The sequence below is a fragment of the Sciurus vulgaris genome, assembly GCF_902686455.1.
Source record: "Sciurus vulgaris genome assembly, chromosome: 3".
NCBI classification, from domain to species: domain Eukaryota; kingdom Metazoa; phylum Chordata; class Mammalia; order Rodentia; family Sciuridae; genus Sciurus; species Sciurus vulgaris.
This window is the reverse complement of record NC_136463.1, coordinates 143,961,916-144,106,094: the sequence shown is the minus strand read 5'-3', so window position 1 is coordinate 144,106,094 and position 144,179 is coordinate 143,961,916. Positions and strand designations below refer to the sequence as shown.

General features: G+C 36.9%; 2 protein-coding genes across 6 annotated transcripts; one reads left to right on the top strand and one right to left on the bottom strand.

The window, feature by feature from the left end:
- Positions 1-62,830: 62,830 nt before the first annotated feature.
- NAB1 (NGFI-A binding protein 1) lies at positions 62,831-104,143 on the bottom strand. 5 transcript variants are annotated; one of them, XM_079135110.1, is made up of 9 exons: positions 103,855-104,143; positions 102,537-102,686; positions 93,395-94,232; positions 83,183-83,316; positions 80,497-80,548; positions 70,813-70,902; positions 69,049-69,211; positions 67,224-67,340; positions 62,831-65,091 (listed from the first exon to the last, which is right to left on the bottom strand). In XM_079135110.1, exons 3-9 carry the CDS (start codon positions 94,211-94,213, stop codon positions 65,003-65,005), a joined length of 1,464 nt encoding a protein of 487 aa, XP_078991236.1. In that variant the 5' UTR covers positions 94,214-94,232; positions 102,537-102,686; positions 103,855-104,143; the 3' UTR covers positions 62,831-65,002. The 5 variants fall into 5 exon arrangements, with proteins under 5 accessions (XP_078991236.1, XP_078991235.1, XP_078991237.1 ...); XM_079135109.1 differs by lacking the exon at positions 102,537-102,686 and adding an exon at positions 95,179-95,312; XM_079135111.1 differs by lacking the exon at positions 102,537-102,686 and having other exon boundaries at positions 69,049-69,208.
- LOC306655770 (uncharacterized protein) lies at positions 94,528-119,801 on the top strand (the record flags this gene model as incomplete). Its single annotated transcript, XM_079130387.1, has 6 exons — positions 94,528-94,561; positions 96,511-96,562; positions 103,471-103,846; positions 117,190-117,317; positions 117,949-118,281; positions 119,073-119,801. 5 exons carry the CDS (start codon positions 94,528-94,530, stop codon positions 118,100-118,102), a joined length of 744 nt encoding a protein of 247 aa, XP_078986513.1. The 3' UTR covers positions 118,103-118,281; positions 119,073-119,801.
- Between the last annotated feature and the right edge of the window lie 24,378 nt (positions 119,802-144,179).

Below are 144,179 nucleotides of genomic sequence, written 5' to 3'. Positions count from 1 at the left end.
TCTTCCATGCAGATGTGGCATCGCTTGCATAATCCCACGGGCAGGGAAGCAAGAGGTGCTCCATTGGGGAGGGCTGGCCTGCTGCAGCAGTGACCAGGTGCTTCACCCCACGTCCTCCAGCCTCCAAACCCAAAATCTCCTCCTGGTCACGTCTAAAGATCACGGAGTGTGAGCACATGGGCTTGGGGACTTAAACCACCTCAGGGTTTCTACTTACATAAAAGCCAAATGACCATTAAGGAAATAATGTTCCTAGTATAAAAAGCTCCCCAAAGATCTCCAGGTATAGATGATATCCCTGGAGAATTCTACCTCACATTTGAATTGACCCCTATCTCCATTCTTCTAATCTTTATTTAATGGACCCTCCCAAGTTTTGACTGGCTGGTGACTGCATTGCTAGTGGCTATGATCTTCAGTATCTCTTGCAGCATACTGTAGCCAGTTGACTAAGTTTCACCCAAGTGGATGTCAGTAGCAGCTGTATAACATCTGTATCACATCCTTAAAAGGAAGCTGTTTGCTCTTCATATCTTCTTCCTGCTTCCCTTGGGCTGGTAAGTAGTTGTATGAGTAGTCAGCAAGCTTCAATCACACTCACAAAAACCAAGGGGTAAGTAGAACAATATAACAGAAGAAAGCCGTGTGATCTACGGGAACAAAATGACTTTCCTAACAAAAACTGACCAGCAGCTCCAGACTCACATTTGAATTGACCCCTATCTCCATTCTTCTAATCTTTATTTAATGGACGCTCCCAAGTTTTGACTGGCAGGTGACTGCATTAATGAGAAAACAAACATTTATCTTGTTCAAGTCACTGTATTTTGGGGTCTCTTTATTACAGCAGCTTATCCCATAATCTAACAAACACATCTAACGTTGACATCACACATTGAATTCCTACTATGTATTAGGTGCTGTTATAGGATTATATTAAAAAAGAAGAAGAAGAATTATGCATGCTTCCAGTTCTGAAGATCTCCCAACCTAAGAAAAGAAGATTTGGCTGAAAGGAAATGGGAAGATAATTGACATCAATTAACCACCAATACTTTCTTGTGCTGTCTTACTCTGTTTAGGCTGTTATAAGAAATTGTCAAGAGACCTGCACCGGCCTTCAGCCGCGCAGATTAGGAAAAACCCCAACGATAGGACAGGTCTAAGATGATGTCAAATAACCTATAAAATTGTGAGAAACTGTGGATCAGGGCTCAGAATTTTGGAGTGCTAATCTCAGGGCCCGCAGGCGTAAAATAAAGCTTCTTCTCCTAAAAAAAAAAAAAAAAAAAGGAAAGAAAGAAATTGTCATAGAAATTATCACAGCCACCGGGTGTCCTATGAACAATAGAAACGTATTTCTTACATTTCTAGAAGGTGGCAAGCCTGAGATCAAGGTGCTTCCAGATTCAGTATTTCTGATAAGGACCACTTTCTGGTTCATAAGTAGATGTGTTCTCTTTGGGTCCTCATATGGCAGAAGGGATGAGGCAGTCTCTGGGGTCTCTTTATAAGAGAACTAGTTCCATTCATGTGAGCTCTTCCCTCTTGACCTAATCATGTCCCAGATGCCCCACCTCCTAACACCACACCTTGGAAGTTAATATTCAATGTGGTGGGTGTGTGCAGGGAGGCACAAGTATTCAAACATACATTGGTTTTTGAATGGTAGATGGTACAATTGTCACTGTGCAGCCAAGGAACCTGAAGATCCAGGTGACACATCTGCTTTGTAAATGGCATATTCACTATGCATTTTAATCATCACCTTTAATCTAGGACTGCTGACCCCAACAGAGTTAGTAAAACTATATTTCCATTAGATTCCCCCTATAATAGGCATATGTGGTTTACATTCCAGAATATCATCTGCTGTGTTTGAATGTGTCATCCAAAAGTTCATATTTTGGGAACTTAATTCCCAAATTCATACTTCAGTGGAAGTTAAGTAGGACCTTTGAGAGGTAGTTAGGGATAGGTGAGGTTGTGAGGGTGACCTCACCAACACCATGATAAGATTAATAACTTTATAAGAAAAGGAAGAGAGCCCAGAGTTTGTACCCTGCCACTCCAATATAATGTAATGCCTTCTGCTATGTTATAATGCTTCCTTCCCAAATGCTGGAACCACACTCTTGGAACTCTCAGCCCCTATAACTATGTCTTTGGTATTCTATTATAACAGCAAAAAGCAGACAACATCCATTCTCTATCTTCCAGCTACAGCTCCCAATTCACATATTGAGTTTGACTGCTTCCCTATTTTCCCTGGCTCTCAGTTCATGTGATCGAGCAAGTTCATCTCTGTCCCCACTTAGAAGTGAAAGATGTTCCTAAAGCCCAAGCCAGTCAGTGCATCCCATGGCCTTAGCCATAGTGCTTGACACAGGAATGCACACAAGACTCAAGGCAGTAACAGAGTTCCGAGGGAAGCAGGCTTTGTTCTTGCTTGTTGGTCTCGAGCTTAAGAGTGGGAAGGACTAGCTGAGTGTGGTGGCTCACATATGTAATCCCAGCAGTTGGGGAGGTTGAAACAGAAGGATCACCAGTTCAAAGTCAGCCTCAGCAAAAGCAAGCTGCTAAGCAGCTCAATGAGACCCTGTCTGTAAATAAAATACAAAATAGGACTGGGGATGTGACTCAGTGGTCAAATGCCCCTGAATTCAATCTCCGGTTCCCTTACCCACTGTCCCAAAACAAAAGAGTGGGAAGGACTGGAGTCTTACCACGTGGAGATCTGATACTGAAGCCATACAGAAGGCAGAGTTAAGAGGTAGAGAGCAATAAAACTGCTGTTGAGTTGTTAAGCTTGAATCCAGTTGTACTTGAAATCTGCACCTACAATGGGACTTCTCAGCCACATGCACCAATAAATCTCCTTTTGAGACAGTTTTCAGTGAGGTATTTCTGTCATTCATGACCAAAAGAATCCTGCTCATTCCCTAGAGTCTTAGTCTATGTCAAAGGAGAATTTTTTAAAGGACAAATAAAAAAGAAAAGAAAAAGAGCTTTTCTACTCATTAATGGTGAAAATATACATCTTCTTGTCCTGTTTTTCATCATTTTAATGTTTGTCAGAACCTCCAAGATTCTTGATAAACCAAATTTATCATGAAAATTACAAGATTTTTTTTTTCAGCAACAGTAAAATACAGTCAATAGCTGCTGCTTTTAGAGGAACTCTCTAACATCTATTTTACTTGGTAATTTTAGATTTGTTGCAGTTCTTGGCTTGTATATTTTTAGTGGTAGCACTGATGATTTTCCTTATTCACATGCTTTAAAAATCTGATTTTTTATCTAATTGTATCCTTCTAAATCTAAATATAGTGCAGAATCAGTAAGACTTCAGGCTCCAGGGCAAAACTCTGAGTTAGTAAAATTTAATCTTCTATGCTATCAGAAAAAAAATAAAACTATTTTCTCCTTTTTTGGACTATTAGAATTGACTTAATAATATTATTTTATACCCTTTTCTCATTAAATTATCAATTTATTTTATTTGCTCAGACATATTGTAATAAAAAATGGATTGGATTTAATCTCATGAATTTGGCCTGATTCTACTAAAAGCAATATTTCTGAGATAAATTAATTTCGTTATTTCATCAAAGGCTTTTCCCCACAGGTTTTGTATACTACACGCATTTGTGCTCCTGACTTTCATTTCTCCTTCACACTATCGCCCATAGATGAAGGAGGGAGAACAAATGTGTCAGAACTTGGTGCAAAGGGCTGAGTATGTAGGTGTGAATGTGGGGGCGTGTGTTTTAGACTGCATCTGTTAGTGTGTGGGAGGAAAGGTTCAAAGAGCAGGAACGTGTGTTAGAATTCAGAAACTGCTCAAAACTACATGATGGCTTTCTTTTTTAATACTGGTTTTCAATTAAAGCTCTGGTTTTCAGTTTTTCACTGTGTGTGTGTGTGTGTATCTGTGTGTCTGTGTACTACTGTAAATCTCAAATTTTAAAAAAGCAGAACTCTAGTAGAATCTATGACATTTTAGAAAAGATCTACATAGATCTTGATATGAAATTTCATCTGTCACACTTAAAATGTAACTTGAAATTTTACATCTTTCTGTTACTACCCTCTATTTTGTTTATATTAAAATTACGTGTATCTTTTTTCACACATTGGAACTAGAAATTGCCCTTAAAACTTTCATATATACTCTAATGGACAGACACACACACACACACACACAGACTCCAACATGTCCCTTTTTATTCCTGTAACAAATTATTGTTGTTGTTGTTATTGTTGTTAACCTGAATTTTGATGCTACAGATTTTGGAAAGACTAATTTAATGAACATAATTGAAGTTTTTGTTTTGTTTTGTTTTTTACTGTGTGTCTCACAAAATATCAAGAGCACCATTTTAAGCATTATTACTTACTGTTGAGTTCTACTTATCTGCCCAGGTTGGCACATAATCCTAAGCAAATAACCTCAGTCATCCAAGTCTCAAACTTCTCATGTAAACTCACATAGTTTAATCAGATCCTCTCCAAGCTCTTTTCAAGGTTAATGACTCCCTAAAAGGGGCATGATTTATAAATCTAAATATTCCCTTTAGAATTAACAGAAAGGAATATAATGTACTTTTGAAGGCTTACTCAATTATTTAATTTTAATCCTGTGTAACAGACTTAAATATTTAGTAGGGAATAAAAATTCTTGAAATTACCCATGAATCTTAACCCTAATTTTAGCTCAATGTGGGATAGTCTTAGAATGCAAAGGATACTAAATAATATGATACAATAAGCTTTATAAAGAAAAGAACTTTTGCTTTTGTCACTGTGAAATTTCAGCTCCAAAACAATGCCAGACACATACAGGGACTTCAGATTTGCTAAATGAATTAACAAGAAAGTGCCAAGATGGAGGGGTTCATAAAACCCAAAGGGAAAACAGTAATGGTTTTGTGGGAGAGATGATAATTGAGCTGGGCCTGTAGAGGTAGAGTTTGCCAAAGAGAAAAGATGTTCCAGGCACAGCCAAGTGTGTTGTGGCAGAGGCTGCAAGTCATCGCCCAATATCCATCCTTCTTCCTTCCCTGGGAATAAAATTCCTGGGTCCATGATCATTAGAGTGAAGATCACATTTCCTCCTCCTCTATGGCTTAGTCAACTGACTAGGTTTTAGCAAGGAGAAGGGCCAGACCTGATTCTACTAAAAGCAAATATTTCTGAAATAAATTAACTTTGAAGAAAAAGTGTCTTCAAATAAAAAAGGGGAACCTTTTCATTTCCTTGTTCCTTCCCATGGCTGGATTGCAAATATGATGATGTATGGTGACCTGATTGATAATGTGTCAATTTAACCAAGCTGAACTACCTTTTCCAGAGTTCCCTTTCTTGTATGTTTCCACAGGAGATCAGAGAGAAATTCTTGCAGGAAATTTGGAGGTCTTCAGCCATTTTGTAATTCTCACACCTGGTTGCTGATCTTCTGACTTACCTCATTGGTGAGGCAGCAACTGCTCATCTTCCTCTGGATTCTTCTTTAGCTTATTTCTTCTGGAATATGTATGCACTTAGCTCTGTGACAGTGAGACCTTGTCTTCTGCCACATTCTTGCCACAGTGGTTAGAAGTAATAAGAGGTGTGGATTTCAGTCCATCATCATGGGTCTCCAACTCAGGTTTATGGATTCTGACTTGCTCTTGACCTCTCTCATGTCTTCCTTATTCTGCCTACCTTGTGGACTTCAAGGTTCAGCATCAGATGTGAAAAAGGAAGACAACAGGCTTAGGGGTGCTGCTTTTTCAGCTTCCACAATTGTAAATTAAATCTGTGTGCATGCATGTGTGTGTGTGTGTGTGTGTGTGTGAGTGAGAGAGAGAGAGAGAGAGAGAGAGAGAGAGAGAGAGAGAGATGGTCCCTCTTGTCTGATTATAATTTATTCTCATAATAAATAAAATTGACTGGTCCCGTGACTTCACTCCGCCATGATACCCACGAGTCAGAAAACCAATTAATTGAAAAGATTTACTCTATCTTAATGACTACAAGAGTCTTGGAAAATATGTGCTTTATAAATTAGAAGATTTAAAAATACACAAGAGGACACTGAGGTCAGATGCCATTGCCGAGCCCGCCCCACCCCCACACCAAGGACCGATGCCATCCCTGAGCCTGCCCGCCTGCCCTGCTACTGCTGAGGGACGCTGCGCCTGCCCCCATGCTGACTCAGCGCACCCTCGCTTGGGTTCCCCAGCTTCTCTGGAGGCTGGTGCAGGCATTTTGAATTATTCCTGAGGACGTGGCCATCATTATTGGAAGAGCAGCTCCCTTCCTGAGACACCTATCGGAGACTGGAGGCCCTTTCACAGGTACCTCTATTTACTCACTTACATCCTACACCCTTCCGCATCCTCTTGTTCACAACTAGAAATACTGTAAATAGTAATTGAACTGATCCTGTTCATTACAATAATGTTAAAGTCTTTATAGGGGCTATCTGGTTCAGGGCTGCATTTTCTCTATATTGAGTACTACTGGTATTGATCTCCCCTTCAAAGGAGAGGGAGTGGAAAACAGCAGGGTCATAATAAGCCTGCAAGGGGGCAATTTCAGTATCTCTGATCTTCACTGCTAGAGGGGAATATATAGAAACAATATGAAAAAACAGGGGAAGAAAGTGTCCCTAACAAACCAAGATGCTCTTGTGATAGACTCCAATGACAGCATGGCAATAGAAATGACAGAAAAAGAATTTAGAATCTGCATGATTAAAATGATCCACGAAGCAAAAGACAAGATAAGAGAGCAAATGCGGACAATGCATAACCATTCCAGTAAACAGTTAAAAGAGCAAATGCAGGAAGCAAAAGAACACTTCAATAAAGAGATAGAGATTCTGAAAAGAAAACCGAACAGTAATACTTGAAATGAAAGAAACGATAAACCAAATTAAAAACTGAATAGAAAGCACCACCAACAGAATAGATCTCGTGGAAGACAGAATCTCAGACAATGAAGACAAAATATTTAATCTTGAAAATAAAGTTGAACAAACTGAGAAGATGTTATGAAGTCATGAACAGAACCTCCAAGAATTATGGGATATCATGAAAAGACTGAAGTTAAGAATTATTGGGATTCAGGAAGGCACAGAGATACAAACCAAACGCATGAACGACCTGTTCAATGAAATAATATCAGAAAATTTCCCAAGCCTGAAAAATGAAATGGAAAATCAAATACAAGTGGCTTACAGAACACTAGATGCACAAAATTACAATAGATCCACACCAAGACACATTATAATGAAAATACCTCACATACAAAATAAAGATAGGATTTTAAAGATTAAGAGAGAAAAGCATCAGATTACATGTAAGGGAAAACTAATATTGATATCAGCAGATTTCTCAGCCCAGACTCTAAAAGCAAGAAGGACCTAGAACCATATATTTCAATCTCTGAAAGAACACGGATGCCAACCAAGAATCCTATGCCCAGCAAAACTAACCTTCAGATTTGATGATGAAATAAAATCTTTCCATGATAAACAAAAGTTAAAAGAATTTACAAATAGAAAGCCTGCCCTACAGAACATTTTCAGCAAAATATTTCGTGAGGAGGAAGTGATAAGTAACAATACAAGTCAGCAAAGGGAGGAACTACCCTAAAGGAAAAGCCAATCAAAGGAGAAACCAAGTCAAGTTAAAAAACAAAAATAAGCCAAAATGACCAAGAATACAAATCATATCACAGTAATAACCCTGAATGTCAATGGAGTAAACTCAATAGTCAAAATACATATACTGGCAGATTGGATTAAAAAGAAGGACCCAACAATATGCTGCCTTCAAGAGACTCATCTCATAAAAAAAGACATCCACAGACTAAAGGTGAAAGGATGGGGAAAAACATACCATGCAACATGGACTCAGTGAAAAAGCAGGGGTCTCCATCCTCATATCAGATACAGTGGACTTCGAACCTAAGTTAGTCAGAAGGGATAAAGAAGAACATTTCATACTGTTTAATGGAAGCATAAAACTGCAAGAAATAACAATTTTAAATATTTATGCCCCAAACAATGGAGCATCTATGTATACCAAACAAACCCTTCTCAATTTTAAGAATCAAATAGACCAAACACATTAATAGTGGGGAACTTCAATACACCACTCTCACCACTGAATAGACCTTCCAAACAAAAACTGAAAAAAGAAACTGTAGAACTAAATAATACAATCACTGACATAGACTTAAAGGATATTTACAGAGTATCTCATCCATCATTGGGCGAATATACTTTCTTCTCAGCACCTCATGAATCCTTCTCCAAAATAGACCATATGCTATGCCACAAAGAAGCCATTAGTAAATACGAAAAAATAGAGATCCTACCCTGTATTCTATCAGACCATAATGGAATGCAATTAGAAATGAATGATAAAATAACAAACAAAAACTACTCATACACCTGGAGACAAAATAATATGCTATTGAATGATGCAATGATAACAGGAGACATCAGGGAAGAAATAAAAAAAATCTTAGAGGTAAATGAGAACAATGACACAACATATCAAAATCTCTGGGACACTATGAAACCTGTACTAAGAGGAAAGTTCATTGCATTGTGCTCATACAAAAAAATAAAAAGTCAACAACTAAATGACCAAACATTACACCTCAAAGTCATAGAAAAAGAAGAACAGATCAACACCAAAAATAGTAGAAGACAGGAAATAATTAAAATCAGAGCTGAAATCAAGGAAATTGAAACAAGAGAAACAATTCAAAAAATTGACAAAACAAAAAGCTGGTTCTTTGAAAAAGTAAACAAAATTGATAAACCCCTAGCCACACTAATGAAGAGGAGAGAGAAAATTCAAATTTCTAGAATTCGTGATAAAAAAGGAAAGATCACAACAGACACCATTGAAATACATAACATAATTCGAAGTTACTTTGAAAATCTATACTCCAACAAAATAGAAAATATCAAAGACATTGACAAATTTTTAGAGACATATGATCCCCCCAAACTGAATCAGGAAGATGTACACAATCTAAACAGATCAATTTCAAGCACCAAAATAGAAGAAAACATCAAAAGCCTACCAATCAAGAAAAGCCCACGATTGGGGAGATAGCTCAGTTAGTAAAGTGCTTGCCTTGCAAGCACAGGGCCCTGGGTTCGATCCCCAGCACAGCAAAAAAAAAAAAAAAAAAAAAAAAGCCCAGTACCAGATGGATTCTCAGCCGAATTCTATAAGACCTTTAAAGAAGAACTGATACCAAAATACTCCTCGAAGTATTCCAGGAAATAGAAAAGGAGGGAACCCTTCCAAATTCATTCTATGAGACTAGTATCACTCTGATACCAAAACCAGACAAAGACACATCAAGGAAAGAAAACTTTAGACCAATATCCCTGATGAACATAGATGCAAAAATCCTTAACAAAATACTGGCAAATCGCATTCAAAAACATATTAAAAAGATAGTGCACCAGGATCAAGTGTGGTTTATCCCAGGGATGCAAGGTTAGTTCAACATCCAGAAATCAATAAATGTAATTCATCACATCAATAAGCTTAAAGTTAAGAATCACATGATTATTTCAATAGATGCTGAGAAAGCATTTGATAAAATACAGCACCCCTTCATGCTTATAAACACTAGAAAAAATAGGAATAGTAGGAACATACCTCAGCATTGTAAAGGCTATCTATGCTAAGCCCATAGCCAACATCATTCTTAATGGAGAAAAACTGAAAGCATTCCCTCTAAAAACAGGAACAAGACAAGGATGCCCTCTTTCACCACTTCTATTCAACATCGTCCTTGAAACACTTGCCAGAGCAATTAGACAGACCGAAGAAATTAAGGGGATTCAAATAGGAAAAGAAGAACTAAAGCTGTCACTATTTGCTGATGACACAATACTATATTTAGAAGATCCAAAAAACTCCACTAGAAAACTTCTATAATTAATAAATTAATTCAGCAAAGTAGCAGGGTATAAAATCAATACACTTTCATCTAATGCATTTCTATTCATAAGTGATGAATCCTCTGAAAGAGAAATTAGGAAAACCACTCCATTCACAGTAGCCTCAAAAAAAAAAAATACTTGGGAATTAATCTAACAAAAGAGGTGAAAGACCTCTACAATGAAAACTACAGAAAATTAAAGAAAGAAATTGAAAACCTTCGAAGATGGAAAGATCTCCCATGTTCTTGGATAGGCAGAATTAACATTGTCAAAATGGCCATTCTACCAAAGGTGCTATACAGATTCAATGCAATTCCAATTAAAATCTCAATGACATTCATCATAGAAATATAGAAAGCAGTCATGAACTTCATCTGGAAGAACAAGAGACCTTGAATAGCCAAAATAATCCTGAGTAGAAAAAGTGAAATGGGAAGTATCACAATACCAGACATTAAACTGTACTACAGAGCAATAGTAACAAAAACAGCATGGTATTGGCACCAAAATAGACAGGCAGACCAATGGTACAAAATAGAAGACACAGAGACAAAACCACATAAATACAGTCACCTCATACTAGACAAAGGAGCCAAAAACATACAATGGAGAAAAGATAGCCTGTTGAACAAATGGTGCTGGAAAAACTGGAAATCCATATGCAGTAAAATGAAATTAAACCTCTCTCACCCTGCACAAAACTCAACTCAAAATGGATCAAGGACATAGGAATTAGAACAGAGACCCTGCACCTAATAGAAGACAAAGCCAGAATCTTCATCGTATTGGCTTAGGATCAGACTTCCTCAACAAGACTCCCAAAGCACAAGAAATCAAAGCAAGAGTTAATAAATGGAATGGATTCAAACTAAAAAGCTTTTTCTCAGCAAAGGATACAATCAAGAATGTGAAGAGAGAGCCCACAGAGTGGGAGAAAATCTTTACCACACGCACTTCAGATAGAGCACTTATCTCTAAAATTTATAAAGAACTTATAAAACTTTACACCAAAAATACAAAGAACCCAATCAATAAATGGGTCAAGGAACTGGACAGACACTTACAGAAGAAGACATAGAGGCAATTAATAAATACATGAAAAAGTGTTCAACATCTCTAGTAATTAGAGAAATGCAAATGAAAATAACTCTAAGATTTCTTCTTACTCCAATTAGAATGACTATTATCAAGAATACAAACAATAGTAGATGTTGGTGTGGATGTGGGGAAAAAGGTACACTCATACATTGCTGGTGGAATTGCAAATTGGTGCAGCCACTCTGGAAAGTAGTGTGGAGAATCCTCAGAAAACTTGGAATGGACCCACCTTTTGACCCAGTTGTCCCACTCCTCAGTTTATACCCAAAGGATTAAAATCAGCATACTACAGTAACACAGCCACATTATTGTTTGTAGCAGCTCAGTTCACAATAGCTAGATTGTGGAACCAACCCAGATGCCCTTCAACACATGAATGGATAAAGAAACAGTGGTACATATACACAATGGAATATTATTCAGCCATAAAGAAGAAGAATATTATGGCATTTGCAAATAAGTGGATGGAATTGGAAAATATCATGCTAAGTGAAATAAACCAATACCAAAAAAACAAAGGTCAAATGTTTTCCCTGATAAGTGGAGAATGATGTATAGTGGGGGTGGAATAGAAGACAACTTTCTCAACATAATGAAGGATGTCTACAAAATATAATGATGAAAGGAAAAGGAAAAAGATAAATTAAGAGATCTGTTAAGCAGATGATATTGAAAATTCTCAGTCACTTCAGACATTCAAAAAAAAAAAAAAAAAATAAATAGTTTCAAATTCAGAGCACTGCTGGGAGTAAAAGTTAAAGCCAAAGCCAAAAGTATGATTATAAAACCTTTTAAGAACAAAGGTGGTTACTCAGCGTACTGTTCTGTCATACTATGTATGAGAACTTCAAAAGGATTAAGGGTGTGCCCTACAGATTCTCTTAATCAAACATTAGGGCCTTAAAGAGGCTTAAGAATATGTCCCTCAGCAGTCTCTATAGGGGCACAGAGTATAGAAAGGATTTCCCAGGTGGGGCTTTTGTCTAATGGCAAAGCTCTATAAAGAGTTGCACAAGAGGGCCATAAAGTCTTGAGAGAGTTATATCTGCTGCGAGTTTGAAATGAAAGGGACAAAAATGTTACAAAATGATGAGGCCATCCAACCACCAGATTCTACTGGCAGGAAGCATACTGAGAAGACCACTCAACTGCAAATGCATTCAACCTTTCATTAAAAAATTGATGTCTTAGAGACTAACCAAGAGACTAGAGAACTCAGAGTCATGGAAACTCATGCACATACCTGATACCTAATCAGGATAGATTAGTGACTCCATAGTGCCTCTACCCACCTTTGTAAACAGAAATATTTGTGATTTTTATCTGGTACGTGTCACATCTTGTGTGTTGGGTATGAGGGGGCCAGACAATTTGTCTTCTTACTTTCCCAGATCTACAAATTGAGAGGCCTATACTTGAATGGTTCTACTTCAAGAGCTGCAACTGAGGAGCCTCTTACACACCCCAACCTGATTTAGGTGGTGAAATTCTGGTGTTTGATTCTGCAACCTTAATGAATGTATTAGCTACAAGTATGTTGGAATGGTTTCTCTGAGATTTTTTAAATAGATAATCATGTATCTGTGAATAGAAACAATTTTATTCCCTCCTTTCCAATCTACATGCCATTTATTTGTTTCCTTTTTATACTTGCTTTATTTCCTATATGTTAGACATCGGAGTTGAGGCGTATGGAGAAGGGAACATTCTTCCCTTGTTTCTGATCTTGGCCGGTATTAAGTTTTTCATGATTACAATACTTGATGCTTGTTTGTCTTGTTTTGTAGACATCCTTTATTAAGTTGAGAAAGTTGCCTTCTGTTCCTAGTTTTCTGAGTTTTTTTAATTGAGAATGAATGTTGGATTTATTTAAATGCTTTATATGCCTCAATTAATTTGATTATATGTTTTAGTCAGCCTTTTTTTTTTTTTTTTTCCGTGTGACTGAAGGACCTGACCAGACAACTGTAAAGGAGGAAAGGTTTATTTAAGGACTCACAGTTTCAGAGGTCTCAGTCCATACATAGCCAGCTCCATTCCCCAGGGGCTCCAGGTGAGGCTGAACAGCATGGGCAAAGAGTATGACAGAGGGAAGCAACTCACATGATCATCAGGAAGCTGAGTTGGCAAGGGAGAGAGACTCCACCCACCAGATACAAAATATATTCCCCATAGCCCCACCCACAATGAACCACTTCCTCCAGCCACACCCCACCTGCCTCCAGCTACCACTAAATTAATTTAATCAGGTACTAATTCACTGCTTACGTTAAAGTATGATCCAATCATTTCTCTTCCAAATCTTCTTGCATTGTCTCACACGTGAGTTTTGGGGGGACACCTCACATCCAAACCATCACATAGGTTTTCTTTGGATTGTTATTTTGTTGAATCACATGGATTAATTTTCAAATATTGAACCAGCCTTACAGGATACACTGCACTTGGTTATGTTGTATGATTCTGTTTATATGTTGCTTAATTCAGTTTGCTAAAATTTTGTTGAGAGATTTTGCATCTATAGTCATGGAAGATAATGATCTTTTATATTTTTTTCTTACACTGTTTGTGTGATTTTGGTTTAGGATAAGGCTAACTAATACAATGAGTTGGGAAGTGTTCTTTCTCCTCTTTTCTGGAGGAGATTGTGAAGAATTGTTATTTCTTCAAGTGTTTGGTTTTGTCACCTCAACCTGGGAGTTTCTGTTTCAAGAAGCTTTTAAATTTCAAATTTAATTGCTTTAACACTTATAGGACTGTTCCTATTTTCTGTTTCATCTTGGAGGAGTTTTGGTGGTGGTTTGGGGTTTCTGAGAAATTGATTCATTTTCTCAGAGTTGTAAAATTTGTATGCATAGGGTTGCTTATAGTATTCCTTCATTTAGTATCCATGGGATCTTTAATGAAAGCCCATGTTTTTTCATTCTTGATATTAGTAATTTATGTAACCTCTTTTCTTTGTCAGTCTGGCTTGAGATTTATAAATTTTATTGATCTTTTCAAAGAAATAGATTTTGCTTTTGTTGAATTTATCCATTATTGTCCTGTTTTCTATTTCATAGATTTCTACTCTTACTGTTATTTTTTCCTTCCTGATAATTGATTTATGTTATTTTAACTGTTCTTTTTTAGTTTTTAAAAAAGTTTTAGACTATTGTTTCAAGACCTTACATCTGTTTAATATAAGGATTTGATGCTATAAATTTCCTTCTAACTATTGCATTTTAGATGAGTTCAAAATATTTGCTGATTTCTCTGAAACTACTTCACTGACCCTTGGATTATTTAGAAGTGTGTTTAATTTCTGTTTGGATATTGCCCCTATTACTGATTTCATTCCATTATGGTCATAGAACACACTTCACCTTCAATTACTTTAATTTTGGGGGGATTTGTTTTATAATCCAGAATATGGCCTATGGATTGTCATTATGTTGTGTTGCTCTTTATGTCTTGAAAAGAAAGCGTTCTGTTTGGGGGAAGAGTGTACTATAAGTGCTAATTAGATCCAGTTGGCAGATAATGTTGTCCAATTCTTCTATAACCAGAGTCAGCAAACTGAAGCCCATATGGTAAAGCTGGATGATGGCCTATTTTGTGTTGCCCTTGAGCTAAGAAAGAGCTGTAAAAACCAAAGAATTTGTGATAGAGATTTTATGTGCCTGGAAAGCTTAATGCATTTACTGTCTGATCCTTTACAGAAAATAATTCCCAACCTTGGTTCTATATAGAGAGTTGTTTTTCTACTAGTCCTAGAGATTACTGAAAGAGGTATATTGAAGGCTCCAACTATGATTTTGAATTTGCCTACTTCTCTTTTAATTCTGTCAGTATTCATTTCATATGTTTTGAAGTTATTTTGTTAGCATTCTTGGTAAATTGACACACTTAAAATTATGAAATATACTTCTTTAGTTATGCTACTTTTGTTTTTGCTAAAATCTACTTGAGTATCAATATAGTCACTCCAGCAATATTTTGTTTGTGTTTTTATGGTATATTCATGTTTTTCCATTGATATGTGTCATTACATTTCAATTAAGTATCTTGTAGGTAGCATATTGTTTGAGCATTTTTAAACATTCTTAAAATCTATTTTGTCAATCTCTGTTTTTTAATTGCTATCCAAATTAATACTTTTTTGTTCTGTTTGGTCATATCAAGTGACTGCTCCATTTTATGATAATTCCATTACTAACATAATTCCATTACTAACATTCTAACATTCTCCCATTCCAGGTTTTTCCATGTCATCGTGTGTATGAGACTACCCTAAAAGCTGTTTTACCTTGATTCTCATCTCAGTGCTTGCAAACTCAAAACTATTGCAGGCTCTAAAATTGATGTTTAGTGTTTATTTTGTGCACGCATCTAATTCTGCTTCTATTTCCCAGTAACAGATATTTTATTTTAAAAAATTCAATATTAGATGGTATGTCTTCCAAAATATCCAGAACTAGTTTTATTTTAAAAATAACATATTGAAGATAAAAATCTAACAAACAAAACCCACTTTATTTATGTCATCTTAAATTTTTAAAGGTAATTAACAGTGGTTGGTGTGGCAATAAGTATAAACATTCGTCCAACACATTTTATATGCAAATAATATGCTCTGAAGTCTCAAACCAATAAACTCCTAAAACTGTCCTGATGACAAGAGCTCAAGGACTCCTGAATTGGAAGTCAAGAAACAGATTCTCTGCCTAGAGCTATTATCAGCATTGTACCTTGGGAAAAATCTCTGTACCTTTTCTCAGCTGTAGGTTTTCCAAATGATGAAAATGATGATGACCATCAATTCCAGCACAGGATCCATAACCTACTTTTGCAAGATAGCTTGAAATCTAATTTCAAGATGAAGAATTATAATGCTGCTTTAGTAAACTGCTTCATACACATGCCCATATATTAATATTTTAATGACTAAAAGAAGTACCACTCAGGTTATTGGTATTTTTCAATTCACTGAGTTAGGTAATGTAAGTTCTAAAACTTTTCATATCTTTGTAAAACTGAAACTATTTTCCATTTGGAAGGTGGAAAACCAAAACCTGTAAACGCTTTCATATTCCTTAAATGGGCAAGTAAAGCTTGCTCACCTCTGGGTTAGATGTTCTATCAGTGATGTCTTTAGTCCTAACATTGTATGGCTACATCCCAAATTTGGATCAAGACTGGGTGATCTTGGTTTTCATGCTTTAGAAGCTACTTATTACCTCACCTAAATGGTCCCCTTATAATTAAATAACTTTTCTACACCTCCTAAATTTATTCTAAGTGTCAGACTGTGCCTGGGTTGTTTGGCTTTCCTACTGACTGGATCAAGGTAGCACAGCTGAACAAACCTGGCAACTCCATAGATCTAAGCCAATAGTCAAGGATTTCAAGGGTGAATAAGGCAACTGTTAGCAAGGAGGTCCCCGTCCTCTGTCTGTTTCACTTTCCAACAGACATATGACACAAAATGCAGAAAGTACCTTTAACTCATCTGACCATCACGAATGTCAGGAAATTATCATTGGCCTTTGGAAATTTATAACCCTTTAAAGAAGTCTTTAGTTGTATAGGTATACAATAAAAATTGTTGGATTTCTAAAGTGATGTTAGATAGAAGATTAAGAGATGTAAATACATGGGAGGTATATCATATACACATTCAACTTATGTAAATTTGGTTACGTATAACAGCAGAAATGAGACAAAGAACAATTCCTACAGGGAGCATTGTTCCTCTGTCCCTCATGTGCTGAGGTAGTATGGTATAAGAAGCCATATGAGATATGTGTCAGAGTATTTCTCTTCCCACAAGTAGCTATGGTGTGGGCAAAGCTCCAGTGTAAGATAAGGCAAATGTGATCCCAGTACTTCAGAAACATTCTTCTTGATTAATATGACTCCAATGCACAACTCCTTCATTTTATTCCCAAATGACAGTAATCTATTCCAGATGATAAAAAGACTATGGACTATACATTGTGATTCTTTTAGGATATTTAAAGATCATTCAGACTATATAAAAGTTTTTTCCTCCTTTATTAATTTAAAATCTATCCTTGGGCAGGGGAGATAGCTCAGTTAGTAGAGTGCTTGCCTCACAGGCACAAGGCCCTGGGTTCAAATCTCCACCGCAAAAATAAAAAAAAATAAAATATAACCTATCCTAAATTTATGAGCAAATGTCACAACATTTACACACAAACAAAAGTCCAATTGAAAAATGCAGTTCAATATCTAATTTTGGCAGGAAAATATTGTTTGACATTCTAAGTCTGCTGGATTCTTTTTAAAAACTAGACTTCTTCATGTTGCTGTTTTTCCACTATTCCTTGAGTCATGTTTGATCTGCCCTCTAGAGATATTTATTTATTCTCTATTACTATTTCTTGAGATTGTCATTCTTCCCAGTTAGTTCATTACTTCATTTTGATAGGTAAAGCATAAGCCCTCTACAGGTGTGATCTGCACCTACTTCATCTTGTACTCTGCATGCAAAACCTGTCAAGGCATCAGTTACACAACACGAGCTTTTTCACTGTTTGGTATAAGAATAGTAGTGGGGCTACTGGTGTATCTCAGAGTGCATGCTTAGCATGCCTGCTGCACTAGACTTTGCTTAGCATGCCTGATGCACTAGGCTTGATCCCACCACCACCAAAAAAAACAAAAACAAAAACAAAAACAAAAACAAAGTGGCAAAGTTTATCAATGTAATTTGACACAATCTCATCAAAAAGCTATCTTGTGAATACAGAATCAATGTATTGCTATCTTACACACTTTTTCACTTAAAAAATATTTAACTGCAAATAATAAAACCCCGAACCAGGCTTAAACAAATTAGGAGTTTATTCTTCTAACATATTAAAAGGTAGTTGGTACGTAAGGTTCAAAACGTTCTCTGAGACCTATATTAATTACACCTTTCATCCAAATTACGAGATCCTCAGCTTCGCACTCTTGAGATGTTTGTTAGAACTCCAGTCATCATGTTTGCATATATTTCAGCCAGGAACAAGGAGATGGGCAAAGATAGAAGATGCACCTATCTGCTGATTTTGCCCCTCCCCCTAAAATGGTCTTCTCATGAATGTGCCTCCCAACACTGCTGACATTATTGGCTAGAACTGAACCACGTGGCCTCTCTACCTATCTGGGAAGTCAATGATTTTTTTGCTTGCTTTAAAAAATGTTTAAAAAAAAATCTCTAGCTCCATAAAATCAGGATTCTGGAGTAAGAAAGAATATAGGAAGTGATAATAAAGGAAGTGACACCCTCTGTCATGAACCATGTTTGTTTACCCTCGTGGCTAAAACTCAGTCATCCCTATGTTTGCTTTTGACTCGTCATGAACAATAAAGGAAATATAGAACTATGTATTTTGTATTTTCTTTCTTGTTCTCATACTGTACAAACTCAAACAGTCCAGGAAAACATAGCAGTGAAAAAAATGAATAGAATGTATTAAATAACAGAAAGAGCTAAATAAAATCAGTGCATTTATACAATGGAATATTATGTAGCCATAGAAACTTGAAGAAGTGTATAGAATGACTGAAAATATGCACCAGATATTAAGTGAACAGTTTATAAAATAAATGTGCTGTATAGTCCTATTTTCAAAAACTAAATGCTACAAATGTATATGCATACATAACCCCCCCCACACACACCGATACATATTATACAGGGAAAAATGACTAGAAGTAGACACCAAAATGTTGCTAGTTATAACAGGAAATTTTAACTTTCTCTTTTGAACTCTTCTATGTTTTCCAGTGGTTTGATAATAAACTTATTTATTTTGAGCAAGCAAATGCCTTAAATTTTATTAAAAATTATTAGCTTCCTTTCAATAAAAGAGTATTATAAGATAAAACTCAGTTCTTTTTTGCAACAAAGTAATTTGAATTGTCTGTATTCTTCTTTTCTAAGATTTATTTATTTGGTATTTTTCACCAAATCTATGTTAGGCATTTATTTTTATGAATTATAAAACAATCCTAAGTCTGTGAAAGAAATAAAAGAAAAGTCATGTTATGAGAGTTACTGCTGGTTTCCTTCCTGATTTTCAAAATTTGGCATTCTTCAGTGATCTTGTGATTGTGCAATTAATGAACTCCTGGTGTACTATAAAAGGCTATCGAAAGCTTTATGAATTTAATTCTGCTCATTGAAGGCCATTGACCGTATTCGTTATCTACTGCTGAGTAATGAATTAGCCAAAACTTACAAAATCAGTAAACATTACCTTGCAGTTTCTGTGATCAGAAATCTGGGTATGGCTTCACTGAAGCCCTTTGACTCTGAATTTCTTACAAGGCTGAAATCAAGGCGTTAGCTGGGACTGCAGTCATTTCCTTGTTCCGCAGGAGATCTGCTTCCCAACTCACTCGCGGGATTATCAGGATTCACTTTCTTTCACATTGTAGGACAAAGGGCCTTAGTTCTTTGGCTGTTAGATAGAGACCTTTCTCAGTGTCTTGCCCCAAGGGCCTCTCCTTAAAGCATAAGACAAGACAACAGGCAGGCCTCAATCAGGGGAGTAAGTGACAGATCAAGAGAGAGTAAGCAAGATGGAAACCAGGGTCTTTTAATTGTCTAATCTTGGTGGTGATATGATATGATATCCCCTTAAAATTTGTATGTTGGAACTTAAGGCCTAATATGATAATATTGAGAGATGAGGCCTTGGATGGATTAAGTCATGAGGGCTCCACCTTCATGAATAGGATTAATGCCTTTAAAAAGGAAGTTGAAGGGTGCTGCCTTGACCCTTCTACCATGAAGAAGTTGCCGTCTTTGAAGCAGGGAGCAAGCCCTTACCAAACAGCAAATCTGTTAGTGCCCCAGTCTTGAACTCCCCAGTCTCCAGAACTGTAAACAACATACTTCTGTTGTTTCAAAGTTACCCAGTCTGGGTTATTTTGTTATAGTAACCTGAATAGCTACTAGCCCAGGATCCCTGGGAACCATCATAGAGCTACTTACCATACTAGTCAAAGAATGGTTTTCCAGTATTCTTATAAGAGAGCTACAATGCAAAGTTCCTCTAGAGAGCTAAAGAAATCTGTTGGAAATTTTTGTCAAGGAATGTCTCTATTTGGAGGATGAATATAGATTTTTACAAATCAGTGAAAGGAAATTCAGGCACATTTACACTCAAACTTTTGAAAACCATAGCAGATAAAACTATGTGATTCTTGCTGGTCTTGAGAGTAGCTTTCTGATTCAATTGCTGGTCCACTTTGTGTGCCATGAGTGGATGCTATTATATTGTGAGGTGTATTGTATTGTGGGGTGAGTTGTGAAATCGTGCCCCAAGATTCCTATGAATGGCATGCAGAGCACATCCCTTACCTCTACTCTGCCAAGACTCAAGAATTGCAGTCATGGGGTGCTTTACTACCTGGCACTTCCTTCACCAGGCCACTTAGAGCACACCACCATGGTTAAACATGAATGAGGAGGACGTGGGCCCGCAGGGGGAGTTTGTGCCCTGATTGGCCAAGGAGCAGAAAGGATGGGTTTGGGAAGGCTGGTCAGGGGCTTCTGACTGTTGTAACTCCCAACTCAGCCTTATCCCTCAATCTCCATATTCACATTTATTCAATCCTTCCATCTCTTTGCAGCCAGTATGACCTTTAGAAATATATAAGACAGGTGCTGTTTAACCATGCTGACAAATTACACATGATAAGAACACGTTAACTTGATTTGCAATTTTTGCATAAAATTCAAAAACCGTATTATCACAAGAAATGTCAACATTAGAGTTGTCAATAAAGGAAGAGCCGTTCATCTTTCAATATATGTTCAATGGCAGTGAATTTTTGAATTGTTATTTTCATGAGTCTTCACTTTTACTACCACCCACATGTGAACATCAATAAGGACTCTGAAGAATTTGAGAAACTCATCACTGAAGAATATTGGTAAGAATTACATGTAGTCATTTCAAGCACAAATCACAACATAAAAAAAAAATCATGTTAAGGAAGTAAGCTGAAGTTTATCATTAAAATTTCAAAATATTTTACTTGAAAATTCCAGACAAATTTGATATCTAAAATCTCCCCTGATGCTTTTTATTGCCTTTATTAATCATATAATTATAATGTAAATAAAGTGTAACATGTTTTATCAAACCCCACATAAAGGTTCCCAAAGCCTCTCCAATTTATCCTAATTTCACAATGAACCATGACCTATAAAATGTTTAGGAAGCTTTGCTTTACAACAAACTGTCAGACCATTGATTATTTATCTGTTGTTTTTCAGCTTAATACTTCATCTTTCATAATCTGCTTTGTACTGCTGAGGGCTAGAATTCTGCAAATTACATTTCTCAGACTTCTTGCCAGTGGCTTCCCATTAATATCTGCCAATCAGCAGGTACAAGGGAAAGAGAAACTTTCTACTTCCAAATTCAACAGCAGCTGCTGCCACTGTACAGAAAGCATCGTAGCTGCAGACTACAGCAGCCTAGGAGCAGCAAATCAATTTTCTGATTATGACCTGAGCCAGGAAAAGTCAATTTTGACAATTTTAGTACTTGAAGCAGCAGCACCCATAGCTTCCCAGTAACAGGAACAGGTTCATGGATGTCAGCCTAGAAGCAAGCATCAGAGCTTTCAGATCCCTTCTTCCTTTTGCTCCTTTAGTCCTTCGAACACCAGTCTAAACATTTCCCTGTATTAAATCCCTCATGTTGGAAATACCTACCAAGGTTTCTGTTTTCCTGTCTAAATATGGAATAGTATATTGACTTTTAGGTGAGGAGGAATTTCTTTGCTATTCTCAAAGTCTCTGGCATTCCCTAGAAAGGGAGGTGTGTGAGTTAGGGTTCAGGGAGTCAAGGTCCATGGGTGTATGTGTGAAGAGGTGTCACTTTCCGATTGTCGTCTTTTTTCCAATAAGAAGTTCAATAAAGAGAGGTTGAAGATCCTGAGGGACAAGGACTGGCTCCTGAGCACCAGGAAATGGGCTGGAGCAGTGAACTCGGACAACTGGGAGCGCCGTAAAGGAGGCCGCGCTGCACAGCGCTGGGACTCGGAGCAACCACTGGGGCTCCGGCGGCTGCCCAGGGGAGGAGTGGCGAGGAGAGCTGTGTGGACTCAGAACACCGGGGCCTGCCCTGAGGAGGAGGAGGAGGAATGTGGCCGCTTGGATTCGGAGTGACTGCACCAGAGTTACAGGCGGTTGCCAGAGGAGAAGCCGCGCGGCGAGCTGTTTGGACTCAGAACAACTGCTTCTGGACACCGGGGCCTGCCCTGAGGATGAGGAGGAGGAAGAGGAGCGCAGCCGCTTGGATTCAGAGTGACTACACCAGAGCTGCAGGTGGTTGCCAGAGGAGGGGCTGCGTGGCGAGCTGTTTGGACTCAGACCGCTTCTGAACCCCGGGGGCCTGCCCGGAGGAGTAGGAGGAGGAGGAGGAGGAGGAGCGCGGCGAGTCGTGTGGACTCGCAGTGACTGCATTAGCGCTCCAGGCGGCTGCTCAGAGGAGAAGGCGAGTGGTGAGTTGTTTGGACTTAAAGCGACCGCTCCTGAACACAGGGGGGCTGCCTGGAGGAGAAGCGTGGTGGGTCGCTTGGTCTCGAGTGGCCGCACCAGAGCTCTGGGCGGTTGCCCAGAGGACGCATGCAGCGGGTCACGTGGATTCAGAGCCAATCAGAGCAACCGCTCCTGAACACCCGGGGGGTTATCTGGAGAAGGAGGAGGAACGGGGAGGGTCACTTCGACTCGGAGTGATTGATTGCCCCAGGCTACGGGTGGTTGGTGGGAGGTGGAGGCACGCAGTGAGTTTCTTGGACAACTAGTGACCGCACCGGAATACTGGGCGGCTGTCTGGAGGAAGAGGCGTGTGGCGGGTCTCTGGGACTCAGAGCGATTGTACGGGGCCCCAGGTGGCTGCTCAGAGAGGGGCCGCATAGCCAGGCAATTAGGTGCAGAGCAGGGTCCCAGGATCTAGGAGGCTTCTTGGTGGAAGATCCGCACAGAGACAGGCTTAGGGCGGAGCGAAGGTTCCAGGCCTGCGGGCAGATTCTCTGAGGAGGGGCAGCCTAAGGAGATTCATCTGCGAAGGGTGAGGCTCCCAGGCCCAGGAGGTAGGGCCGGGCCCCTGGGAACTTTGCAGAGGAAGGCAGCCCAGCCCAGGCGGTAGCTGTAAATTGAGGGGAACCTCTAGGAGGGAACTGACCAGCGAGACCTCCCCACCGGGTGAGTCTTCCCTGCCGGGTGAGATTTCCCCACAAGGACGGTAAAACCAGAGACTCAGGCCCAAACAGGCCTTGCCTCAGCCCGCAGCCTAGGTCCCCTTTGGATGACCATTGGTCAACAAGTGGAGGCACTTCTGCCCACTAGCAGGGATTATACCCCACCTGAAGGCCACCACTCCTAGAGAGGCAGCTTCCTTGTGGAGCACCGCATTATCAACTTCCTCCAAGACTTCAACCTACTGAAGGCTAAGGGGGGATATATATAGAAATCTTCAGGGACATTGTAAGTCAATAGAGGAAATCTGCAATATCTCAGCGGTCCACTGATACCTGAACAATATGAGAAAACAAGGAAAGAAAATGCTGCAAACAAATCTAGATGTTACATCAATAAAACCCAATGACAGCATGGCAGAAGAAATGACAGAAAAGGAGTTCAGAATGTACATAATTAAAATGATCAGAGAAGCAAACGATGAGATGAAAGAGCAAATGCATGCACTGAATGATGAGATGAAAGAGCAAATGCAAGCATTGAATGATCGCACCAATCGACAGTTAAAAGAGCAAATACAGGAAGCAAAAGATCATTTCAATAAAGAGTTAGAGATATTGAAAAAAAACCAAACAGAAATCCTTGACATGAAGGAAACAATAAACCAAATTAAGAACTCCATAGAAAGCATATCCAATAGGATAGAACACCTGGAAGACAGAACCTCAGACATTGAAGACAAAATATTTAACCTTGAAAACAAAGTTGAACAAACAGAGAAGATGGTAAGAAATCATGAACAGAATCTACAAGAACTATGGGATATCATGAAAAGGCCAAATTTAAGAATTATTGGGATTGAGGAAGGCCTAGAGAAACAAGCCAAAGGAATGAACAATTTATTCAATGAAATAATATCAGAAAATTTCCCAAATCTGAAGAATGAAATGGAAAATCAAGTTCAAGAGGCTTATAGGACTCCAAATACACAAAATTACAACAGACCCACACCAAGGCACATTATAATGAAAATACCGAACATACAAAATAAAGACAGAATTTTAAAGGCTGTGAGAGAAAAGAACCAAATTACATTCAGGGGGAAACCAATACGGATATCAGCAGATTTTTCAATCCAGACCCTAAAAGCTAGAAGGGCCTGGAACAACATTTTTCAAGCCCTGAAAGAAAATGGATGCCAACCAAGAATCTTATACCCAGCAAAACTTACCTTCAAGTTTGACGATGAAATAAAATCCTTCCATGATAAACAAAAGCTAAAAGAATTTACATAAAGAAAGCCAGCATTACAGAACATTCTCAGCAAAATATTCCATGAGGAAGAGATGAAAAACAAAGAAGCAAATCAGCAAAGGGAGGAATTATCCTAAAGGAATCGTCAAATAAAGGAGGAAACAAGTTGTGTCAAACAAATAAATAAAAAATGAACCAAATGACCGGGAAACCAAATCATATCTCTATAATAACCCTGAATGTTAATGGCCTGAATTCATCAATCAAAAGACATAGACTAAAAAGACATAGATTAAAAAGAAAGATCGAACAATATGTTGCCTGCAAGAGACTCACCTCATAGAAAAAGATACCCATAGACTAAAGGTTAAAGGATGGGGAAAAACATACCATGCACATGTACTCAGCAAAAAAGCTGGAGTATCCATCCTCATTTCAGATAATGTGGACTTCAAGCCAAAGTTAGTCAGAAGGGATAAAGAAGGTCATTTCATACTGCTTAAGGGAAGCATAAATCAGCAAGATATAACAATCATAAACATCTATGCCCCAAACAGTGGCTCAGCCATGTATGTCAAACAAATCCTTCTCAATTTCAGAAACCAAATAGACCATAACACAATAATACTAGGTGATTTTAACACATCTCTCTCACCACTGGACAGATCTTCCAGACAAAAATTGAACAAAGAAACCATAGATCTCAATAACACAATCAATAATTTAGACTTAACGGACATTTATAGAATATACCATCCAACCAAGAGCGAATACACTTTCTTCTCAGCAGCACATGGATCCTTCTCTAAAATACACCATATATTATGCCACAAAGCTAATGTTAGCAAATACAAGAAGATAGAGACACTACCATGTATTCTATCAGATCATAATGGATTGAAGTTAGAAATAAATGAAAGAGTAAAACACAGAAACTATTCCAACATCTGGAGATTAAACAATATGCTATTATATGATGAATGGATAACAGAAGATATTAGGAAGGAAATTAAAAAATTCTTAGAGGTAAATGAGAACAAAGAAACATCATATCAAAATCTCTGGGACACTATGAAAGCAGTACTTAGAGGGAAATTTATTTCATGGAGCGCATTTAATAAAAGAAGTAAAACTCAACAAATAAACGACCTAACGCTACAGCTCAAAGCCCTAGAAAAAGAAGAACAGAACAGCACCAAAAGTAGTAGAAGACAGGAAATAGTTAAACTCAGAGCTGAAATCAATGAAATTGAAACAAAAGAAACAATACAAAAAATTGACAAAATAAATAGCTGGTTCTTCGAAAAAATAAACAAAATTGATAAACCTTTAGCCACACTAACAAAGAGAAGACGAGAGAAAACCCAAATCACTAAAATTCGGAATGAACAAGGAAATATCACAATAGATAGGATTGAAATACAAAACATAATTAGAAGCTATTTTGAAAATCTATACTCCAACAAAATAGAAAATTTCGAAGACATCAACAGGTTTCTAGAGACATATGAATTGCCTAAACTGAACGAGGAGGACATAAACAATTTAAATAGACCAATTTCAAGTACTGAAATAGAAGAAGTCATCAAAAGCCTACCAACAAAGAAAAGTCTGGGACCAGATTGGTTCTCAGCCGAGTTCTACAAAACCTTTAAAGAAGAGCTCATTCCAATACTTCTCAAAGTATTCCATAAAATAGAAGAGGAGGGAACCCTCCCAAACTCATTCTATGAAGCCAATATCACACTGATACCTAAGCCAGACAGAGACTCATCAAGGAAAGAAAATTTCAGACCAATATCCTTAATGAACATCGACGCAAAAATTCTCAACAAAATTTTAGCAAATCGCATACAAAAACATATTAAAAAGATAGTGCACCATGATCAAGTTGGTTTCATCCCAGGGATGCAAGGTTGGTTCAACATCAGGAAATCAATAAACGTAATTCACCATATTAATAGACTTAAAGTCAAGAATCACATGATTATTTCAATAGATGCAGAAAAAGCATTTGATAAAATACAGCACCCCTTCATGCTCAAAACACTAGAAAAAATAGGGATAGTGGGAACATTCCTTAACATTGTAAAGGCCATTTATGCTAAGCCCATGGCTAATATCATTCTAAATGGTGAAAAACTGAAAGCATTCCCCCTAAAAACTGGAACAAGGCAGGGATGTCCTCTTTCACCACTTCTATTCAACATCGTTCTTGAGACTGTAGCCAGAGCAATTAGACAAACCAAAGAGATTAAAGGGATACGAATTGGGAAAGAAGAACTCAAACTATCCCTGTTCGCTGATGACATGATTATATATTTAGAGGAACCTGGAAATTCCACCAGAAAACTCTTAGAACTCATAAGTGAATTCAGTAAAGTAGCAGGTTACAAGATCAATGCCCATAAATCCAATGCATTTTTATACATAAGTGATGAATCTTCAGAAAGAGAAATTAGGAAAACTACCCCATTCACAATAGCCTCGAAAAAAATAAAATACTTGGGAATCAATCTCACAAAAGAGGTGAAAGACCTCTACAATGAGAACTATACAACACTAAAGAAAGAAATGAAAGAACACCTTAGAAGATGGAAAGATCTTCCATGTTCTTGGATAGGAAGAATTAATATTGTCAAAATGGCCATACTACCTAAAGTGCTATACAAATTCAATGCAATTCCAATTAAAATCCCAATGACGTACCTTACAGAAATAGAGCAAGCAATTATGAAATTCATCTGGAAGAATAAGAAACCCAGAATAGCTAAAGCAATCCTTAGCAGGAAGAGTGAAACAGGGGTTATTGCAATACCAGATCTTCAACACTACTACAAAGCAATAGTAACAAAAACGGCATGGTATTGGTACCAAAATAGAAAGGTAGATCAATGGTACAGAATAGAGGACACGGACACAAACCCAAATAAATACAATTTTCTCCTACTAGACAAAGGTGCCAAAAATATGCAATGGAGAAAAGAAAGCCTCTTCAACAAATGGTGCTGGGAGAATTGGAAATCCATATGCAACAGAATGAAACTAAACCCATATCTCTCACCATGCACGAAACTAAACTCAAAATGGATTAAGGACCTCGGAATCAGACCAGAGACCCTGCAGATTATAGAAGAAAAAGTAGTTCCAAATCTTCACCTTGTTGGTCTAGGATCAGACTTCCTTAACAGGACTCCCATAGCACAAGAAATAAAAGCTAGAATCAACAACTGGGATAGATTCAAACTAAAAAGCTTTCTCTCAGCAAAGGAAACTATCAGCAATGCAAAGAAAGAGCCTACAGAGTGGGAGAATATCTTTGCCAATCATACTTCAGATAGAGCACTAATCTCCAGAATCTATAAAGATCTCAAAAAACTCTACTCCAAGAATTCAAATAATCCAGTCGACAAATGGGCTAAGGAAATGAATAGACACTTCACAGAAGAAGATCTACAGGCAATCAACAAACATATGGAAAAATGTTCAACATCTCTAGTAATAAGAGAAATGCAAATCAAAACCACCCTAAGATTCCATCTCACCCCAATTAGAATGGCGATTATCAAGAATACGAGCAACAACAGGTGTAGCCACTCTGGAAAGCAGTGTGGAGATTCCTTAGAAAACTCGGAATGGACCCTCCATTTGACCCAGCTATCCCACTCCTTGGCCTATACCCAAAGGACTTAAAATCAGCATACTACAGAGATACAGCCACATCAATGTTCATAGCTGCTCAATTCACAATAGCCAGACTGTGGAACCAACCTAGATGCCCTTCAATTGATGAGTGGATAAAGAAACTGTGGTATATATATACAATGGAATATTACTCAGCCATAAAGAATGATAAAATTATGGCATTTGCAGGCAAATGGATGAAATTGGAGAATATCATGCTAAGTGAGATAAGCCAGTCTCAAAAAGCCAAAGGACGAATGATATCGCTAATAAGTGGAGGATGACACATAATGGGGGGGAGGGAAGGGTTAGTGTTAGGGTTAGAGTTAGGGTTAGGGAGGGGGGCAAGTATGGAAGAAGGAAGTACTGTATAGAGGGTAAAGAGGGGTGGGAGGGGTGGGGGGAAGGGAAAAAATAACAGAATGAATCAAACAACATTACTCTATGTAAATTTATGATTACACAAATGGAATCCCTTTACGCCATGTACAAACAGAGAAACAACATGTATCCCATTTGTTTACAATAAAAAAAAAAAAAGAAGTTCAATAAAACATGGAGAGTGAGCCCTGAGCATGGGCAGTGGATGAAGAAAACAGTCCCATGACAGAAAACTGCTTACAGATCAACCACTGGCAATTCTTGATTAACTAAAAGAGAACCCTCCTTCAAAATTTACCTTGGTGTCAGAAAAGAAATTTTTTTGTTGCTGATTTCTCTTAGATGCAATCTATAAATCTTGCCTCTTAATTACAATCTATACTTTTTTTGGTGTTTCCTTACTTGTTTTTTCCATCTCATTAGAGAATCAGCATATCTAATTGGCACTGTTAGTCATTTATCACGAACATTTACTCTAAATTACAAATATCACATCCCAAGAACTAGAAAAGAGCCAATGTCTTGATGTGTCTCTACTTGGCTCATCAGCTATTGAATAATAAGGTGTTTTCTTCATTCTGTATTAGACCTAAGATCAACAGAATAAAAAAAAAATCTTAAAATATACATTACATGTCCACTCAAGAGACATAAATCGATGTCACTTGATGTACATTCGCTTATGTGCACCCAAGCTTAACTGGACAATACCACCACAGTCAGCAGCTTCAGGTTGCACCCTCAGGAACTACATCTGCTTCATAATGCATCACAGTGATTGACAGAAAGTAGGACAGATTTTTCTCCACTTCTCTGTTTCTACCTCCCTTGGAGCCATGGTGAAAATGAGGCAGTGTATAAAGCAAAGACTTCTGCCTAGAGGAACCAGGTAGACACAGAATATGTTGCATCACTGGGGAAAATAAAGCAACTGTACACTCTTTATGTACCATTTTTTTACCTTAATTGTAATGAAATTTCCCCCAGAAAAAAAAGGTTCATTTTGTTTTAATCCCCACATTGTCCATTGCTGGTGGTGGGCTAGTCTCTGGGTTTGGAACATTATACTCAGAGACAGAATGAACTGTGGCTGTCTTTCCATGTTGTGTGTGTCTGTGGGAGGGTGGTGTGTGGAACAGTAACTAATGATGCTCAGCTTGCATTTTGTGGTATTGTGGAATCTATGTTTTCAATGACTTCTGGCGTAGTGGTTTCCAGTAAGACTCATTTGATAAGCTGTGCTGCAGAAACAGAAAAAGAACCCATTTATAAACACAAAGGTTTCATTTGATGTTAATCTTAATGTAATCACATTAAAATTATGTGGGGAAAATGTTCCAGAATACCAGCCCAAAGATTTTCTTATACAACAGAAGTTTCCTTTCTGGGCTTTCTTTCCTTAATAATTCACGTCAAAGATCTTATTAGATTCAAAGTTGTATAAGTGTTCTTTAGCAATATGTTTTCTTTCTGAGCCTCACTTTGTGTCATAGTCTCAAGTTTATGGTTGGTGCTAATTTGCATGTGATCATATTTCCCAAAACTTTTCTATAGTTATTTTTGTACCACTCTCTTTTACGTATTTTTTGTCCTGTTTTCCTGCTAGGTTTGCTCAAGTCTGTTGTGAACAAAAGAAGTGAGGTGACACTTTCACATTTTTTAAGGTCACTACCACTTGAAGTTCTGTATTATGAAGCTGAATCTGTCATCGCAAGAAAGAAATATTTTGCCACAATTTACCTTCAGCCCAGCCCAGACTTTGAAAAGTCCTCCTAATCATGGGGCCTATCAGAGGATACGATTTAAACACAACCATCCGATGACAACAAGCACAATGAAATCCTCAGAGACGGCCTGGACACCATGGTTTCTTTAATAAATTAAGACTCAGATACCTTTTGGGCAACCTCTGGCTAAACCACAAGGAACTTGCTCTGTTTATGAAATCCATCTTTCCTTTGAGCAGATGATTTTTTGCACTGGGGCCACAAACATAGCAGTTAGTATTTCCTAGATTTTCTCATAGCATAACTGAGAAAAGTTTTTTTTTTGAGTCAAGGCAAGAAATTCACAACAGAGGAAACTGAACACACAGAGCCCTTGAAGTGTGAAGCAAGGGTCTCCAGGAAGGGGTGCACTCACCTCATTGAAAGGAATTCAGTGGGACATGGGATGAAACTATTAGAACTTTCTACATGTATTTTTATCTCACCTTTGGACATTACTATTATCTGTGTGTTCTATGCATTCATAAAATATTACTTTAAAAAGTAATAATAATAAGCAGATACAGGTTCAGTTTTTTTAGGGCAACATGACCTAGGACATTTGGAGATGACTGGTTTAGAATGCTTAGTTTACAAACTATGGATGAAGGTTCCCTATCCCATAGTGGGAAAAAAAAGTTTTGCCAAGAATTCCCTCTGGCTCTTTCTTTAAAAGAGAAAGGAGAGGGAGCCTTGATATTATTTTCAGAGACACCCTTCAAAAGGGAGTAGGAAAAAGGAATCTATTTTTACCATAGAAGAACAGAGGATAAGACTTTAATTCTACCATGAGGAGGCAGACTGGGAAAGTTTTATAGAAGAAGCTGCTCAAAAGACAGTTGGCATGAAAACAATGATAAGTCCTGACATGAGATGAGCAAGGGACCTTTTGAAAAGGAAGAAGTAGCATAAATAAAGAAAAAAAGAGTTAAAAACAAAACAAAACAAAACACAAGGCTTCTTTGGTGAGCAGTGTAAGGTTTCATATGGCCACAAGGCACAGTACAGAGGGTAGAAAGGTGGTTGACTGCCACTGTGACTGAGGACAGTTCACAGAAACCTTGACTGCCCTGGTAAGGAGTTCCACACTATTCTGACGCCAGTGAAAAAAACCTGAAGTTGTTTTGGTTTTAAAGCTAGAAACTCACTTTTTCCAAAGTTTACATTAGGAAGATTCATTTGGCAGCACAGTGTGTCAGTGGGATTGGGAAGAGAACAATTAAGGAACTGATGCAATTGTCCGATGGAAATTATGATATGGCAGTGAAGTAGTGAGAAGGCAGAGGTCACGTTCCAGAGACATTATAGAGAGAGTTTTGGAAGGACTTAGTCAATTGAACTGCCTTTGATTCTGAGATTCTAAGACTGGGATACTGGACTGAAAGAATGTCAATATTGATTGCAATTGAGTTGAAGGGAAGATTAGGTCTTGGGTAAGAGATGATAGCACATTGCATGCAGGAAGTTCATTGAGAAATTTGTTGATTTGCTGGCAAGATTCAACACTCAGCATATAGTTGTATTCACAGCTATGATATATTATAGCAAAATGATATCAAGAAATGTCACCAAAGGGAAAAGATACATGAGATGAAGTCTAGAGGAAATCAGTCGCAAGCTTCCAAGAGTCTTCTTCCAGTGGAATCACTTAGGACATCTGTGGCAACACATAGGAAATAGCCACCTCCCAGGGAGACTCAGTGTCCAGGGTTTTTACTGGAGGTTGGTCATGTAGGAATCCTTGTCCTAGCATGCACCAAAATTTTGGACTCCCAGAAGGAAAGTGGCCATTCATTATGAACCACATTGTTTTTATAAACAGTTTAGTCACCACAAGCTGCCCTTATTGGTTCTGGGAATAGTATAAACCCCATTGAAATCCCAATTCTGTGCACCAGCCAAAGGTCAAACTTGTAATCAAATTCTTTAGAGGACAGTAGTCTCAGGCTGCTGTGCTAAATCTTAGCATGGGCATGCTCCTAGAAATACCACTTATATGGAAGGGAGGGAAACAAGAATGGGCACAGGAAAAATGGTTCAACAGAACCATGGAGCAGATGTACCAACTACCTCAGGCACTCCCACAGAGAGTTCTGGATCTGGATGATTCTTCAAAGATGTCCTAAGTTGAGACCAGGACATCAGGCTACACTTACATTGACGAAGCACTGACAGCTCCCTAAAACTGGGGGGAGCAACTTCTTAAACAATTCCTAGGGAAAGCAGAAGGAATTGAGTAACCTTCCAGAAAGCTGGGTCAATGAGAGCTTCAGTTCTGTGGTCAGCATACTCCAGCATCCATTCTCAGGGGGATCCAACCCCTTTGAAGATGTTTGAATTCTAACGGAAGAAATTCAGGTTCTACAGTGTCTAAACACAAGCAATAAAGGTACATAGAGCTTAGGGGTGTATAGGGTACATAGGACATAAGGATGTATAGGACATAGGATTATATAGGGTATATAGAGCATAAGGGTATATAGGACAGAATATTTGGTGCCTAGGAACCCACACAACATCCCTGTTTTTTTTTTTTTCCAGTGGACTCGATGAAGATAGATATCTGCCTAAATCCTATTATTAATCCTCCCAATCACTTTGAGGAATTCTGAGTTAGAATGTTTTGCTTATTACAAGGGGTTCGCTCCACTGCCAGAGAGGTAGTATTGTGTCCTTTAAATGAGAAAGTGCCCTGTTTCCAAGTAATTATACTTACAATGACATTCAGACATAATTTTTGGTTTTTTTTCATATCTTTTTAAAAACATTAGGGCTTCTGAACTCATGTAAACTCCCGAATAAGTATTATAATTCTTACAATTAAGAAAATTGAGGCTTTGAGGCTGTGGGCTAAACCCAGAGTCCTGTTGCCACTAAGCAGCTGATGCTGAGTTAAGATCTGATGAGTCTGGTCTCTGGCCTTCTTCCCATGTCCCCACACACATCCCTTCTGCATCATCATCAAATTGTTGTCCTAGAAGATAGAACCAGGACCCTGGGTATGCTTCAGGGAGACTACAAAAATTTTTTTTTAATTAAAAGAATCCAAACTTAAAGTTTCTACCTTGCTTTATTCGGGATCAGATTACCAGAATCTCAAGGAAATGAGACACTAACAGACATAAACTTAATGAACAAGGAGATTGTGGAGGTCTGTAAACCCTGCTCTGGGAATTCAAATATTCTGCTCTATGAGAGAGATTCTGTTGATTTTGGAAATACCATGAATCACTTCCTGAAAGAGCAAATAATAGAGACTTCTTATTCCTAGTTCCAAGAAGTATTGTCTAAGGGCAGAACTTTAGGAATATCAGGACATGCATAGAGCTTTTGGTTTGCCCTGTTTGGCACCAGATCTTCCCCTTAAATTCCAGACAACTAGGGTACTTGAAAAGCCCCCATGTCCTTTCAGGCACTGACTTCCTACTAAGTGGCCAGATGTTAAGGGAGAAGGTTCATTTCTTTTTGTTCATTATAGCAGGTTCGATTGGTCAGGACTGCATCACTGTGGCAATCAGTGAGGGCAATCCAAGCTTGGAGACCCAATTTTCAAAACATTACTAAGGGTCATTCTATCAGGGAATTTCCACCAAAGTCAGCATGTCTACTGTCACTCCCAGCAAGAACCCCACAAGAAACCCAGAAGTGCAAGATTCGTGTTTGCATCTGTGCAGTTTACGTACAGTAGATGCTTGTCAGCAGCAGCAGTCAGAAAGCAGTCAGCATTTCCATTCTGAACCTCTCATGTTGCCTCTTGGTCTTTGAGCCCTTTTTAATTCAACCAGAAAAATTCACCACTAGTTGAAACTTGAGGCAAAAGAAAAAAAAATTTTAAGACAGAACATTTTCCTCAAATGACAGTGTTGAGATCAATTGACCTTTCCCAGCAAGTGGGAGGGAAGGAACGTGGCTGTGAGACATAAAACATAATGAAGAATTCCATCTCTAGGACTGAAATTGGGTTGGGAGCATACCTCTTAGAACTGTCTTTTGGAATTTCACCCAAAGACACAAAAATTATGGGGATTTTGAAGAACCCAGAATTATCATTTTTCCAGAGGCTATGGAGCTGCATAGAAACAGATAGCAATTGACAGAGACCATCCCCAATTTAGTTGTCAAAGACAATCTCCAATTTCTATCACATTGCCTTTGCTAGTGATAAAAATTAGCCTTTTCAGTTCAACTCAAATTATCTGTCTCCATGCTGTCTTCCTATTGGGAAGAAACAAAGGCCAAGCTATAACAATTTTATTTGGCAATAATCCTTTTTAAACAAAGTTTATTAGTTCATGGGGCAAGAAGTCATGACTCTATAATGGCAGTTGTTCAAGGTAAGTGTTCAAGTGTTCCAGTGTGCTCAGTTTAACATGACCATGTTCAGAGGTGCCTTTTCAAATTGATGATTGTCAACATGCTTCATACACCAGGAAGGTGTCTAAGGAGATGCATGGAACCAGTGGAAGCTTCTCAAGGTTTCTACAAACACCTGAAATACCTCTGGTGACTGAAAAGGTTTTCGAAGTCCTCTAGCTAAGCTGCTTACCTGTAGCCTTAGAGTTAGGTAGACCATTTGTTTCTTATGGTAATACACATCTAAGCTTGATCAGTTGCCTCCAGACTAATGAACTGGTCCTGTATACTTTCATTGCACAAGGTTGTGGGGTGTTAGAGTCACAAATAAACACTCCGTCCACACATCACAAACCCCAAATGCTTAATTAGTACTATTACAAAAATCACAGGTTTTGATCGTAACACCCTGGCATTGCATTTGCAAAAAGCTGAGTAAAACAGCAACTTTTAGTGAGACAACTTTCGTGTGCTAAAGCCCTTAACAAACCCATTCATTTTAGGAAAAGTCAAGTAATTAGTAGAATGGTAGATTCTCAGAGTTACAAGAAATCTACTTAGCCTCAGAATGTTGGAACATTCTTCTAATGCCAATGACCCTCGACCCTGTTCCTTTTGGCCAGCAGTCCCACCCAGGCGTGAATTTTATCATCTGGAAGTGCTCCACTTCAGAAACCTTAGAATACAAAGTATGCTCTCAGAAAACAACCTCCAAACACTTCTGCCACACCCACAGCTGCTTTTTAACCACCTGGCTCCTGGTCTGTTGATATCTGCAGTCTCCGGCACTGCCTATCTTGCCCCTGGCACTCCATGCCAACAGGCTCGGAGTCTCCCCAACCTCCTGTTGCTCCCAAAGCTATGTGGGGTCTTGACTGACTGGGGATTTAGCTCATGCTGGCATTCAACTACTCAGTGAATGTTTACTGAACTACCTCTGTAAGTATCACAGTGCTGGCCCTTTGGTCTGCCCCAGTCCCTCACCCCCAGAGTACTCCCTCCTTCTTTAACTCCTTTCCATCATTTATAACTCAGCCTTGGAGGCACACCCTCGATAGTGCTTTCCCTGACCACTCCCTCCATTCCATTCTTCCCCTCCCATGACACTAATGCTTGTGCCTCTGAAACAACTAATGCACACCTGCAGCAATGAATCACTGTAATTGTGTCAATGCTGCCCTGCTAGACTAGCACATTCTAGCATACAGATGCACTTTAATTTACAATGTGGTATTCCTAGTGGAATCATAAGAAGAATACCCTTAGAACACACTATAAAAAGAAAAATTTATACTTTAAACACTTGTAGTGACAAAGAGTTCATTCCATTATTAGATAACTCATTATAGTGTAACTAAAATGATAATGACTTGACAGAATTTGGCGGCCCTCAATCCCCTGCTCCCAGTGTCCTCTGCCATGCTTAGGAACCTTGGACTCTCCCAGGGCACCCTGTTGTGTGTATTAAGGAACCCATCCCTCAAGTCCCATTCTGATATAATCAGCTGTTGTGAGATGTCACTTCCAGCAAGGCTGTTCCCAGCTGGTGTCCACAGCTGCTGCCCTCTGCTGCACTAATTTGCTCTCAGTGTTTTTGTGGTCTTTTCCCTTAATTTCCTCCAGGACATCAGAAGTCGGAGTATTGGAAACATTGATCAAATCACAATAAAAGTCAGGGGCAATAACTGGCAAACAGAACACAAAATTAGTCAGTGCCAATGCTAGGCCCTGTCCCCACCAGGAGGAAGCACACCAGGGCCCCAGAGTCTTTCTCCCTAGGAGAGCTAGGTAGACTAGTTCTGGGTCCCAGAATTCTGATTTCCTGCCCCATGAATGACCTCTTCTGAGGACAGCTGGCAGGGAGCAGTTTAGTCCCTTCAGGGGAAACCCCACCCGCATAATCACACAGTGATTCATCACCAGTGCATTTCCCCAAAGAGGTATCATTCAGACTCGCCTGTTGCCACTTTGTTGCTAATGAAAATAGTGGCTACCACATCTGGTTTATGGAACAATCCTAGTTCATAGGAAATACAAACACGAAACGATTTTCTTTTTCTGCAGACTCTTGCCTTCAACTCAGCCATGTTCACAATCTCTCTGTTGTGTCTCCTAACAACAGCTCTGGTAGAGCCACATTTAGGGTTCCAGTCACTTCCAGAGATAAAAAGCACAACCTAGTCTAGTTCACTTTAAAACTTTAATTTTGGTCCTATTCAATGACCTGTCCTCTCCGCTAGCCCCAGAATGCAGTGGTGTGTATGTTCTCCTGGGGTCTCCTCTTCTGTCACTTGTATTTCTTCTCTCTGTGAGGAGACTGGGAAGAGGGACAGGGGGATAGACAATTGTTTCTTACCTGCCCGTGGTTTGAGACCTCTCTGGCCAATGCTGGCCAGCCGTTAGTGCTTTCTCTGTGGCAGACATCCAAATGCTAGCTTCCTCATTGGTTCTTATGTGATTTTCTAGAAACCCCATAGGGAACCTCCCACTTCACAATCTCCACCATCTGCTCCCAGCCTTGGTGATTCACCCTCTGTGTTTTGTTACCAGGGTCCACTTTTTTGGCAGTCGGTTCTCTTGGGTGAGATACTGATGAGCCAGGCTCAAGCCTGGCTGCCTTCCATTGCATCTCTTTGATCCATGGTAAAATCACATTCCCATCACCAACTGCTAATGTTAGGCATGGAAGCTGTGGCACTCTACCCTTTCTCTCTGCCTTTCCTTTCAAATTCTCCTCTTTACTTGACAGATTGGACAGAGGTAAACCAGGCCATCTGTGGCATAAGCCACAGCTAACTGGTAAGTGAGGAGGGAACAGAAAAGCATCTTCTCAGTCAGGCATGATGGCACACACCTGTAATCCCAGAGGTCCAGGTGGCTGAGGCAGGAGCCTCAGCAACAGCAAGGTGCTAAGCAACTCAGTGAGACCCTGTCTCTAAGTAAAATACAGAAATAGGGTTGGGGATGTGGTTCAGTCATTGAGTGCTCCTGAGTTCAATCCCCAGTACCACCAGCCCCCCAAAAAAGAAAAGCATCTCCTCTCTGCACAGTACCCCAAGAATGCAGAGGACTTCCCTGAATTCTCTCATCCCAAGCCCTGTCTGCTTATATGGACAGCAAGCACGTGGTAATCATAAAAACTGGAAAAGCAGAACAAATTCAGCTACTTCTTGATACGCCCTTAAAGGGATGTTTGGTTGCTGCTTGTTTATTATAGTTATGAACCACCTAATAACACTTCGTTCAATGCCAGACCACTATGCAACAGTGCTCCCATAGTATCATAATGAAGTTGAAGTTTCCATCCCCAGTGACACCATAGCCGATGTGACATCACAGTGGAAACAAGCCTGCTGCACTGCCAGACATGTAAAAGTATAACACATACAATTGTGTATGGTACACAATGCTTGATAATGATGATAAATGACTACTGGTTTATGCATATACTATGCCACCCATTTTATCTTTATTTACACTGTATTTCCACTTATTAAAAAAAAATTGTCTGCTACCGCGCAGGATGCTGTGTTAGCCAGCAGCAACCTCATACATCTGTGTGCCACAGCTCTTGACTGCATCATTTTCTCTTGTGCTCCATTTAAGTTCAGTTGCTTTCAGCATGACCTTACAAGCAGTAGGCTACACCATGTACATGTCCACACATCCTAGATGCCTAATAGGCTCTATCTTCCAGGTTTGTTTCTGTAAGAACACTCCATGATGTTCACACAAGGACACAACTGTCTAATGATGTGTTTCTCAAAAGGTATCCATGTTGTTGAGCAAGGCACAACGGTACTTATCCTTTGGGCCCTTGATGCTTCTTTGCCTTCAGCTTTGGATTCCAGTTGTCAATTCCAGAGCAACAGGAACATGCCCATGAACATTGTGTTTTAACTACCAAACACTAGACAGGTAATAGGGCCTTTATATATGTGTATACTTTTATAAGTCTCAAATCTTATGTCATTACCTTTATTTTATTGTTGAGGAAATGGTAATTCAGAGAGTTTAGGTACATTTCTCAAGTTCACACAATAGAAGCCCAAGACTTTAGACTCAGACTCTAAAACCCTTCTACCTTTGTAAACTCTCTCATAGAAAGTTCTTTTGGGGGTCAAGTTGAATACTGCACCCTTAGAAATTTAAATCTGGCAGTCCTAATTTTACCTTTGTAGCTATTGTACAGAAGTCTAATTTCTTCTTCATGCCAGAGTTGTAGATACTATTTGCTCTAAAATTTGGCATGTGTAAGGCTTTATTAGGAGACCAGGGTATTGTGGCTTTCCATTCAAATATTTGAAGATAGTTATTATGGTCCTTATGGTTTCTATTCTCGAAGTTAAGCATCTCCATCCCCTTCACCTGATTCTCTCATTGATGCAGATACTAAGCAGTACATTAAAAACTTATTTAAAGACCAGGAGAGTTCTTGCTTTCCCATAGGGCTTACTTTTCCCCAAGTTTTCTTTCCCTTCTTCCTCTCCTGCCTCAAGCTTCTGCTTTCTTTGCATCTTCTCCATTCACATTCACACTTGGTAGAAAAGGTATTAAACAAAGTCTTCCCTTTAGGCCTCAAAAACTTTTGGATTTATTCCAAGATGAAGGTCAGTGGACTACTAGCTAGAGGTGAAGGTAGAGAGCTGCTCAAATTCTTTCGCCACCATTCAGTTCTCATCCTTCTCTTCCAGAACAGGCTTGCTGACTGGGAAAACCATTCTAGTGCTTCTCCTTTTAGGCCAGTGACCCACAAACTACTGGGGAGTTTTAAATTAAAATGCCTAGGCTCACCCTCAAAGGAATGATTGAATTTGTCTGTTGATCTCCAGGGAGGTTAGGGTTATAAAACAATTCAAGAGAATCTCAAGAGCAGCAGGCACTGCACTGAGGGGAGTCCAGCTTCTTTGTCTCCCTCCATCATAACTGTGAGGCACCACCATGGGGTCTGTTCTGCAAGCCTGTCTGTTCTCATCAGTCACCACAATGGACTTCCAACATCTCCTGCCTCACCCCTCTTCAAATGCCCATAAATCCAGGTTGGAGAAAGATCTTAGTTCTCCATTAATTTGTATGCATAAGAAAAACTATTCATGTGGAGAAATGAAAAAAAACACACCAGCATGCAAGTAACTGCTTTTTAGACTGGTGAGACCATAGCTGATTTCTTTCTTCCCTAGTTTCTACATTTAAAAAAACATAATATGGTTATATTATATTATAATGAAAAAAATGGATGATTCATATTTTGAAATGTCAAAATGATTAAATTAGTAAATTTAGCATTATACTTTGAAGAAAGATTAAATTGCTTTTTGTAGCTCTTCTTTGTAGGATTTTATATAAATAGTCTCTGGATAATATTAAGACAATAAGAATATTGAATTTCAATTTATAAGGAATGATTAGATTAGCTTCCCCAGGTTGCATTTTAAGGATCCCGAGGGCTCTATTGAAGAACTTTAAAAATAAGCAAATAAAAAGATTTTCTCTTAAGATGAATATAGAAGTTGAAAGAACAACCATTTTTTCCATAATTCTTTTCTTGACTTGAAGTCAGTTAGATCTTGCTTAGCTAGTATCTAGCTGCTTCACCACAGGAAGACCACGTACCCAGATGGACTCCCGTAGCTTCATTTCTAAGATAATCTCTACTTTATAAGCCTGTTATATTTGTTGGTAAGAAATACATAAAAAAGCAGACTGTCTCATTAAAATATGCCTGAAGATAGAGTTTATTACAATTTTGATTTTGAGATCAAAATTCAAGGTTCTTCAAATTTTCAAGCACAGTCCACAGCCATGAAGCTCTTTGAGCATGTACCCGGCATCGGCAAATGCTGTACTTCATCAAAAATTTAAAGGGGACTGGGATTGTGGCTCAGTGGCAGAGCATTTGCCTAGCATGTGTGAGGCACTGGGTTCGATTCTCAGCAATGCATATAAGTGAATAAAATAAAGGTCCATTGACAACTAAAAAAATTTAAAGCCTTAAAGACAAGTAAAAAGATTACATGTAAAAAGATAATGAATGATAAAGATTATCTACATGGTAGGTAGGTCGCAGAAATACATCACAGAAAGTGATGGGATTTACACACAAAGTTGATAAAAGTTGGAACAATCAAGAGGCTCATCCCATTCTGCCTGCACCTTTGAAATGCCCTGGAGAATCTTTCCCCAAATCTTGTCCAATATTGGCAATTTCTTCGTGAGTTCTCTATAGCCCCAGCATTTCCTTTACTCCTGGTTTCTCATATTTCATGCATTAATTCCTCTCTGGTTGTTAGTATAATTCTAAAGGTACATTAGAGAATACTTGGAGCCAGATGAATTCTGAGTTTATTTCATCTCTAAGACTTGATAGTTCTAAAACATGATTTTTAAAACATTAGTTTCTTGAGGAACATGGTTGATTAAATGGCTAGAGAAATGAGCAGCTCTCATCTTAACTGGACTATCAGTTTCTCAAGGATGTGTCTTTCCAGATTCACTTTTTATTATTTTTCAGATTTTTGAAATGGTTAGTATTAAATTTAAAGCAAAGAAATGAAAATGAAAATGTTTATTCTGCCATAGGGTGATAGTTGTACTCAGTGGAGTACTTTATTCTAAACATGATTGCTTCCATGGATGATGGAACTAGAATCTGGAGTCTCTTACATACTTGTTATCAACTTCATTGTTCTTACAAACAAAACATAAAATTGGTACAAGAGATAAACAAAATAAAGCAGAATTAAATGAATAGGCAGCTGTGTGAGCTGTAGCTTTTTCATTTTTCTTAATTTGGTGATCCATCTTGATTATAATTGGTATAATCAAAAGAAATCTGTCATGCAAACCACATTCCCTAATTAACCAGTTGTCTTTCAAGAAATTTATGTTAAAAAAATTATTCTGAGGAAGAAGTGTCTCTACTTAATAGCCATGAATGGAAGTATGGTCCATGTCACTTCAAATCTTTTAAAGGGACCTTGCCCATACACCCAAGTCTTTCCGAACCCCTGATTTGATTGCTTGCCCTACTTTAATTCCATATTTTGACTCTGAGTCTGCCCTCAAACCCCCAGATGGGCATCCGGATTTTGGACTTAGCATCTCAGAAGCATCTTTAGGATAACATTCTTGGGTCTTCATCTGACCTCAAACATCTCAAACAGAGATAAGAAGAGAGGCTCCCTAAGCATTCACTACATACAGCACGTGCGGTCTGCCAGCTTTATCCCATTCTCACTACCTTGGGGAGGAATACTGTGTAGGTGGGAGCTGTAAGAAACACCCACAGACATTCTCTCTCTGTCCCTCTCCCTCTCTCTCTCCCTCCCCCTCCCCCTCCTCTTTTTTTTTTTTTTTCCCCCTGACTAATCTGTGGACATTCACTGATATTGATGATCAGAGCAGAGTAAGATAGATTCTTGTGCTCTGGGAGGCTCTATCCAATCTAGTTTAGAAGAAAAGATTTTCTCTAGACTAAAATTTCTTCCCATCTGGTGATTCCATAACCTATTCTTATCAGTGCTTGAAACTACAGAACAAAGTTATTTTGGGCAAGGATTTGTAGTGTACAGCTCAATTCCTTCAGTGTGAACAAGCACAGCTATTTATAGCCACCTCATTTTATTTCTTTAATTTATGTATCTGAAAGAATCTGCTCTAATTGTGGGCGATTATACGGAGGAAAATGTGCTCTCGTGCACCTCAGGGGATTTGTTAGTGGGCCTATTGTTTTAAATAGCCCATTTATTCCCCAGTGGGTAGAAAATCAGTTTTATGGATCTTCAAACATACAAATAACCATCATGAATAATAAAGTTTAATACTAAAATGGTATCAGCACATTATACATTTGCTTTACTGGTTTTTCCTTTTGTTCTATACTTACATATTTTATATCATGTACTTTTAAGGGTATTTCTAGTGTAATACAATATAAAGAGGAACTTCAGTCCTCTCTATAGGTTACTAAGGGTAGTTGAGACTGGGAAATGGCATTGATGGGGGAGACAAAGGCCTCAGGCAACAAAGAAGACCCTTCGAGGCATCTTATTGCCAGGGCTGAATTTCTATTAGCTATAGATGGCCTTCTGGAAGCATGTGTCCAAGAAAAGCTCACCAGCTCTGCAAAAAAGCATTTGATAAATAGGTCTTTCCAATCTAGCCTTCTTACTAACACTAGAGTTGTTTTTCTCCACCAAAATTTAAGGGAAGAGCCAGGTGCAGTGGTGCATGCCTGTAATCCCAGGGATTCAGGAGGCTAAGGCAGAAGGATCATGATTTCAAACCCAGCTTCAGCAACTTGGCAAGGTCCTAAGCAACTCAGGAAGACCCTGTCTCTAATAAAATATTTTTTAAAAGGGTCTGAGGATGTAGCCCAGTGGTTAAGCGTCCCTGGGGTTCAATCCATGGTACAAAAAAAAAAAAAAAAAAAAAAAAAAAAAAAATTATGTGAAGGTATTCTTCTAAAAAACTAAGATATTTTTATTGTGTTTAGCACAAAGTTAGAAATCCCTAGTCTGATTGTTTATCCATATTGAACCCCCAAGAATGCCATATTCTCTAGCAATCTAGGCCTTTCTTGTGTAATTTAGTTTGATCATAAGATTATTGTCCCCCTATGAAAACCCCACTTGCATTGAATGACACTGCTTCTGAGTAATGTTTTCTGATCAAAATCAACCCCTGTAACAAAAATTGACATCCTGCCATCATTTTCACTCAGTTAATGTAGTCATTTCATTTTGTATATCCTGACTAGTTGCTGACATAGTGATGTTGCCCATTAGCTTGTATACTTGGAAATTCTGATTGTTCTGTTTATTTGCAACCATTGCATCAAGTCCACACCTATCTCCTGTGCAAATGGAGAAGTTATGCAATTGTTATATGTGCACAAAACTGAAAAGTGAATGAACTAAAATATATCTTCCCCTGTCACAATCCTACAAATGGGAAAACAAGTGTTTCTCTCATACTGCCCACTACCCTGATATCCAACTCTCCTATAGGAAACAACTGTAACGCAAACCCCCACATATTTTCATTGAGGCTCTGTTTGGTCAAGTGGAGACTGACAGGCCAATGGGTCAGGTAGAGACAGTTGGAAGGGACTTTGACTCTGACTGGATCGCTAGGAGTGATTGTTCCTGGTAATGTTCCTGGTGATGAGGCGAAACACAGTCCACAGAAACAGAGAACGTGATGAGGGACAGAGATGGTCACACTGGATTCCCTGATTTGTATGTTAGCAAAAAACAGCCTTAGAAATCTAACAGGAGTGGCCTCTCCATTCTTTTGTGATGAGTAACAGGAATTCTGATAAGGGAATTTTCTCTCTGGACTATCATAGCTGGTAAATTAGGATAGGTGGGGGAAATTTAGGGTACCATAGGTGAAATCTATGCTGAAATAAACATTTGTATAAGGAGTGGTTTTTAGAAAATCTGTGTGAAGGCCATATTGAAAAGACCATAAGGCTGGGGCTATAGCTCAGTGACAGAGCACTTGCCTAGCATGTATGAGGTAGTGGGTTCGATCTTTAGCACCACATAAAAATGAAACAAATGAAATAAAGGCTTGCTGTCCATCTACAACTACAAAATAAAAAAATTTTTAAAAAGACCACTAAATGTTACCTTGCCCTTTCCCAGTTGGTTGTTGCTCCTCAGCTGGGTCAAGTTTGTTAGAAGACATATTTGGCCACACTGCATGAAGTGGGATCCCAAAAGCACCTTCTTAGAAGCTTAATCCAAAGCCAAGCAGATGCTCAAATTCACTACCAATTTGAAAAGACCAGACAATGAGAAATCTGGTGACAAGGCATAAGAGAGGTTTGAAGTACCAGGTAGGAGGGTCCTCTGAGCCAAAGCACATACTTTAATCTTTCTATTGAGACAGGGGCTCTGGTATCTGGGTAGAGAACTCTCTTAGGGGTACTGACTTGCTCTGAAAAAAATACTTGCTTAGGGAATTTGGATTTTATTCAATTGGCAATAGCCATTGAAATCATTGATTGTGTTGTTTTGCTTTTCTTTAGCAGAGAAAAGTGGTGTGGAGGGGAAAAATATGGGAAACAAAATACAGAATGGTTTGGAAGATTTTAAAAATAGAGGCTGGAATTGCATGAGATGAAAGGAACTGACCTGAAGGTTGTGGGGGAACTAGAAAGGAATGGATGTGCACATCCATGAGAAGCACAAAGAAGAGCCAGCAGGGCTTCGTGGTATCTGACTGAATATGAAGAATAGAGAAAGATAAGCTTCAAAGATGACTCCGGCTTCAAGTGAAGTGAAGAGAAAATGTTGGCACCAGTTGGAAGTAAGTAGTTGACCTTTCTGTCATGGCCCCTTTCAACTTTTCCCAGAGCATATTTTGGTGGGAACAGCTTACATTATGGAAGCTGATAAGATAAAAAAGTTTGCATCAGGTAAATTAAGCAAGGGTAGAGAAATAATAAACCCTTTTTCCAATTATGAATTTCTTCTAACTAGACAGGGATGATAGCATTAGGAGAGCCCAACCAAGATATGACTTTTTCAAACAAACATCCTTTTAAATGTTTTTATTAGTGTATTATAGATATACATAATAGTGGGGTTCGTTAGGACATATTCATAGATGCATATAACATGATTTTCTCCATTTCAGTTCCCAGTACATTTTTCCTCCCCTCTTCCCTCTCTTGGTCCCCTTCCTCTACTTTCCTGGTCTCCTATTTATTTATTTATTTATTTATTTATTTATTATTTATTTATTTTTAATTAATTTATTTTTAAATTTTTTTTCTTTGATTTATTTAGTTGTATGTGGTGCTGAGGATCGAACCCATGGCCTCATGTGCTAGGCAAACACTCTACCACTGAGCCACAACCCCAGCCCCCTTCTATTTATTTTTAATTGATGCATTACAGTCACACATAAAAGAATTCATTGTGATTTAGTAATACATGTACAGCATAGTTTGGTCAGTTTCATTCTGCAGTTCCTTCCCTTTCCCAATCCTTCTCCTGCCACTTGGGTCCCCTTCCTCTACTCTACTGTTCTCCCTTCTATTTTCATGAGATTCAGCCTTTTAAACATTCCTTCCTTCTCTCTATCTTCTGCTTTGAGAGAGATCTTTCAACTCTTGACTTTCTGAGTCTGACTTATTTCATTTAGCATGATGACTTCTAGTTTGATCCGTTTACCAGCAAATGACACAATTTCAACCTTCTTTATGGCTAAGTAAAACTCCATTGTGTGTTTACACCCCATTTTCTTTATCCATTTGTTGATAGGCACCAAGGCTGGTTTCATGTTAGGCTATTGTGTTGCTGTTAACGTTGTTATGTATTTATAACTATGGTATGCTGATTTTAGTTCTTTTGGATAAATACCAAGAGAGGGATAGCTGGGTCAAATGGTAGCTCCATTCCTAGTTTTTTGAGAAACCTCTATACTGCTTTCCAAAGTGGTTGTACTAATTTGTAGTCCTACCAAAATGCATGGCCCCACATCCTCATTGGCAATTATTGTTATTTGTATTCTTGATGCTTGCTATTCTAACTATAGTGAGATAAATCTAGGTGTCATTTCAATTTATATTTCCCTGATTGCTAAGGAAGGTAAACATTTTTTCATGTATTTGTTGGACATTTGTATTTCTTCTTTTGAGAAATGTCTCTTTAGATAATTTGCCCATTTATTGATTGGGTTATTTGGTTTTGTTTTGTTTTGCTTTTTGGTGTTAAGTATTTTGAGATCTTTGTGTATTCTGGATGTTAATTCCCTGTCAGAACAGTAGTTGGCAAAGATTTTCTCCTATTCTGCAGGTTCCCTCTTCACCCTCTTAGTCCTTTTTTTGTTGTTGTTGTGCAAAAGGAAACAATGTAAAACCATCCCACTTACTGATTCTTTGTTTACCTCTTGTGTTTTACCAGTTTTATTAAGGAAGTTGGTGCCTGCACTGGTATGTTAGAGTATTGACCCTATGTCAATGCAATATTCTTTAGATATTGTTCAATATGTTTAGTGGTGATCTGATTGCTATTAACAAGAGTTGTACACTTCTCCACAAATATATAACATATATAACATTATTTGGCAATTTAAAAAAAACATATACCTCTTTATGTTCAAAAGAACTTATTTTTTATAGTATGGGCTGTGTGGTGTTCATATGTATAGAAGGTTTTTGTTTGTTTGTTTGTTTTGCAGTACTGGGGATCAAAGCCCAGGCCTCATGCATGATGGGCTGGTGTTCTACCACTGAACCACACCCCAGCCCTATATTGGTTGTTTTAGAACAGAATTTAATTTTTAAATACAGCTCCCTGAATGCTCAAACTGGATCTATTGTAGGAACCAAAGCTTTCCCTTTAGAATTTCTTTTCAGCTGGGTCTGAGAATTAAATTGACACAACATACTGATGGGAGAAAAGCACACACATTCATTCAATGCAAGTTTTACATGACATGAGTGCCTTCATAAAGAAGTGAAGACCCAAAGAAGCAGTTAAAGTCAGTTTCTTATAAATAGAATTGGACAAAGAACAGTACATTATGAGAAAAACTAAATTATGTTGGGAGACTTAAAAGATGAATTATTTTGTACAAAATTCTCTCAGTTTCAACTTCTAGTCTTTGAGGATAAGAATGTTGCTTTGGCTTTTAGTATAGGAAGAGTGTCTTTCATATGGGAATTTTATATGCATTTAAGAAACAGAAAATAGGTCAGAAGGAACTTCTTGCACCTGCTGTTTTTTGTCTTTAATGCAAAATAGTCAATATGTCAGAGTGATATATTTTTAACTCCTTCACTATCAAAATATATGGTGAGATAAAGAGAATCATAGAATCTTAGTTTAAGAAATCTTAGAGCTACTTTTACCAGTATCTTTAAAGTAAAAAAAAAAAAGAAAAAGAAAAAAAATCAATACCAAAAAACTGGGACATAGAAACATTGGGTCCAAGATTGCATTATAGTTTATAAAAGATTAAATTCTATAGGTCTGAAAGCTAAGAGTGTAAATGATTCATTTCTATGACTTAAAACTGTGTAAATGCTTCCATAAGCACCCATTTTGGAGTCTCTGCATAATTTCAAGCTTTCTCCTTAAATTTTCTCCCTGCTCTCTCCAAAGCGGATAAATCTGCCCTCATTGCCTACAGTTGGTTGGACTGGAGTGAACACCTAACCAAGGCTAAGCCAATCAAAGTCCCCTCCCCTGGAATTAAGAATTGGGCTTGGAGATTGTAGCAATCTATGTAAGGAGATCCTTCCAGCTTCCCCGCTTCCAGTGCTATCCACAGGACAGGGGCAGCCCTTCCTGACTACCGCTACTCACCCATTCACTCTTGCTCTGGGGTCTGGCGCCACCCTCTTCAGACAGTGTTAGGAGTGTCTTGCTTTGTTGAAAAGGCTGATTGTCTACAAGGGGCAGAGCAGGTGCGGACACACAAATGCCCCAGTCTAGGATGCCCCTTTTGCCGAACCAGGCAAAGGTAATAAGCTGACTTCTGTTGGAGGAAGGGTTACACGCAGGAAGGCAACGAACCTGGTTAATTGTGACACAAAGGATCTGGGAAACTCCAAGAGGCTGGGTTGGGCAACCTTGCCTGGCCTGGGGGTGGGGTGCGCTTGCAGGCTCTCGGTTCCCACCTCTTCCTCAGTCTCTGTAGCTGTTCCTTTGTCCCCAGCTTCCCCCAGCTTCGATTACCAGCCTCCTCTCTCTGGGGAATGGGAATCACAGTCTGGGTCTTTTCAATATGTTATTAGGACAAAAATTCTAATGCCTGCTTCCTTCAAGGCCTTTCATTGCTCACGACACTTTTTTTTTTTACACTTTTTTTTTTTTCTCTCAACAAAGTCTACCTCATTCAAATCAAAAGTTTTGACTTTCAGAACTTTTGTTTCTGGTTGACTCTTACAAAAGAGCCTGTTACATAAATCCAAAAAATAAAAATAAAAACGAAAAAGCATTGACTGTTTCTTCATTTTCTTCTACCAGCTGAAACCATCCATGTCTTCTTTAAGGCAACATGGAAGATTCTGGATGAGCAGTAAGAAGTACCAAGCAGAAACACACACACACACACACACACACACACACACATTAATATTTCTAGAAACTTGCTACTGCTGGCAGTCATACTCCACACTATGAATTAGGAGGCAGGTAGAAACCAGTTTGCAGAGATAATGATGAACAACACTCAAAATGGCATGCAGAGAAATTAGTGGGAAGAGGGATATCTTGGTTCTTGATACTTTTGGCGTTCTCTTTTTCAGTCCAACTCAACCTGCCCTTTTATCTTCATGTCCTTAAACATCACCGTATTCTTGAAATAGATTTGTAATTTTTCTTAAGCTAACTCAAATGAGCCTGTATTTTTAGAAGCCAAACCTGCTAATTAATACAGTTTTATAGTCTCCAAGCTAAGCTACATTTTCCAAATCATCTTTAAAAATTAAAAAAAAACTATATAGATTAATAAGTAGTTAAATGGTCCAAGGACTTCTGTTATGAAAGTCTGTATTGTTCATTGCCACTCTGTGGCAACTTCAAGTCTTCAGTGTTGGAATCCATCTGGAATGAGATATGACTAAGACTACATGGTACCTCCACCCTCCTATGCTATGTGGCAGTTTCGACAATATGGATGTTTTCTCCAGATGAAGACTTCCTCTCTGTTCATGAGGAAGAGCAGGAAGAAACTATCCCATGGGAACAAGCATCAGAGCTCCATACTCAGCTGGCCACCATAAGGCTCCTGATGATTTCTTTGCTTTTATTTGAGGTCTGTCTGCCACATACTAGCGATAAGTCCTTCAGAATCCTACTACTTTCACTCTGCCCTGATAGCCTCTTTTTAGGAAGCCCATGCAAGCCTGATTTTTGGGAATTTTGCTCCTCCAGCTCTTATTGAGCAGTTAGTAATATGTCCCAACTTCTTTTAGTTCGTTGGAACACATTCCTGCCTTAAACTGGAGCAGTCAGATACTCCCTGCAGGGAATTTGGAATTGGGCTTTAGAGACTCAGTCTTTGTTAGGGTCCAGACAGAAAGTCATTATTGGGCTGAGTAGCTGTGAGAAGAAGCATCTTGAAGCAGACATTGCTCATCTGAGAAACAAAGCAGATGTGAAGAGGGAAGAGGAAATAAGGGACCATTCAGTCTCCTAGAGAGAGGAAGAAAATAACCATTGCTTCTCAATTTCCCAGCCTGTTAGTTCCAGTTCTTTCTGAGACTGGGCTATGCCTCCTGTCCTTGGGTTCTTTTAAATATCCTCATATTCTTCAGAGGAAATTTCCTTTGTGCTTAAACTAATTTGAAATTTCTCTATTCCAGTCAATCACCACATATCTAGCCTATAGTTCTCTATAGGGGTCAGTCATCAATTGGTAGAATGTATAACCTGTCTCCCATTCATCTGCTTTTCAGAACAGGTCATATCAAGAAAAAAGATATAAGTTTATTTCTTCTTTTTCCATGTATCTTCTCAGAGCAAAAAATTGAATTTCCATCTCTTAAATTTGCTGTTTTAATATGAACAGAGATTAAAGAATTTGTTTTACAAAGTAGCAGTGTATTTTAGTTGTAGACCTAGAAGTGAGAGCCAAAAAATTGTCTATCCTTAAGATATGGGATGACAGACTTAGCAGTTCTCATTTTAAATACTACTGAGGTGCTCAGATCTTTTTTCACACAACTTTAAACCATCTGTGAAGTGACCTTGTCCTTAGGACTGCCTGAGAAAGTTCTTAACAGCAGCAGGAGTTCAGTTAAACTTTAATGATTAAAAAAGCAAACTGGAAGTGAAATTCCGTCTTTGTCCAAAATGATAGAGACTGGTTAGTTATAGCACCCTAGATAATTTTTAGTTGAGATCAACTAGGTTAGGGCTTATTAACCTGGAGTCCATTATATATTAAATAAGGCTGTGATCATACTGAAATTTATGTGAAAGTTGAAGTCTGTGCACATTGTCATGAGAGGGTCAATGTGCTTCATCAGCTTTCCCATGGGGCACATAACACAGTTAACAACCAGTGAAAGTCCAGCACCTTTTTAATATAGAAAGAAAATGAGGTACAGCAAAGATAAGACTTGATAAAGTCACTTGTAAAGACAAGGGCTGGAATCCAGGTGTTGTGGAACCTTAGTCAATGTTCTTTGTCTGCATGATAGCACTCCCAAGTGCTATTAATAAGGGCCCGTTGAAAGAGAGATCGTAACAAACAGGCAAAGCGTCCTTTTTAATGGCAGGAGAAGGTTGTAGATGCTAAGATTTTTTTTCCCTCAGTAAGTACTAGCAATTACTTAAACATTTATGATTCAGCCTCATGGATTCTTGGAGATATGCATGCAATCAGGTAAGAACATATTTACCTCTTAGAGGGCAGTGACAAGCTTAGAGCATCTTTATGTTTTTTATGTCCCACCAAAATCCTGGGATTTGAAGAGCATCTCTTATGATTCATGGCTCACAAATGAGAAAACTGAAGGTCAAAAGACTTCAATAGCTTACTTAAAAGCCTCATCACCCCAAAATACAACCAATTGCATAAAGGAAACTGTTTGAACCTCAGTACTTTGGTCTTTGGCATATGGTTTTGAACTAGCAAAGAGTACTTCTCTGGGCAAGAGAAATATAACTACAGATGAGAGAAAAATTGACTTCTTGGTGGTAGTCAAATAGAGCTAGGACTCAAATTCATGTTTCCTGAATTTTCCCTGACCACCAATAGTAAAAAGTTGGGTATTTTTCATGGTTTTGTTATTGTTAAATAATCAGAATCTCACCTAGCAGACAGGAAGGGTGATGCAGAAGAACAAGCACAGTTTAGTGAGATAGGACCTGGGGTCTCACCCTGGCTCTGTCACTCGTTGGCTATGAGACCTTTAAGTCACTTAATGACTGAGCCTGGGTTCATTTTGGGAATTGGGCAGATGATCTCAACATCCTATGCTCTTTCAATTAAAAGATTCTTTAACAACATTCTTCAATTAAAAGGTCCTCTATCTATATGTATCATAGCCCTTCTGATAACCTCTGCCTTAGAATTCTGGTGTCTCACTTGTCAAATGACAGAAAAGATATGTTGTAAGAGATTTAGAGAATGAAGAGAATTTTAAAAGTCACTTTTTTTAATATATATTTTTAGATGTTGATAGACTTTTATTTTATTCATTTATTTATATGTGGTGCCTCACACATGCTAGGCAAGCACTCTACCACTGAGCCACAACTCCAACTCAAAAAGTCACTTTTAGTTAAAACAGGTCTACAAAGGATAAGTCCAATTAGTCTAACTTACTTAATTCAGAAGTCTTTATAAAAGTTAATTACTTTGTACTTCAGTTCAAGAATACTGGTTTGTAGGATACTTAAATCTTAAAACTTCGAATCTCAGTATTCCCAGTTCTGATGGTCTTTGCATTTGGGCAGGTATTTTTTTCCTAGATAACTGGCTGGGGACATGTTCCTTTTTAGGCTGGTTGTACACAGTCACAGTCTTAGTAGAAGCTAAGAGCAGATGTAGCAAATTCATTTTCATGGCATTAAGTCATCAAAATCCATTTCTGAGAGATCAGTGAGAACTTGTTTAGACCCAACTCCAGTTATTTCAGTGCTCCAGTCATAACTGAAAGCTGACCTTAGGGTGAGAAAAACAAATACATTTTAGGGGTTTAAATATCTTTCAAATCTTTTTTAAAAATATTGATAAACTTTTACTATTGTGTTCTAAAAATTCTATTTATGCCTGGACTATTACTACCTATTTTTGAAGCCATAACAACTGCAGATAAGCAGTGATAAAAATAAATGAAATGTTTTAAACCTAAGAAAGCCAGCCAGATGTCTATGAGGGTGGTCTGTGCCTTGGGCTAAGAACCATTAGTTTAAAAAGTTATTTTGCAGAAACTTTTAGAAAAACCAAGAAAAAAAATCTAAATATTTTCTTTTATGCCAATCTGTGCAGATGTAAAACTTAGGTGTTACCCAATCAGTTGTTTGATGGATTCTTCTTCAAACTTTGGAGATACAGACTGTCAGGGACTGGGGTGAGGAGTTTAAGTTTTCTAGGTGCACTCAATGATTCTGGCTTGCATATGAGTTTGGATGTATCAAACAGCTCTCTAAGTAAATCTCCCCCTCCTGTGAACAAAGGAGGGATGTGGCATTTACCAAGGAACAGGTAACTCTCAGATGTGAATAAAAGATGACTATATCAAGTCCATTATTAATTTTCATATTTTTTATCAGTATGTTATTTTACTTTAGCAAATTACATTAAATGATTACACTAATTATTCTTCACAATTATTGTTTTGTAGCACTCTCTGAAAGCGAATGAAAACCTCCTTAATAATAAGTCCAATGGCTTGTCTTCATCCTACTCCACTTTTACCTACTCTGACATTACTAATCACCTCAACTCTGTGGCTTCCTGCCTTGGCTTCCAGGATGCTGCTCCTTCTCAGTTGTCTTTCCAACTAACTGCTCTTAGTAGCTTTGACGGCTCGTCATTCCACCTACCTCATATGAGTTATATTTTGCAGGGTTCTATCCTCAACCACCTTCTCTTGTTTTCAGGTTCTTTCATTCATTCATATAGGTTCAATCATCTTTTATGAGATTCCTATTACTCCCAAATCTAAGATTCCAATCTTGACCTGAACTCCAGGTTTTTATGATCTCAATTTGTGTTTCCAAATAAATCCTAAATAGCTCCACTATGATAAATTGAAGCCCTCTCAAATTCACCCTGCCCCAAACAGAGCCCTTGTCCCTCACTGTGGAAGGCAGCATCCAAGACATTCCCCAATGATCCCCTTTGCCTGGTATTCTATATCCCTGAGTGAAGGGAGAATAGGTCTAAAAACTGGGCATAATTGGCAATTTTCTTTCATTCCTTACTTTTGTTCCAAATAATGCTGTGTTCAATTATCAACATTCAAGCTCAAGAGCACAAGAATTTTATCATTTATTCTTATGGTTGCCTTTTCTTAAAGTGTGCCTGAAAAGTGTTAATGATGAAAATTTTGTTATTCTTAAGAACAAGTTTTAAAAATACATTTTTTAAAAACACTATTTCTCCATCTTAAGAGAGACTCTCAACTGAAGAAACAGATAAAGAACAATACTGATATTTAATTTTATCTCAAACTACCAGTATCTATATTGCTTCATTTTCAACTCTTGCACAATTCTCTCAATGGACTCACCTTGGCCCACATAAAGGAGCTGGAGGCAATCTATATTTTTTAAACATGAAATCTGATTTCCCTTCCTAATTATAGACAGAAATCAGAACAGAAACATTATATCACAAGTCAACTAATTCCTTTTCTAGGTATCAAGCCCCTGAATGTCTTCATACAGTTTTTCCTTTCAAAACATGAGTATAGTAATGCCAAATTTGCTGGCTTGTAAATCAAATTAATTAAGTCACAACTGCAGTGATAAAGTTAGACTTGCATACTAACTTTCAGGTACTGTAGAATTTTTTTCACTCAGTTCGGGAAAGAACAGAGTTCACGATTATAATATTAACTTTTCCCTTTTGTATTTAAAAAATAATTTGTGGGTGAAATCTGGAGAAGCAAATGAAGTTAAAATGAATCATGGTTACCTAACTTGTTTACGTCTCCAAATCCCTTCTTCCTCCCTGCCCCCTAAATCACACACACACAAAACACTTCAATCCTTTATCAGGGATCTCTGAGGTTTTCTTGCGGGTTGTCAGTGTATAACTTTTTTCTTGGTGAGGTCTCTCAAGAAAATGACTTCAAATTTTAAAAAATCTTCAACTCCAACTTGGATACACATGCTCTTTGGTCAGTTATTTCTTGCTGCCTGCTCACATATGTGCTACTCACATATACCAATCCCAGACTAAAGCATCCTGAACAAAATGTTGAACACCAAACTCTTCTTTCTTCTTAAATTCTCTTTGATAAAGTGGCGTTACTATGCTCTCCTTTTCTTAGGGTGGTAACCATGAATAATTTTCATCAGTCAGTGTGTTCCTTTCTCAGGAGTTCTGTACAGAACTACCATTTCCTCATCAGCAATCACAGTCTTCTTCTACTGTTCAGCGGGTGTCCCTCAAAGGTAGGAACGTCTTATGTTCTTTCCAGTCCCAGTTCCTAACACTACACCTGAATATTTTTAGGCAGATGGCTTACAAATGTTTGCTGAACTAATTATTCAATGATTGCATCCCCTTAACTCTCCCTCTTGATACTTATTCTCACTGTGCAGCTGAGTTCACTGTGACCACCTGAAGGTTGGACAATTGTTACAGCAGCCTACTCACTCCATTCCTCCTCACACACATCATAGCCCAAATCAAGCCCTGGGGACCTTCTTGGAACACCTTATATTATGGATACAACTTGTATTACTTTGGGATTACACTCCAAACATTTTTGAACTGTTTTACTCCTCATACTTCCAATTGCTTTCCAGATTAAAGGAGAACTTTGTATAAAGAATTTCAAAGAATTTCATTTTGTAAGCATTCTTTTCTCTAGATGTTTCATCTTTAAAATTTTAATTGAATTCTATGCTCAAGCTTATTGGTTTCCTGATGGTATCTAAGTATAACTCTTCTGCTCCCCTACTTGGGTCTTTCCAACATGTTCCAAAGCCATGTGATGCTTTTCACTTCTCTGCTTCAATCCTTCCTTCAGAATGGCTTGATAGACATGCTTCAAGAAGCCTTTACTGGATTCTAGACACTACTATTAACCCAGTTGATCAACATTTATTAGTTATTAATACAATCATTTTCACATATGCCCTAGTTGTTTCTACATTTGTGGATATTTATGCTTTATCTGTATATTAAGTGCTTATTTTGTAAAATGTTCATATACAGCCTGGATGACTGAGTTTAAATGATATTCGAGTTTAGGGTGCATGTGGACTTTGAAATCAGGCGAGTAGATTGTTTTAGTCAGTCATTTTGCTACTGTGACCAAAAGACCTGACAAGAACAATTAGAGGAGAAAAAGTTTATTTTGGGGCTCACAGTTTCAGAGGTCTCAGTCCAGACAGCTGGCTCCATTACTCTGGGCCTAAGGTGAGGGAGAACATGGCCTAAATGTGTGGCAGGCAAAAGCAGCTGGGAACATGGCACGCAGGAAGCAGAGAGCGAGCTCCCCTCACCACAGACAAAACATAAACCCCAGGGGAACATCCCCATCTACTCAGCTCTTCCAGCCACACCCTACCTGCCTATAGTTCCACCCAGTTCAGCCCTATTAGGGCACTAATGCACTGATTAAAGCTCTCATAATCCAATCATTTCACTTATGAGCTTTTTTGCATTTTCTCACACATGAGCTTTTAGGAACACCTAATATCTAACCCATAATATGGATAGTACTGGCCCAAGTTCCTACTTACTAGCATGTAATAACTATTATTCATGTTGAGATTTCCATTTTCTCATCTGTAAAATGCAGGTGATAATACCTCCTGAGTTTGTGGAGGATTAAATGTAAAGCAATTGGCCCCATGCTAGGAAATGGTAGGTTTAACATAGGCACTACTGCAGTTATTAACAGATTAAGAAAATAAGCCTCAGTTTTATGAGGTTTGTGAAAAAGGCAGAACCAGTTTTTTGGTTTGTTTTTTGTTTTTTGCAGTGCTGGGGATTGAACCCAGGGCCTTGTGCTTGTGAGGCAAGCACTCTACCAACTGAGCCGCATCCCCAGTCTGGCAGAACTAGTTCTTTTTAATAAGGAGCCATGAGAAAAGTGATTTATTTCTCATATAAACCAACTATCATATACATGCTTAAAGTCTTGGAAAATAGGATCCTTCTCTCTTCTCACTTTTGAATATTACATTAAAATTATTCTTTAGAGTAAATTGGATAACCTCCAGTTATATCATCTTCAGTGTTAATTTTAAGTGGAAATTACTTAATATACCTTAAAAAATGGAGTTAAGAACTTAGCTATATGAATCCTGTCTATCTCATTATACCATCTCATTGTTACCATCTCATCTATAAAAATTAGAAATAGTCCAATTTGAGTTAGCTGATGTACACAAGAGAAATTCACAAAATACAGGGACATGTTCTGATGATAGAAACATTGGCTGAAATCAGAAAGGAAAAGGGTGGCCTAGTTCATTTTAACTCTTGATGGAAAAATCTCCTTATATTGTCAGGGCCCTGAGGATGAAATGTGTGCTTTGAGAGGAAGAATAACTAAAAATCATGAGACTCAGGAGAATCTACAACATGAGAGTATGCTACCAAAGAATCCCTTTGTCTTCTGGGAAGGATAACAGCAGGGTATGGTGCGAGACCACAGATGTTTGGTTTAACAATTCACAGCTGAGGATAGTAGGTAGTCTCAAAAATGCCTCTGCTGAGTCAGTTACCAGTAAGATTCCACCTACGTATGCACTACTTAAATATCTTCCTACATACTCAAGCCTAAATGACCTGCCAATATAGGATATCTGTGACAGTTATGAGAGAATGGCCTTGCTTGCTTAGGATTATGTGTGGGTGTTGAACATGACACTTTAAACATAAATTTATGAGGTGCAAACTTTTAATGCAAAGATGACTCATAAGGTTTCGGGATGTGTAAATATGAAGCGCAATCTAATTTGTACCGTCACTGGGGCTCACCCACAGCAACTCTACCTTGGGTTGATCACCAAATTGTTTGGATTACCAAGAAACACAAAATTTGCCATTCTTAACTCAATTATAAAATTGAGAAATACAGAAAGTTCTGGAACTTAGAAGTACAGGTCCTCACATTTCCTCCATTTATATCAATGTAGAACTGTTTGGTGTAGAATATTTTAAACATCTTACTGAAAGTTAAGGAAATGGATCAGTGTATTTAATGGAAAAACTAAAACCAGGAGGCAATTTCTTACTGGTGTCTCATTGACTATGGCAGTCAGTATACAGTGTGTGTGTGTGTATATGTATTATATGTATATATAAATCACGTACTTAAATGTCGTAAGAACTTCCCTTGGTTGAAGATGAACTGGTAGAAACTGCACCTTTAACATTATTAGAGTGATTCTTTGGAAGGCACTCACTTAGCTCACAGAACATCCACCCTGTAAATTGTGTCTGAAGAATCAGACAAGCAGAAGACCCAGAGTCCAAGAGGATAGTGGTCTTAATACTTAAGAACTGCGTGGCCTTAACACATAAGAACATGAAAGAATAATATAAGAGCTTAATGAACCAATTTTATAATGGAACCAATTATTCTTCATAGTTCTTATTTCCTTGTTCTTGACAGTCATTAATATTTTTTTAAAAAAAATTCATACATGTATTTAGGGTAATAATGTGTCTCATTCTACAATCTTTCCCAGTCCCACTGCCCCACCCCTCCCCTCACTCCCCTCTGCATAATCCAAAGTTCCTTCATTCTTCCCTAACCACCCCTGACTATGTATCAGCATCTACTTATCAGAGAAAACATTGGGCCTTTGGCTTTTTAGGATTGGCTTATTTCACTTAGCATGATACTCTCTAGTTCCATCCATTTACCTACAAATGCCATAATTTCATTCTTCTTTAAGGCTCAGTAATATTCCATTGTGCATATGCACCACATTTCTTTATCCATTCATCTGTTGAAGGGCAGCTAGGTGGGTTCCATAGTTTAGCTAATAAATTGAGCTGCTATAAACATTGATGTGGCTGTGTCATTGTAGTATGCTGATTAAGTCTTTTGGGTATAAATCGAGGTGTGGGATAGCTGGATCAAATGGTGGTTCCATTCCAAATTTTCTGAGGAATCTCCATATTGCTTTCCACATAGGTTGTATGCAGTTCCACCAGCAATGTATGAGTGTACCTTCTTCCACACATTCTCCACAACACTTATTATTGCTTATATTCTTCTTTTTAAAGAGACTAAAAAAGTTTTATTCCATCAGAGGTGCCACAATTACAGATATTTCCATAAGGTATATGCAGTGTTAAGAGTGCTGCATTTGGACATTTGACATTTATGAGAAAACAAAGCAAGGGTGAATAACCTGCCAAGGTGGGTTCTGGTATAAGGCTTTTGGGTCTGAGATGACAAATTCTCCACAGGATTTCTTCTTATGGACACATCCTCCACTCTCTTCATCTTGGGTCCTATGGTTCTGGAAGGGATACTGAATAGAGTAAAGTCACCCCAGAGTCCCCGAGTACAGATCTCCAGCGAACCCCAGCTAGGGCCTCCAGTCTCATACAGTGGAGCACGTGAAATCGGCCTGTGTCCTGGGATGTGTGCAGCTGCAGGTCCCACGCAGTTTCAGATACATCCTAAGCGTGGCTTTCTGGTAGGACAGCTCTCTGGTTACAGGTCTTGGCTCTGCCTGGCAGCATCAACAAAACTTGTCCAGGGTTCCAGCGGGCCGCTGCTCACCCAGGTCCACCAACTGCAAGGCACAGCGGGGTCCTTCTGGGGGCGAGGCATCACAGGACTCCAGTCCAATCCCGGTCAGAGTGCCAACCTTTCCCACGGGACCCTCTGGAAGACTGTAGACCTGGGTCTGGCTCATTCCTTGAAGAACAGGTTGGGCTCGCTCTGCGTCCACCAAACACAAAATACAGGGCTTGCTGTGCATACCCCACATCACGAAGTGGTAGGTTACAGCTACTTTACTCTAATTATAAATGGTACTCAAGTGCACCCCAGTATTCTAAACATTAAGGGTGGACTATGCCCCCAACCCATCTGCGGGTAAAAATAGCACTGTTATTTCATTGCCAGTGGCTACTTTGGACCTTCCTACTAATGGATAGTTAGACAACAGAGAAGAGAACCATCAAAAGTTAGATGAAAGGAGTGTGGCTAGCTAGTCTCCACAACAAATTACTTAGTCCTTCTTTCCCTCCCCCACCTTCGGCTCTGTCCCCACCCAGTCCCGCTCTGGCCACTTAGGCAAGCAATAAATGGATATAGGTAAAGATGCAGGAGGTGATGCAGAATGTGATAGCAGTGTTAAAAAAGATGGAGAGGTGCAGTCTGGCCTTTGGGGGCTGCCCAGTGCCGGTCTCCAGCGCCAGTCTCCAGCGCCTTCCCACCTGCGCGCTGACCAGATTTCTTGCCTGCAGTGGATGCCTACTTGGGCGCACTAGCAGCTGGAGGCTCTTCTGCGGGAGGCTTATCAAACAGGCCTTCGGACACAGGGTCCAAGTCGGTATCCCAGGTTTGCGCTGAGAGACCGTCAGTCATTCGCACTAGGAGTGGGCAGGTGAGGTCTGCTGGATCCACGCAACCTAATCCCAACAAGACAGTCAAATCCAAACCTGGTCGAATGCAGTGGCTTGTATTCTTGATGACTGCCATTCTGACTGGAGTAAGATAAAATCCTGGAGTAGTTTTGATTTACATTTCTCTAATTGCAAGAGATGAAGATTTTTTCATGTCTGTTGATAGACTGTATTTCTCCTTAAGTGTCTGTTCAGTTCCTTGGCCCATTTATTATTTGTTTGTTTGCTTTTGGTGTTTTTTTGAGTTCTTTATATATCCTGGAGATTAGTGCTCTGAGGTAGGTGTGGTAGAGATTTTCTCCCATTCTGTAGGCTCTCTCTTCACATTATTGATAATTTCCTTTGCTGAGAAGCAGCTTTTTAGTTTGAATTTATCCCATTTATTGATTCTTAATTTTACTTCTTGTTTTAGGAGTCTTGTTAAGGAAGATAGCTCCTATGCCAACATGATGAAGATTTGGACCAACACTTCTATTAGGTGAGGGTCTCTGTTCTAGTGCCTAAGTCTTTGATCCACTTTGAGTTGATTTTTGTGCAGGGTGAGAGACAGAGATTTAATTTCATTTTGTTACATATGGATTTCCAGTTTTCCCAACACCATTTCTTGAAGAGGTTATCTTTTCTCCAATGTATATTTTTGGCACCTTTGTCTAGTATGAGATAACTGTGTTTTTGTGGGTTTGTTTCTGTGTCTTTTATTTTGTACCACTGGTCTGTATGTCTATTTTGGTGCCAATACCATACTATTTTTTGTTAGTACTGCTCTGTAGTATAGTTTAAGGTCTGGTACTGTGATGCCTCCTACTTTACTCTTCTTGCTAAGGATTGCCTTGGCTAATTTGGGTCTCTTATTTTTCCAAATGAATTTCAAGATTGCTTTTTCTATTTCTAATTATTCATAGTTCTTTTTAAAATGATTTTTAAAAATTTTCTAAACTTACAAAGATTTCTAAGTTGAACTTAAAACTTTACACACAGTTTTGGGGTTCTAACTTTAATAAATAGGAGTTTTAAAAAATAAATTTCTGATTAGCATTTTTGCGCAAAAAGCAAAAACACCTTCAAGGTAATTTTTCTATTTCTATAAGTTGGAAGAAACCAAACTAAAGAAATTTTAAAGATTTAACCACTTACTTGGAAAGTAAGAAAAATTCTAGCTCTAACATTTAACTTTTGATCATTTCTATGGGAAATAAAAATCTCACAGTCAATAACATTTTAACATCAAGGTTTTTGAATAAATTTGTATTTCTGATAGAAATGTCAGGACACTGGATCATTCTTTTATTAATTTTGGAAGTCTAGTTGAGAATCTCATTTATGAGGACACCTGCAGATAATAATAAGCAAGCCTGGATTCCCTGAAACACTGCCCATGCACAGCTAGAGCATAAGGGGGTTTTCAGTTAAACATCAGCTATAATGTTTGGTCATATCCTTTAATAGCTGATACAAACACAAAATGTTTACTCAATTCTAACTTCAGATATTTGCTATTTAAATTCATTTCTTAAAAGACAGACCTCTTGGTTTTATTAGGTTAATACCTTGGTAGACTTTCTTTTGAAGACTCAATGCAGTACTAAGTTAAGTCATAAGGAAATGGGTGTTGTTAATAATACTTCACCACTTGCGTAGCTGAGTGGGGCATTTTAGTAAAATATCCATCCAATTATTTAGGTTTTAAGCTTTAATAGTGTCAATTATAATTGTAAAAGCACACAGGAGCTAGGAAGCTCATAATCACCAAATAGTAAAGATTTTACCCAAGTTATTTTATGAAGGACCAGGGGAAAACATGTTTTGCTTTATATTTTTGTTTGTTTTTTTAAACAAAAACAAAGGTAGTCTCCAAATGAAACGTATTACCACTGTGACTTTGTATCAAATCTCACCTCTTAATGTTAACTGCTTTAGTCCTGGTTGATCTCTTCTACATCTCATTCATGAAATGCTTCCTCCTATAAAATGTCTACTACCATAATGACTAAATAATACAAAGTGCACTTAGATGTCAGCTCCTTATTCCCAATTTGGTAACACTAAAATTTGTATTTTATATGAGGGGTATGAGTTCACAAAGGGCAAGGATCCTATCTTCTATTTCTTCTGTGGTCTTCATCCATACCCTGGCATCTAGCATAATGTTTGTCACCTTGAAGCTCTTCATTGAGATTCATCTGCAAAACTTATAAATTAAAACTTCTTCACTACAGTTCAGTACGATTACACACTTATCCTGTAACACTGAGGCCAAATCATATTAATATTTACAATTATATATTATAAATGTCAAATTCTAATGTTTCTCCTTCTATTTATTAGTTTAGTTGGTTCAAAATGAAGACTTTTAAAAATGTTTTTATAAGCTTCTCATGAGTGAGAACAATGTATACTTAACATCTCTCTCTGATAGGCCAGAGTCAACCTAGTACCATTTGCCAAATAACCTTTTAGAAATGAAGGGAGCTGGCAATAATATTTAGTTACAACTCAAGACTTAAGCTCCTGTTCCCCGATATCCAAGCCCAGCCCAAATAATCAGATACAGCTAGCTAATAGTACCCACTGTGGCAAGTGCTATGCACAAAGTGCTATGAACATAAATGTGTGAGGCAAAGAAATTCTTTATTGCCACAGGAAGCAAGTGCACTCATCCCACCTCACCAACAGCTGTAAGAGTCACAAAAATGCAGACTTCACACAATAAAGTATAACACAGTCTTGGGGAGAAATGGTCCCTTGGACTATATTGGCTGTAATACTGAGGTAACCAATTGCCCTTGTTCAGTGAAAATACCTCTAACACAATGGGGAAAAAAAAAAAAAAACTAGTTATAACATCCAATTCATATATACAATTCAAATAAAAATATATATTATTTGCTTTAATGTATAGCAAGTTTAATACATTAGTGTTTACAAAATAAAAACTTTTCTACTGAAATTTTGTGCTTCCTCATCACTAAGCTTGAAAGAGCAGAAAAGTATGATTAAGGAATCCTACTTGTGGATTTAAAGATGCAGTTTGTGAGTTCATGGAAGATGGATAAGTACTAGTTGGAATATTATTGCATCTTTAAAAACTGTTGCTTATTAAAATCTATAAACTTGAACTGTAAGACGCAATTAAAAAAAAAAAACCACAAAATTTCTCAAAATAGATTAGAATACAGGAAACGTTTCATGAAACTACTGAGATACTAACCAGTGCTATGGCTAATATTAAAAACTGAACATTCTATTTAAATTGTACTCATACTAGTTCTACACACAGTGAACAATACAACCACAATAATCAACCTCAAGCTAGCAACAAAGTTGCAAGGTTCATAAAAAGCTTCTTCAGTGGGCAAAATACTAGGGTACATTTAAAACATTTAGGAAGGGGAAAAAGCCTTTTAATAGTATAAAAGTTGTTTACTGGTGTTTTCTACCATAAAGCTCTTCTACAAATCAAAATGAAAAAGCAATTATATATGTGACAGTGATCAGAGACTACAGTGCAGACATTTCATCTAACATTTGGCTGACAAATTTTAGTATAACAGATTATGACAATATTTATTTATTCCACAGTTATGATCTAAGGCAGAACTAACAACAGAAAGACACATACTCCATGTCCATATACTCTTCTCAGCAATATCTGGGTTCAGATGAATCTGTAGGAAGTAGGTAAACTGTCAAATATCTTCTCTTCAATCAGCAGAAAAAAATGGATACTGGCAGATGCTGGATTTTCTTTTCTTTTTTTTTATACCCACTATGGATTCCAATGTGAAATTCTTACAAGTATGCCAATACATTATTAACATTTAATAGTGTGTATGAACACACATACAGTCTACTAATTAAATAGGGGAAATTAAAAATATACTTTCAAGTTAAAATAAACCTTACAAAAAACTGCATTCAAAAATCTGAAAGGTGTACAAAAATGAAATTGTAAAATAAATAATAAAGCTGTCAACTGAACTTCCATAGAAATATGCCTGCAAATATGGATCAGTGACTCCACATTTGTGATGATTGGGTGGGAAGACTTTCTCCAGCGAGAGCCACCTAATGTGACTCCTATACATGAAGAATTTCTGAATATAAAATCTAACAATCTATTACAGCCTTTGTTGTCACCATCTTTATCACATTTAGGGTTAATGTACTACATCTTAATCTATTTAACATATTCTGATATACCAATGTTTAAATCAAGGATTTTACACTTTAGTCCACTTGTTTCAAGTTCTGTCCAAGGAATAGCTTCCTATTATTTGTTACATCTTAAATAGCTAGTATATAATTCAATCTGGGTCAACTAGGTAAGAGATAGTTTCTACTCTATTGTTCATCTTTTTAACCTTTAATTAATTGTGTAAATGTGCACTCATTGAAACAGCAAAAATATTACTGGATAAATGCTATACATTTCCTGGTAAACAAAGTCAGTTTTATCAAATATTAAATACACAATATTTTCCTTGGCTTAAATTGAGAATTTGCTTTTCATTTTTCTATAGTCATTGCAACCTTGCCAATAACTGTATTACTTAAGCTTTCTTTTTTATGACTGCAAAGATTCTAAACTCTGATAATAATATTTATGCTAAATACACTTAAAGTAGACAACAAAATTTCAAGTAAAATAAACTGTATCCACATCTATTAGACCAAACGGGTCTCAACATCTAGATTTTACTTCTATAAATTACACAAATACATTGTACATTCTGAAATAATGAATGCTTACAATATTAACTTGTAAGCCTTTCCACATAAAATGACTTACACAGGAATGTGCATGGATCAATATTTCTGATACAAGTTGCAACTCTCTCTTGATTTTCTCTTTTGTGGCTGTTGTTTTGTCTTCTTGGTTTCCACAGACCACTGCAGGAGTCCTTTTGCTTTGGCTATGAAATCTGTTTGAGCTGAATGAGGCAACATTGGTTATTAAGGCTTATTTCTATGATGGAGCATTATCCTTACATCTGATGCCATTTCTAGAGAACAGGAGGAGAATCACAGCTATCTTGAATCTTCAGGTTCTGTTTTGATGACTTTCTTTTCCAAAGTAAAAGCTGAGTGAGGGTAGTCTTTTAAAATCCCAAGGCTCTCTGCATAAAAATGAAAACACAAAGTGTATTGATATTTCAACCTGATGGGATTACAAAGTCAAAGAGTTATACAACAATCCTATAAACTTCATGGCAAATAGCATTCATAATTATGCAATTCCATATAACATTTTGTTCATAGAGTTGTGATTAAGAACTTGGATTATGGATTTAAATTCCAACTATGCCAATTACTAGTTTTAAACAGTCCTAAGCAAGTTATAAACCTTTCTAAGCCTTTGTGTCTTCATCTATAAAATGAGAACAGTATCTACATTGTAAAGTGGCATCAGAGTTAAATCATGAATTGTACATACAACACTGAGCATACAGAACATTAGATTTTTTGAATGCTTGGTCCAACAAGATAGATACATAAAATTGATCACTTATATACAACTATCATTGGTTAGAATATTTACTATCAAAGAAGAAATGACAGAAAAACATCTTCACTGTTTAAATATGAAACTAGTTTTAAAATTTACCTTTCAGATAAAAGCTTATCTGAAATTAGGTACCTCAATTTATGAATCCACCCTCTCTATACAGAAAGGAATTTAAAATTGTACATGAGAATAATAAAAATACTAGCTACCATTTACTAAATTCTTGACAGTCTACAATTCATACAGATCATCTTATTTAATTTTCACAAGTACCCTGTAAGATAAAAAGGATTCCCATTTTACAGATGAAGCAACTGAGGGTAATTAATCTAGGGTTATTCAGTCAAGTATAATGCTAACATCTGGAGCCAAGTGTGCACTATATGTAACCCATATTATTTATACTCAATTAAAAAAGAAGGAAAAAGGCTTTTTAAGGCACCCCTCTGTTTTGTTCCAAATAAAATTCCAGCTCAACTGTATCTCTATGTAATAGAAATACAAAAAGTATATACCCCATGGTAAGACACAATATTCTTGAATATTCTATGAATATTTCCTTCATAGCGTATCTACAAAGGAATAAATATTAGTAGAAAATGTTTAGCTTTGTTTTGTTCCTAAGGGAGTTAAAAGCAAATTACTTTATCATGTTGTGAAAAACATGAGACTCATATGTTACCATTTTAGGACAATTTCTTAGCCTCTTTGACAGTCTTAAAAGCAGCTATAATCAAGTATAAAACAGTCACAGATCAGAATATTATTTAGGACTTTGACCATTTTAGCATGTGCTACTAGGAGCATAAACTGAAAACAAAAAACAAAGACTCTCTTGATAACTTTTTTCCTAGCAAATATATAACTCAAGCTATCAGGTGTAAAGTCATATTTAATTCTAATATTTGTAACACTACTTTCCCCACTGACTCGGAATACAAATTTAGAATCAATTATTTCATCTGGCCTCAGCTTCCTCACCTGTAAAATCAGTGACTTTGATTAAGTGACTTTTAACAATACTCTAACTTAAAAATTGATGATAATTAGATTCTTTCAAATGGTGATCTCTTATAATTCAACTCTAACTCGCTTTACTTGAGTACTAATATGTAAGCACTTAAGTGGGAACTGCTTATCGTCTTATGGAGTTCAGTTTACTTCTGAAATATATCATCCACAAAATATATCTGCATAAAAAATTTAGATTTTGGTACATAAGCTTTCTTAGCATGAGGGCAAATATACCATCCACCAATTTCATATTATGTTACTACCAAAAAAGAACCAACTAAACCCAAATCAGCCATTTATTATTCAAACTTTCATATAAAAGATACCAATCAGCTGGGTGCAGTGGTGCATGCTTGTAACCCCAGTGGTTTGGTAGGCTGAGGCAGGAGGATAGCAAGTTCAAAGCCAGCCTCAGCAATTTAGAAGGCCTTAAGTAACTTAGCAACATCCTGTCTCAAAAAATAAAAAAATTTAAAACAGACTATTCATGTTAATAGCCAATCAAAAATAACCTCAATCTTCTTGAGTTTTCCCTCTCATTCTTTGAAATACTATATTCTCAAAAACAACTAGCGAAAACTATAGAACCTATTATTTCAAAGGGGAGAAAAACCAAACACTAACATTTTTCGTGGGGAGGGAAGAGGGACAGTTGTGGAGTAGAAAAACAGAATTTAAAGATGCTTTGTTCAAGTTTTATTACTCTCTGACCATATAACACATACTCACCTGATGAGTGGGACTTTGCCTCACTGGAGTAAAGTCTACTCAGCTCCCCATCCACCACAAAATGATGGGGCTGTCTGTTCTGTAAATTAGGCATTCGGAGATTTAAAGGTCTCTCTCCTAATGAAAATAAATAAATAAATATAGATATTTTAAAAAGGTCATTTTTCCTAAAAACAAGTTTTTACAAATTGCCTGAATACTCCATAGGAAAAGATAGATCTGTCAACAGGCACTGAAGAATGTAAAAATTTGTGGAACAAGTTTTTAAATAATAATTTAAGAGGAAAAAGGCAAGTCATTTCAAGCTAGCCCCAAGGTATACATAATTCTAGGAGGGCATTTTTAAGAGCTAACATGGAACCAAACAAAAGACTGAGAATTCCAATACACATTTCAGCTTTGGTATATAGTGTATCACCTCTGTAAAGCATTTTTTATTAGTGCAACTATTTTACCAAGGCATGTCATTAATCACATAATAACACATATTAGAGACAGAGATGGCTTCAAGCCAATTACAAATTAAAATTAAAAAACTCAGCAAAATACATAAAAAAATGTAATTAGTACAGATACAGTTAGACAAAAAAAACTTTATACAATGAATCATATTATCTGTCATAAACCTAAATCCATCACATTAGCAAACTGCTACCCCACACTAAACTATCCTGGTATCACAAATTAGAGTCATAAAATCTTTTGTAATTGTCTTTGCTTGTTAACTGTTCAGAATGATTAGAGAAGTTAAATAAGACCACATATAAAAAGTTTCTGACATATTTTAAGAAGGAAGAACTTTTTTATCCTCCAGTATTCTGAACTGCTAACAGAGGTACTATGTAATTCCACTGGTGGAAAATGCTTGTTAAGATGGTATTCTTACTTGGAAATAAGTCTTATTTTTTGACAACAGTGATCACTCTCTGGAGAGGTATAAAAATAATATATAAATGATAATATTATAAAATTATTATTTTCTTCAAATACTTATTACTATTTGAAATTGGAAGATGTACATATATACTGTACATCTCCCTCCGCTAGAGTGTAAGCTCCAAGTGAATAGGGAATTGTTTCAATCACTGTTGTATCCTCAGTGCCTAGAAGCATGCCTAGCATGTACAAAATGCTTAAAAAACAAAAATCTGTTGAATGAGTGAATAACAATGATTTGGCATTTTCTTCATGTGAAGACATGAAAAAAATAATATTCAGTCAGAATGGTAAAAATATTCATGAATCACCCAGTTTTCTAAACTTGAGTTAGATTTTTTCACAGTGCTTCAAATGCAACTACCATATTCTCTTAAGACACAAACGTTATAAATTTCTGACAAATCTGGTTCTAAAAAACATGAGTTTTGATCTTTTTAAAGAAGGTAAGGGCTAATGGTACAGCTCAGTGGTATAATGCTTGCTTAGCATGCAAAAAGACATGGGTTTGATTCCCAGCACTGCAAGAAAAGAAAAACAAACAAACAAGAGACACACACAGAGAAACACCTCTGATGGAGTTCATTTCTTTGGGGAAAATGATCTGCACACTATTCATACATAACTTCCTTAACTATCCTTTACAAAATATACACCAATTGTATGTACCAAGTATGGTATAGGAATGATAAAATTTTTAAAAATTATGAATTAAAATCTGCAGGATAAATTCTTTTTTTAAAAAAAGACAATTTAAAAATTAATACTCAGAATCTATAAAACAATCTCTATACAGTATCAACACTTAAAAATCAGCAATTTGTTTTCAGTTTCTCTTTGAAGTATGCATAGTAGGGCTCTAAAGGCAAAGGACATTCTAAAGATGTACCTTGTCCATCTGAGTTATCAGAAGGCAAGCCATTAGGGCTGTGCTCTTCTGAGCTCTGCCGGTAAAGCCCTGTAGACAGTCTTCTCTCAGGATGCTGCAGTCTCTCATAGCCAGCTTGGGCACAGAGGAGTTCCATCTGCTTTGCCATCACCTTTTCAGGCTGCTAGTAAGTACAGCAAAAAATAAAATCAGCAACTAAAACATTCTACATTTTTTAATGGTTTAAAGATATCTATTTCAGACTCTAGCAAATATATTTAGTATTCATTAAAATTAGTTCACTCTTTACATGGTACACTTGGTTCCATAAATATGAATAAATGTCTACATCATGTGACAACATAAAATGCTGGATTTTATATACAAGTAAACAGTGTTCTTCTCAATCACATAAAGAGAATTCCATTCCAGTACAAAAGCAACATAACCTAGCTTTATTTTTCCAAGGTGTAGCAAGTTCTTTGAAGAACTTTTTAAACAAGGAACCTAAGAGCAACAGCAACATCTGCTATCAGCTGCTTCTAACACACAGGGTGAAATCTTGGCATTTTTATTCTAGGATTTGGCACTACAAAGATTCTGATATGGCGACAGTATGTTTGGGGGAGAAAAGGTGTAAAACGGCTGTCTACAAGAACAAGACAAACACACCCACCACTAAAATTAAACAATGCAAAAAAAAAAAAAAAAAAAAAAAAGCAAAGCCAGTGAGGATCTTCACCTTCATCAGAGAATGAAACTGTAGCACTTCCCTTCCCAAGCAATCATAAAGAGACGTGTTTTGAAATATAAAATTAGAGAGCTGGGCATATAAATTTATCTCTGCCTGAGTTTTGTAAGTTCCTTCTCTATGCGCTGCTCTAAATTATTTGTATGTGACATTCAAAACAGTATCTCTATGACAGTTTCTAAAGAGGTAATGGCCCAAATGGACAGATAATGCTCATTACCATGTTAGTTACATAAGAGTGTTACATGAAAGATGCTATATAAAATGGTTATAAAAGTCATGATTCATAATATTAAAAACCAATAGGTAGAATGTATTAATTCATCAAATAAACAGGATAACCCTCATACTACTTTTCTAAATGCAAATAAATCAGACCAAAAGTAACTATAACTTCATTTCATTTAAACTTACCAATTGGTAACATTTCAGTAAGCATTTCTGAGAGGGAAAATATATTTTTCATCCTGTTACCATGAAAATTTAAAATTTGGCAGTACTAAATTTGACTAAAAACAAGTCACTAGGGAGGAGCTCAAAAGGTTATAACTTACAGTGCTTTCTAAAAGATGTTTGAAGGATTCACTTTTTAAATGTTCGTTTCAGTCAACATACATAAATAATAGCAAAAGCACATGACACTACATAGTAATGTTTCTTCAGTATATATGAATTTAAGTGGGTTAAAACAATAATTACAATACTGATTACTAATATTTTTTGAGAACTAATGCTATTTTATTTCTGAGTTATATTATATGGAGCCATAATCAATATGGCTGTAAATTTCTTCTTTTGAGTTTTCTTGAGTAGGGACTCTAACTTCCCACAAACCACAAAGAATAAATAAGTAGTCCCACATCAGATTATGTTAACGAACCAAATCAAATTGTTATTGCTATCTTGTGGCTACAACTGTGACTCAAATGACATTTTAAAAACAACCAGAAATAAATTCTGAAACTAGTAGAAGCAGTCATTTAATTTTTAACTTATAGATATTATTATGATAGAATAACTGGTAGTTCATTTACCTGCGAACTAAGAGCTGTGAGTTCTTCATTCTTGGTTCTAGCCTGCTGAAAGAGTGTTTGCATAGAATCCTGGAAATCTGGAAACCCATCCTGTGGGTAAAGAATATATTCTTTATATTCAGGTTTGTAAAAAACAAAATAACTGTTATATCAAAAGTTCAGATAATAAAGCAAAGGAAGCCACCTTAAACCCAATATAATTATAGTTAAGGTTTTAATGTACAGTATTTCATTTTTAGTTTTTTATGGTACAGATACTTTATTTTCTACAACTGTAACCAGTAAAAAAAAAATAAATGAAAAAGATGAAGAATGTAATCATTGCTACTTTTTCCATCAGCAAACTTTAATAAATCATTATAATGGTTACATAAAATTTAAACTAGTTGTTCAATTAACTACTAACCTCATATTGGACATTTTGGATTCTTTTCCTAATTTCTAGTAATAAAAACACTGCAAAATTTAAGAAAATAGCATCTTCTAGTTGAGATTAGTCATTATAAAAAGTTCTGAGAAGTAGACTTACTGCAAAAGGATGTTGTTTTTATGTCTTCTTACAAACTATGCCAAAAAGGCCTTTAACTAGGTTATAATATAGGCAGTATATGACATTTTCTTTGTCAGCACTGGGTACTGTTGGATTTTAAAAAAACTGCAACTTTATCTTTACTTTTATTTTGATACTCAAAAAATTTGTATTTTATATACTACAGGTATCTGAACTTTTTATTTTGTGATTTCTTCTAATGCTATAAAATTCTGAAAGGAAGGTATTCTGCTTTGTACTTGAATCTACTCTAGCTTTTATAAAGCAATTTTTGTTTCTTTTAATTTTTTTTTTTTTAGTTGTCAATGGACCTTTATTTTATTTATTTATATGTAGTGCTGAGAATTGAATCCAGTGCCTCACACATGCCAGGTAAGCACTCTACCACTGAGCCATAACCCCAGCCCTGGTTTTTGCTTATTTGTTTCTTAAATATAACTCTCCAATCTATCTGAAATTTATCTGTTAATAAGTAATGTAGTAAATATCCAAACTAAGAAAAAAAATTTGTTTTAAGTACTATCCAATAAGCCCAACATAAATTTACCAAGAATTTTTCCATGTTGCTTTGTGATTTCTCCTTTATCATAGCCTGGGACAGGTAATGGGCCTTTGGAACTGCACTTGTTTTCCAGTTCCACCACTTTGGAGCTATGTGACTTTGCATGGGCAATGTACCATCCTGAACGCCAGTGTTTCTTATTAAAAAATGAGAACAATAGAACCTACCAGAGTTGTTGGGAGGATCAAATGAAATAAATAGGGCCTATTTGTAGGAACTCTATTCCTGGACAACACTTCAACTTAAATTGCTTGATACTTGACAAGTATTTGTAATCCGCCTACTACTTTCAAGTTTCTTTTAGTTTCCTATTTACTGCTCCACATGAACTTTAAAAATGACAAAACATCATGATGGTGTTAGTAACTTTAAGGAAAGCTACTGAAGGATTCCTCACAGAAACTGTCATTAACTCCAAAACATGCATTTTTCCTGTTATTTGATAAACTATATATTTATAACTGAGGGTAAATCACTAAAAAAAAAAAATCAAAGTTCTTACAATAACATAGCAGAAAAATATGTAAAAAGGCAATAACAACAAAGTACTCTCCATTATTTGAGATACAAGATAGTGGTTCAAAAAATTCTTTCCATCAGGGTCTTTTCAAAACATTTTTTCTCCACTGCAGAGTCCTGTTTTCAAATATTTCATCTACCAAAATTTATCTCCTAAATAACAACTAATTTGCTGTTTTTTAATTCAGAAACATGAAATAATATAATCAAGACGAAAGCAAATACATTTACCATCCTGAGATAGCCTTATAACCTTCATGGTGGTTTTATTTATAATCATTACCGTTAAAATACTGAGAACAGTCAGCTTTCTAGGTCCCTACGCTGATAATAGGAATGTATAGAACATTATCATTAGGTGAGGTAGAATGAACTTTATTTAAATGTATATAGTTTAGGTTAAAGGAAAAATATACTTTTTCTTATCTATTCTATTTTCTTCTAGGAATTTATTCCTAAAAATCCAACTTACTCTTTGGCAAACCTTCATTTAAATTTGAAAGTTCAATGAGATAAGTTGGTAGAAGACTTGGAAGATCAACAACAATAAGAGCAATTATCACTTTACTACCTTTATGAAACAATAGCAATTACAGGCATTTCTCTTATGTTTGTTTTCTGTTGTTACTGTTGCTGTTTTATAAGAGTTGGTTTTAAATCTATGACTTATGCTGAATTTGAAACCCAATTCTACTACTTATTCCTCAGATATAGGGCAGACTATTTCACCTACTTGTTTTTTCATCTATAGACAATAATACCTAACAAAAAGTACATGAAAAATACTTGGCACAATGCATGGCACATAGGTATTACCTAATAAATGCTTGTTATTGATATTTAACTAAGATTATCCAAAAAGTCACCAGATTCAGTCAAAGAAGACAGCATGTTATAGTGATGTACTATATCTCTATCATACAGAGAGAACAGGATAAATTTTAGGGATATTTACATAGTATGGACATTTTAGAATGAATATGAACTAGGTATTTAATACTAAAAAAGAATTAAATAAAATAAATTAAATAAAATAAATTAAATAAAATAAAGAGAATATTGAGCATATTGGTGGGGGACTTACCTTAAAAAAAAAAAAAAAAAGCACTCTGGAAATCTAGAAACATGCTTATTCACTTAACAAAAATGTCACCTAACTGGTTCACACACTGCTCACATGGTGTACAATGGTAAACAAAAGAGATATGCCTTCTGCTTCCTTAACAAACACAGTCTTGAGAGGGAAACAGACAGAGATCCGGGGCCCAGCTGAGGCACTGTGGCAGAGTAGGCTCCCTAGAGGGCATGAGGTCAAGGTTGAGACTTGAAGGAAGAGAATTTTCTAGTAAAAGAGAGCAGATTAGAGACAAAACAAACCAGATACACTCCAGAAGATGGAATCTATTTAATACAGTTAAATCAGAGATTTTACTGAGAAAGAGGGAGTAAAAAAAGAAGTTGGAAATGCAGGGCCAGATTTGGTGAGGTCTTTTAAGCTACATTAAGACTTTTAGGAGCTGGAGTTGTAGCTCAGTGGTAGAGCGCCTGCCTCACACACATGAAGCACTGGGTTCCACCCTCAGCACCATGTAAAAATAAATTTTAAAAATACATATATTTAAAAAGAGAATTTTAGGTTTTATCTAAATGCAAGGTAAGTGGTTAAACGTCTTAGAGAAAAGACTGCAAAATGTGCATTTAAGAAAGGTCAACTGATGTGATGGTGTCAAAGATGGTGGTAGGGAGATTAGTTTTAGAGGGTGGTGATAAAGATGGAGAACAGCAGCCTAGTCCTGGACAGTAGCAGATGTAGCAAAGAAATCAGTTCCTGAGATTAGGCAACTGGGAGTCTGGTAGTAACATTTGCTACCATATGAAACTCTGGCCCAGAAGGTCTGGGGTGAGGCCAAAAAAAAATCAACTAATTCATTTGGGGACATGTTAAATCTAAAGGCTGGTGAGACTTCTGTATATATAAGACAGCTAAATAAGTGTAGTGAATTAGGAGCTTGGGGCAAAGTCAGGGTTGGAAACCCAAATCAGATAGTCACTAGAAAATCAGCAGTCTGAGCAGAGTGTACCCAACCAGAAATCCCCAGATGCTCCCATATCTCAATACTATCTTTGAAGAAGCTTGCAAAAGGAGAAAGGAGTTGGCTGGTCTTCTCATGTGAGGAACCAGATGTGTGATCTCAGGAAAGAAAATCAACCTCATTTTTCATGTGGTCCCAATTTTTAAATGGAACTTATACCACATACTGCCCAGGAGCGATTTGTGATGATTTGATTCAACACAGCAGCACAAATGGCAAATTGTGCTATATAAATATATGGTGTCACCATTGTCAGGATTATTCAGCTGTGAGAATACTGAAAAGTTGGAAAGAGGGAACGCCAAACTCTGCATGTGAAAGTTTTTGAAAAATGTGTACTGCTCAATCATTAATAAAGAGAAATAACACCTCACAATGAGTCATTAATAACAATATCCAAGTAACCAATAATATTTGTACCAAGTACATTAATTAGATGATTTTCTTCTCTAGTCTTCATCGTGGATGGGAAAACTAGGACTGAGTAGCTATCACTGCATGAGATGTAAAATAGGTTTAAGCTATTCAAAATATGTGACTTAGAAATAAAAGTGAGAACATTCCCAAGAAACTGGTCTCTTTCATATTATGTTCAGTGCAGGACTTTAGTTTGAAGCCTCTTAAGCATTTTTCCTCAGGCACCAGCTGTACCATGCTATGAGCAATTTATCTCCATGTCATATTCTTGGCTGCTGCCATTAATCACAGTGTTCCCTTCCTGATGGGACTTTAGGTCTGAGACTGAGAAAATAAAAGATATAGAATGGAAGGCTGTTTGTGACCTAATTAATTGAATACCATTAGTCTTTACCTCCACTATCCTCATCTTTTCCACCAAACACCAGCAAGTTGCTTTAAAGTCACTGCTTAACTATCTTTAAATGACTTGTTACAGCAGATGTTCTCAATGCCACATGTGCATTTTCCTTTTTTCTACTCACACTTTCTGTATGAATAGCAGATTGTAAAGCTTCTGTTTTTCTGATCCAGAGAGGAAGAATCTTCATCAAATCAGAAGAGTTTTTTTTTTTTTTTTTTTCCCAACAAGCTTAGTAACAGCGTAGGTGGATATTCTGACCCTCTTCCCTCCTGCTTCTCACAGCCCCACCCCCGCCCTGCTGGAACCTGCTAGCAGATGTTTCCTCTAAGTCTTTCTTCAAACTCCAGTTCTTTGACTTTCTTGGTTCTATCAACAAATTTCATTTCTATCATCTGGCTATCTCTAACTGCTTTGCTCCCCTAACCCCATGGAGTCAAAAAAGCTGTCACCTCCCACCTCTGCCTCATTTCTAGCAATTCCAATAAATGAAGAAAACTTATAGATGAGATATGAACCAAGTATTAGTTCATTTAGTCAGCTGCTATCACCAGTCTTGAGTGGCTGTACATACCATTCATCCCTTCTAAGATGCTCCTTGAAACACCGAAGATAATGAGTTTATTCATGGATCTCATTAATGGAAAAAAAAAGACAACAACTAAATCTATTTTTAACTAAAATTTTTAAAAATTTAGAATAAAACACCATGGTCTCTGGCTCTTGATTTTTCATTCCTTTAACTTGTTGTCAAGCCGTCTTAAAAATGTTCTCACAGGTAGTGTATAAACAAATTGGACTAATGTTTCTTGATTTACTGTATCTTCCTAACACAGCTTTTACTCATTCTAAATAATGAGCAAATCACATATCTTACATATAATACATTTTGTCATTTACATTGTTAAAATTTTCTATTCAAAACTTACAGTTGTTTACCACAAAAGCTTCTCTGGATTAGAAAATAATAACTGCCACTCCTCTTCTTCTTCAGAAACCACCAGTCCTATGTATACTTTGCCCTTCATACCCTATGAGTAGGACAAGTCTAAACCCAACAGTGTTTTTGCATTCCTGAGGTACTTTGTGAATACTCATTATTACCCAGAAAGGTGATTTTTCCTTGAAGTTGGGAAGGGAAACAAAGATGGGAAACCCTAGCTCTGCCACTGGATAGCAAAGTAACAATTTGGGAAAGTTACTGGGCCTTTCTAGGTCAACCCTAGTTGTAAAATGAAAATCATAGAGCTTTTACAGAGAATAGACAAGAAGGTTTTTGACAATGAATTTCAATGCCTAGCACAGACTGGTACATAACAGTGAATAAAAAAGTAATTATTTTTAAAACTGCCCCACAGCTAGATCTGGAGTCCCTGATGAAAAAGAATAAGAATACACATACTTTGTTTTCAGCTTGGCTTAAAGTGGATTCACACAAGCTGCTCATCTATTCTGGGCAGATTATTCCCAAGCCTTACTTACTAACACACAAGGATGAAAAGGTACTTTCCCTAGAGGTTCCCTACAAGTTGTATTTTATTTCCCTAAGCCCTACCCAAGTTGGCAGGCTCTCTCTTTTTTTCTCTGTGGCTATCTCATTTACTATAGGAATTAAGGATATAAAGTTCAAAATCTCTATTTTTTTTAAATGTCTAAAATACCCTATAGGGAGGATTTAAGGACAACAGGTTATTCTTAGTACTTCTGTACAATGTATACTACTTATATTAAAAAGACAAAATCAAACAATAGCTAACTATCCTTAAAGGTGAAAAACATACTACATAAGTGCTTTCCAGGAAGAAAAATCAGACAAGTATTTTAAAGCTTCATTGCCCCCAACTCTTCAAGTACAGACCAGGGAAATATAGCATTTACCAACAAGGAAAGATCATACTGCTTGAACAATGCATTATTTTTATTAGTGTACTCTAATATACTGATAATGGCAAGCAAGAAAATGTTTCTTTTTCCCTTATATATTATTTTGATGTCATTTCTATCTTATCTACTGAACATTACATTTCTTTTTGTTTACTATAAAAATTATCTTTTTAGGAAGGAAAAAAATGAGCAACTTGGCATGTATTCTTACTGGTTGTTGACAGATTAGAGAAGAAATTGTTTCAGTTTGGACCTAATAATTAGGAATCAATCATAAGCTTATCTTTATATTACTTTCTTTAAAAAATAATAAGCTGAGAATCAAACAAGAAACATTAAATGAAATAAGAGTAAAAGTATGTTTGAAGAGCTCTAAAATCTTTCTAGTTTTATTTTTGTGGTTCCCTGTGTCGATCACATATCTAAATAAACTATTCTACTTATTGTTCTCTAAACATACATAGTATTTTCTTACCTCTGTATCTTTGTCCAATGTAACATAAGTCTACCTTTGTTGTTAACACTACCCCAAACTCCCACTGGTATCCCTAACTTCTTAAATTTTCCCTCCCTTTAAAACCCAGTTCAAATTCCTCCCCAGTAAAACCCCTACCCAAACCCCTTCTCCTGCCAGAAAGTTTCCTTCTCCCCAGTAGTCACACGGAAGACAGACATAAATAAAGCACTAACACTCAGTGAGAAGTCGTAAGAATGGAAACCTTTGAACAGTGGATACTAGCTAGCTACCTCAATATCAGCTACCAAAATCAAATGATCAACTCCAGTACCTAAAACTCTTAGAGGACAACACAATAAAATTTAGATAAGGGTTTAAACCGAGACTACATTTTGTAGAAGATTACACTATACACATCACACACACACACACACGCACACACACATACACTTTAAAGAGATCAAAACAAAATTAAAAACAAACCAACGACAAAAACTGAACCAGTGTCCTAAATTCAAAGCTAAAGTCTTTATTTCTTGGAAACAAAACCAAGAGTGCAGTGTTTATAAAAATATGCGAGAAGTGACTGATAAGTCACTTGTCTTATTTAGGAAGGGTTGAAATTATTATTCACAGAAAAAGGAAACACTTTTATTTAAATAATGAATCCAAAACTGTTCAAGTGGCTTTGTGAACTCTAGTAAAACAACAAACTAACCATATGTAACTATAATTGAAAGCTCTCTAATGGAATGTTTCAAAGAAATAGAAGGCTCACATCTAATGCTATAACCTAACATTCTCTGCTTCTAATAAGAAATTCAAAACACTCCAACTAGATATAAGAAATCATTTGCTTAAATTTCAGATCAGGGGCACTGAGAGAATAAGACTAAATACAGTCAAATTTTTTAAAAAAAGTAGCTCAAACCATCCATGACCACAAATTTCAGTGTTTAATAGTGATCTCTACAGTTAGATAAAAAAGGAAAAGTGGGGCGTTAAGTGTGAGAGCAGCCTGAATAATGATCTCATTGAAGACCAATACTGAAAAATTGATGTGGATATATTTCTGGTCTAGCAGATGATTATTCTTCCTGGCCACTAGGAAGGATTAATATCTCCTTCCTTTAAACCCTCTAATGGCACAGACCTTAGCAGCATCAAGTTCACTATGTTCACCTTCCTTCTCTGACAGCAGCAATAAGTCATTAACTGCTAAGTGCACAGAGAACTCCCTTAGATCTTATCCCAGGTGCAATAGGACAGAAGTGTTTCACTGGTTAGAATATCTTTCAATGTAGTTTTTTGGACAATTTCAACAAATTTTCCAACTGGTATCTGAGACTAACTCATCTTAAACATTATTCTACAGCTAACAGCAAAGTAGATGACAAGTATGAGAACAATTTTTTAAAGATGTGCCTTTTGGGGAACAAAATGCTTCCCTTCTTTGTGAACTATTGCTTTAGGACAGTTTTTAGAAGTTGAATGTGCTTATCCACACCTATACATTATTTCACCCAATAGATTTTTATTAACTGAAAGGCATTGTTACAAACTCAGTATACATGGTGGACACACAGATAAGAGCCCTGTTCTCATCTAATGGTACAGATGATATTAAATACAAATATGTAACAGTTCCACCGAACAGTAGTAAGTGCTCTGAAAGTCAACAAAAACCCTCATAATAGACTGAGTATGATTTTTGCAGTGAGGAAGCCCTTTCAGAAAGGGAGGCAGAGAAGTCAGCAGAAACTCAGACACAATCTACAGCTACTTAGAGACAATAACAAGGCACAGGAACAAAGGAGAGTACGGAGACACAAACACATATGGCACATTCCAGGAACAGAACAGTGATCAGTATAGCTAGACTACAAAGAGAATAGGGAAGTATAGAAGCAAACAAGGTAAGAAAAGCAAGCTGGGGTCAGATCATATAAAATCTTAGACACCTCCAAAAAGTTTAGATTTTATTCTAGGTACAGGAGAAAACCACTGGCAAGATTTAAGCAAGAGAGAAATGCATGTTTTTACAGGAAAATTCTGGCTTTGGTATAAATAAAGGATCATTGCCATTCAAATAGATAGTAAGTATTGGGTTTTGATGGAAATTTAGGGCAGTCAAGCATAACTCACTTGCTTTTACTTGAAATTAAGTAATAGGATGGTGAAGAGAGTGCCAAACCCCAAGAGAAAAAGGAAGGAGTCATCTGACTTCAAATTTCCATCCTGCTGTAGACTAGATTTTCAGAACAATAGTTCTGAAACCATTTTATACTTCTGAGAGCCCTACATAGAAAACACATTCTTGTTGCTCAACTCCTACCTTACCACCTGCAAGTCTAAAATAAGAAGTTTCAACCATGGTCCTCTACAAAAGGCTTCAGTTACACTAAAGTCTCTATAATTTGCAACTACTGAATTATTTCCCTCAGATAGTTAATATAAAAGAACTAAAAGCTCCTCTGAATGCATTTGATGAGTAATGATGTAACTGTTTAACTCACAAAGTTTTAAATCTGTAAGAAACACAAATTTGCAATCCCTGATAAACTGAATGGACATCGATGTAATCAAAATAGTTTCCTTTTAAGAATCTGTTTGGTTTGCTGGTTCAAATTACTATATATACTTCAGAGAACAAAATTCTATATTGTTTTTCAATGCATTTTTCACTAGTTTTGGGGGCCATCTTTTTTTTTTTTTTTTGTCTGAACTAGTAAAACTCTTTTAAATCACCTTAAAACAAAAGTAAACATTAATAGTATTTGAAAATATTATATGTAACCATACCTCTACTTTAATTCTCTTTGGGGATAATTCATCTCTTTCACCACATTTTGACCTAAGGGGAAAGGGAGAGGAGAGAAGAACTTCAGAAGGTAAGAAATTTTATTCCTAGGGCATCTTAGTCTAGAACCTTCTCCCAAAATACATAATCTTAAAACCCCAACATAAGAAATGGCATACTCATATCAAATATTAAAATAATAAAATGAATTTTTTCATCATTTTCAAATTAATATTAGGGAAATACACAGACACCATTATTATTAATTTTATATTTCAAGTGTAGAATGTAAACACATACACAGAACAGGCACTCAATATTTCATAATGATTATATACCAAGAAATTTAAAAACTGCAGATATCCCTTTATGATTCAGTACAAATAATTTTTTTAAAATGACCATGTAATATGAATGCTTAAGGTTATATGAAATTAAAATGCACTTTTGTTTATCTACTGACACTACAAATGTACTTACTCTTGACTTAGAAATAGCTTTGCTGGGAATCTATCCCAGAGGCAGAAACACACATATGAAATGGCACTTCATCAATTCTAAGACACAATTATTTCCTATACCACCCTGAAATATTCTTGCCAATTAAACTATGACTAGTCAGCAACTATTAATACCTTAATATAAAAGATATGAAAATGTGGAAAAATATATCTCATAATCAACAAAATGATATGTATGATGTCATTTATTATGTTATTATTTCTAATAATAGAAGACTAAAAACAACTCATGTGTCCATCAGTAGGGCACTGGACCAAATAAATGGTACATTCACACAATGCCTATAGCTATAAAAAATAAGGAAAAAAAATACATATATATGTAGTACAGATCGATCTCTAGGGAATGTTTAAATAAAAATCAAAAACAACATAGATACGTGCTTTTATTTTTTGGAAAAAAAAGATGAAAAGATAGCATTACTTGTATTTGTTTGTAAATGCATAAACAAACACTGGAACAATGATAATAAAACTATTAAAAACTCATAGATTGGGGAAGTGTAGAATAGAGTAAAAGAGGAAGGAATGAAAGTTCAACTTTTATACTACCTTTTTATAGTTTGGGCTTCTAAATTACATTAAAGTATTAATATATTTAAAAGAAATTAACTTAAAAAAATACAAATGTAAACACTGGAAGAAACAGCTACAATTATTGAAGGCAGTTGCTTCTATGGTGTGAAATGGGAAGGTGGTAGAGGACAGGAACTGCTGTTTTCATGATAAACCTTGTGTACTATATGACTTCTTACATCATATACATGCATTATTTTGATTAAAGAAAATCACCTAAATGAAATACTCAGAAAGTTTTGTATAATGCAGTACTGAAATGAAAAAAAAAAAATCACAAAATCAATTTTGATTATCCAACTTCAAGAAAAAAATCTTGGAAATAATCCTATAATGTTGCTGTATATTCTTATCCTATTCATTTAGTCTATATAATTTTACCTAATGTCTGTTGGCAGATATGTAGATGCCCAGATAGGGCAGAAAATGAAGGCACTGTGAGTTTGAGAAAACAATGGTAAATGACAGCAAATGCCTATAATATAGTAGTAAACTTCACACTTCAGAATGTATAATAATCACTTGTAATACTTCTAAAAATTTCAGATTCCAAGGATCCATCCCCAAAGACTGATTTATTAAGGTTGGGAGGGGTGTTCAAAATGTGAATTTAACAAATAATCAGAGTTACACTAATACAAGAGTTCATTTGCATCCTTTCATAGAAGCAAACAATGCACTGGAAATTAGGTTCCATATAGCACTGAGTGAATAAAATAACAATGATCCTATACCTACAGAAAATGCTTAGGTATCAAGTGAGAATAAGCTGAAGAATATGGTGTGTCTACAATAAGTTTTGAAACCACCATTCTTTTCAACTTCATATTTTTTATTTCAAACTCATTCTATTATTCTATTTTCTAATAGTAAAAGTATTCCAGTCTCCCTTCAAATATTGGCCAATAGTCTTTTTTCATATTCAGGTAATCTCAAGACTGTAAGTACCTTGCAAAAGGAATCACTTCATTTCCTCAGAGAGTTCGACAAGTTCATGTAGTTATGGGTATGCAAATAAGTCTAAAAAGCTGTCTAAATTCCATCACACTCAAACCCAAAATATGTATAAGAAAAATGTTTAAACCACTCTAAGAACAACATTATCATACGAGGAAACTATGTCTTTCAAAAGAAAGGAAGACAAGGGAATTAAAACAACAAAAATCACTTTGCTGGAAGAAAAAAGTTCTGGTGTGTACTTACACAGTAGGGTAGTAGACACAATTATGGATACGTGAATAACAATTATGTACTGTGTATTTAAAAAAATAGAGAAATGATTTTAAATGTTTTCACCATTAAAAAATGATAAATGCTTGATTTAAACATTATTCAATGATCATAAGCACCACATGGCACCCCTTAATATGCATAATTTTTATCTTTTTATGTGCCAGTTAAAAGACTAAATTTAATTACAAAGTCACTTTTAACAATGTTTTGAAAAATAATGTTTTGATAATAATGTTTTGAAAAAACATTATAATCACAATTCTATCTTTTCAAAAATGCTCATATTCAATCAATGGATGGTGTTTTGAACAACTTCTATCAGGCAATACAAAGATATCTCCAATTAGTTAACACTTACTTGGTGGTTCTGTAAGTATATTTATAGGTGACTTCTCGAGAAATCTGTCTAGCCAGGGCAAAAAGCTCATCTCTTCTTGTAAGCAGGGCATTATCTTTCACACAGAGTTGGGCAGCTGCTTCATTAACAGTGAGCTAGATATCCAAAATAAAGTTATAAAAATCATAAACATTTATATTTCATCAATACATAAAAGGTATCACTTAAGAATGTAAGTATTTCACATCATTGTATAATGAAATCATAATTCACAAAAATCAGGATGGTTACTCCTAATGCCAAAGTTTGGAAGAAAACCAACTTATTTACCACTTTGCAGAGCCCAAACTATTCAAAATAGTCATCATGGTTCTACTTTACTTATTTATATATCTTCTTCCTCTTCTTCTTATTCTTCTTTTTTTTGACTAGATGTAGTTTATGGATAATAAGAAAAATAAAAGTAAAAAATATTCTGCATCTTATTTTTCTTGAAAAACCAAAGGATTTGATGATATATGGTGACAATACTTTCCGAAAAGTTAAAAATACATGGTTTGACAGTATTTTTTAAGTGTGAACTAAAATGAAAATTCTTAGATTCAAAATTAAATGATTTTAGTTAAACTTTGTATCAAATCACTTAGTAAAACACAAGTTATCAAAAATGGGGCTATCCTAGAAAAATCAAGGTCTTGGAGACTAATCTCTAATAAGAGTAATCTATTCTACCTTTCCATAATTCAATAATTGTTAAATACTCAAGAGAATTGCTAGTTGACCAAACACCTTGTACTAAAATTTAAAATAATGTCATCCTAAACTCAAAACCTTTAATTATTTAAACTAGAAAATTTTAATTAAATATGGTGAACTACCAAGAAGAATATCAAACTTTCTTTAAAAGCAAGATATGTACTCAATCAAGACATGATCAGACCCCGCATGGTGGCACATGCCTCTAATCCCACCTCAGGAGGCTGAGGCTGAAGGATTGTGAATTCAAGCCAAACTCAGCAAAAGCAAGGTGCTAAGCAACTCAGTGAGACCCTGACTCTAAATAAAATACAAAATAGGGCTGGGGATGTGGCTCAGTGGCCAAGTGCCCCTGAGTTCAATTCCCCAGTACTCCCTACCCAAAAAAAAAAAAAAAAAAAAAAAAAAGGTAAGTCCTGCTCCATCACTTACCAGCAATGTGACTTTGGACAAGCAAAAACTACTCAGAGTCTTCTGAGAGACATATGGGATGATAGCACTACTTTAAAGGGTTCTAACAAGAAGAAATGAGGAAACACCTGCACAAGGCAGTCAGTGTTAGTCTTGTTTTTCTTTCACTAAAGAAAAAAATCAGATATTCACTTGTTCTCCAGGCATCCCACTTTTATTGATGATAATTTTTCTTATTTAAGTTTTTTGAAATGAAGAAAATAAATCAAGCATGTAATCCTTCCATCCAGAATGACTACTAATAGTTTAATATATCTAATTATATTTCTCCGTACACATATAAACATTAAGTATATATGAATACACAGATTTGCAATATTCTTTTTTCAATTACTTATGCTTGTTTTTATTTTTATCATATATTAAGGCAGAGACTTGGCAGATGCATCTGGTGTGGGTTGGATGCTTAATGTTTGTTGACTAATAAATAAATTTAAAAGTTCTTTATAATATTATTTTTTACTATACATACAATATCCCATTATAGGAAAGAGAAATACATTATTTGAACCAATCTCACTTTAGAAATTAAACTACCTCCAGTTTTCTGTGTACTACAAACACCATTACATAGAATATTCATACATATGCATTTTTGCACATATATCTAATTATTTTTTGACAGAGACTTGTTAGGTCACAGAACTAAATTTTAAGAAATGTATGCATTCCATCAAATTACCCCTCAGAAAAGTTATTCCACATCATAATGTTACAATTTTATCAAGAGCCCATTCCTAGAATCTTGTCCAACATGGGTTATTATCTTTTAAAACTTTACCAATATCGTGTATTTTAATATAGACATTTGGTTATAATTTTCATTTATTTGCTATAATACTGAACTTTTTTCTTATGGTTTTGACTTATTTTAAAATCTGCTTGCTTATGGCATTTGCCTCTTTCATTTTCTTACGGACTTCAGACTTCAGGAATTAACATATTAAGCACATTAACTCTCCATCATATATGGTGGTTCCCACCCCATCCAGTCTGACATTAGTGTTATTAGTTTTTGCCTTAAATGCCATGTTAAGAAACACTCTTTGCACACAAATAATATATAAATGTTCTCCAATACTTAATCTAATAGTTTAACTTTTTCACTTAAGTAAGTAATTCACCTAAAATGTGTTATGGTCAATGGCATGATATAGATATCTAACATTTTTATCCCCAAATTTCCAACTATAATTTGTACTGGTTTGTTCTGAAACAATTAATTTGGCTACTGACAGCAAAGTTATAATAAGCCCAAGCTTCCTATTTTAAGCTCGTATCCGAATACAAAAGTGTAACTGAAGGAAGAAATCTATTTTCAGCCTTTTCCCCTCCTCCTAAAGAACCATCAGAGATCAATTCCTTCCTTAAGTGCTTTTGAAAGGTGCAATGTTATTGGAGCTAAAAGTAACATATACTTTAATGAATGACATCCTAAGTAAACTTCAATTTCGGCATGAGAGTAGCTACTGTGACCTTGAAGACCCTTCTCAAATTGCTTTTTTGCACTCAATCTAAATTACTATAGAAAACCTCTGACTGTAAGATACTGAATTAACATTTTAGAAGTACCAGCTGACGAACAACCCCAGAAAAGTACTTTGTAACATAAACCAAAAGCAATGTTCTAATAGTATGCCTTCTATCATCTACCAGAAAACAAACAAACAAACAAACAAACAAACAAAAAGCATAACACATTCACTGTCACTGCATTCAGGCTCCACAGACTAAAAAACTAGATTGGAATCTCCCCACCCTTAAGGAATCTTCTGGTAGAAAACTAAGGCTAGAGAAATCATTTTAGTTCACTCCCAAGTTGTAGGAAGAAACTGATTTATGAAGTATCTCCCTAAAAAGCATGTCAGCATTATCTAGATTTTTGTGGACCCTACTGGCTAATTAACAATCAATAATTACTATGATATACTTGAAAAAATGATAAAAAACACTCCAAAACAGGAGTAGTTGCCATCTGTAACGCTATGCTAGCTTTTCAAAAACGATAATATTCTCCCTTACTGTTTTTACTTATTTCTCTCACTTCCTATTTTCATGGTCCCAAATACCAAAATTCCATTTGTATCATTACGTAAAAGAATTTTTAAAGTTAGCTTTTTATCATTTATGACTGGTTCTAAAAACTGAACTTATGATACTTGTCTTTATTTTCAGAAAGGATGGTAACTGATTACATGGAAACAATTCCTTTATGGTTAGTTAAAATTATAATCTTAATCAAATGATTATAACTCTAGATTAAGTATTGTTGGCATAAAAATACTATGTAAATGCTGTGTCACAGGGAGGGTCAAAAGGCAATCAGGACTTCCACTTCTGGTACTCAGAGAGTTAGGTACCATTACCCCCATCCCCTTGCAAAGAAACAACCAAAAATGGTGAATAAAATAGGGGTGGAGAAAAACATTATCTTAAATGCTGTACACACAGAGCTGGAAAAAGAATAAGCAAAATGAATGAAGGCGGTATCTCAAAGGATGAAGTTCAATACAAGTGCTAAACTGGATGAACCTGAGCTTCAATCTTCATAGCCTAGGGCTGGGAGTGTAGGAAGAGACAAAAAGGCAAAGTCTGGGGCCTCCCACAAGGAGAAGTCTAAGACCCCTCCTCCATAAAACTGAACCTCCAAGCACTACACAAAAATGTATCTCCATAAAACTGAACCTCAAAGCACTACACAAAAATGTATGGGTGAATAAGAAAACCATCTGTAGCCCCAGAGGAGTGCAAGGAAAATTACCTGTCTTGAACTTTGGTGCTAAGAGAACAGAAAATATGCTCTTGCGATTTCATAAAAACGAATCTACCTTTAAATAGATCTTTGGCCTTAATTCACACTAAGTAGGATGATGATTTATTTTCTCAAAGTCCTAGAGTTGTATTGTCTCTAGTTGCCTGGTAGAACTAAAAGCAAATAACCTCTAAGGGAATCCACTTTCTTCCCAGGCCTCTAAACATTCCCACAGTAAATTCCAAGAAATATAAGTTCATAGAGAGAAGTCAAAAAACAGGCATCGAAAGTGAAAACTAGCAGAAAAACAACGGAATCAAACCCTCAAAAACATGATTTAACCCATTACACTCCAAGTTTTCAATTCTGTACATATTTTAATGAAATAACACAGGTGCATTAAAATAGGTTGAAAAAATAATCTAGAGCTTGTAGGTTATAAACATTAATATTATAATTACTATATTATACTTATATCCTTGTTATTATTATATAATTATATATTATCTACTATAGGTTTTTATGTGTTCCCCATCTGGGATGATGGGACAAAATGTGACTAAATGTAACTAGAAAGCAATATAGTACAATTGAGACTCAAAGAGGACAGAGAGGACAGGAGAAAGAAATTGGGGCAAAAACAAATAGAAAACTTAAAAAACAAACAATAAATAACAGAATAACCACTAACTTCTAAACAAAGCTAAAAGTCAATAAAATGATATCTGTGAAAAAACACAGACAATATAAAATTTACCTTGTATAAACAGTCATTAAGAAAGAGAGCAAAATAAAGATATTTTCTAGTGGGGTAGAGAAGACAGAGTGTTTTTCACCAACAGGATTTCATTAAGAAAATTCTAAATGATACACCTGAGACAGAAGGAAACTACTCCCAGATGACAAATCTGAGATATAAGATATAAAATATGTGTGTGTGGTTGGGGGGAGGAAGAGGTAGAGAAAACAAATGATGAAAATTAGTCCAAAATATTAGTTATTATAATAAATATAAATGGAACAAATTTTCTAGGTAGAAAACAAAGATTGTCAGACTAGATTCTTTAAAATTCAACCTTTGGTATTTTTAAAGATACAAGAGAAAACAAGGATTCAGAAAGGCTCAGCATAAAAGGATGATAAGAAGATCTAACAGGTAATTATTAAGAAAGAGAAGTCATGTACTTATAGTAATATCAAGCAACAGACTTTATAGCAAAATGCATTAATAATGATTAATGATTGTACAATGCAAAAAGAGACAACTTCACTAACACACTAGATTTTAACACACAACTCTTATTTACTGATATAGCAAGTAGACCCCCCCCCAAAAGAATACAGGAGATTTGCATAACAGAGTTAATAAGCTTATTAGAATAGACACATAGAGAACACCCCACCAACAAATGCAAAAGATTCTGTTCCCCATATATCAAAAACAGACTACACACTGGATCATAATTAAAATCTCAAAATTTTTATAAAGAGCTGGCATCATGCAAACCATGCTCTCCTGAGCAGAATGTAATTCAGTTAGAAATCATAGAAAAATAACTGGCAGGGAGGATGCTCCTATTTGGAAGTGAAGAAACACTTCTAAATAACTTATAGGTCAGAAAAGAAATAATACAAAAAATAATCAGAACTGGAAAAGATAACCTCATATCAAAACTTTGGGAATAAGACTACATCAACACAAAGTGAGAATTTATAGTTTTGATTGCTTGTATTAAAAATATAAGAATGATGGAATACTGATGAACTACATACCCAAATCAGAACAATAAAATATAGGAAAGTAAAACATACACATAGTACAACCAGGAGTATCTACTAAGCTAAAAGTTGCTTCTTCATAAAGATCAGGAGTTGGCAGGATGGTTCTATAAAAGGCCAAGAAGTAAATATTTTAGGCTTTATATGCTAGTTCATGTCACAACTACTTAATTCTGTCACTGTAGCTTAAAGGCAACCACAGACAATACATAAACAGGCAAGGCCTATTTTTCAATAAGTTTATTTACAAAAACAAATGCTATTTTGCAGATCTCTGAAAAAAATAAAACTGAGAAACCTCTGGCAAGGTTGATTTGGGGGTAAAAAAAGAGACAGATGCACAGACACAATTAGTTCCTAAAAAACATAAACAACTTTCACACCAGTAAGTTTGAAAACAAACAAAACAGGCATATTGTAAGAAAAACTGTAAACTTATCAAGTGATTTAATACTACTTTAGTAGTCCTAAAGCTTATTTTTAAAAATTACTGGCCTCAGCAACTTAATGACGTCATAAGCAAGTTATATCCTCTCTCAAAACAAAAAATAAAAACTATCCATTCTAAATCAAGAATTCAGAATACAGCATCAAAACTTATTAATATTTTTCAGTCACTGGGCCTACCAGATTCCTCTTCTCTCAAAGCTGAAATAGCTGAATTTCTCTGAAACATCTCAGCCTTTACTTCTCAAAACTACAATGGCAATCAACATAAGCCTGGCAAGGTTGTTTATTTTATGGGCCTGGGTCCTTGTCTTGGTAACCAGTTTGCAGCCCAGTTCCTGTATAATTTCAACAGGCACATATTCCTTACTGCCTTGTTATTCCCAACTGTTAAGTTTCTCTCTGTTAAGACGTGAGGCACACTGCTTACCTAGTTTAGCACCTACTGTCTGTTAACATTATCTTTGGATAAATAAAATATTCTGGCTGCTGGAAATTCTTTCTAGTACTACATCTGGGTTTGTCCTTTAGCACTTGTTCCACACCAACTACTTGTGTAGTTCTAAAGCCTCATCAACCCCTGACACTAACTTTATGGTGTGACTCCTATAAAGCAGAGTACATCTAGCCAAGTCCTAAGATTTATCACTAATTCTTTAGCTTAAAAATGTGTTTAACATGATTCACACTATGATTCTTTTCTAAACAGTGTATGATACATTTGGAAACAAATATAAAAGTGTATAAGAAAAAAAATCACAGGTACTTGTGAAAGTTTAAAAAAATTTTCAGTAGATAACTTCAGAGGTTATCAGTAGATAACTTCCTGATTTTCATCCACATCTACATACAGTCTTTTGTCTTGAAAGATGAAAAACAGTATCCATAGGGTTCTATAAAGAAAATTCTCAGAACAGTGAGATTAAGCCAACAGTGAATTAAGTCACATATTTCCTTATTTGGAAGTTAAGGGCAAACTAGTAACATTCTTTAATCTTAGGAATTTAGAAAAACAAAAGTCTTTCTGGTTTAAATAGATGAAAATAAGAGAAATTTTCCTAATACCTCAAAGTTACACTTAATTCTTTAAATTCCCTCAGGATTTTATAATTTTATCCAGTCTTAAATAGTTACTAGTTTAAAAAAGTTTCCTGATTCATAAACATCTATCCTTAAATATATTACCAGACTAGATTCACAAACTTCAGTTATAAGTAACAAGTGGTCTAAGTTAAATTTTGAAAACACAACCCACATTTTTCAAAGACCCCACCCTCACACATCTCAGCCTACTGGCATTCACTTTGAGTATTACCTTATTTTAGGAAACCCAGGATGGTCTCATTACTTAAATACCATCTGTACCTATTTATCTAAAGAAGCAAGAAAAAAAAAAAAAAAAAAAAAAAAAAAAAAAAAGCCCCTCAGGAAAAGAGTAAAAGTCAAGTGTAAAAATAACTTTTAAAATATTTTTAAATATAGAATTTTTTGCCAGGACCAGCCACACACACCTGTAATCCCAATGGTTTGGGAGGCTGAGGCAGGAGAATCAAAAATTCAAAGCCACTCTCAGGAACTTAAGTGAGACTCTAAGCAACTTAGTGAGAACCTGAGAACCTGTCTCAAAACAAAAAATAAAAAAGGGCTGCAGGATGTGGCTCAGTAGTTAAGTGACCATGGTTCATTGCCTGGTACCAAAATATATTTATAGAATTTATAAATACATATTTATTTATAAAATTCATAAATATTTATAGAATCATATATATTTATAAATAGAATTTTTATAGTGAGGATGACTGGATTGTTTCAAGTAATCTTTTGAAAATACTTTTACTTTGATAAAAATACAAGTCTTTTGACTCAACTTTGTGTTTTATGTGCTGTTTTAAGAATTATATGAAAATTGCATTAAAACATGAAACTAAAATTGCCAATGTTTTGCCTCTTGTTTACTATTAATGACAGCCAGATAATCTTTTTTTTTGGGAGGGGGGATGTTGATAGACCTTTATTTTATTCATTTATTTATATATGGTGCTAAGAATCAAACCCAGTGCCTCACACATGCTAAGCAAGTGCTCTACCACTGAGCCACAAACCCAGGCCCCCAGACAGCCTTTTAACTGGATTCCTCTACCAGTTCATAAGTAATTTAAAAAAAAAAAAAAAAAAAAAAAGGCATCAAAGTGCATCTGAAATAGGTATGCCTTGTAGATACACTCACAGGTTTCAGTGAGGCAATTTTGTAGAAATAATAATGATACTTAACAATTGCAAAGGGACACATACAAACAGCTACAAACTTAGTATGATTTAAGTCATTCTGCTAACCAATTCTTTGATCTTAAGCTCCAGTATTCATATATAAAATCGTTTATTTAGAAGGCCAAATGGTTAAATTGTTGAAAACAAGTTTAATATACAAATCTTAACCAGTGATAGTCATTAAAAAAACTGGGAAAAAAAACTCATTTGGATTATATCCCTTTAGTTGTGTGTCCTATTTAAATCAAAGACATTTAAAAGCATACATACTAGACATTTAACATTTGACCTACCAAAAAATGTACAAAATATATGTCAATAAGAGATTTCTAGCTGGCTGCCATAGTACACACCTATAATACCAGCAACTGGGGAGAATGAGGTTGGAGGATTACAATTTCAAGGTCAGCCCAGGCAACTTAACAAAACCCTGTCTCAAAATTAAAAATAAAACAGGCTGGGGATGTAGTGGTAGAGCACCCCTGAGTTCAATCCCAAATACCACAAATAAATAATAATATAACATAAATGAGGAAAACAAAGTATGTTAATAAATACATATACTGTATTCCTATATAGGCCTCATTGGAAATAAGTTAATTTCTACCATTTAAGGCATTTCTAATCAAAACAACAACATTTTGATAAATCTAACAAATGTACCTAAAATTTTATTTGCATAAAATTACCTCACCAAAACCAAAAACAAAAAGCTACAAAACTAGACTAATGAAGAAGTACTTCCTTTTCCAAAAAAGCATACCACATAACAAAGCTACATTAACTAAAATAACTCTATATAAGAGAAGCAATAGAAACTTAAGACTAATGAGACCGTATGGGACAAGATCAGTAAATATGATTATATAAAAGTCAACTTCCACGTGGTAAAACACTGAAAGGTCAAAGGGCAAACAATAATCTGGGAAAATGTTACAATGTAAGACAAGAGCTTAATATCCTTAAAATATAAAAAATGTTTACCAATTTTTTAAAAGACAACTATAATACCAAAACAAAGAATATGAACATAAAGTTAAATGCCTCTTAAGCATATGAGAGATACTCATCCTCACTAATTTAAGCAACAAAAAGTTTTCATCTATAAGATTGAATAGAAGATAAAAAAGAATGTAAAATGCATTATTAGCAAGTATGTGGAAAATAAACATTTGCATAACAGCAGAAGTATAAATTGTTGCAGGTTTTTTAGAAGGTATTTTAGCAGAATATTAAAAGAGTAAAATCTACATATTTCTTGATTCAGTAATTTTATATGTTGGAATACATTCTATAGTAGAAGCCTATAAAGGTGTTTTTTAAACATCACTATATTTAAAATACTATTTTATTTCATAATTAAAAAGCAAACTCCTTACAAATGCAAAGACTCAATGCTTCTGCTTAAATTCTGACATTTCTCTAAAACTTACATTGTAGTTTCAAAGCTCAAACATGTTTGAGTTCAACACAAAACACCCCTAACACAATAAATACAGTCTCATTTCATGAGTTTTATTTTGCTGACACCTAAGCTGTTTTTAATATTGCTTTTAGGAAGTATATCTTTTTTCTGCAAGCTAATTACCAAACTTGGGCTGGGGATGTATTTCAATAGTAAAGCACCTGCCTAGCACACACAAGGCTCTGGGTTTGAACCCCAGCAATGCAAAAATAAATAAAATAAAACCATTATCAAACTTCCCTTTAAGGAATAACAACACACCACAGGCACAGAAAGAAAAAGACATACTTCTTACCTCATGAAGTGTGAGATGTTTACCATCCTTTCTCTTTGAGTCAAATCTGCCATATATTGCACTGTATTTTCGAATTTCCTCCTCTTTGTGTGGATCATCATCACTCATCTCAAAAATATGACCAATCATTTTGGCCAACTTCTTGTTGGTTTTTAGCAGCTCTTTCACTTCATTCAAGTCACTTTTTGGCAGCGTGGGGGCCATTCGCTCCACACATTCAGCCACAGAGAGGGCAGCAGCAGCATCCAGTGCCTCACTGCTTTCCTTTGGGGAAGCTGGAGAGCCAAGGTCTGCTGGGGAGAGACTGTGTTCACTCTCAGTAGCATGGTGGCCTTGCCAGAGTCTAGACTCACCAACACTCTGCAGTGCTAAGCTTCCCATCACATCTGACTTCCCCTGTCCCAAGCTCTGTACACAGGTGGTGGCAGCACATTTGGGAATTTTTAAATGAGGTTCCCGGACACTGCTATTCCTTTCATAACTATTGCAGGATATTCCCAACCATGTTGGTGATCCCTCTGGTAATTTGTAGATAGGTATGCTACTGACAGGAAGGGAAGTCAGTGGCTGATTGAAAAGGCCAGGGTTTGTAACCCAGTCTCTCAAAGCCTTCTGTAGTCTTCTAACATGAAGGGGCTTGCTAGCCATGCCAACAAGTGCCATGATTTCCAAAAATTCCTCTTCTCCAGCTTCACAGAGTTGCTGGACATCATCACCACCTTGTTGGATAAAGGCATCAAAATAAGAAAGCAGATTGGCTTTCTGCAATATTCTATATAGCTGCAACTCTCCCAGGGTCCTGGGTAAGGCCGCAGCCATTACTGTGGATGGGTTTAACCTACAAAAAGAAGACAGGAAAAACTTACCACACTTGCTTTAAACTTCTTAAACCAAATAGGTTAGACACTACAGGATTTTAAAAACTAGAAGAACAAAAACAAGGCAGTATTTGCACAGCAACTGACTTTTCTCTATATATACTAACTTTATCTCATTTTGTACTTATAACAACCCTAACCATCAGTAACTAAACTAACCTATTTTTCTAAAGGAGAATAACTAGTCAGCAGGAGATGAAGGCTCACAGGGCTCTATCTCCCATATTTTAGGGTATACACTCTGCTGTTTTCACGATGTGGAGTGAAGATAAGTCAAAATTAGCAGGAGGTAAGAATTATACCGTATTACAAACACTTTATCCTATATCATGTCTAATCCACACAGTAGCCTCTGTGAGACAGGTATAGGTATTCCTATTTTATAAAGAAAATTACCAAGATTAGTCTGGCAGGTAAAGGAAAATAAACTTCAATATGAATTGGAGGTAAGAAAATAGAAGGTGATATATTTAGAAACCAAGAAAAGACTTCAAATAAGTTACAAGAGTTGTGATCAATTAGGTATAAATGATAAAGAAGATAAAGTTAACATTTATTGATACTTTCTATGGTTTCAGAGTTAGAAGTGAGGATGCAATTACATATGAGAGTCTAGAATTACAATAGGTATTTGGCATACAGAAAAATCATGATAATGGGATTCCTTTCCAAATGGATGGCAGTGAAATGCAGAATGGAATGCTTTTGTAAAACTGCCCTGCACGTAAAATAACAGAATATAGAGTCTAAGTGTGTATCAGGTTTAAAGATGTAGGTAAGCCCTCCAAAGCAGCAACAGAGAGCCCAGGGCAGAAACAAAGAAGAAACATACTTTTAGAGCCCAAGCAAGACAGAGAAACCTGTTTTTAAAGAAACAGAACAAGATCCAGCAAAGTACTTCTTGACCTCTTAGCAGTCTTCAAAAGTTGTTCAGTTGCCTGGAGACCTCCCACATACAAAGAGTTGGCCAAGTACTTCCATTTAAGAGAAACAAACTTGTAATCAATGCACCTTTAGGATTAAAAGGATCCTGAAACTCTCTATGGAGAAAATGACAGAGGTTAAAAGAATACATACCTCAGAGGAAAATGGAAGACCCACTCTCAACTCAAATGGTTCAAAGCAATAGTTAACTAAGATATAATGCAAGCAAAGCAATATAAGGAACACCCCTGAAAGCAAGAAAGTCACCAAACCTGGGACTTGTTTTCAAATGCCACCAACCAGAATGCTATACAAAATTCTAGTTTCACTCACCTCAATCAAGAGAACACATCTCTTTATCACTCTAAAGACTAAGGGACTGAGATGCCCATTTCCAAGAACCTTTGTTATCATCCACAATCTGTTTTGATCAACTAGTGATGTCCTCAAATTTTATTATTTTCAAGGTCTACTATGGACATGGCCTGTTGACTTTCCAAAAGATTCAAAAAAGATCAAATTAGAGTCCAGTAACTTCTCCTTGGGATGCTACTGAAAAAGAGTTTCCCAAGTCCCTGCGCTGTGTCTCAGGAGACTCTGGGGCTTCAGTAAATGAGGTAAACTGCACAAGAAGATCCCTATTCAGTATTTCCTCTGAGCAACACACACACTCCACAGGTTTTGTGATCATCTACATTCTTTAGGTTCACCTTCATGTTCATGCCATCTCAGTTGTCTGGACAAAAATATCCTTGCATTTTCTGAATCACCTAAATGATATCTGCTTGTCCTCCCAATTCAGGAAGAGTCTATCTTCCTGTTGGATGTGAGCCCACAAAAACACAGCCCTTGGGAGTTACAGACCCTTACATTAAACCTAAGAGAAGAGCTTCTAAAAAATGTCTGAGGTGGAAGAAATTTACTTTCTCATCATACACCTAATAGAATCACTCCACATGCTTTCAACTGGAGTATAGGAAAAAAAAAAAACCACACACACACACACACACACACACATATAAACAAACATGTACATAGATAACCTTTTTAATAAGAACTGCTATGCAAGGTTTATGGAGTGATCGATTAACTTACCATCACTCACTCCTTTTATTATGGAATAGACAACATGATAAAAATCTAGAATAGAGTTTTGAAATTTTTAATGAACATCTGAGAAAAAAATACATGGTAGATAAATTTAAAACAGAAACTTAATAAAAGAAGAATTAAAAGACCTAAACTTATTGAGATAAGGTAGTTACTTTAGAAAACTACAATTTTTAACTTTTATTCTTTTTCCTCTTTACACAGAAAAAATAAAACCCCCTACTTCCTACGAGAAAGCACTCATGAACCAGAAGTAGTAGTTATGGATTATACTATCTCCATAAGGCCTGATAGGACCAAGTATACATTTCCAAAGTCAAGATAACAGATGAAAGATAAGTAAGTAAACTATTCAGAGTCCCAGGAGGTTTTTTAAAGGCCCACACTGATGGGAAAAGGTTTTTTTTTTTTTTTTTTTCCCTAAGCTTTTCTGTTAGGAGAATGTTTCAGTTTCCTTTCAAAGCCTGCTGTGATAATTTAAACACCCACCATTTCATACATTAACTTGACTCAATTTAAAAGAAAACTTTTATAAGATGAGATTTTCTGTTTTCATAAAACCTGTAACAATTCATGCTTCAACATAAAGGTCAAATAAGTTAAAAGCAAATTTCAACCTGCATCTTCTCTCTTGTCTGAAGTAAATATAAAGGGTCCTAACACAATATATACAGGTAGCTTATAGTATAGTAAATCTGCTCAGCTGAAAACTATTACCTGATTTCTCCAAGACATCCTGAAACCCCATGCTGAGTCTGACTTTTCCATAAATTAAGAGAAACAAGTTACTCCTTCTTGTCACACTTGAAAGATAATCTGAGGCCTTGCTATTCCTGCACAGCAAACTTCCAGTTACACCAGTTTATACATTCCTCATCCTGGTCAGTCCAATAAAAAGACCAATATTAGGAAGAGGAGTTAAACAACAGATTAGTTAGATCAGTTGATGTTGTTTGTTATTCATTTACCTATTTTAAATGGTAATGATTTGTTCCAAAACTTTAACAAATATATCTCACTTTGGGTCCTTGTAAGGTAGTATCAGTCAACTGCAAGATTCAAACTATGCTAAGTGAAATAAGGAGCTATTTTATACGGAAAGACTTTATTGGTCAACTCCTTTGCTGTGGGAAACAAAATCTTTCTATGATGTCTCCAAGCTGCCATGTGAGGATTTAGGATAGGACAGAGGCCTCTTTCATGGTCCCTAGGAAAAAGAAAAATCATTCCTTCAAAGATGCTTCAATCTAGTCAGCTTTCTGACCCCCCAATCTATCAATCTCAAGTAACTACTGAGTTGTCACCTGGTCTCTTCCTCTTTCATTAATCTTTCTGCAGCAAATCACTCCTTGAAATGTTCTTCATTTGACTGGGGTAAACGTTGTATCATTTTGTTTTCCCTAACTTCTCTGATTATGTTCTAAGTGCAAGAATTTTACTAAAATTTGTTTTGTTTTGTTTTGTTTTTAAGTCAGGGGTCTTGCTATATTGCCTAGGCTGATCTTGAGCTTTTAGGTTCAAGTGATCCTCCTGCCTCAGTTCCAGAGTGCTGGGACTACAGATGTGCATCAATGAACCCAGCTTCTAAGGTTTTACATTAGGTCTCTTTTCTGTTATCTGTCCATATTCTTCCCCGATGATCTCTAGCATTCCTGGCTTCAATTATCACTATATGCAATGACTTCCAAATCTCTATTTACAGTTTGGACCAAATGTTCAAAACCAGGAGCTATGTAGTTAATGCAAAATGTTCTCAAACCCAACGTACACCAAGCTCTGGCTGGTAGTGGTAAAGATACCTCTCACATGTCTACTTTACACAAGAAGGTAAAATAACATTTCAGTGATTTAACCAAATAAAAACTCATTTAAAAGAAATTAAATTCAGCTTTTTTTGTAGAATATGTGTATTATCAATAAACAAATGCTAAAAGTAAAATCATGTTTGCATTTTTTTTCATTAAAAAGTGATCCTCATATCTGAGAAGTTTGAGAATCATCAATACCAATTTTTCTTGTGAACTAGAATATGGAATTCCACCTGGGGATTGTCAAAATCTCAAATGTGGTATGTACAAAAGCAAGTACGTTATCTCATTTTTCTTCTCATTTTCTGGATTCCTAACTTTACTCTTCACACCTTCTTCAGAAATTTTAGTTGCAACACTACTTTTCTGATTTCTTGGACTGATAAAAATGTGGATTCCATCTTTGTTTTTTCCTCTTCCATCCTCAAATATACATGTCCTTAGGCCATGCCACCCTTTTTCTTTGTTTCAAAAGCACCTAATTCTGATTCTCATTGTTTCTTGCCCAATTTTGAAAACAGCTTTCTCACCTTCAATGCATCCCACACTGCAATACCAACTTTATCTCCCATAGGACTATCTTCACTCAACTATGCAAATTTCCCTGCTGCTTAGAAAAAGAAACCCAAACTACTTAGATAGGCATCTCAGATCCAAATCTATCTTTCAAATCTTCTCTGTGTTCCTTAACATAACTGCATACTCAGGCCAAAATGAACCACTGGGCATCTCTCAAATGTGTCTTCCATTTCCCTGCCCAATGCCAGACATCCTCCCTTCAACCTCCACAACCTTTTCCATAAAACCTTTCACACACAACCTGGTTGTAGGTGTCCCCTCTCCTCTCTGAACCCCACAATTCTTCCTTCTTTTTCATTTTTTTATTTATTCAAGTATGCCAGGCACTCAGTCAGTTCTGGGGATACAGAGTGAAGACATCCTTTATAAAGAACACAATTAAGAAAAAGGAGATAGACAAGCAGACACTTAAATACTGTGATAAACACTATGCAATATGTCATACATGGGAGCCACAGAACAAAGATGACTTAATCTACCTCTGCAGAACAAGTTATTATTAGTTACAAGCATCCAGAGGATAGGAATTAGATCTCTTTAATCTTTTATTCACCTTTATTCCCAGCAAAGTGTTCTATGTATCTCTATAAATGTTGTTTAATGAAACCCAATGTTTGAGTCAGAATCTGATCAGAAGCCTCCTTTCATATTTCAAAAGGGACAAATTGGTAAACTGGTGTCCCAGTGAAATGCCAATCTAATAATGGTACATTCTGTTACATCCTGTTACTTTACCTATAATCCTTCTCATTCTCTCATTCCCAACACTTTCTCTTTCTTAGAAGGCCTTTGGATAGATTCTCACAATATGGCTATTTTCCCAAAAGGTCAAAGGATGTGCTCTCAAATATAGGAACTGCACATGATTAGTGTTATAACATCATCTCTGAGTCCAGTCCTAAGACCAACATTTTTTGCGGGGGAGTATGGGGGATTGAACTCAGGGGCACTTGCCCACTGAGCCACATCCCCAGCTTTATTCTGTATTTTATTCAGAGACAGGGTCTCACCGAGTTGCTTAGCACCTTGCTTTTGCTAAGGCTGCTTTTGAACTCGCAATCCTCCTGCCACAACTTCCTCAGCACTGGGATTGTATGTGTGTACCACCTTACCCAGCTAAGACCAGTATTTTTAAGAATTTAAGTTTAGTCATAATATCCTAGATCCTTTTGTGTTTCTAAAATTAATTCAATGTAAATTGGTCCCAAATAACAAATAATTATCTTATAAATGATCATTATACTTAAATGGATTCATAATCACTAAATATTTTCCTTTTCATGCTATAGGAACCATTGCTATATACCCCAAAACTTAGCACATACGTGTATATATATGTGTGCGTAAACTTTTACAAAGTCTGTGACATTCCTAGAATGAAGGAAAAAAGACTTCAAGCAGAGAGAAATCAAAATCAAAATCCCAGTTAAGACCTGACTTATATAGAAGACTCTTAAGAAATGTGAAAAACCTTAGTTAAGAGCTCATGAATCATTAACAGATTAAGGTGAATTAGTTCCACTGAACTGTTTTTCTCTTAACATCTAGATGAGAACTGCTGCATACTAAGGGAATTAAAGATTAAGATAGGAAATGGGGACAAAGGAAGAAGTAAATTTGAGGACAGACTACATTTAAAGCTTCTGAAGTACTGCCAAGTATAGAAGAGTGTGGCTTGAGGGTACAGTAGCCTGGGAGAAAGATGCAATGGGTACACTAAAGTTGAAACTGAAAAGGTTTATACAAAGACAGAATTTGGCTTAGGAAAGGATGAGACTCCAGGAAATGAATTCACATTTTTATCCTACTCCTACAATATAGAACTCAAGCTAAAATGGTTAAATTTCATGAGTTACTTAATATTGCAGGAATGGACTGGGTACTAGGCCTTTTCAAGAAGTTTTTACCTAGGCATGTTTATTAGTAAGCATGCAGTGGAATGTCTTAAATCAAGCCACTTTGGTGTCTTTTTACTGTCATAGCTGTGAATTAGATATATGGCTTCTAATTAATTAATGGTACTTTCAGCAACTTAAAATGTGCCACCTCCATTGATCCTTTAGCTGGAAAAAAACTTTGAGAGACCTTCCCTCTTATGAATGAATAAAAGTGTTCAATGGGCAAGTTTAAATTCATATATCAAATTTTTAAAAAGTAAATCAGACTTATTTTGTTATTAAATAGTAACTATGCATTAATTTAATACCTACAAGCAAATACTAGCATTTCATATAATGGCTACAAATTCTTCAATCAACCAACAGTCAAGTCATTCAACAGGTATTAAAAGCACTCTGGAGATAGACTTCATAGGCAATCTATATAAATTTTGCCATCTTTTCAGAAGTTTCTCCGTAAAAATTAACATAACATGCAAATTAACATGCAATCTCCTAAATACAAAGTACTGAGAAATGACAAACTATTTGAAAGCTAAATGGTATGTTTTAGCTGTGAGAATTCTCACAAGATGAAGATTAATATTTTTGCACAGCATCTTCTCAAATTTCCCACTTGTTCCATTATTAATTTTAAGGAAGTACATTCTACTATTGTATTAGTTATTGAACATGTCAGATCAGAAAAGAAATTTGCATTTAGTATAATAACTGCACTATTCTTCCTTCTGCTCAAAAGAATGGAAAAATCAGGTAAGATATAAATTCAAAGCAAAGGAGCTAGCAACCTTTTATGCTCAAGTGGGTATTATTTATTCTGTTTAACATTACATATTTGCATAAATGAGATGATTACACAATAGCATAATCCTAAACTGTTTGTTAAATGGACACTTCTTTGAAAGTAACAAAAATATGATGGTTCTGTGGTATGCAGAACACAGCTTCATACTAAAAGGTAAATCTTACAGATTCTATTTCCAAAAAGGCACATGAATAGCAAACAAAAAACAAAACAAAACACTGCAGGTTTATTACAACTGAATAAATGAGACCTAAGCCTCAGGACAGAGTCTAAGTCAACAGATTCAAAAACTTGACATACTTCTGTTTCTAACCCAGTCTTTTACTTTAAAAATCGAAGTTCAAGCAGTGAATTCTTCAAAGATTTCCCTGACCTTATAATTTCTTCATTCAAAGAACCCACAGTGCAGACACCCAAAATCTTAATAAGCCAGTATGTTCTTACAATGTGGTTACAAGAAAATGTCTAATGCTTTAACCGATTCTCTAAGTAATAACAAGAACAAAAATCTACTAACTTTCCTATAATGAAGAGGATGATTCTGATGTAATTTTAGTTTAGCTAAAACTATGTAACTGTATTAGTAATTTTTTAAAAAATGACAAAGTATTCGTTAGATGTATTCAATTATTGAACAGACATGTAAGTGCACTAAATTACCTGTACCTGCCATAGTATTCCTAAGGATTTTCATTTTCTGAATTACAACCACAAGTGACAGAATGAAATAAAAATCTACAGTGCCTCCATGTTTTTATTATTACTGCTATTAATGATTCACTCATGTGTAACAGGAGACCACCAGCTCCAGGAAAACCAACGTATTTTCAATAAAGGATGGCATATTAGCTTCAGTGAAAGATAATTTCAGTGAAAGATAATTTTTAAAAAATTAAAACAAGAAAGCTCCCAAAGTTTCCTTGAAATTATTTTCTTTCAAGACCTAATGTTCCAATATCTAATACCCAAAACATAAATAAAGAAGATTGACCTTGCCAGCCATTTACAAAGTCTCAACTGTATCCTTATTTGCATGTTAGCCCCGTTTATCCTATTGGGACAAAATAATTTCTTAAACTTAATGAAAGAACAATATTAAATGTCTCAAATCATACAAACATGAAAGAAAAAAGGATATACCTTGAATCCAAGAGGCACTTTTACTGGTACTTTGATTAAATTGGAAGTAGCTCTTCAGGTTAAGAGCTTCCATCCAAAACAGAAAGCAAGTACTCTGCATTCTCTCTCCAATATTTCTCAAAACCCACAGAAAATCATAAAAAGTCATAACTGGGAATGTAAAACCAAGAAGAAATTTCAGAAAGTGAAAATCTAAGAAGATAATTCACTATATAATATACTCTTCTAACTAAGGCATTTCGTATGTGACGAATCTATTTTAAATTCGGTTTCTCTGTTCCTATGCAATCTATTATCTATTAAAACTGCCAAAATATTTTCAAACAAGATCTGAAAATTTCCCTCTCTGCTTCTGATCTCTGCACTCCTTAAGAGTTGCCAGATACGTCACAGGCAAACCAACTGGCAAGTGACAAGTTACTCCAAATCGGCTCTATCCGATGAAACTGAAAATTAACGGTCACCCCCAAATTTCCCAAGCCTCTGGAATCTTAGGGAACTAGGGTAAGTATATGCAAAACTAGTATTACTCCAAATCACCTACTGCAAAACTTGGTCTGCACAATCCACATATGCATATTCTAAATCCGACTATCCTTTTCTACAAGATCCTGCAATTTAGGCATATTACATTAAGTGTCGTTTCACAGCTTAAGAACCCCGAGATTGCAGGTCACAAATATCTGATAGTAGTACTTCAATGTTTCTCCTCGATAAGGTCACACACCTCTGCACCCCTCTCCATCCAGCATGTTTGCAGATTCCTTACTCGGCATTGGGGCACACTGAGTCTCTCCACTGCCTGCACCTCGGTGCCAAGTTTCTGAAAGCCAATTCCAAACAAAACTCTCCTTCCGCTTTTAAAAAGAAAACTACATTCGGAAGAAGGGGATACCCAAGGAAAAAAGACGGTAAGTGCAGCACTTTTGTAAAGTAAACAAAAAGAGTTTGCCCCCCAGGGAAGACGGCTTGAAACTCTGGGGCCGGCGCGCGCACCTACAACGCCACCACCCCACACCGGCCCACGATGCCCGAGGGCGCCGCGCTACGACCCCGGCCCGGTTAGGAGAGTGGACAGGCGCCCCAGCTTTCTCGCCTCGGTGGGAAAACGCACCAGTCGGGGCTGCAGCCGCGCTCGCCCACCCCGCGCCCGTGCACCGCCATCCTTGGGATCGCCCACTCAAGCGGAGGCCGCCCTCTCCTTCCGGAGGCGAACGCGCAGGGCCCGCTCTCCAGGATGCCCGCCCTGCGGCCGCACAGCGCGAACGCGTCCCGCACCCGGCCGACCCGAGTTGCGGACGTCGGCTGGGGTACGTACTTGGCCCGCAGCTGCAGCAGTCTTGGCGCGCTCTCCCCGGTGGACTGCTCAGCCCCAACTCCGAAGAGGCGGCCCCCGGCTCTCCCTCAGGCGGCAGCGGCGGCCGGGACGCCCCCGCTCCCATCGAGGGGGGAAGGGAAGGTGGTGGGCGCGCTCTCCCTGCTCCCCCCCAACTCCGGCCCGCCGCTGCTGCCCGCCCGCCCCGACGGCGCTCGCTCCGCCGCGGTGGCGGTGGCGGCGGCTCCTCCGGGCTCGAACGCGCGGGCGGCGGCGGCGGCGGCGGCGGCGCCTCCCCCGCCCTCCCCGCGCGCGCTGCACCCTCCCCCTCCCCCGCCCGCCTCCGCCGCCGCCTCCACCCCCCGCGCACTGTCACATTGGGAGATTCCGCTCTTGCTACATTCGCCGCTCCGGCTCCCGCCCACGCGCGGCCGAGTGACGCAGATCCAGGCGTGGGCTGCCGCGGGGCGGGGGCGGGGGCGACGGCGAAGGCCGCCGGGGCCGGGACTCGGCCTCTTCCCGCCGCCCCCCTCCGCAGAATCCGGAGGGCGGCCCATTCACAGGGCAGCTGGGAGGAACCAAGTGGGCGCCAGGGAGGGGGCGGCTCCCGCGAGTCCCGCTCCGGGCAGTGGCGGGAGGGGGGAATTGTGGAGATGGAGGGGGACGGGGGCGGCGAGAAGGAGGGGACGCGCCTCGGGCCTGCTCAAGCTGCGGAGTGGAGCGGAAGGTTTGCGATTCTTTAAAAAAAAATTATTTTTTAAGTGTGAGATTCCCAATATAGTATTTCAAAGAGCACACCCCGCCAAATCCAACATCCAAGTCAGGAGGCAGACTTAAAATACAAAATAAAATAGCGCGCCCCGCCCACACATCTGGGCGCCTGGCTCGCCCCGCCCCCCGCAGGCTGGCGGCGGCGATGGGCTTGACAGGTGGGCCAGGTGAGGCAGTGGGCCTGGGTGTTCCGCGGGAAGTTGGCTGCGACCGAATGGAGGAGGAGGGGCGGCAGGTGCGCGGAGCCGGAAGAACCCATCGTTCAAACAGAATATCTGCCTCGCCTTTCTTGCCCTCTCTCCATCACCGTTGGGAGAGATGGGGGAGGGGAGGAAAGGGAACCACCTAACCAGAGGTACTGCTTTGACTACTGTCTTGTCTTGGAGTGTGTCAAAATAGAGCTCCCAAGGCACAATACAGAATTTTTGAGTTTGTTTTGTATAAACTTATTTAGCCAAAGAAAATACTAAAGCACTTCCAAAGATGTACTTAAGCTATTGCTTAAATATTTAGAATACTTTTAAAATCTGGTTTTCCTTTTTTTTTTTTTTTTTCTTGCGAAAGAATGAAAAAATGAAAGATTTCAGGTTTTAATGTATTCTTGAAGAATAGAGAGCACTAGTTAATACAAGACAACTGCAATACAGGTAGAATCCATTTTCAACTTACATATTAAGAATCCAGTTTTATATAGGAGGCATTTCCCACATCCTGGCTGGTCTCCCAGAGTGTGCCTACTTTGCTGATGGGGATACAAGGCATTCTTTGAGATGGGAAATTCTTCAAACCACATCATTTTGTTGCAGCGATGGATAGGATGATGACAGTACTGGAAGAAAAAGACCTTATTAAAGCACTGAACCTGTTTTTTTTTTTTTTTTTTCAAACTTGCAAAAATAAGGATGAGTAATGTCATAATGGAATATACCTCATTAAAGTTAAATTTCTTCACGTTAGTGACAGGATGTCTGGAGTGGTTGAATTATTTCAAATTAGTAAGCCTGCTTGCTTTCTCAAATTCTTCAACTGAAGAAATCACTGCTAAACATTTCTTTTTGCTTTTATAATTGTGAGAGGTTTTGGTTTTGTTTTGTTTTGTTTTGTTTTGTTTTTTGCTGTTGTAGATCCTAAAGAGAAAGTTAACTTAGGTTTTTATGGTACAATAAAGGCTTGGCAATTTCTCTGCTGCTTGGGAAAGGTAGAGGTTAATGAATGTTCAGGCAATGAAATCTGCAAAATTCTTGTAATTCCTCTCTGGAATCCTGATGATTTGCAAACATTGTTGATTCTGAACAGCTAGAGAAAAAGACCTTTCTTCCATAAAGATGTACGTACAATCAGTAATTTATGGGTCATGAAATGAGTGGTCTTACCTGCACTGTTGAGCCTTCCACTGGAATTGTTTCCAGAGTTGAGTAATGACATTAAATCCTCTTCCTGGCCTTGAATATGTCTGGCTGAACTTGATGCTGAAAAGGAAATGTTTTGGGGCATTTACTCTTTCCTCTGACTTGCAACTGGTTGTTTCTACAGTTCAACACTGAAATCTTTCCTTGTTTGTTTTCTGGGCACATTTAGATAGTGTATTCTTCCCACATTAAGAATGGCATTTTGGGCCCACTTTGCTTGCTTAAATGCCCTGTGGTACTGGGGGAGTTGGTGGGAGGAAGGAAAATGAAGAAAATATAAAATTTGAAGCTTTTAGGCATCCAGTTCTGTATGTCTGTGTGACAACACTAGTCAACATGATTGCTCCAAAGTATTGAAGCATATGAGACAATTCAGATGAAGCCCCAATTTTTATTTTCACCTTGCCACTTGTTGTCACCCATCTCATTCCTAAACACCACCTTCCCCACTCCAACACACAATCTTCCCCACTCCCAGGCCTAGTGATTTGTTAAAGGAAATGGAAAAGTTTCAAATTCATTCTGTAAGGTAACAATTACATTACAGGGCCTGATTCTCTAAAGGCCTCTGATAAAAAGGTTTTAGTGTTTTAGAATTTTCTTGGAAGCAATCCTGGACAGGTGAAATAGTTCTTACTCGGACCATTTGGATATCTTTTGTTAAACATTTAAGCAATGGTTTTGGTTACTCCTGATTTTATGTTACCATAAATACCTATATAAGTTATTCATTTATCCAGTACAACTTGTTGAGTTCCAGTTAAATATAGGTTTAAGATTGGGTCCTTGAACAGAAAGACATGTAATGGTTCTCTGGTCCCAGGACTTTCCTGTAAAACAGCAAAGACAAAGAAGACAAAAAGAAGTGTAAAAGGCATAGGAAGAAGTTCTGTTTCCCTTTACTGCTTTTATTGCTTTTTTCATATAATACTAATTTTAATTGAGGAATAAGATAATGATGTTCTTCTCATAAAACTCCTTTAAATTGAAATCACAATAAAATAAATTTTCTTAAAAATGGAAACATCATACACATTTCACTCTACATTTCAATAAAAACGTAAAAGACACTGGAATGTAATTTCTAACAGTAGGTGTTTTTGCCTATTGTGGTGTTTTATTCATTGCTGTATCTCCAGTGTCTAGAGCAGTAGTTGACACATAGTAGTTACTTAATAAATATTTGTTGAATTACTGAACAAAATGGACAACATGAACTGATTAGCAAATGGAGTTTATGTATTTTGTTGTTGTTCTTGATATGAATTATATTTCCTAATAGAAGTCTCTAAAATGTGTGGTACATCTACTTCTTCTTATTAAACATATAACATTTCCAATAAAGTACTGAGAATAGAATAGTATGTAAATTGAGGTGTTGCTTTTAGAATATTACTAACAATTCACTTTACATATCAGGCACAGGTTTCTTTTTTTAATAATTTACAAAGGGTTAAGACATATACTAAGTTTTAAATTTTAACATCACTTGAAAAGTGGCCTAAGGAATATATCAAATTATTTCTCATCCGTTATCAATGTATGTTTATTCCTAGGAACACCATTTAGAAATATCATCCCAGGCTTAATTCAATATCTACAAAGGCAAGGGTATTACAGAGTTCCTTCTGATGGCTTAAACAAATATTACTAGTACAGTTTTAAATTTTGAAAACACTTTTTTAAACATTGGAAGGCCTTTTTCCAGGTTGTTATGTTAGGTTTTATTTTCACCGCATAGATAGGGACTTAGGAGAAGCTTGTTTTATAGCTTTGTTTCTAATTTTAACCAATACAGTAGAATGTGTCCTGGTATACAACCAAATCTGATATTATCCTTTCAGAAAACCAAATTTTTCCTCTTGAATTTAAAAATTGCAGTGAAAGAATAATATTTTTCTAGACCTTTTGAATGGGAGTTGAAATTGATGAGAGAATATAATGTAATGTGTGCCACTGAAAATAGGCAATCAGTGCATATAACACATCCTTAAAAGCAAGACTGGTTAATAGTAAATGAACAGTGTTTCCTCCTTTTATCTTGTGATAGCCCTCCCAAAGCATGGGAAGCATGCTAAGATGATTCAAGATGGAAATGGATGGTGGCATTAAATAGCACTAAATTACATACTGAGCAAGTTATTCCCTCGTAAGTTCTGTTTCAGTCCTTATAAAGGAAGAAAGCTAGTTGGTGCCAGTATGTCTCTAATCCCTGTAACATGCCCTGAATAATTCTTTTTTTTAAACAGGGAGAACAGGCTCAGAGCTTCAGTATATGGCTAGAACTTAACACCATTGTTTTCTTTGTATTTGTTTTTATGGTTTTCTTCTACTGAAGCAAGTGGATTAATTACCTATTTAAAATAATGATATTGAAATTATTTTAATAGGCTTATTTAAGTAAAATGAACATGAATGTTTAAAAGAAAAGTACTAAGGTGGGACTGTAAATTAGTATAGGCATTATGAAAAGCACTATAAAAGTTTTTCAAAAAATTATAAATATAACAACCATAAGATCTAGCAATCCCATTACTGGGTATATATTTGAAGGAAATGAAATCAGTAGGTCAAAGAGATGTCTGCACTCCCATGTTTATTGCAGCACTTAAATGTCCAGTGGATGGATGGATGGATAAAAAAATGTGGTATGTACATATACAACAGAATACTATTCAACCCTTAAAAAGATCAAAATCCTGTCATTTGCAAAAACGTTGATGAACCTGTAGAACATGAAGTGAAATAATCCAGGCACAAAATGACAAATATCACATGATTTGCTCATGTGGAATCTAAAAGAGTTGATCTTAGAGAAATGGAGAGTAGAATAGTGGTTAACAGAGACTGGGATGGTTGGGGGTTGAGGAGTTAAAAAAATGTTGGTCAAACAATATACATTTTCAGTTAGGAGGAATAAGTTTGATATTCCTTTATTTTGTAGCTTAAGATCAAGTTTGTACAACTTGATGATTATAATTAACAATATAATGTATTCTTGAAAAATGCTGAGTAGATGAAAAACAATAACTGAGGTAATACATGTGTCAATTAGCTAGATTTGCTCATTACACAATGTAAACATACTTAAAAACATCATGTTGTACATAATAAATACAACATCTGTTCATTTAAAATAAGACAATTATAAGTAAATATTATTTAGGTGGTACAAGAAAATAACTAACATTTATTGAGAACCCACTCTGTGTAGTGTATAAGTGTTAACTCATTTGATCGTTGCTACAGTGCTGTGAAGCACATACTGTTACTCACGTCATCATCTCTTATGGCTGTCAGGAAACTGAAATGAGAGCTACTGAAATACTGTCAGAATCTCAGGGGAGAGCCAGAGTACAAGACCAAGTATTCTGTCCCAAAGCCCATGTGTCAGCTATTATGCCAATAGGTCCAAAAAATGTCAGTTCTGGATGTTTCAGAAACACTACCTCATATCTTTATCCTGTCTTTGAAGATCCAGCTGCACCTTCCCTGGCCGCCATGTCCCTCAATATGTTGTTTTCCTTACTCCTATTGTACTCTTTTGTGCCACAAGGAAGCCCACAGTAATTTATGCATCTGTAATTGCTTCATTGGTGTTCAACTTCTTAAATATAGTGTAAATCCTTTGGGAAGAAGATCTATATTATGTATTATGCTCTCAAATTCAATGAACACATATTTAACAGAATTTTTAAAGAATTATCATTAAAAATATTTTAATGAGTCACCTGGTGCAGTGGTGCATGCCTGTAATCCCAGCAGCTCAGGAGACTGAGACAGGAGGATTGCAAGTTCAAAGTCAGCCTCAGTAACTTAGCAAGGCCCTAAGCAACTCAGTGAGACTGTCTCTAAATAAAATATTTTGTTTTTTTTTTAATTGTTTCAGAATATCATTTAGATTTATTGATTGATTTATGTGGTCCATTGGTTTGGGATTGGATTTTCAAAATATGAGATTACAGAGGAGATTTTATTATTTATTATGAAAGCATTGATTAATACTAAATATTAAAAAGGACTGGGGATGTGGCTCAGCAGGTGAGCACCTCTGAGTTCAATCCCTAGTACCAAAAGAAAGAAAGAAAATGTATGTATGTATGTATGTATGTATATGATTAATACATTTGCAAAAAATAATTTTTTAAAAAAAATTTCCACATAGTGAAACTAAAGAGTTAATAAGAAAGAAAAATGTAGAAAGTAGTGGTTCTGACATTTGAGTGAAAAGTTCACTGAAGGCACATTAATTTATTACTTCAGAAAGATTCCTTGCTTTAAAGTGCTTCAGTGATTCAAAACAAAAGAAAGCATAACAGATTTAAAAGGTTCTTAGAGGAAAGAAAGAATAAATGATGGCTTAGGATCTACAAGCTCTGAAATACAATATAATTCTGAAATACAATATAATTCTATCATCACATTCTTTTTTTATTGCCTTAGAACAATTCTGCACTTAACAAATTTTCCACTGTGTGTGGTGGTGGCCCTACAATTAACTGAGTCATGAAAAAATGTTCATATTACCAGAAATATAATTAAAATTTCCCTCATTTTATATTATGAAATTTGAACTTTGAAATTGTATTGCAGATTAAATAGATCTTTAGTGTATGAAAATTTTAATATCTTTTAAATATATGGAGATTAAAAACAAGTTTTTTAGAGATAAACTAATTGGAATATATAATAATTATTTCAAGAGCAGTGACTTTAAAAATAGCTGCTCTTCTAAAAAGGTCAAGCAAATTGTTATGCATTGCATTTTGTTACAGATGCTATAGAATTTTAGGATATGAAGGATTATAAAGTTCAACTAGTTCAACCTTTTTATTTTCAAAGTATGTTTAGATACTTTGCAGAAATTCAATATACAACTAGTTTAGTTTCCAGTAGTCTATATGTAAATTGATAATTTTGAACTTATATTGCAGTCCTTGTTAGAAGAGGAAAAAGCAACAAATGAAATGGTAGATTCCCAGGATGAACCACAAATACTTATGAGGGGGAAAATAGTCTATTATAGACTTTGGGGGGACTACATAGGATCTTAGAAGTCATCTAATCTGGAGGACTTTTGTAGGTTATGAATTTATACTGAACACTGCTAATATGAAGAGCAGAAATGTAGAATATTAGGTAGTAAGTACAACCAAATATTTAAATGTCACAACAAATTACTCAATACTGGAGCACTTTGAAAGGACAATGCACATATTCTACAATAAGAAATCTTAAACCACTGAAATAAAGGAATATCAAACATGATTATGTTCACATATCATGAAATTATATGATTACCATTTGAATTATACTGTTGTGCTTATCCAGTTTATACACCATGACTCCCACTTGCCCAGGATTGACAACAATATGTAGTAGTAAAAACTTTTAAGGACTCAGACTTCTTCATTTTCTATCTTTTATTGTATTGCTTCATTTCCTACTGTAACATCAATCTCTCAAAATGGCAAAAGAGGTTTTTTACCAACTGGAAAATATTCATTAAGGACAGTGTTACAGAGCATCTTGGTGTTGGTAAGGTTAGGGGCTTTTAACTGCTGATAAAAAGTAACTAACCTTTAGAACAACAATTTGGCAAATCAAACCAAGTGTTCATAGGATTTGATCCAACATTCACTTCTAGGATATTATACCAAATTTATAAACATTAAAGAGAATATCTCCCACAACATTATTTATAAAATTAAAACATGAAACATTCAAAATAATGAATTGGTTAAACCAGTTATATCACATCTATGTGGTAGAAAATATTCAATTAATATATAATGATATTATGTTAAAGACTCAATATTATAGGTAAAACTAAAATAGATGAAAAATCTATAATATCTCTACCTAAATAAACAGGGAAAGAAATTTACCAAATGTTAGCAGTAGTTTTCTCTGAGTGATAACATTATAGATCATTTTTATTTTCTTTATATTTTTTCAATTTTTCAAAATTTTAATAAATATGCATTACTTTCAAAAATTGGAAAACTTTAAATGCTACCTTTCACAAAGATCCTTGCTTTAAAAGCAGTTTACAATGAGCTAAAAATGAAAACAAAACTGGGGTTGGGGTTATAGTTTAGTTGTAGAATGCTTGTAGAATATTTAAATGTCACAACAAATTACTCAATACTGACTCGGAGCACTTTGAAAGGACAATGCACATATTCTACAATAAGATCTTAAACCACTGAAATAAAGGAATATCAAACATGATTATGTTCACATATCATCATGAAATTATATGATTACCATTTGAATTATACTGTTGTGCTTATCCAGTTTATACACCATGACTCCCACTTGCCCAGGATTGACAATATGTAGTAGTAAAAACTAGCACATGTAAGGCACTAGGTTCTATCCTCAGCACCATGTATAATTAATAAAGTAATGATATTGTGTCCACATATAACTAAAATGTTTTTAAAAATTGTACTATATCCACAATATTGAATATTGAAGAGGACAACAAAATCAGAAGCTTACCCAACAAGTATGTGTTGACCACCTAGTATGTAATCAACCCTATATAACTACATGTCTTAAAGAGTCTACCATGTGTCATGTACATATACATGTGTATATCTTGCTTGAACTACTTTAATCTGATGCCATAAATACAGTCTTTTCCCCCCCTGATTCATCACTGAAGCCTGTGTCTGCTTGTATCTCCTTCTTGGGTGCCCTACTCCAGGAACCTATGCACTCCCAGGGCTATTACAGTTCATAAAGTGATGTTCACTGGGTGTCCATACCCAGTGACAGAATTGGCCTTTAGGTAGGCTCTGATGCCTCTGTTTCTTGCCCTGTTTGGCTGCAGAAAGCAGAACCTGTCCATGGGCCACCGTGTTTCTTTAGGGGAGGACAGAGGAGCCCATTTTCTTCAAAACTGCAGCTTGCAGGTTTAGCATTCATTTCACAAATACAACCATCTTCCAAGAGTGCTGACTCCAGACCAACCTTGATCATCTCCAGACCCAAAGCCACCTCCCCCCATCCCAGGAATCAAACCACCAATGATTTTCTCTTTCAGACTTTCACAATAGAAAGGGTTTGAATTTATTGACGATTTTTCTATATTATAGTGTTTATGGCATCCTTTTGGACTTTAATGAATTTCAAGCCTTTTCCCCTATTTCTGTCTTTCCAACCTCTCAGTCTGCCCAAAAGTGAGTTCATTTGCATCAAGGACTGTCGACACTGCTTCAAAGTTTCCTGTGGCTAGCTGCCCAGATGCTTATGATCAGATCCTCTGAGCACCCAGGCAGTTACAAAAGGGCCCTCTGTGTGGCTCATTATCGCCTTCCTCTCCTACTCACACATACTATGGATGGGTAGGAGTTTTGATACTAGGGTCAAAGAAATAGGCGGGTTACTGACTTACAAGGTGGCATTTCTCAGGCAAGAATGGACACTCAGAGAAGCAGATGCAGCCAATGAAGACAATTACAGGCAAGAAAAGATTTTTTTTAAAAAGCTAGAATAGTCCATGCTTTCTACACAGCACAGTCATCTGACAACTGGGAGTCCTCTGGGCAAGGAGGGAGGGCTCGTTGCTGCCTGGAGCACTCCCACTGCTTCTGTCTGCAGGGCTCTGGCAGAGCTCTGGGCAACATCACTAGCTCCCTCGTCCCCCTTCTGCAGTGTCCCATCCCTCTTCCCTCACTTGCTTTCACCTCTTTCTACAGGCACCTAGAGTGCTCCTGATGTCTTAAGTTTGTTTCCTGATAAGGAAGAACATGATCTGATCCAAATATACATGGAGGTGTTAGGATTGCAGTGTGATTCTTTTCCAAAGACATTTCTACCTGGAGATTTCACTAGTTCAACAATTAAGCACTAGCTCGGGTAGACACTAAGCCTGTATGCATGCACCAGAGAATTAAAACAGAAAAAAAATTTCCTGCCCCAATTCCTGATCTGGAAAAGGAAATAGACACATAAATGATCAGTTGCACACATTAATGATATTCATTAAAAAGAGAAAAAGAAAAAAGAAAGGAAAGGGAAGGAAGGAAGGAAGGAAGGAAGGAAGGAAGGAAGGAAGGAAGGAAGGAAGGAAGGAAGGAAGGAAGGAGAAAAAGAAAAGAAGAGAAAGGAAGAAAGAAAAAGAAAAAATGGTTCTGTGTTGGATGGAGCAGTGGGGTGAATATCATAAGGTCTTACAAGAGAGCTGCAATTAAACAGCTCTTGAAGGGTGGATTTAATAGAAAGACAGGTGTATGCACTGCTCAGCAAGTACAAAAGCACGAAGGCAGTGAAACAGCATGAGCAGTGAATTAAGGAAATAATTGCAAAGTGAAACTTGACTGGTCCTAAATGACTTGAGAATGAGATGTGAAGAGGGCAGAAGATGAGGTTGCACAGACCAAATTATTCAGGGCCCTCATCTGACATGATAAGCAATGTGAACTTTATGCTGTTGCTCACGTTCTCATCTTCAGTGAAAAAAAGCATGCTGGGAGCATCGGACACCAGAGCAATGTTAAGGAAGAGAGAGGGAGGTGAGTGGAAGGGAAACTTTCTGACATGCTAGCAAGGCTTCCCTTCTTGTTCTGGGCCATAGTAATGTGGATGTTCACTTTGTAATAATGCACTGAATTGCACATTTATGTTTTCTGTGCCTCTTGTATGCTATACTTCTCAATTGTTACAAAAAACTAAGAACACATCAAGCTGGGTTATCTGTTGAAATTGAAGATTCTATGGCTTCATTCTCAGACTACTGATTGAGTAGGCCTACACTAGAACTCAGGAATCTGCATTTTTTAAAGCAATTACCTTAAGGAATCTGAAGCCAGCTGACTTCCTAGGCCACATCATAAGAATACTGTTAGGATTTTAGTGTTCCAAAAGATAAAACCAAGATGTTATAAACAGAGATTTGCCTGTATAAATGTGCAGGTTAAAGGGAGAGAATGAAGTTGAGGATGGTCTTTATCTTACACCCCGTTAGTAGTGGCAGGTGTGTGTCCATTCTTTGTGCTTTTGAAAAAGATAAGATGAATAAGGTGCTACTGACTTTTAAGTACTAAATGTATTCTTAGAGATGTATTTTCTCTTGGAGTTTTCTTAAATATGAACTTTTTTTTTTTTTTTTTTTACCTCAGCACATTAACTTCTAATGGCCAAATTTAAGCAAGGAACAAGTCTCTAGGTTAGATATTCTGGGGCAGGGAGCAACTTTCTAGAATTTTTAAAACTAGTGCAGTCTCAGCCTGTGAGTAATAGCAGTTCTGCTATTGACCCACCATCATTATGACATGTTCTTAGTGATTGATTTGCGTAGATGCAGCTGAATTATTTTTCTTGTGTCTCTGTATAATCAGAGGATATTTCTTCGACATAAAGCATCCAACATGGTATTTTTCCAAACCCTAATCCCTATGAAAAAGTATGACAAATTTTGTTGCAGAATTGTTTTTCCTCTAGTGATTTTCCTCTAGTGTTGGAAATAGAAAGGGGAAACCTTATTGGACTTAAATAGAGAATGAAAAAGTCCAAAAATCTAACATAAATTTGCACATTTTTTCTTCATAAAATACTAAAGATATGCCCTAAGATTTTTTTTTCACTTGCCACAATTACTACTATGTGAGCAAAGTGCATCTGCATCAGCAAAAACCTTAAAAACTGACAACAAAGCATTGGCTAAGACATTGGAACTCAAACTCCTGGTAAGAGTATAAATTGGTGCAAACACTTTGGAGTGCAATTTGACAATAGTCAAGTTAAAGATGTACATACTCTTTGACTCAGACTGCAGTCATAGATATATTCTCCAGGAAGCTCTCTTACCTGTGCCCAAGGAGATATATACAAAAATATTCATAGTAACATTGATTGCTCAGTAAAAAATCCAGAGCAATCTATATGAAAGCAACCAAATTTATTAATAAATTGAGAAATGTAAGTGAATATAATTGTGAAAATGAACAAAGTAGATCTATGTTATCTACCATGGAAAAATCTCACAAATATCTTAATTTAAAAAATCAACTTGCTGATGAAGGTGTAGAATATATTTACACATGTGGGTTAAAAGCTTGTAAAAGATAGGCGCTACCTTACTGCAATGGTAGCCTGTAAGCATACTAACAGGCAAGTTTTTCAAGAGATCACAGAACGGAAAGGCTCATGGACCAAAACAAGATAAATCACATGGCTTGTTATGGGGGTAGGTTAACCCATTTAAGATCTAGTATTGGCAGGATAGAAAAATGACCCTACATGAATCCTTGGTCCCATCTCACCACCCAACCTTCCTTCCCTTCCTCCACATCAGCCTACCTTATTGAGGGTATGCTCACAAGGACCAGAATTGAGATTTAAGCAAAGTAGCCCAACAGGCAGAAGGTGCTTGGTTCAAATACATGCTTGCTCTACAGTCTTGGGAGCAAGTACACCTGACTGATAGCTGGAGCTTAACAATTAGCCTCATGAGCAACCATGGGTTTTATTTACACTCCTTGTACAGAAGATTTATTCCTTGTGTGAGGAACTAATGGCTGGCCAAATTAAGACCTTGAAAATAGCAAATACTTTCTATGCCTTAAGTATCTTCAGTGTGTCATGAAAATTTGATGATTCAGGGCCTCCTGTATATTTAGTGTATCATGACTATTAGGTGTTCCTTGCTTTCACCATTTCATTCTAATTATGTTCCTTACACAAATACTCCACTCTACATATGTCTAACATGTCTCACAAGTTACTAACTTGTTCTCCTTTAACATATTTTACAAATTTGGCTTGTCCTGTATGCTGCTTGCTTGGATTCTTACTTTCATTTTTTCTCCCTATGTATTTATTTCTCTTATTTTCTATAGCAGAATGGAATATGCTTTAAAAATTTGACAGACATACATTGTAAGTACATTATGGTTTGGATATGAAGTATTCCCCAAAGACTCATGTGGAAGGCTTGGTCACCAGTGGCACAGTGTACAAAGGTGGGGCTTTTAGGAAATGATTGCATCAAGAGGGCTCTTAACTTCACCAGTGATTTAATCCACTTTTTGGATTAATAATATGAATGAACTATTGAGAGATGGTAGAAACTATATGGGGTAAGGCCTAGTTAAAAGGAGTGGTCAAGGGTATGCCCCCAAGGACTCACTTTCTCTCTGCTTTCCAGCTGCCTGAGGTGAACATAATTCCTCTGCCACGGTCTTCTACCTTGACTTCTCTCTTGTCTCAAGCCCACAGCAATGGAACTGGAAGACATGGACTGAAACTGTTAAGCCAAAATCAATCTGTCTTCTTGTAAGTTGTTTGTGTCAGGCATTTTGATCACAACAACACAAAATACACATGTAATATGGTTAAATAAATGCTTGAGTTCAAGATTTTCTTTACTATGATATAGATGCAAAGGGATGTTTTCAGGATGGGGTATGTAGGCCTTTAATTACATGAGCAATGTATTATTACTTATTATGAATGGTGGATATGTATTTATTATTCTATATAAGTTTTAACATCAGAACTTTTTCAAACTAAATTTAAGTTTATAAATATAGTACCTGGAGTTTTATATGTAATATATATATGATTATTTATAAACCCTATTCTGAACTCCAAATTCATGTTAAAACACATACGTTGTGATCTTTGATATATAATACAAAATTAGTAAAATATTAATATAGATATTTCAGTACATGAATCTTATAAAGCCACTTGATAATATTACTGGTCTCTGACATTGTCTAAGGTTTGTTTCCCGGATCAAAAGGACTTTGCTATATTGTCAACATAGAAAACCTAGTCAAAAATGCAACATGATTATTTCGAAGTCGATGTCCTGTAAGACATATTTCACACAACTAGCAGAAAGAAATTAGGTTGCTTGATAGGTCAGCTGGTTTCTAATCTGCTTCATCTGGTTGAATAGGAAATCGTCAGAAGACACTGCTGCCTCCTCATCTAGAACGCTGAAGCTCTCATCCAACATCATCAAAAGAATGCAAGCCCATTATGTCTTAAAAATTCTTCAGATTTTTGTAGCTGATGGTCATGCTTGGCTTCTTGAAATATTAAATAAATAATATTCTCATTTCTTAGTCAACACTGAGGTTTATATGGAGAGCAATGTAAAAGACGATTAAATTCTTTAGAGTAGCTTTCCTAAGAGATTGAAAGCTTCTAGGAAGCAAGAACTTTCAAGACTTCAACACTTGACCTTCAACTATAGCATTTAACAAAGGATATAACAGCTACCCCACAGGTATTTGATGAATTATTGTTTTTTCTGTTTTTTGTTTTTTGTTTTTTGTTTTTTGTTTTTTTTTTTTGTTTTTTTTTGAGGAGATAGCAGAATCAGAGGTACAGTCAACAATGATGTGTGCACCATTATGGGCCAAAAACAGCTTCCATTATTTGAATATTGTTATCTGATTACTTCTGGTTCTTAATTATAGTTCAAATTCTTGGATACAATGAAAGAATTATGACTGTGCTATGTGGTCAGAAAACTTGTGGAGTCAGTGTTTTAGGAAAGAACTTTCTTTGCACATAAGGAGGGAACTTAAGACCAAGGTAGGAGCAGCCCAATCTGGGAAGCTAGAAGCACAAGTCAGGAAGCCAGGAACCTTGCTCTTTCTGCTTCCAATATTTTCTCTATAGATTTTTCTTTCCCTTTTTCACTGCCTGCAAGACCTGCAGATGTGTTTTCATTGCCCCAGGGCACACAACTCCAAACACTGCCAATCCACAGCTCAGGGGAGTGCATATCTTCTCCTTAGAGAAGCCAGGACAGACTGAGAGGAGCATTTCTCAGTTCCCATCTCCCGGTAGAGATTCAGATGGCACAATTTAGACCAAGGGATACTCTTCACTCAACAGTGTAACAGGCTGGAGTACAGTAGCAGAACGGATTGTATCTTTGCTAGGAGACAACGTGTGCCGCATGCACTGCTAGTTTAAGCACGTTATACTGTTAGGTTCTACATTATCACTAGTCTCGAAGATTTTTTTTACTTGAAGCAAGACTAACCCGTAGCGGGCGTTCCCTCTTAGGCTTGTCTCTGGGCATCTAGAACCCTGACCTCTGCTTCAAGAGGACTCAGAACACGCCCGAGATAATCCAGCAGAGCAGACTGTCTGCGGTGCGGGATGGTGAAGCATTAAGAGTCTAAACCTGGTGAACAATCTGCAGAAATTCGGAGTACTAGGAGGCAATCCATCCAGTCACTCAGCTCTAAAATGTTGCGGTTCTACGATCTTAACGACACCCAGAAACACGAGGCGTCACGGCCGACCCAGAGGCGAGTGCGCAGCTGCCAGGAGAGCAGCTGGTGGGAATCGAGAGGGCTGCTGGCCGCCGGCAGGCAGCGGGAGGCGGCGGAGGAAGAGCGCGGCGCGGGCGGCTCCGCGGGCGCGGGCGGCGCGGCCCTGCTCCCGCAGTCTGTTGCGCTCTGCTTATTTGCTTGGCATTCGGATTGAAACATGTACGTCTAAATCTATTTCTGGCTTTTAAATATGTGAAGGAAACACATAACTTTATTATTTTATTTTTTAAAGTTAGAGACAGACAGACAGAGACAGATGTCCCTAAAGGGTATGCATTCTCTAAGAAGTTCCCATTTGGTGGTGCACCTTGGAAGCAAAAATCAAGGACAAACAGGTCATCTCTTGTAAGTCTTCTAGAGGAGTCTTGGAGCTAAAAAGAACAGTCAGCACTGATAACTACTGGAGAGGAGGGCAATAGAATCAGGAAAGATGTAAATAAAATAAAATAAAAAAGAACTTCTAGAAGATAAACAGTGAAGAGTTGATGTAATATGGATGTTATTATTTGTTAAATGCTAAAAGTACAGCAGATATAGACTTTTTAAATTTAGTTAAGAAACCTGTGCACACGTGTAGAATTCCCTCCCCAGAGGTGTTTGGAAACCTTTAAAGCATAATATCCTTTTGGGTCAGTCAGTAAACTAGGAATTAAAGAAATCTGGAAAAATACACATTACCAATCCAACAAATATGTTCCTGAGAGGGGTTGTTATGATAAATTTAACTTGAACTGTTAGTGTGCCAAAGAATAAAATCTTACAAAACAAAACATTATGACATTCATTTATTCAAAAAATATTTCTGAGCACATGCTGTGTGCCAGGCACTGTTCTAAGTAGGGGGAATATACTGGTTAAAAATTTTTATTTTAAAAAATGAATATTGTCCTTGCAATGCATGTCCCTGCCCAAGTGGAGCAAGGAAAATATCATAATCACCAAATTAAGCATTTAGTAGACAGGGCATACAACATTGGTTAGTCCAAACATTTATTTTACACTGAAGGAACTGCGGCCCCAAATATTGTATAGATAAAGTCTGTACTCTTGGCCAATTTTTGTTCTCTGAAGGACGTCGTATTTTTTTGTCTTATGGTTTCTTTTAAAATTCTCAAATTGTATGACATAATAAATGTAGACACTAATTTATTTCAAAATACTCTTTGCAGGCTTTCAGTATTTCTATGCTTTTCTGGAAATAAAATCAAAACTTTTCAAAAGCTGGGGTTCAATTTTCAACATCTAATCCAGTTTTTCTCAGGAAGTGTTAAGCCATGTGATTCCTATTACCATCAAAAACAGTCGTATTGTGTGATACTGACCATCTGTTTAAGATATGGCAGACACACTTGGAAATCCAGAATAATGGAAACTCAAAACTATTATTTGTTAGAGAGGTTATCAGTATAAGAAGCAGCCACTTTGGTCAGATGTAGATGAGGCATTATTAGATGGACCATCTGGGTTGCACGCCTACCTGGGCTCTCCATTGCTCATGTGATAACTGTGTGTCCCTTGGTTGTCTGACCTGCAGTTGTACTGCACTGTTAGCACAATGCCTGCCACCCACAACGGTGTTGTGACAATTGCTGAAGTAAATGCTATAAAGCATTGTGAGCAATTCAAAAGGAGGGTGCTGCCTAACTACCAAATCATACACCTACGGTACAACTTTTTTTTTTTTTTTTAACATTCTTAATATGGCAATATAAAGGGCATTCCTCAGGGTTCATTTAAATTTCTGTGTGTTTTATTCCATTTATTATTCATTCTGACTTTAAATGAATATTTCTAGGATATTAACCTAGCACTAAAGGGAACTTATCATCAGTTTGATATGTCACTACCATGGGCTGCATGTGCTCACTCCCAGATTCATATGTTAACATCCTAAACCCCAATGTGATAGTATCAGGAGGTAAAGTCTTTGGGAGATGATTAGTTAACAAGGGTTAAGCCCTTATGAGTGGGATTAGTGCCCTTCTAAAAGAGGCCCCAGAAAGCTTTCTCACCAGTTTCCATTGTGTAAGGACACAGAGAAGACAGCAATGTGTCAACTAGGAGGTGGGTTCCTACCAGACACTGAATCTTTCTGTACCTTGATCTTGGACTTCTTAGTTCTAGAACTTTGAGAAATAAATATTTGTTGTTTAAGCCAGTCTGTAGTATTTTTGTTATAGAGCCCAAATGGACTAAGACAATCACTGTGTTTTAACAAGGAAATAACCCTATAATTAGAGAAGTATTAGAGAAGAATTTGAGTCTCTCGACACCAACTATTTGTTACTTTATGGTTAAAATTAATTTGTTCATGATTTCCTATCTGAATCCAGATCTCTTGGCCATGGAATCAGACATGTCAAAAACCCATGTTTAGAAATCAGTTTGGCTTGGTAACTTGCACTGAAGCCTCAAATTAAAATAAGAAATAAAACTAGAAAGAGCACAAACACCAGCTATTTAATGCAAATACCTGATAGCATTAAAGCAGCCAGGTATGGCAATGGTGTCCTAAACCATCTTAGATAAGTTTCTGTTGACTCTGTTACTTTTTCTTTTCTTCCTTCTTTTTCACTTTTTAAAATAATAATTTATTTGGTTGGGGAGATAGCTCAGTTTAGGTAGAGTGCTTGCCTTGCAAGCATGAGCCCCTGGGTTCAATCCCCAGCACCACACACACACACAAATAATAATAATAATAATAATAATTTATTGAGATGTAATTCACATACAAAAAAGTTCACCCTTTCTAAGTGTGAAATTTAGTGATTTTAGCATCCTTACAAAGTTGTACAACTATCAGCATTAATTTCAGAACATTTTCACCCCAAAAAGAAACCCCATACTCATTAGCAGTCATACCCCATTCCTCCTCCCTGGAACAACTGGCAACCACTAATGTACTTTCTGTGTCTATGGAGTTGCCTGTTCTGGGCAAATTTCTATTAGTGGAATCATATAGAATGTGCCTCCTTTCACTCAGCATACTGCTTTCAATGTTTACCCTTTTTATGGGTGAATCATATCCTTTTGTATGGATATACCACATTATGTTTATTTATTCATTAGTTGGTGAGCATTTAGATTGTTTCCACATTTTAACTACCATGAATTATGTTGCTATGAACATTGGTATACAAATGTTGTGTGTAGATATGTTTTCAGTTCTCCTGGGTGTTTAGCTAGAACTAATACTACTAGGTTATATGGCAACTCGATGTTTAGTTTTTCAAGGAACTGCCATACTGTTTCCAAAGTTGGTACATTTTTACCAACGAGGAATGAGGGTTCAAACTACTCCACATCCTTGTCAACATTTGTTATCATCCATCTTTTTGATGATAGCCGTTCTAGTGGATGTGACATAGTATCTCAACAGTTTTGATTTGCATTTCTCTAAGGACTAATGATGCCTGAGTATCTTTTCACATGATTATTATCCATTTCAAGACGGTTCTTTCAAGAAATGTCTGTTCAAGTTCTTCACCCAGTTTTTAACTGGGTTATTTCTCTTTTATAGTTACTAAAATATATTAAATATATTAAATAGATTATATATTTAATATATAAAATATATTGAAAAGTGTTAAGTCTTTATATATTTACATGCAGTTCCTTTTCAGATACTTGTTTTACAAATATTTTGTCCCATTCTGTGGTTTGTCTTTTTGCTTTCTTAATGGGTTTTTTGTTTGTTTTTTTCCTTTTCAGTGCTCAGGATTTAACCAAGGGCCTTGTGCATATTCGGCAAGCACTGTGCCTCTGAGCTACACCTTCGACTCTGTCTTCACTTTCTTGAAATAAAGTACAAACTTTTTTAATGTTGATGGTGTCCAATTTTTATTGTTGCCTATATTTGGTGTTGTATCATATCCACAATCCAAGGCCACAAAAATTTGTTCTAACATTTTCTTCCAACAGTTTTATAATTTTAGCTCTTATATTTAGGTCTTTGATTTGTGTAATTACTATATAAGATACATGAACAGGATCAAGCTTCTTTCTTTTGCATGTAAATGTCTAGTTGTCTTAGCACTCTTTGTTAAGATCACTCTTTCTCCCTGAACTGTCTGGACTGACTCCCTTGTAGAAAATCAGTTGACCACAAATCTGAGGGTTTGTTTCTCGATTCTCAATACTATTCCATTTATCTATATGTTGATCTAATATGCCACTACCACATTGCCTTGATTACTACAGCTTTGTGGTAAGTTTTAAAATTCCTATTTAAAATCAAGCCGTGGATCAATCTGGGGGTTACAACTGTCTTAACGATTTTAGGTCTCTCAATCCATGAACATGGGGTGTCTTTTCCTTTATTTTGATCTTAATTTTTTTTCCAATGGTGTTTTGTAGTCTCAGTGTATGAATCTTCCATGTATTTTGTTAAATTTATTCCCATTTTATTCTTTTTGGTGCTATTTTAAATGAAAGTTTTTACATTTCATTTTCACATTGTTCACTGCTAGAATATAAAAGTATTTTGATATTTGTATACTGATCTTGTGTCCTGCAAAGTTTCTAAATTTGTTAATTAATCCTAGTAGTTTTTTAAATGGATTCTTAGTATTTTCTCTATATAAGATCATGTCAGCTACAAATAAAGATAGTTTTACTTTTTATTTTCACCAATCTGGATGCTTTTATTTTTTCTTATTGCTTAATTGTCCTGTTAGAGTCTCCAGTACAGTGTTGAGTAGAAGTGGTAAGAGCAGACATCTTTGTTTTCTTCTTGACAAGGAGAAAAAGCCAGTCCTTCATTGTGTGTGATGTTAGTTTGGGGTTTTTGTAGATGACCTTTATCAGTTCCCCTGAATGGTTCTCTTAAAATGGCTTTGGTGGACAGGGCTGAAGTGTCAAAATGAATGAAGTGTTGTGGGGGTCCTCTCTGCCACATCCCACATGGAGGAGGAAACAGTTAACTGCTGGAGGAGGATGTTAGCAGTTTTTCTATCTCTTACCCAAAAAATTTATCTATTCAATGAACACACAAGAGCCAACACTCTTTTTATGAAAGATGAAGTGTGATGGCTCTGGCCATACCAGTTCTGGCCTCTTTACAACAACAGTCACCCAACTTTCCTTTATTTATAATATGTGGGTAAAAGGAGGCAAGGACTGGGAGGAGCTTCTTCTGTGATGGACAGGATAGGGTGAAGTTAAAGGACCCATCCTCTTAAGGGGAAAAGTCCAGAAAGAAACAGGGTATCACTCCCACACAGCGCCACATACTTCCCGGCAGTTCCTGGAAGCCAGGCCTCTGCCTCACATGGCTCAACCTAGTCTGATTCTACTAAATAAGAACAGCTTCCCACAAAGTGTGAAAGTTCTTTTGGGACTTCACGTTCTTTCCATTATTTATAATAAGGTTGGAAACAATGCCCCCTAGAAACAGGTGTGTGTGTTCTCTTCTCCCACCCCCAGAAAAGACTGGATGTTACAGAAGAAACTCTTTTCTCTCTCTTCTCTCTCCCAAGCATTCTCCCTTATCGCTACCCATAAGAAAGCAATCAATCAATTGTGGTGGGTAAATATAATAGTGTCTTTCCATTCTATCCTTATGCTTGTAGGATGCAGTACATCGTGCATAAATTTTGTTCCAACATATGCCATGGATGTTATGTGAAATAAGCTTTAGGAAGTCAGGAAGGGTGTCAACTCCAGAAAAATATCTCAACAAACTCTAAAAGGAAAAGACATTTATCAAATCCAACTAAGAATTTAGTTCCCAGAATATTTGGCATATTAGGACTTGATCAGCATTGTTGAAAAAGAATTACTGATGGATGATGATTATGATGCACCAATCTACTGCCAGATGCTAAGTGGTACCTTTAAGAATCTGAGACCCAAGAGCCGATGAGGACTGGCCACCCAGGTAAAAAACAGTTCCAGCCAAGGAAAACACAGCATGGAAGAGTTAATTGAATGGCGTTGGTGACTGTTTTCCAACTTGTTGCCTGTTAGCTTGCCATTTTCCCCAATGGATTGTATTCATCTCCCACTCTCAACTTTGAGCACTTTGCTTTTAGCTTTATGTAAAGCCTAGGGACCCATAATTACTGCCCTTGGCTGCCCCATGAATCTCTCCCTTAGATAACAGAATGAAAACACTACATGTCTCCTGTTTTCTGGAACTGACCCTGCACACACCCCAGGTTTGACTCTGTTCAGTCTTGCATTATTTGTGTATGACAATCACAATCTGAAAAGCAAACCATAACATTTTAAAAAATCTTTAAAAGACCATCTCATGTGATTTTAAAGCCAAGTAATAAATGGGTTGCTGTGAGTGAGTCTTAATAGTTCCCCTCTTTGACTTGAAAACTAGCTTTACTATTTGTGATAGAAAATAAATTATTCTTGGTTTATTTCCATTCCACCAACTCCAACATTTCAGGCAAGAATTTTTGGGGAAACAAGAACTTTAGAATAACAAAGGGTCTTCCTCTGTTTCAGGTCAAACTGTAACTCAATAACACAGTAAGGTAAAGTTAGATAATCAGCAATTATCTCCTTTGTCCTCAAATGATATAATCTATTCCTAACTACTAATGACTGGTGGAAGGGAGGAGAAGGGATGGAGAAACAGAAAGGATTGGGATACATGGAAATACACAATAGTGCTATACCTTTGTCAGGTCTTTAGTGATTTTCATCAAGTGCCATTGATCACACTGATTGATATCAATATATCTCTTACAAAGATATATTGTTCCATCCTGGCCTGGAGAATCCAGGAAACCACTAGAAACAGGATAATAGCTGAGGAACTGCTTTAAACATTTGGCAAAAGGGAAGAACTGAAAGCAAAGGAAGATGAGACTTGATTTGTAACTTTTCCTATGCTAAACAATGAGGCAAAACAATCAAAAGGCAGGATGATTTTAATGAGATATCACCCCGATAAGTTGTGAGCAAAGTAGAGAACTTGCTCAGGTCTTAGGCTTCTGAGCCAGCTCTGTGGTGAGACAGCATCCTTGAGGTTTCTCCTGTGGCTCCCTAAGAATCCAAAGAAAGGGATTTTCCATTGTACTATTTGGTAATGCAATTCAGGTCCTACTTTTTGGGCAGTTTAAAGAATGTGCAGTAGCTAATGTCAGAGTAAAAGCTGAAAAATGGAAACAATTAAGGAAATAATCATGAAACTCTAAAAGCCATTTCCAAGATTGAACCATAAAAATGTAGGCTAAATACTTAATAGCAATGATCAAGGAGATGAGAATAGAGAAGACTGTACTGCAACCAAAAAGTCATTTCAGTTCTCACATGGGTGCTCTAAGAAAAATGAGTCTCCAGCCCAAAGGGAATGTCAAGACTTGTTTCTTAAGTTGTTAAGTTATTTTTGAGGAAATTTGCGTTTGTGGGTTTATTCCGAGTAAATTTCCCCAGAGAAACATCTGAGGATGTAGAGTGTATAAATAGGGTCTGTGTGAGAAATGAAAATGACGCCCAGAAATAAAATAAGGGTCAAATGGAAAGTCTGTGCAGGTGAACTGCTTTTTAGTTCAGTGAATCTTCCCAATCTCTCTGACAGGAATAATTTAATTTGGGGCAGGGATGGGAACAGAATATGGTAGGTTGGAGGTTGAAGGAAATTCTAGTGTCCTTAAAACAATGAAACTAGAGGGAAATGAAGAATATAAAATCCATCTCTTGTTCTTCCATATGGATTGTCCTGAACCATTTCCAAACAGAAGATACTTTCTCAGGAATATTTCTCAGAAAAAAAAAATTATTCTCCAAATAGAGCCTGACTTCAGATGACATATAGGACTTGGCAAGACCCATGGGTAGTGGACGTCAATAAAAACTGAGGTGTGGTGGGTTACTTAAAGTAGGAATAGAAGTATCTATAAATGCAATAATTTCAATATATTAGGAAAATTTTAAATTCAATTTTTTAGGAATACATATAACAAAATATAGTTATGGTATACCCTTAAGATTATTAGCAAGAATTTTTTTTTCTTTTGAGGTGGTAGGGATTAAACCCAAGGCCTCATTATACTAGGCAAACACTTGATCACTGATCAACACCCAGTCCTTTTATTTTTTATTTGGCAAGAGTGTCTGGCTAAATTTCTTAGGTTGGTCTCAACTTGAAGTCCCCCTTCCTTAGTCTCCTGAGTAGTTGAGATTACAAGTGTGGGCCACCGCATCTGACTAACAAGAAATTTTTATCAGAAACAAGTCTTAGGGTTTAGGGTCAGGAACTCAACACATGGATTCTGTATCTGTGAGCTCTAAGGGGGAGAAAGAGGATCCCAAAATACAGTTTCTTTTATTCAAGAGGATATACTGCAGTGAGCATTTCCTCTGATATTGTGGGGTTGTGTTAAGAGCTCATACCATGTGAGCCACAATTTATGCAGCTCATTATTTATTATGTGAGAGCATACTTTTCCAATCAAACAACTCAAGAGAGAACTCGGTTTTAACCATTTAAGTTTTAACACATTTTATTATATATGGGATTATTATACTGCATGAAAATTAGACATAAATATTACACTTAAATGTTTTTCTTCTCATTTTGTCATTTCCTAAATATTTAAAACCAAGGTCAGTTTATATTTCTGATGCCAAATATCTCTCAGCCATCTATAATAGTCTGTTTCCTGTTACCATAACAAAATATTGTAGGCTGGGTATTTAAAATGAAAAGAAGTTTATTTCACTCACAGTTTCAGAGGCTGAAAATCAAAGAGCGTGGCGCCAACTCTGGTGAGGGTTCCCAGCTACATGCCTCTTGGAAGAGGGCATCATAATAGCAGGCGCACCAGCAAGAGTGAAAGATAATCAGGCAAGACAGGAAGGTAAAAGAAGGAGTGAAGCCAGGCTTGTTAATTTTATAGCCACTCTTTTAAACTAATCAAGGGCTCCCATAAGAACTACCTTAATCTCTTCAGAGGAGTGTTGCCTCAGTGATATTCCATTACTAGGCTCAACTGCTTAATGTCCTCCCACCTCTATACCACTACACAGAGGACCAAGGCTCCATGAACCCCAGGCAGGGGGAGGGGACCAACCACATACAAAAAATAACACTGTTATCCTTTTCTTTTTTTTTTTTTCCTTAACTTTTTCATCATCTGTGTGATTCAATTTCTTCCCCTCAGTACCTGAGCCCATGCCCTTGGGCTGGGAATTTCTGCATCCAGGTATTTTATACCAACATGTCTCTGCTCTTCCCTCACCCCATTCATGCTTGAGGATTTGAGCAGCTGCATTCTGCCCCCATTCCTGCTGCGTGTGACTTGGGCAAGAAAAGGCATAACATGGCAGGGACCCTGTTGCATATAATAAAATTGCAGATATCAACAGAAGGGCAATGGTAACACTACAATGTTGTATATGGGAAAGGAAAAGATCAGAAATGGCAAGTGGGATTCCTGTAATTTAGATTCTTCTCTAAATTATATTCGAGTACCAATGGCATGCCCTCTCCACAAGAGCAAAGCAAGCAAGAGGAGACATGAAATAATAAGAAATATACAATTGGTCTCTGCATTCCCCCTGTCCTGTTTCCTAGCACACAGCTCCTAAACCCATTGGAATTTCCTAAGCAATAAATGTCTTTTTGCTTGCTCATGAAATAACTGATAACTAGGAGTTCCTTGATAGACTCAGGATGCAGGGGGCTGGGTTACCTGGGGAAACAACAGTGTGATTAGAGGGTTGAAACTTTCATCCCCCACCCCCTGGACCCCAGAGAGGGGAGAGATTTGAGGCTGAAGATTGAATTAATCCCTATCGGACAATGGTTTAATCAATGTGACGATGTTTTCTATGAAAACCCAAAGGAAAGGGTTTGGAGAGGTCTAGGTTACTAGAAATGCTAGGAGGGTGGCACAACTCAAAAAGGGAATGGAAAGTTCATGCCCCTCCCTCATACTGCCCTCGTCATTGTTTCCAAATGGTTCTTCATCTGTATCTTTTGTAACATACTTGATAATAAACTGATGAACATAAGGGTTTCCCTGCTAAACTTGTAAACAAATTTTCCTGTGTTCTGTGAGGCCTTCTAGCAAATGATCAAACCTGAGGAGGAGGTTTCAGGAACTTCTAATTTATAGCTAGTCAGTCAAGAGGCAAGATTAGAATCTGAGCTTGTGATTGGCATTTGAAATTGAGGTAAGTTTTATGGTACTGAGCCCTTGACCTGTAGAATCCACACAGACTAACTTTGTTAGTGTCAGAATAGAGTTAAATTATAGAACACCCAGTTGGTGTCAGAGAATTTGTCAATGTGGGGAAAAAAAAAAAAAAAAAAAATATCCACTTTGATGACCTGAAGTGTTCTATGTTGACAGTGTAGCAGGAGAAAACACTTGGATTGGTTTATTTTCCTATTATGTAGGAGAACTCTTTGCAACTGTAATGGTTGCAAAGATCACCCACATCCCCTCCAGGTATGCAAACTATATTCCCTCCAGTTACAGCACTCAGCTATCAGTCCTCTTAAGAATTGTCTGGGCCACGGTCAGTGGTGCATGCCTGTAATCCCAGCAGCTGGGGAGGCTGAGGCAGGAGGATCTTGAGTTCAAAGCTAGCCTCAGCAAAAGTGAGGTGCTGAGCAACTCAGTGAGACCCTGTCTCTAAATAAAATACAAAATAGGAGTGGGGATATGGCTCAGTGGTCAAGGGCCCCTGAGTTCAATCCCCAGTATACCCCCTCCCCCCCCCCCCCGAAAAAAAAAAAAAAAACAAGAATTGTCTGGGCTCAGGAGAACTGCCTGACCCAACCCTTACCACTCCTCTTTCTGGTAGCCCCCTATATCTAATGACTGGTCTAATATGAAGACTAAACCTTCACCCCAACAAGGGACATCTCTGAAAACCCACTTCAGCTTCAGAGTTCACTGTGGAGTCAGCTGAGGCTTGCTTTGAGACTACGTCACAGCCTAGCTTCTCCCTCTATCTGTGCTTCCTTCCCTTCCCTCCAGCAGGTGGTGGTGCCAAGGAGCCCTCCTGAGACCTGCACACCAGGCTTCATTCCAGAGTTGGCCTCCCGGAGACCCAGCCTGTGGGACTGAGTGTGCAAGTCTGTAAAATAGACATGGAGCACAGCAGCAGATGAAAAATAGATGGATTTGGCTTCAAAATTTAAACCTTTGCACATCAAGGACATTATCAGCAGAGCAAAAAGGCAACCTGTGGAATAGAAGAAAATATTTACAAGCCATGTATCTGATAAGGGATTAATATCCAGAATATATAAAGAACTTCTACATCTCAGTGGTCAAAAAAATCAAAATATGGGCAAATGATTTAAATAGACATTTCTCCAAATAAGATATACAGATACCAATAAACCCATAGAAGATGCTTAACATCACTAATTATTAGGGAAATGCAAATCAAAATCACAAGAGATACCACTTTATACCCATTGGGATGGCCAGGAAATAAATGTTGGTTAGGATGTGGAGAAATTGGAACTGTTATGTATTGCTGATAAGAATCTAAAATGGTACTGCTACTCTGGAAGACGGCATGGCTCCACAAAAAGTTAGAAAAGAATTAGTGTATAAACCAGCAATTTCACTTCTGAGCATATTCTCCAAATAATTTAAAACAGAGACTCAGATATCTGTGCACCAGTTTCACAACAGAATTATTCACTGTAGCCAAAACATGGTTAACAGCCCAAATATCCATCAACAGATGAAGGGAAGTCAACATGTGGTATGTACATACAATGGAATATTATTCAGCCTTAGAAAGGAAGGCAATCCTGACACATCCTGCAACCTGGGTGAATCTTGAAGGCATTAGGCTAAGTGAAATAAGTCAATCACAAAAGGTCAATACTGTGTGATTCTATTTGTATGAGGAACCTAGGTAAGTCAAATTCAGAGAGACAGCAAATGGAATGGTATTTGCAAGGGGTTGTAGGATGAAGGAATAGGGAGTTCAGTTGGTACAAAGCTTCAGTTTGGGATAATGAAATTTCTGGAAATGGATGTTGCACAGCAGTGTGTGTAATTAATACCTCTGAGCTATACACTCAAAAATAAAGTGAAAAGTTTTATGTATATTTTGCTATAATAACTTAATTATTTAGTCTAAAAAATACAAGAATAGAGCTAGGTGCAGTGGCAGATACCTATAATCCCAGCTACCTGGGAAGCTAAGGGAAGAGGATTGTAAGTTCAAGACCAGCCTGTGCAACTCAGCAAGACTCTGTGTCAAAATAAAATAAAAAGGACTTGGATGTCGTTCAGTGGTAGAATACCCTAAGTTCAATCCCCAAGAGCAAAGGAAAAAAAAAAAAAAGAATAGCACCTAGGACCAGATGTGCTTTCATTTTCTTCCTAATTCTAAAGGTCCATGATTACACTGAGTACCTTTGCAGCCAAACCTGGGTTAGTGTGACTTCATGGGTTTAATTATAGCAGGTGTCAGTATTAGGCATATACAAGAATTACTTTGGAAGCTTTTTACTGAGGACGCCTTGTGATTTATTGAGTATACCATAGTGATTCATATGTGATTGTCTAGGCGCCTTGGTAGTTTTAAAAGCTGATGGTGATACCCATATACAAACAGTGAAGATTTACTGGGCTACAAGAATACAGTCCATACCTTCCCCGCTGATTTGCTATTATTGCCCCTGAGGATTTGGCCACCTGCTTATCTTTCTAGACTCCGCTTTCTGACTCCTTCCTCCTGAACACAACCAAGCTATGACTGAGCCAGATGTCACTTCTCTTTTGTCAAACCCCATCTGACTTCTGTCCCTTTGTTCATGTTTCCTCTAATGAGATTGCCCTCCTAACACTGATTCCATCTTAGTGAACCCCTTCTTGGAAAACTTTACCTCAGCACCCTCATGTGTTATACCAGATGCTTCTGCTTTGAGCTCTGGATACCCTTCACATGGCAGCCCCTGTCCTGGGAACTCTGTGGATCTGCATGCATCACAGTGCAGGGAGTCAGCCATCTTCCCTGCTTTTCGAGCACAAAGTAGGAGCCAGGCAACAAGAAAGTTGTTAATAGATATTAATTTAACAGATTTCTTTAATAAGAGATTATTCATTCCACAATTAAATATCATTTTTAAAGAAAATGCATTGGGAAGAGTTATCATGCCTTTATAAACAAGGCAGATTTTAAAAACCATTAACTGGGGCATTATTAATGTTCCATGGATGGTGTAAGTACTTTACTTGGAATTTCATATTGAATCTCCACAGCAACCCTAGGAGCCAGGGTTACTATTAGCTCCGTGTTAGAAGATAAAATATTCAAGCAGGTAAAGAACTGGGATCCCCCCCGTGTGCAGCAGAGCTGGGAGTTTCTATTGAGATATAAGTGATGATTCCTGATATGGGGAAGGGGACAGAGCAAATATGTAGTAGGAATCTAAAAGGAGGCGAGGGGCTGTTGTTACTAATAGGAAAATAGGAGAGGCCACAGACAGAAAAGACAAACTTTGACATCTTCCCTATTTTGCTCAGCCTTCAGCTTAACTGTGAGTAGTTATTTAAATCACAAGTACAAGACTGGATGGGCACTATGAAACTCGTTCCTCAGGTAACACTTCAACTAAATTCAACCCAACAATATTTATTGAAGTTCTGTGGCGTCCAGAAACAATGCAAGACATCTATGCCACATGCAGATGATACAAGATCTTTGCCCACAGAGTTCTCACTCCAGTGGGGATAAGAGGTACACTATCAAAAAATATTCCGTGTGCAATGGTTTATTTATATTTTCTTGAAGTGCTAGGCGTTGAAGCCGGGGCCTCGTATGCCCTCTGCCACTGAGCTACATCCCCATCCCAATGTTAGGTATTCTTATAATCAAGGTATATGTTAAGAACTATGGTAGTACAAAGAATCTGTTTTCCAGAGAAATCAGGGAGGGTTTTACAGTAGAATGGTATTTGAACTTGGTCTTGGTGTATGAATAGATGACCATATGGGAAGAGAAAATGAAAAGTTTAGCAGTTGCAAAAGCATAACTAGTAGGTTGGAAACCAGCCATGGACTCAGGGTCATCATGGCAGATGTCTTTGTTCTGTGCTTATGTAACAGAATCCCTGAGACTGAATAATTTATAAAGAATGGGGATTTATTTCAAATGGTTCTGAAAGCTGGGAAGTCCAGGGTTGAGGGTCATGTATCTGGAAGGGCCTACTTGCTGCATTGTCCCATGGTTTAAGTTGGAAGGGCAAGAGAGCATTAGGAGGTGCAGGAAGACGAGGACGAGGAGGAAGAAGAGGGAATTTATCCTTTTATCAGGAGCACACTCTCAAGATAATAGCATTAATACATTCAAAAGGGCAGAACTCTCAAGACCTAATCACTCCTTAAAGGTTCTACCTATTAACATTATTGCATTGGGGATTAAGTTTCAACACAGGGACTTTGGGGGACACACTCAAACTATAGCAAAGGGAGAGAGAGAAGAGGGAGAAAGAGAAAGATCTCTCCCCAGACTCTCAATTTTCCTTTTCTAAGACTTCTCATTGTTCTGTCATTCAAACCTCCAAAGATTCCACATCCATAGTGCCACTCTGCCTCCCAGATACGGTTTAATGTCACCTAACAGTCATTAAAAAAAGAATGACAATACTGTTATTCTGCTGTCTCCCTAACCTATGACATCTTGGGACTCTTGATTTTTCTTTTTCTCACTCCCTTTTCTCATTTGCTCACCAAGTTCTAAAGATTATTTCAAAATTATTAATTATAATTATCTAAAGATTATAAATATTATCAAGGGTCCCAGGTTTCTAGTTTAAACAACTAGGCAACTTGATTGAATTAACAAAACTAAGAACATAGTCGGAGTTTAACATTCCATTTTTATCACTTGGAATGTAAAGTGCCCAAGGGACATTCACTTGGAACAGAAATCATACAGTAGGCATGATGACGTGATCCAAGATGTCACACATTTGGGAGGCAGAGTGGTCCTTTAGAGTGGTGCAGTGGACATGGGCTTTAGAACTCAAGAGACCCAAGATCCCTGACTACCCCTTAGTGCTGTAAGCACGTGAGGATGGAACAGAGCCTTTCTGAACCTCACACACAAAATAGAAACAATATTAACTTGTGTTTGTGTTCAGATCAGCAATAGTGTATGCAGCTCCCAGCACTGCTGGGCTGAGTTGGCATGTTGTTTTTGTTGTTCAAGCCCTATGGTCAGAAATGACTGACTTGAAGAATAAGCAGGTGACTGACCTGTTTTTAAAAGAGGAAAAGAAGCAAGGGAAGAGACTATTCACTCAAATTGCTTGGGTTAAGGCAAGGCGGAATGACCATTCCTCGAGAAAGGTATCCTTATGTTCTAGAAGTAGGTGCTTTGGGTAGGAAAGAGACCATATACCTTTTCCATTTCATCCCATCATCACCTTCAAAGGAGTAAAATCACTGTGGTGTTCGAGCTGGTCTTCAGCCTAAGCCTGTCTACGATCTTTTCCAACCCCTTCAGAATGAGAAGGGAGGAACCAGGCAGAAGGACCATCCCTCTCTGCTTATTCATACCTGGATTTCCTCGCAGGTGTGATATTTTTTCTTTTTATAATAGAACAAAAAGTTAATGAAATTCATTAATTCCTAACTAATAATCAGCTGATTAAATTAAAATGATTAAAATGAAGTCATTTCCTATTCTGAAAAGATGAAGGAACAAAAACAGTAGGGGAGATATGAACAGTAAAAATGGATGAATGATTGGGAGAGTTGTTTAAAAAGAGAAGTCTTTTGTTTTTTTAAAGTGAAGAATGAAGACACAGAAAACACACTTCAGATTTAGCCTTGAGTTGGTTTCCAATATTTGACTGACATTAGCTGCATGTAAGATGTTTCTTTTAAGATGCCATTGTTGGCAGCCGCGCATCTAGAAATTTTTGAAGCTGTTGTTATATTGACTTTGTTCTAAAGGAGCATTGTTCATCCTAGAACCAACCCAAGAACTTTGTTCTCTGAGAATTTCAGAACCTTCCAAAATGCCAGAGCTTCCCAGATATCAGTGCAATTCAACACACAGAAAGACGCTGTATGCAAGATGCTAGACACCACCGAGATGCCAGGGAGTGAGATGAATAAAAGCTAGCTCTGCCCTCAGTGTGCTTCCAGTGCGGAAAAAGTGGAGGGGTTAAGGGGTGCATATAGAAGATGAGGGTGGGGGAGGTGATGGCCACATAAACAAGTATATTTACAAATTCCTCAAAATGACTGAGGCCTGACCTATTTGTAGCCATTATGTAATCATTGAAACAAGTCCAGCTAAATTATTCAAAAATCTCCAAATGCCAATTCTTTTTAATTTTAAATAACAAGTATCCCTGAGAGAGATGATTTTCAGAACGATGACTAAGGGAAAATATTTTTCCAGCAGGGTTTTTGCATAGGAAAAAAATTCATTGCTTCCATCCCTACATCCCACACCCCACATTCCACACCCCTTGGTGTAAAAATATTTGTATTTAAATAATTTTAAATGTCATGCATTTCTAATTAAAAGCAATTCTGTGCTCAGAAGAACAGAGATTACTGACTTTAAATCAATGAAAAAAAACTAAATTTTCTTCAAAGGAAAATTTCATATGATTCAAAGGTAGTTTAAATGTAACGAGTTTAATCCCATTGGTTACAAGTGGTCTCTGGTGATCACTGATATCCCAGCCACCTCCTGAGGCAGGAGTATATAGGACTCTCCAGATAGTCTTCCTTTATTTCTTATCCTTCCTACCTTTAAATACCCAAGGACTACTTTTGCACAAAATATTTCTGTTCCCTTCAAAACGGCATTTCCCTCTGCCTTATCTCCCGTCAGTGGGATCCATCTGATGATTTCAACTGCCCACAGCCCTTCTTCTGCAACATCACAGCCCACTTCTCCTTTCTCTGCCCAGCCAGAAAAATGCACTCCCTTGGCCACAGTGATTGGTTCAGAAATGGAAACATCTGGAAGACAGGTCAATCAAAGCCTACACCAAAAAAGTAGTAAAGATGAGGAGGGGTACATCCCTGATGACTTCATGGTACTCCCTGGATTCCACTCTCCCTGTCATGGGCAATTCCATGTGTCAGCTTGCACAGGCTGTTTGGTCAAACGCCAGTCTAGATGTCGCTGTGGGTTTTGGGGGTCTTTTTGTTTCTTTTGTTGGTTTTTTTTTTTTTTATTGTTTGTTTTTACATATGATTTACATTTGTTAGTAGACTTTGGGTGAAGCAGATAACTCTCCCTAATGTGGAAGGCCCTCATCCAATCAGTTGAAGGCCGTAAGAGCAAAGACTAAAGTTTCCCAAAAAAGAAAGAATACTACAGACTACAATAGAACCTGGGTTGGGCTTAATGCCCTGCAGAATTTGGACTAAAAACTGTAACATCAGCTCTTAATCTGAATTCTAGCCTGCTGGCCTACCCTACAAATTTCCCTCATAAGCACATGAGTGAATTTCTTAAAATACCACCCCTCATGGATTCTATTTCTCTGGAGAACCCTAATTAATGTATGGACAATGTACTTTCATCTTTGAATTATCCAATGTCTTACTTGTGTGTTTGTTTTAGCCAGCTTTAGTAGTGTTTTCATCACCTGAAGCTAAGAGTTGAACAGTCCAGAGTATAATGGATGGAGTCCCACATAGGTTAATAAATGAAAAATTTCCCAGGATTTTGCCTTCCTTATTAGCTACAAGTAACAAGCTACTTAAGGACATGGCTTGTGTCTGATGCTTTTTTTTTTTCTGTTATTGCTTAGAGTCCTTGGAACTTGGTCAGGCTTATAAATGTTGACTGAGCTGAATTGTAGAATGAAGTGGCCTAGAGTGGTCACCTATTGGGATTGCCCTCTTATTTGGAAATTCATATCCTTTGGCATTGAAAAATTCAACAGTGATCACTGGTTTTTATTTTTTGTATTAAATACCATAGAAAGTATGTTCAATATCATTATTGTCATGGAATTGTTCAGATTGTTGCAGTGTTTTTATTTATGTCCTTATATGTATGTGCCTGTTATCAGTGTACATGGGTTTCATTCTGGATTTTTGGATTGAATTGTGCACACTTCTTAGCTCCACCAAACCAGCATCCTAACAGGGACACAAGTCAGGACTAGTACAAGCCTGTCATTGCCACACTGTTGTATTGGTTTGCTAGGGTGACGATCATGCACCACGGAACAGCAGAAATCCCTTGCTTCATAGTTCTGGATGCTGGAAATCCAAGATCAAGGTTGTGGGCAGGGCCATACTGCCTCTGAAGGCTCTAGGGAAGTGTTATTTCCAGGTCTTTCTCCTAGCTTCTAGTGGTCCCTTGCTTGTGGAAGCATAACTTCAGTCTTCACCTTGCATTCTCTCTGTATACAGGCTTGTCTCCAAATCTCCACTTTTTATAAAGATGCCAGTCATATTGGATTATTACTCATTACCTCATCTTAACTAATTACACTTGCAACAGTCCCATGTCCAAATAAGGAAACAAATTCTGAGGTACCAGAATGTTGAGGGGAGACAACTCAATTCATGACAATTGTATTTCCTTAACTTTCAGAGCAACATTCACAGGTGGGCACCAGAGCTGATCAAGTGACAGGAGGCAGGAACACGGGTCTCCAGAACTAGGGAATACATGCTAGGACTGCTCACTTACTGCCCTATGGTTGCAGCTACACATTTCTATGTCAAGCAATTATTGTTATTTTTACTGCAATACTAGAGATCAGATCCAGCATGGTAAGCACATTCCCTGCCTTTGAACTACACAACAGCCCAAACAAATACTTTCTATTCTGGCAGCTCCTGCCTTGCACCCTACTCTAGTGAGTTCTCTTTCCTTCTCTCATATTTTCTAGTTAGTTTTTAACCTATTTCTTCCTCCTCCTTGGAGAACAAATAACTAAGAAACAAGAATTAGAAACAGAAAAAGAAAGGAAGCAGAGAGTGTTTTTTGAATAACACTGTTAAAGATGACAAATGCATTGTTTTCTGTGATGTATAGAAATGAGATAAACACGAAAAGTGATTTTCTCGGGTTCCTGTTGTTTTGTACCACTCCTACAGAACGGTGCTCCATAGGGCATGAGGGCTATTGTGCTGCTGCACACTCTGTACCAGAGCAGGACGAAGCCACTGCATACGACTCTTGCCGAAGGTGGTTCTCCCAAATGATTGGGAGAGGAAGGAAACATAGGATGAGGAGAAAAGGGTTCTGCGAGGAAGCCAGTGATTGTGTGGTGACAATTTGCCTAAGGGACACTGATACAGTCCCACCTGCTGTCTTTGTCATGCTTGCTATAGGTCACGGACACCGAATCTTTTTTTTCTCTTTCCACATTTTTTATTGGTGCATTATAGTTGTACATGATAATGGGACTGACCCCTAATCTTGGAAATTTCCAGCATAGTCCCTGATACATGAAGATTTGTGAGCACCTGGCTTGTTGCAGCTGGATAGTAGCACATAACTCCTATACAACCAAGTAAATAAGTACTAAATTAGAGGCCCAGCACCTAACACAAAAATACAAACTCTAAAAGCAAGTAAAATTATACTTTTAAATGAATTGTCAATATTCATGTTATTACTACTGATACTTGACATATTTCTAATAATTCAGTAGGAAATTTGGGAAAATGTGGTGAACAATTTATGGGCCAGAAAGAATATATTTTGTCCAGATCTCACCTGAAATCACAGACATTTCATGAGTTTACCTCTGATTCTTCCAGGCCTACCTTCTATCAAGCTGAAAATAAAAGGTTAGCCCAGAGCTTCAGCACTTTTCCTCACTCGATGCCAAGAAGTAAAATGAGAGGAAGTGGAATTCTCACCATGTTTGAACCATGTAAGTCAGAGGTTTGGCTTACTTTTATGGTAATCTTCACTAATATCAAAATAATGGAGAAAAGATGAGTTATAGCATGATTTTTAAAGCTATACATCTGATTTTAATGCTAAAATAAAAATCTGCTTAAAATGGGCCCAAGTCCTGGTCTGCAATCAGTGTTCAGAGACTGTTAGTTGAAATAAATTACACTCCATAAACAAAACAAAACCCACCACTTGTAATATTTTTCTGTTCTTTGGGAGCAAAATACACATCAAGATAAGACGAATAGGGGCTGGGGTTGTGGCTCAGTGGTAGAGCGCTTGCCTGACAGGTGTAAGGCACGGGGTTCAATTCTCAGCACCGCATATAAATAAATAAAATAAAGGTCCATTGACAACTGAAAAAAATTTTTAAAAAGATTTATGAAGATTTAAAAAAAAAAAAGATGTACATGCTGAAGAAGGGTGTGTCCTTAATCTTCAGATTAAGTTATATTAGTTTCTTTTTTATATGCCGTAATCTAATTAATTAATTTTTTATGTGATGCCAAGGATCGAACCCAGGCCTCACACATGCTAGGTAAGCACTCCACCACTGAGCTACAACCCCAGCCTCTCTAATCACTCTTTAGATATAAGGCTTGCTCGTGAAGTTATTTGGTAAAGTCAGTAATGTATGCAAACTATAATTTGCAGGTAGTAAAATACTTTATGCCTATATGGCAACATTGTAAAATGGATCTAAGCAACTGCAAAATACCAACAAAAAATAGTTCTTCTAACAACTAGTTTAATTGGAAGATTGGAGTAAAATATAATTTTTTCTCCTAAAACGTGTTTTCTATGGTGCATCAAAGCAGTTTGCAAAGTTTGGGGAAAAAAAGCAAAATACCACCTGATACAATATTAAGTGGAAGGCCAGGAATGCTACAAGTTATGAAAACAATGAATGGATCACTAACATTCTTCAAGGTAAAGGCTCAAATCCTTGACAACATTCCACAGAGAACCAGTTATCAACTGCAGTTTAAAATAATATGTGTGATATTGACTTGCCTTAGAATAAGATCAATTCCCTGAAAAACACTTGTGAACATCTTTGAATAAATTCCATAAATAGAATAATTTGGAGAATAAATATATGATTCTGGAGAAAGACTCATTCTCCTCTCTCTCTCTCTGAGTCTTTTAACCTTCATGAAAAGTTCTCAACTCAGACTAAAGCAGTGGTTTTCAACTGGGAGTTTTTAGCATCCCACTCCCCAGACATTTGGCAATGTCTAGAAATATTTTGGGTTGTCACATGAGAGATGAGGACAAGGGTAATGGGAAGGTGCTCTTCGTGTCTAGTGGGAAGAGGTCAGGGATGCTGCTCAACATCCTACAATCCATGAGCCACTCCCACACCAAAGAATTATCTGTTTGCAAACATCAGTGATTCAGAGATTGAGAAACACTGGCCCAGAGGTACAAATGGAGTGGGGAATGTGGCATTGGGATACAGACAGTTAGAATATTTTCTCCAACAGCCCTTTCAAACCCCCATAAGCTGGTGGAATTATAGATTAGCAGTTCCAGCAAAGAAATTCAGTTTCAATTTGGATGTGTGAGGACATCTCAGAAAGGACTGTTTTGATACTTTGCCCTACCCCATCTTCTCAAGTAAAAATCTGAAAGAAGCATTGTGGTAAATGATCAGAAGGATTGTCTATTTTATACCAAGGTTTTTCAAGGCTAAGTGCCTTAGCCTGGGATTTCTGGCAATCATACTAGGCACCTCTGTGAGTTTTTTCCTTGACCCTGAAAGTTCTTACAGCATATTTTAATGATGACTGCTGCATGAACATTCTCTATTCCACTCCATTGCATTTTTTGTTTTGTTTTATTTTTTTCTTGTTCTCCAAGCCCTTGTTTAAGACAGTAGGTAATTTTCACTAACAAGTTTCAAGAAAATTGTTTTGTGGCTAATGTTAGAGACTTTATGATTCACAAGTTCTAGAAGACTTCAGCATAATTTTATTTTCACAAACTAACAGTCAGTTATGGCAAATACCTCTCTGTTCTTGAAAACCGTACAGCACATTTCTACTCCCCAATCTGTTGCCTGTCCTGCCTACCAGAGCTCTGAATTAACTGTGCTTATGACCCTAGACTTCTTCAGGCAGGTGACCCCTTCTTTATGAATAATGCCCACCGTGGTAAGGTCACTTGAGGAGGATTTGCCTCAACTAAAATGCCAGATGCTTTCAAAGTACAGCTGTTAGATACTAGAAAAGTTAATTATAGCCAGACACAGTGGCTCACACCTGTAATCCCAGCAACTCAGGAGGCTGAGGCAGGAAGGTTACAAGTTCAAAGTCAGCCTCAGCAATTTAGCGAGACCCTAAGCAATTTAGCAAGACCCTGTTTCAAAATAAAAAATAAAAAGGGCTGGGATGTGGCTCAATGGTTAAGAGCCTCTCAGTTCAATCCCCATCACCAAAAAGGAAAAAAAAAAAAAAAAAAGTTATATTAGTACCAAGCAAGACATTTTAAACAGATAAAGTACCATTTAGCAAAACTCACTGCCAATGTTTTTCAAACAAACAGAATGCAAGAGAAAACCTAGCAATGGCCCATATAATTAACCTGTATAAAATGACACAATATCTTTTATGATGGTCAAATCATAGAAAGCCAGGGCCAGACAGGACATTTTATACTACTTAGGTGAGCTACTGAGTATACCCTGGCTGGGGTTCTATTTTTCTCTCTTGCTTTATTTTGGTGATAAAGAAATGAAATAAAGACTCAGGGAAGTCAAACAACTTGGCCAGACTAATCCAGGGAAATAATCAAAGTTAAAACTGGGTACACAGATTCATCCTCTTTATGTATAAAGGGCCTAAAGCACAAAGATTCTGTTATTCATAGACTTTCCTATATTTTCCCCAGTACTTCTTTTTCTCATCTTTCTCTCTTTGCTCAAATTCCCAACTCCCTGGACAAACCGTTTTAGAAATTAGAAACTTTCTTTTCATGCAAATAATGCCTTTTAAAAAAATTGTAAACACCCCCAACATTTTTATGCTTAGTGATTTCATGCCAACTATGTATATATTCATGGGTGTATTGGGATCTATAAATGTCATTTATATATTCATATTCATTTGTATCCCAGATTTCCAAATCTAGTTGTTTTCCCTCACCTCCCTGAGAGACAGGCACACCCATGACATTTTGGTAGAAAAGCCTTAAGCATAATTCCATTATGGGAGTTTGGATTATATACAATTTATGACAAAGGAGAAAACATATTTCTTGATAGTTTCCTTCCAGTAATATTCATCATCTTTTACTAGAAGAGATGAACAGAGAAGTATTCAGTGTATCTCTGGAAATGAAGGAGATTTCAACCTAAATAAAAATAAGCATTATTTCAGACTTCACAAACTGCTAGAGAATTTTTCCCCCTGTTCTACAGAGGGTCCCTGGCACAGGGCATAGTTACAGCTGCTGATAGATATGTCTGTGCAAACCTTATTCTGTACTTTCTATAATCACCACCTAAAATATGTAAGTTAAACACCCAACCTAATTTATTTTAATGCTCATCTTCATACTTTAAAATAAGCATTATTTCTTGGCAAGTGAGATTGGCAAGTTTTCTATTTAAAGTGCATATATGATATGATGCCAATTTTTAAAAACGTGCGTGTGCATATAGGCAAAAAGTCTATATGAATACTTACCAAGATGTTAACAATTATATTCTTGCAGTGGTAGGACTTCTCTTTATCATTATCTGCTGTCTTTTTTACAAAGTTTATTTATTTCCTTAATATTCTGAAAAAGAATTAAGCACAAAATGTTTATAAAAATTTCTCAAATGGCACTCTTTGTCCCTCTGCTTTAATGGAATTTGTAGAGTTCTGTTTATTTAATAAATATTTATTGAATGCATACCATGTGTGAGGCCCTATGCTAAGAGTTGTTAGATAAATAGTGTTACTATTTCAAAGGATCAAGAGTGCCTATTATGTACTTTTAACTCTTTGCCAGGAGCTCTGGATACAGGGAGAACAAGACAGTCTCTCTGACTCTAGGAGCTTATATACTATAAATATGTAAAGCATCTAATAAATAATAGTCTTCATGATGTGTGTTATGAAGGTGAGACTTTGGGGCAATGTCACAGATGGTCACTGGGAGGGTGTGGCTGCCTTAGCTGGGTTGGCCGTGGAAGCCCTCACTGCAGCAGAGGTTACATCTGGGTGAGGCCTGAATATTAGGAGGCAACTTTGTGAAGATAGGGCCCTAAGCAGAAGGAACAGCAAAACAGAAAGACTAAGGTGTATATTCAAGAAATAAATTGGACAAACAAAAGACTGTAACAGAGGGCAGAGAAGGAAGAAAAGTAAGCAGAAGCCAACAGTTTAAATTTGATTCTAATTGCCACAGGAATTCATCAATAAGTTATAAGTCAGAGAAGTGACATTGCCTAGTTTACATTTCCTAAAGATCCCTCTGGGGGAAACAGGAGTGTAGACAGGGATACAGTTAGATGCTGTTGAGGATGCAGCTGGAGGCTACCACATAGAGGAAAGCGATGCTAAAAACTTCAATTTGGGGAAAAGCCTCATGATTGGGACAAAAAACGTGGGGGAAGGCTGGGGATGTAGCTCAGTGGTAGAACACCTGCCTAGCATGCATGCTGCGCTGGGTTCAATCCCCAGCACCTCAAAACCAAGACAAACAAACAGAAACACAGTGGGGAGGTTCTGTTCTTCCATGATGTAGCTACTGCTCTCTTTCAACTTTTGTCTTATGAAGTAGGGCTGAGATTGTTAACTATCTCTCAGTATCATTTCTCCACTTATTTCTGCATTAGAGTTCCCTATGTTCTACCTAGACATAGCGCCATTTGATTATAAACTACATTTCCCAGTTGTCCTTGAAACTAGGATTGATCTCATGCATAAGTTCAGACCAATGGGAATTGAACCGGAATAATGTGTACAACTCCTAGGTTGTCTCCTTAAGGACACAGACAAAA

Bases quoted from the DNA above. Each gene is read 5' to 3' on its own strand.
- NAB1 (XM_079135110.1), bottom strand. From the start codon at position 94,213: ATGGCTGCGGCCTTACCCAGGACCCTGGGAGAGTTGCAGCTATATAGA. The intron at 69,212-70,812 runs GTAAATGAACTA...TGTACTTACTAG, and splicing joins TCACAGCTCTTAGTTCGCAG to CAGCCTGAAAAGGTGATGGC. The intron at 65,092-67,223 runs GTGAGTATGTGT...ATTTTTATGCAG, and splicing joins GGCAAAGTCCCACTCATCAG to AGAGCCTTGGGATTTTAAAA.